Genomic DNA, 142945 nt, shown 5'->3' with positions numbered 1-142945 from the left:
GAAATAGCATCCAAAGAGTAGTGCTTTTCCATTATTAGAAACAATGGAGCAGTTAACTCCACTTTAAAAAATACTTTTTTAATACCCACTTCAAATGATGCGAGATTCATATTAACCTATTTAATTCAATTTTATCTCTCATATTAACATACTTAATTCAATTTTATAATTTAAATAGATGGTTAATTCTTTTAAATGAAATAGGTCATCAATATATATAGTTAATTATCTGTTAACCAGCTACTAAGTGGCATTTGACAAAAAATTAACAGTCCCATATCCTTACTGCTCCATTTATTTGTGATACAAACGCCAAACCGAGGTATTTATGTACCCCGGTTCGCATTTACGAGCGGTTGTTTGAAACATAAAAACGTAATGATTATCAAAGTAAAAATGTATTTTTTGACAGTTTTGTACTCTAAGAAGTGAACAATACTATACCTATTTTTTTGATACAATTTTGTGTTTTTTGATAAATAACTTTTTAGACCAAAGTTAATGCATTGGGGCATAAGATAGTTGGAGCATTTAATGATGGGCCCACACTTTTGCACCGATTTCAAACAAACAAGATGAATGCAAAAATGGTTTAAAATATGAAACTTGTTTGTATTCATGAACCGAAAAATGGGTAAATATGTAATGTATATATTTGTATTTGCATTGCAACCAAACACAACTTACTTTTTCTATTCTATAACGTTAGGGTCATGTCTCAATGGGCATTTGGGGCTATTAATTTTTTATCAATTTTAGATGATTTATAAAAAAAATTAGATGACACTCAAAGGGTATTTATAAATTTTTCAAATGATACCTAATGACTGATTAGTAACTACACACTAGGCATAAATTACATAATTGGTGTATAGAGCGAGGGTTTTTGACATTTTGAATGTTGCATAGAATTCACAAGTCTGCATTGTGCCCGTCCGTACTTTTTTTCCCTTCATTTTTCGTTGTTGGCAATAGCGCGAGAGGAGATCTGAATACTAAACTCATCGCTGATTCACTGGTAAGATCTTTCACAAGTTCCACTTTAGACTCTCCTTTTCTGCTTACCAGAAACCCTAATTTGTGTATGGTACTAGTTTTATTTCACTCGTTGTTTCGCAGTTTTCGAACAAATCCTTAGAAGAATCTCAGCTGCTCGCAATTTCCTAGTTCGATTCAAGATGAGGTATCTCCTAGATTATCTTAATTTCTTAGCATGTTTGGGTAGAATGTTTGTAGCTGCACTTGATGGTTTGATTGTTTTTCCTAAAGAAACTATTTTTTTTTTTTTTAATTTTATGAATGTTTTTCCTAAGGAAACCTTTACCACTAAGACAGATTATGCGCCGAAAGAAATGTTTGTTTACAGCTGCAGTTGCGCGGAACTACTATGACGAATAAATGAATTATTCACAGAATAAAATAGTGTTAATGAAAACCGTTTGGATGTAGAAAGGCAAGGATTAAAATGGCAAGGTAGGGTTGTTTCAGTGACGGTTGACGCTAATCATACAAGCATGGCGGTAAAATTGGAAGGAAGGACAATGTTACTGTTTTAAGCGTGGAAGTCGAGTTGCAGGAAGCCAAGAACTATATTATGAAATAAGTGGGAAAGCAAATAACTTAGTTTCCATCGTTCGCTTACTTAGGTTTACATGCAGAACCATTAGATTTATTTACCATTTCTGAACTCATCAAATGATTGTGTCGACTTTTGTTCAGCATTATAGAGCACTAATATCTCTCTCTATCCCTATTATGAAATAAGTGGGAAAGTGAATAATGTATGTGCGCGTGTGTGGCAATCCCATGTGGAAAGAACGGAAGGTTCCCCTGAAGATGCTGGGGAGGTACCTCTTAGAAGCTATTGTTTAATCTATTGTTTTTGGTTATTGAATTTTGCCTTTTATTTAATATTAACCTATTAGCCTATTAACCTAAGTAAGTGCTTCTAATAGATATAACTTGGACTCCTGTTTTCTTTTGGGTGGGAATTTGTTTTTAAGCATAATTAAGGGAAATATTTCATAGAAGTGTTAATCAAGAATTCATGGAATGTCAGAATCTGATGCATATTTGACAAGGATACTTCATGATGCCAGACATGTAGGAAAATTTACCTTTTCAGACTTGGAATGAGCTTGGATGTTGACAGTAGGTCTGAACATAAAATTAATAAGGATTTAAGGTGGCTGGGAACAGGTTAGGTGTTTGGACTTGGATGAAATTCTCAGGTACGTAGCGGATCAGCAAGGGACTTTTCTGTTTTCACATCTGAACAGAGAAAACTAAAGGGAAAAAATTCTGGAAACAGGAGAAGGCATAGGTGTTGAACTCAGGGGACTGGATTATGAAGAAGAAAGGAAGTAGCAATGGGTTATAGCTTATATTTGTGGTTGCTGGGCTGAGTGTTATAAGAGTAGAAGTAAAGTTAACACAGCAAGGATGAAGTACAAAGAAGATAAAAGAGGATAACACTCACAGGGAGTCAGCACCAACAAGACAATTAAAATTATAAAATATTTTTTATATTGATTAAGAATTTAAGACCCTAATATGGACTTGTTCGGGCTTGCCTCAAGGGAATAGATACAAAGGTAGCTCGTAGAATCGGGAATGCATAATGTTTAACATCACATTAGCTATTTGAAGTAATGCAATAGGGGAAAAATAAAGAGATTGATAGTTTTACATGCTTGAATGTGTTTTATATGCTATGCTTGATTTTATTTTTAAATTTTCACTTTAAATATTTTTTACATGTTATGTTTATAAATTTTAACTTGAGATAATAGTTTTTTAAACATTTATTTTGAAAATTTAGTTTATATTTTTAATAAATATCATATTTAATGTTTTTTAATTTTTTGCATTTTTATTTTTCTTGCCTTTTTTTGAATTTTAATAATTTTATTTATTTATTTTTGCATTTTTGCGCCTCGTTTCAAAAAGGCTCACACCTCACCCTGTGCCTCATGCCTTGAGCACAAAAGGCCCCTTGCACTTTTAAAACACTACCTGGGCCTGCAAATTTTAGGGCTAGGCCTGGGTCTAATACTTCAAACCTGTGCCATGCCTAACTTGCATATATTTAAATATATGTATTTTATGCATAATGTACATATGTTATTATATGTTATATTATTATTTTATATATAACTATTATAATATGACACAATATAATTGTATAATATTCTGTATTATATATTCATAAAAAATTCTGTATTATATAATGTATAAAATAAATTTATATGCATACTATATGCCATTTAATATTTTTTTTTTGAGAAGAGAAAAAGTATGATTTCATTATAAAAGAAAAAAACCTTTGTACAACCAGACACTGTACAAAGGGGGCAAAGTCACTTTAATTAAAAGTGTGCTGTCCTCCTTTCCTGTGTTTTGCCTATTTATATTCCCTATTTTGGCTAAGTGGGCTGTAGTGTTGGAAAAAAGATGAGGGACTTTTTGTGGAGGGGATGGAAGGAGGAATCAAAATGTCACTTGGTAATTGGAAGAAAATTTGCTGCCCCAAAGCTAAGGGGGATCTAGGGATTGGATTAGTGAAAGATGTAAACACTGCATTGCTTGGAAAATGGTTATGGAGATTTAATGAGCAGTCAAATATCCTGTGGAGAAGGTTAATTGTAGCCAAGTATGGGTTAGTAGCAAGGAGTGGGAAACATAATAGGTCAAATCATTCTATGGATGTTCAATTTGGAAGGCAATTCAGAAAATACAACCTTAGTTTTTGAAGGGTGCAAAAATATATTAGTGGGAAATGGCCGAAGGGTTCTCTTATGGAAGGACCACTGGTGTGAAGAAGGTCCTTTGAAGACAATATTTCCTGATCTGTTTGAAGTATCTACAAATAAGAATGGGGTTAGGGTTTAGTGAGGAGAGGAAGGAGCATAGGTAAGAGAGAGAGGTAAAAGCAATAGGGAAGAAGCACATCCATGGCCACACCAATAGAGTTTGTTCAATGTTTTGGCTGAAAGAAAACGACTGTTACCATTACCTACTACAAGCGCGGGAGGGGTCTGATCAAGATTAATGGCTATCCGATCGAGTTGGTGGAGTCGGAGATCCTTTGTTGTAAAGATTTCAAGCCCATTATTCTATTCGTTAAGCATTATTTCTCCGGTGATGATATGCAAATCTGAGTGAGAGGTGGTGGGCAGATTTCATAGATATATGCAATTTGATAGAGCATCACCAAAGCATTGGTTGCGTACCACCAGAAGTACGTAGACGAATAGTCGAAGGAGATCAAAGATATTTTGGTCAGGTACGACGGAACACTACTTGTTGCTGATACTTGGCGTTGTGAGCCCAAGAAGTTCGATGGACAGGGTGCTCATGCGAGGTTCCAAAAATCTTATCATTGAGGAACGGGGTTTGTTGTTGGAGAGGCTTCTCTTTCTGGAGTCGAATCGTTTGCTCACTCTTTTTGGTTTGTATTGGTTAGGGCTTCTATAAGGAGCGATCCAGTGACATTATGCTATTGAAGCTTGTTTGAGTTTGAAAGTTTTGAACATGGATGGTATGGTGCTTTAATTAAGTAGGGCTGGTTGGTGTTAAGCTCTATTTCCTGGCCGATGTGAAGGGATTCATAGAGGCAATGAAACATGGTGTCTAGAAGGATTAAGTAGGGCTGGAAAGGTAGCATGGAGCATACTTCCCTCAACAGTTTTTTGGGCCGTGTGGTGTGAAAGAAACAGTAGAATATTTTAAGGAATTAGACCTCAAAGGAAGTAATCTTAAGCAAAATACTGGGGATGGCTCATTCAAGGTTGGCAGTTCACCCTTTATTTAGAAATGGACATTTTCATTCTTATTTTATTTTGATTTCCTTTTTGTAAGGAGTAGATGGTTTTGTTCTGGGAATTGTTGATACTTTGAACCATGTTTGGTCTTTTAGGGTCTTTGTATACGCTTACGGTTTTCAAGAGATGTGGAAGGAAGTGACAGTGAATCCGGATGAAGAAGTTAGAGATCGTCTTAAGCTGCTGAATTGTAGTTTAGCTGGTCATTTTGTTAACTCCAACCCAGATGTGGAGAAGATCGAAGAGTGGGTCATTGCTGAGTGGCGACCTGAGAAACCTTTTCATGTTAGGAAGCATACAGCTGGTTTTTTTCTTGTTCATCTTCAAAAGCACGGAGGAGGCAACTGGCAAGTAATATCTTGTTGAGTGAACAGAACAAGTTTCGAGAACCTGATCTCAGAATTGGGAGATGGAATCCTCTAGTCAAAGCAATCAGGGATATATTTTACCTTGGGCCACATAATGGACAATGTAAGTAGAGTTCCAAAGAGAATTAAAAGTTGTGGGGCCCATGTGAACTTAACTGGTGGGGCGAATGGGTTGGGACACATGGAAGTAGGAAGAAAGGAGAGTTTTGGGGAGACGAAAGAAAAGGAAAAGGCTGGATTATTAGAAGACGAAGAGACGACTCAGGTAGGAAAAGTTGGAGAAGGTTTGATTGTGGTCCAAGCTTTGAAGACAAAGGTCATTAATAATGCTGGAGAGTGCTCTCGAAAGCATCATTTCAATTTAAGGGTTCTGAACAAGAGAAAGTTTAAGTGACTTCGAAAGTTATGCACACATTTCAGTTTATATTTTCTGGGAAGAGGCTTTGGAGTATGAGTCCAAAGACTGGTCGTGAAGTGTTTCTGAAGAGTGCTCAATGCGGAAGCTCTAGTGTTCCCCCTCTTAACGATGAAAGGATGAGGGGGAAGACAAGTTCGATTTAGCAAGCAGGTAAGTTTATCTCTTTTGGTGACTTTGTTGTCAAGATCTCTTCATTTTCGACAAAAACATGGACTCTGAAGGAGGGGACTCTTGTTGTTGTTTATTGAGAAGGCTCAGACGGTCACAAGGAAGGAAGGGAGGTGGTTTTTGGGGAAGTAGTGAAGGAGTTAGTGAGGTGGGAAGGGGAGGACAAGGAAGGATTGTTTGGAAGGGCTGGTTGTGGAGGGGATAATGCTAAGAGTGCGACTACTGAATTTGGCAATGAGGTTGCGAGTGAGGCATTGGATAAGAACGAAAAAGCTGGTTCTTCTCTGGATTGCGAGGATTTTTAGAAGTTCAAAATTTCAGCTGGTAGGATCGGAGTACATCTAGGGCGGAGGAGAATTGTGAACAAAGGTGTCGTAGGACCTATAGAAGGAGTGAAAAAAAAGTCAGAGAGCCAAGCAAGTGTTGCCTTGTTCATGTGTCTAAGGTTTTCTCGAGGTTAAAAGATGGTTTGATTGGGGCAAGTCCTTCTAACAAATATAAGAGAGTGTACGGAAGGAAGAGGTTAAGAGGTTTAGATGCAAAAAAGAAGGGTGATGAAAGAAGGGGGGGGGGGAGATTCAAGCTATAAAAGGGGAGGTGAAGTCGACCCTGACAAAAGAAGGGCCGGAGGTTAAGCCAGGGTCAGGGGAAAAGAATGAAGGGGGAGATCAAAGTATCAAACTGGTGCGAGTGGCCCTACTTTGTCTCAACAAGTCGTTAAGGAGGGGGGGGGGAGTGGAGATTAAGACTTTGGTGGACAAGGAGGTTGAAATCGGCAAGAGTTTAGGGCTGTTCTTTGGGGGGGGGGGGCGAAGAGTTTGCTAGAAAAGCTTTTGAAAACGATGATGGGTTGAACGAGTTGTTCGATCCTGAAGACTACCCGATGTCTGAAGGGCAGTTTTATCTTTCCTTTTTGTCAGTTTTGAATCTTTGAAAGCCTTGTTGTATGAAGAGGGGGGGGGGTCTCAGTTCTTCTTTGGTTAGTCTTGTGTCTTTGTAAGCTTTGTTGGGGTTGGTAGAGGGTTCGGGTGTTATCTTAACACCCCTGTAGTGCTGTAATCTGCTTTTATTTTTCAATAAAATTTTCTTTTATTCTTCAAAAAAAAAGGGGCAGAATGGTATATCCTCAGTTCAGTCTCTCATTGTACAAGGGCTTTGTTGTATTTTGCAGTGTTTAGAAAATTGGGCCAGATTGGCTAGTCAAACTGGTTGAACCGTGACCCTGAGGCCTTGACCGGTACAGTCACACCCCAATAACTGTATTTACTAAAAACCCAGTGAAAACTGGCTGGTTTAACCAGAAAACTGGTGAACCGGTACCAGTTTCATGAAATTGCCCGGGCCATTAATTACTTGAAATTTTAAAATGAGTTTGAGAAGACTTGAACCCATGACCTCTTATTTTCATATATTACTTAATTACCAATTGTCAACCTCTTTACTTGTGTTATTTAATGACTCTGTATTGTATATATTACTTTATTACACATGTATTTTAAAGAAAATGTAAATTATGAGACTTGAACCCTGGTCATTTGTTTTAAAAATTTAGGAATTTGCCATCCATCCACCATATTTAAGTATATTAAAAGTTGCAAAACGTATTATATATAGTATTTATATAACTTGTAGCATATATACATATATGCCATATCATCATGGTTTGACCTCCAGTTTGATCTTGGTTGAACCTCTGACCCATACACCTCTCCCTTCTCCAGTTCTATCCTTGGTCTAGTTCTCTGAACATTGGTATTTTGACCTTTTGATTATAATGAAATATTTTACCTTGCAGTTCAAAAAAAACCCAGAGGATGTACAACAGAGAGAAACAAAAAGATTCATCAAAAGAAAAAAAAAAACAGAGAGAAACAGAAAGAAAATTAGACCACTATCCCTTTTGAGTTTACAAAAGGATTTTCAAAATAAAAAGAGCTATAACTTGTTCTATCCAAACGGAACTGAGCTGCTGACCAAGAGAACAGTTTGCCCACTACTTTCTGCCACACTGCCTCAGCTTGGCAAACTTTGTTCTGAAAAATCCTTGCATTCCTTTCCTGCCATACAACCCAGAACACTGCTTATGGAATCATTTTCCAAATTGCATTTCCTTTCTTACTCAGTCCTTTGATCTGCCAGCCTTTCAAAAAGATTTCAATAGATGCTGGGCAGCATCCCTTGTGAACAAATATCTTAACAACTTTCACCTGAATCAAACATCATTCCTCTAATTAACAGGTTGTCCTTAGTGAGGATCTTATTCAGGTAGGCAGACCAGACAAAGAAAGCTACCTTTGAGGTAATATATTTGCACCAGATTATGCCCATAGGAAAATCCTGCCTCTTCTTCTGGGGTTAATTTGTTGTAGAGAGATTTTACAGTAAATTGCCCAGATTTTCTTCCAGCCACAGTCTTCTATCTTCTAAAGTAGTGTCAATTTGCAAGCTGTAGAGATCTTCTAAAAAGGGGATTCCATAAATACTCACCATTTGAGATCTGCATATAGTCGGCTACTTACACATCTTTATCAACTACAATTGCAAAAAGCTCTGGGAAATCATCCACAGGCAATGATGTCCACACCGCACATCTTTCTAGAACTCTACTTTGGTTCCCCTTCCCACTTCAAACTTAACTCCTTTGTTAAAAAACTGTAGCTTTTTTCAATTCCCTTCCACATTGAGCAACCATATGATTGATTTGCTTCTCTAGGATCCCAGCCCTCATTTGCTTGGATGACTCTCTTCCATAGGCTACTCCCTTGTTGGCCAAACCTCCAAAACCACTTGCCTAGAAGAGCAAATTCAATTCTCTTAGCTTTCTTATGCCCAACCCTCCATTTTTCTTAAGCTTACGAGTTGCGATCCTTTCCCCACTTTATCAATGAGTCTTTTTAGTGTCCTTTCAACCTTTCCATAAGAACTCTGTCATTCTTTGTTCAATTAAGGATGCCATTACCTGCTGGAATTGGGTATGAGGGCATCAGGTAAACAGGAAGAGAAGACAATACACTCTTAATCAAAGTGTGCTTGCCCCCTTTAGATAGGGTATTTTGTCTTCGGACAGCTAATCTTTTCTCCACCCTTTCTACTATTGGTTCCCATTTCCAAAATGGATTTTGCATTGCATTTGGCCCCTAAAGGCATTCCCGAACACTTGATTGGTAATATTCCCACCTTAAAACCCCAATAATGTGCCCACTGTTGCAGCTCCTGAATCTCCCCACTGCCACCAACTCACTTTTATGAACATTTAGATGTAACCCTGAGACGATCACAGGGTTGCCATCAAATAATCTTAACTGATCACGAGATGCATTACAAAGGAACACTGAATCATCTGCAAACTGTAGAAGAAGAATTTCTACTTTTTCCTCTCCCACTGTGAAACATTCTAAAAAACCTCCCAAAACTGCTCTCAGGACCATTTTACCCAAAGCCTCCATTATAAAATTAAAAGGGGGGACGAAGGGTCACCTTGTCTTAGATCCTTTGAACTCTTGAAATAACCACAAACTACACCATTAAGCAGCATCCTAGGAGGGGTAGATACATACACCTTCATCGAGTTCCTTCACCTGGAACTAGAATTCATCCTCCGCAAAGGATAATCCAAAAAATCCCAATATTAATAAAATATTGTGTGTGTGTGTGTGTGTAATATTTATATATAAAAGATATAGGCCCAGAATCAGGCCCGGTCCGGCCCATGATCACCTCTAATAACATGTTAATACTCTCTTGCAAATTAATTGGGGTAAAGACACTCAAATTATGCTAGTATAAACTAGTATAGTTTTCCATTCCTTAAGTTCTTTTATGCATATGTATACATATACGTACAATTATATTTAATCTCTAAGCCGTATTCCAGGTTGAGGAATCGCTACCTTAAAATTTTATTAAAAACAAAAGGATGGGTGCGCTTAATATGAACTAAAACTTTTCCCTTACCTCAATTCTCTGAGTTTTATATCTTCTACTGCACTACTTGGATTGTGTAGGTCTCAACAATTTTGTTAGTTGTTTTTAAATGCAAAATGTTTATAGCAAATTAGCTATTTGGGTAAGCTTATTAACAATGCCTTCTCTTTTTGCAGTCGGCCAATGGAGGAGGATGCCAATGTAAGTTGCTTAGAAATGACTTTTAATAACTTTCTGATATAAAATCTGTATTTTGGTATAGTTGTGGGTCTTTAGATATTTGTGTTTTTTAATAGTTTTTTGGTGCAAGTTACTTAATATCTAAAATACTTATATTTTTGCATTTTGTGCTTCAAAATGAAGTCTTATCCCATTATTTTTCATTATGTAGCCTCTAACTGTACATGGACTATACTTGTATGAATTTTAATTTTGATTAATAAAATATTGGAGAAAATCCTTAAACCTACCCTGAAGTTTCTAACAAATATTAAAACTTCCCCTCACCTTTCTAAAAGGACACTAACATCCCCTGTTGACTGACATGGCAGGACAACTCATTCTTCCATTAGTTGCTTTCAGTATATGATCAGACACATAGTTTTGAAGGCGCCAAGGCAAGGCTAGGCGACAGGGGGGTGCCTTGTCGCCTAGTCACCTAGGCAATGGTTTTTTCTTTTTTAAATAAAAGACATGAAACCTGGGGTAGTTCCCCTAGGTTCCACAGTAACTAGCAATCATTATTCATTAATAATTATCTATATTTTTCATAAAAAAGTATAAACTTTATAGTTTATATTCAAATATAGAAAATCCACATATTCATAAGAAGAAAAGGAAGAAAGAAAAGAAAATTCAAAACATATAGGGGCTGAGCCCTGTTTTTCTCATAGGAAAAGAAGAAAAGAAAAGCTGGAATTTTTTAAGTCTTTGAGGGTTCAGGACACCATACACCAACATATGTGTTGATTAAACCCTAACAAATAAGAACATGATGAAAAGAAATTAGTATATAAGCCCACAAAATGAACAATTTAGTTTAATATTTTATTTCTATATTTTTAAAAATAAATTAAGAATATAAAAGTATTTCATTGTGTCTCGTACAAATTAGCTTGGCAATTAAGTGAGGCGACCCTTCATGAGCACCTTGTCGCCTAGGTATTGCCTTGACAACTATGATCAGACATGACATTAAAGTTTGATAAAATCCAAATAGTGATTCTATTCAACTTGACTTTAAATCAAATGGACCAAGAAGCCTACTGTAACTTACCTTTAATATATCACTCATTTTAACCACATCACCGAACAATTTCTATCCATTGAAATTTTATAAAAGTAATCAAATTTTGGATTAAATGCCTACCATGGAACCCAAATTTTAGAGGTGACATATTTAGAGGACAAGACTGGCTTCAGCACGAGTGGTTTAGATCTACTGTGAAGTCCATTAATTTGGCCATGTTAAAAACCAGGTGACTCACCTATGACTAGGGCAGTTTTGGTATTTAGATTCAAACATCTAAAACCCTATAAGGGTATTCTTGATATGTTTCCTGTTCCGTCAAGGTTAACAGTGGAATCCTTTGAAGGGGATGTTTAAAGATTAGGATAAAACCGAGAGGAGTCTGAAGGATTTTTCCCTAAAATCCCATCAGGGCATCCTACTCTTATGACTTGGCCATCTTGCTTCATTGGATGTTAAGTTAAATAGTCTGATTTGTATTTCCCTCTTGCATGAGCATAATAGAGTTTCGCCCCAACATTTTTTTTATAGTCTAAATATATATTTTTTAATTCTCCTTTTTATGTCTGATTTTTTTTCATGGTTGACCACTTTTACTGTTTTCTACTTGCTATACCAACAAGGGAAATAAGTTAATTCATAAAAAAGGAAGCAATCTAAAGTTACCTAACACATTCACCTTTTTTTTTTTTTAAATTTATTCAACAGGACTAATTTCAATAACAAAACTTCAAATAAGTATTCATTATTCACATGCAGAACTTACTAAAAAGTACCAAGCTGTGATTTAGTAGGAAAATGAAGTATTTACCATAAATAACAAGTACAGAACTACTATATATATTGTATATTAGAAAAAAGTATTTCCTAGATGTCTTAGTCTTTATATTTGAACTTGATTTATCTCATCCACTTCCCATCAAAATAGGGTTGCCTTGTACATTGTACCCACCCTGAAAATGGTTAACTAGGTTAAATCACTTATTCACATTTGCAAATACTTCATTCAATTTTCTTGTTTGCAGGTAAAGAATGAGGAAGAGGAATTTAACACAGGACCACTTTCTGTGCTCATGATGAGTGTTAAGAACAATACCCAGGTAAAAACAGGGTTGATATGACACACTGTCCACAACAATTATTTTCATCATATTTACAAGATCAGGAAGCACTGACACAGGTTGATTGGTTCTCATATAACACATTCTCAATTTAAGTCACTAAAAGTTTATCCCAACTATATGGGGTTGGCCACATTTGTCTTCTTCTCTTTTTTGGATCAATAACAGAAACTTATATTATTAATAATAAAACAAGATTACATACAACACTCCAGGGAGAGATAAAATGACTTAACTTTCCCCCGGAGAATCCAAAAAGAAATTACAAGTTAGCCAAAACATGTAGGGGCATCTCTGTTGATAAATTGTGAATACTTAGATTGTTTTCACCACTTTCAATTCATGCACTTTTCAGTCATTCTGTAGCTCTCCTAGAACCATGACCATCAACTTATATTGGATTACTTAATCCTGTTTCTTTTCTTTTTTTGGGGGGTAATGGAATTACTCAATTCTTACAGATGCAATAGATGGTATATGCAAATGCCATAACCATCTTAGCCTATTTCTTCTCATTTTATTACCAATTGATGTTCCTTTATGAGCTTTCTGCCCTTCTATCTCATGTCTTTATCTTTGTGTTACTCATTTATGGACATGTTGCCTCTTGATTGCCTGAAATTAAGCTGCACTCAGCATTGCTAGTCTTGTTGCCTTCCTACAAAATTTATCTTTCAATCTGAATATATTCTTTCCTTGCACAATTGTCTTGATGCTCCTCTCCACTTGATCTACTTCATTATAATTTTATGGATGACATCCTCCTCGGTAATTCGTTGCTATCTTCTCTATCAAGTATCAATTAGCATAGTTTTCAAGGCACCAAGGTGAGGCTAGGTGACAGGGGGGCCCCTTGTCGCCTAGTCACCTAGGTGATGGATTTTTTTTAAACAAAAAACATATATCCTATGGTAGTTCCCTAGGTTCCATAACCATACTACCTTAATAATTGTCCATAATTTTCATAAGAAAAGTATAAACTTCATGTCAAAGTAGGGAAAATCAACATATTCACGAGAAGAAAAAGAAGAAAGAAAAGAAAATTAAAAAAATATAGGGGCTGAACCTGTGTTTTTGTTATGGAAGAAGAAGAAGAAATTAGCTGTCTGTGAGGGTTCAATACAGCAGTCATCAATGTCTATTTTGATTAAACCCTAACAAATAAGAAAATAATAAAAAGAAATTAGTATATAAACACTCAAAATAATCTTAGAAAATTAAAACCATAAAAGTATTTTATATCACAATATACAAAACTGCTTGGTGATTATGCGAGGCAAGCCTCCAAGGGCACCTTGTCGTGTAGGCGTTGCCTTGACAACCATGTGAATTAGAAATATAGTTTCAATGGTTGATTACCAAGTTGGTTTTCTGATATGCTTGTTGTATAGTAGTATTTGCTTGATTATTCTCTTCTAAAATACCAGTGTCTCATAAGTAGGGCTGGCAATTTTGACCCAAACCCATCTGACCCACCCAACCCACCTGCTTGATAACCCACCCATCCCTGCAGTGGGTCAATATGGGTCAAGTGACCCATTAGGGTCAGGGTGGGGTTGGGTCAAGGATACCCATGGGTCGACATCTATTAGATTTAGCTAGGGTTTATTAAAGTTTTACTCTCTCTCTCTCTCTCTCTCTCTCCACCTCCGCTGAAAGAGAAAGCGGAATCTCTCACTCTCAACCTCTGGTCTTCTATTCTTCAAACCTCCAAAGATGATGAAATAGCTTCTGCTCCTTGACGATTTTGCCTTGTTCGAAAGCTTCTTCAACCTTCAACGCGAGCTCTCTCATGGTGGCAACGTTGGACGAAGCTTCAGCTCTGAATCTCATACAACAGCACCTCCTTCAAAAGTTTCTTGAGCGATTTTACCTGAAGATGAGTGGAACATCTGCTTTTTGGAGATAAATCACAATGATAATCAATATTCTAGACTTTTCCCTTTCGATCTGAAGCAAAACCCCAAACTGTTGACTTGGCTGCCCCGAAATCCCTGAGTTCTAGTTTCAACTTTCAGCGAATGGCATTTGTTGATGAAGATCTCTCCCTCCCGCAAAGAAATTTTGACGAATGCCCAATACAGCCATTGAAGCCTGCGGCTTTACAGCAAGCATTTTCCTTTCTCAATTTCCGTTTTAGAAGAAATATATACTTACTAACATTTTCTGTGTTCTGCTGTTTTGTTGAAATTTATATTTTTTATTTTTTATTATTAATAATCTTTATATTTTATGTAATTTCTAGTTTTTGGCTAAAATATATGTTTTGTTTGAATATTTTCTCTGTTGTTTGCAATTTCTGTTATTTAGTTAGCTGTAATTTCTTTTGAAAATTTATCATTTTCTATGTTTTTTTATGATTTCTAAATATAATTTTATTTAACTTTTGAATAATTTTCTATATCTTTCTACAATTTCTGCTAATATATAAAATATATGTTTTTTACGACTTTCCTTGTCTCTATGCTTTCTTTTGTTATATATATATTTGAAACTTTCTATTAGCTTCTTTAACTTTCCTACATTTTTATACCTTTTGTTCTTTTCTCTACAATTTTTACACTTTCTTGTATTTTTTTGGTTATTTATTTGCATTTTTTCTTTTTTCATATTTTTCTTGTTTTTATGAAATTTCTATTTTTGCAAAATTTGTATTTTTCTACAATGTTTTTGCATTTTCTGAAATTTCCTGTAATTTCTTGCATTTTTTGTATTCTACTACAATTCTCTTTATTTTTGTACCATTTATATTTTACATGTTATTTATTTTTTGTTTCATATGTTTTTTCTGCAATTTATTGCATTTTTCTGCAATATTCTATGTTTTTTTTACAATTTCTCTTTTATAGTTTTATTTAAAATTTTTATTATTTCCTTTTTTTTCTACAACTTCTGATGGTTTTATACGAAATATATTTTTTTACCATTTTTTGTGTTTTTATGCATTTTTATAGTTCTCTGTTTTTATGCAATTAGAAGAGAAAAAAATAATAAAAGAGGCTTAATTTGAAGTAGAGGGTCAATTGGGTGGGTCAGGGCCAAACTGGGTTGTGACCCACTCTGACCCTCAAACGTGGATGCCAAACGGATTAGTGGGTCAATATGGGTGGGTTGGTACTCAACCCACACCATCCAACCCAACCCACCCATTTGCCACCCCTACTCATAAGTCTGATATTACAGCTAGTGTAACTTTACATATTGCTGTATCTGCTGGTCTCCAAAAGGAAAAGAAAGTTGCTCTGATTATTTTGTCGAATATTTTGTTAACCATCATCGTCAGGCATTTTCTTTCCTTCTTTGGTTCATCTTGGAATTCTCAAATCTCCTGTTCTGTCATGTATATACCTTGATGGTTCTTAGGTGAATGAAGTTCATTTTTATATTTGTAAGATTTAGTGTGATCTTGGTAGCTAGTTTTAGAATGCACCAATGGTATACTAAGTTCTTTCTGTTTAGGTGCTTATCAACTGCCGGAACAATAGGAAACTTCTTGGCCGTGTAAGAGCCTTTGATCGGCACTGCAACATGGTTCTTGAAAATGTTAGGGAGATGTGGACTGAGGTTTGTTTATGAAATCTCTCTCTCTCCCTCCCTCTCTCTCTCTCTCTCTCTCTGAATATAAACATTCTGAATTTTTGGTGCAGGTACCAAAGACAGGAAAGGGGAAGAAAAAAGCCCAACCAGTCAACAAGGACAGATTTATCAGCAAGATGTTTCTTCGTGGGGACTCTGTTATCATTGTTCTGAGGAATCCCAAGTGAGGTAACTATGCTCTGAGGCATTTCCAGATCATTACTAGTTTTCTAGATAGTCAAGTGAATCTAGATTGTCATATGCTCCAGCTAGCATGGTAGTAGCTGTAGATGTACATTTAACAGCCCCCCTAAATACAATCTTTTCTTTATTTCTTTCGTTTGCCATCCAATAGTTTTCTTGTATTAACTTCACTGAAACCTAAAAGTTGTTACCTATTATCGGTATTGCCCTTCCTCTTCATTTTTTTGTGAAAATTCCTGATTAGTATCCTGTACTTTGGGCCTAGTGCCACTTTGGTCCCTGAACTTTAAAATGCGACAGTTCAGTACCCAAACTTTCAAAACATGACAATCCAGTACCTGCTGTTAATTAGCTGTTAACCAGCCGTTAAGTGGCATTTGAAAAAGACAAAAAATGCCCTTCGAGTGTCATCTAATTTTCCTTATCAACCATCCAAACATGACAAAATTAACAGTTCCAGATCCTTGCCTCTTCTATTCAAGAAAGTTGGGGTCACCAGAATGCCCACTCAAACGTGATCACAACCTTTTTGAATGGAGAAGGCAAGGATTTGAGACTGTTAGTTTCTTTTGTCAACGTTTAGATTGTTGATAAAGAAAATTAAATAACACTTGAAGGGTATCTGTGTCTTTCAAATGCCCCACTTAACGGCTGGTCAGCTAGTTAATAGCAGGTATTGGATTGTTACGTTTTAAAAGTTTGGGTACTGAATTGTCACATTTTAAAGTTTGGGGACCAAAGTGACACTAAGCCCAAAGTACAGGGTACTAATCGGGAATCGGGAATTTTCCTTTTTTTTTTTTTTCTGAGATCCTTGTTTTACCATGGTAAAGCAGCACTTGCTAAGACCCAGTGAGATCCCCAATGTGCTTCCATGAAATGCCCTGTTGGAAGTTGTCCACTAAAAGGTTGATGGAATGCTATGTTGTTCTCAGAGATGGTGCACATTTTTTTACCAATGCTAGATAAGGATCTCAATGCTGTTCAAATTTTTTTCCTCCATATTATTTTGGTGGCAGTTCTTGCCCCATCAGTACGACAAAAGTAGCCTGACAGATCTTTGATTTTATAAAATGAACTTCTGTTGCTTATAGAGCCTCATACTCAGATGTTTAAACCAATTTAAGGTATTTTTTTGTTCACATATGAAATATGACAGAAAATAATATTCCTTTTCATTTGCCAGTGGGGAACTTGGATTTGTTGTTATGTGATTGTGTCATGTCAACAGTGACTGAACATACATACAGTACCACTAGTTATGTCATGGTTTAAAAAAACAACTCAGAAATGGAATCATTCTGGCCACTAGTTTCTGGGTCGACGGTTTGACCATCTGGTTTGAATGGATGGCTCATTCTGACAATAAAATTAAAAAATAATTAAAAATAAAAATAGCCAAAAACTGTTGAATGAGTCGACAGTTCGACTGTCCGGATTAATGGGCCGTTGACCAATTCAACGGATTTTGGTCAGGGACTGGGTTTGGGGTAAAATGGAACCGGTTGCCCAGACAGTTCCTGGGCCAAATGGTCCAACCGTCCGAGTCAGTGGCGGTTCAAAAACCATGAGTTATGTAGTTTGTAGGGAAAAACATGAGAATGCGAACTTGTATTGTTATTCTGGTGAGCTTAGAAATTACCAATTACAGGTGGATAGATGGGTAGAAGCTGATATTTCCAACCTATTTTGCGGAGAGAAAAGCATAGAGAGCCAGGGAATTTAAACTTCATTCTCATGTGCAAGACCGAGAGGCTTTATTCCCTTTGTGTGTAGTTTACTTAATCCAGAGTGAATCTTTTTTTTTTTTTTTATTTCCTGAAAAAACTCCAATATATCTGACAGGAGTACGCGTAATGGTCGGAAATTTTAGTTGTACAACCTTTTTCGGCTCTCTCTTGTCAGGTTCGTTTCAGAAATTTTAGTGCTTGCTGTATCTGTTTCAGAAATTTAAGTTTTAACTCTTGTTTTGGGAGAGAGTAGAAGTAGCACTGGATTGTGGTGGGGTGGTGGATACCGAACTTTTTATCGGTAATGTACCGGTTGCGGTTGCGTGCGTCCTTACCAGTATTATTACCGTACGGATTGTTTGCCATGTGTAAATTCGGTTCAAAAAGTTCAAACAATTAACGCTCGAGGCCCTCGTGTTCCGTAGGGTTGGTAAATGTAGTATGTCCACTCTCCGCTACTAGTATTTGTGCTTTCTTGGCAATTCATCAAACAACGATAGGTTGTGAAGTGCTCTGCCACCTCCGACGGATTGGAGTCGCAGACCAGGATTCATCATCTCTAGCTGAATGCCTGAATCCATAATTAGATGATGATGATGACGACTAATGAATGACTAATGACTAATGGTGGGTTGAGGGAATTGGGGATAATATTGACGCCTTGATTGGCTTCCCAGCTCTATTTTTTTTTTTTTTTGTTTAAGTAAAAAAAAAAAAACCATGGGGAGTTAAAATTAACCATAGGGGTAGGCGATGCTCCGGTGCTGACTGCTAATAATTTCTCTCCAAACTCCAAAGGTCTATTATTCGCGTTGAATTGATGATTCAATAAAGGAGGTACTTGCCACAGGCCCACAGCAATGAATGCCATTAATAAAAGACCAAGGTTGAACAAGTCGGGAGTAGGGGAGGAACTGCAAGAGATTTACGCCTCTCTTTTTGGATGGGATTGATGAGATTTTACCTCATCGTTTCCATATTTGACTCGTGATGCCATTCGCTTTAGAACCAGACATTTACAAGTCAAATTTAAACTTTTAAAGTTATTATGTTCATTGGCCGCCTTGGATATATCTGATACGAATTTGTTAATGGACTGATTAGACGTCCGTGTCCCCTTTTACCAGAAGATCATCCACTAATGAAAAAAAAAAAAAGACTAAAAAGCTCGTGTGGAAATTCCAGTTCAAGCCTCACACTAGTGCATAGAAAAAAAAACAATGGTCGTTTCTACTTCTCTATTTACTTTGAAAAGGGAACATGCATTTGCTAAACTCGCTGCCTATGATTCATGTTAAAACTTTCAATGAAGAAAAAAAAATTACAGAAAGAAGATAAACAAATGCCGGAAGGTAGCAAATCACTGTAACTATTAAAAAGGAAGTGGGTTGTAGGGGAAAGGCTTCTGCTGAGGTTCCAACTTTAATTATTCAGTTCAGGTTCAGGATAGGGTCTCTCTGTGACTGAATATTTTTATTATGAAGAGGAGATGTTATCTTTGTGGTCGCCAAAGATGCGCTGGCGGAAGTCAGAGACCATGAGGGGAAGACCCTTGCGCAGCGAGATGACGGGCTCCCATCCCAGAAGCTCCTTGGCCTTGGAGATGTCTGGCTTCCTCTTGTGCGGGTCGTCTTCTGTGTTGGGCCTGAACTCTATCTTTGCATTCGGGTCTATTGTCTCCTGTACCACCTGGGCAAGTTCCAGCATCGTGAACTCCCCGGGATTCCCAAGGTTGAATGGCCCTACATGTTCCCCTTCCATCAGCCGTATCAGACCCTCCACCTGTGGTTTTTTTTTTTTTTTGTTTTTAATTCAGACCCAAAACACCATTAATGAACTATTAGTAGTACCCCAAGACTTCACAGAACAGTTAAAACTTAGAATTAATTAAATTTTCTTTTAGGAAAACCAACAAACATTTGGAGGATGAAGAATTGAAGACGAAGAGGCCTTACAAGATCGGAAACGTATTGAAAACTCCTGGTTTGCTTCCCGTCACCGTAAACTGTCAATGGTTCCTTCCTTAATGCCTGCAATTGTTATTAATTGTAGAACCCTTTTAAGTTTTAAGTTTGAACAACAGATAATCAAATCAAATAGCCTGAAAAAAAAAAAAAAATCACCTGAGCAACCAAGTTACTGACGACGCGACCATCGTCGATGCACATCCGAGGTCCATACGTGTTGAAGATCCTAGCAATTCTAACCTCAACGTTAGCTCCTCTGTGGTAATCCATGGTCAAAGTCTCGGCCGTGCGTTTGCCCTCGTCGTAACAACTCCGAACACCTGCAAATCGCCCAACCATTTACAAAAAGAAAAAGTGAAAAACCCACCATTCGGACGCTGTCAGATTTCATATGAAGAAGGAATCAAGGAACTGTGCTAAAAAAGTGTGTCAGATACTCGGAGTCTAATTACAAACACACCCCAAACAGCACTTTCCATTAATTCGAAAAAAGGAAACAACCTCAAAAGGAAATCCCCAGCCCAGATTAACGGCGCAGGGCCTCCCGCTTTCGCGGCATATTGAAGAAACGCCAATGTTGTCTGTTTCCAGAAAACAAACCTACAAAACACAGACTACTCTCCTCTTTTCCTTCTTCTTTCGGGGAAAGATTTTGACCCTTTCGGTTGATGAACCCCGTCAATCACGGGCTCCCCATAATTAAACCAAATCAAAGACCGCGTACTTTACGACCAGATCTAACCTTCTCCCGGCCGTCCGCCTCCGTCCTCACCAATAGAACGCCGGTGGTCTTGCTAACGTGCGCCGGTTCTTGTCCTCACACGTTAGCAAGAATGACATGAAGCAGAGAGAGAGAGAGAGAGAGAGAGAGGTCACCTATGGGATTCACGTTTCCCCAGTAAGTCTCCACCTGTGGGTGCTGCAGAGGATCACCGTACACCTCACTGGTACTCGTTAGCAGAAATCGGGCACCGACCCTTTTCGCCAGCCCCAGCATGTTGAGAGTTCCAACTACATTCGTCTTGTAATCTCTACCCACCAGACGAGTCAAAGCCAACAGCAACCCAAATCGAGAACAAAATCAAACAAATTTAAATGAAAAGCAGAAAAAAGCAATCGAATACAGAGAATATGAAAGGATATGATGGTCTTGACTGGATTGAACTTGTAATGCACAGGCGAGGCAGGGCATGCCAGATGGTAGATCTGATCCACCTCCAACAGTAGGGGTTCCACCACGTCGTGGCGTATCAGCTCGAATCTGGGGTTCCCAAAATGGTGCATTACGTTCTCTTTCCTCCCGGTGAAGAAATTATCGACGACGATTACGCTGTCTCCCCTCGCGATCAGTCGGTCCACCAGGTGGCTCCCCACGAAGCCGGCCCCACCAGTCACCACGATCCGCAGCCCCTTCCTTTTCAGCCCCAGCGGTATCTTCCCTCCGGGATTCGTAGTCCCAAGGATGCGGTGCTGCAACCCAACTCTATGGCTGAGTGCATTGGATACCCCTGTCGGGAAATACGTCTCCGGTATTGGGTAGTAGTTGTGGCCAGCCTTCGGAGGTGAGGAAGGCAGCAGCGTGAATACGAGGGTGGCGATGGCCATGCCGACCAGCACGAAGATGAGACGTTGCTCGCGAAGCATGTAGCGAATTGGGCGAGTTACAGCGAACCATGGCTTCAGGGGCTTCGGAGAATACGCGTCCACCTGAGGTTGTGTCTCATGGCCTCTGTAAATCAACTCCGAGGCCATATTCTGATTTCCCAACCAAGACTATTCTGTCTCTGTTCCTCGGAATTACTCTGGGTTTCCGAGAGAGATGACTCGAAAGATCTCTGTCTCTGTGTCTGTCTGTCTTTCCGTTATCTGGTTTTCACGATTTCCTGAAACTTCTGTTGGGTTTTGTAGAGAGAGGTAGACAACCCAGATGCTCAGATCGATTTGAGAGGGGAGAAATGCCTCCCCTTTATGTAGAACACTCAGATGAGTTGCTTCTGTGCAGGAATTTTCGCCGGGGACGACAGCGTGACCCCTCTCTCTCTCTCTCTTATTTCCCACACTCTGTTTTAGCATTTAAGCCATTGCTCATACTTAAATACTCTTTTGTTTGCCTTATTATTACGATTATGCCCTCCTTTTTGTTTTGTTGTGTTGGCTAGTAAACGTGGGCTCCATTTATGAAATTACAGCGTTGTCCTCCTCCTCCTCCTCCTCCTCCTCCTTAAATCTTGTTATCTTAATAGTTAAGCGATTAACGATAATGGGACGAAAAATAGGGACATTCTGGATATTTGGCAAGAAGCACAAGGGCATTTTTGGACATCAACATATATTTGAATGAAATCCTGGAGGTTCATTCGGACCGGCATGCCTACCCCGGTTTGGTTCGGTACTACCACTGAACCCAAGTACAAAACCCGAATACCCGGGACCCACTTCTATTTTATATTAGGGTAATTAAGATGTATCTCGTACGTTGTACCATGTATTTTATCATTGCCTCTTTAGCATTGTCTAAGTGATTAGTTATAGTTGTTGACTTTTTAGATTATTAATGGTATAATTGTAATTTATGGAGAAATGAGTGGCATTGGTTTGGTAATGACCACTTCAAATTAGATTGGCGCCTCAACCGTCCACCTGGCAAATGCTGGGAAGGCTTTTGGGTGTGTATTGTGTAACGTTGCTGGAAAGTGGTGAAGTAGAACCTTTCGGGTCTGTGCTACGCCTCCTACGGTCCTACCACACCACTCTCCTGTTCTACGTTCTAACATGCGCCCATTGAATGCGGTGCATGTTAGTATTGTTTATGTTTTTTCTTTAAAAAATTGCATTAAAAGGCATATTTTATCTTTATTAAATTAAAAAAAATGAAAAAGTCAAATCCTAAAGCCGACCTTGCTTTGAGTGGCTGAGTATTAGAATAAAAATAATAAAGTGTTCTTCACTTTGACAAATATTGGGTTAAACAATTTAATATTCTCTTTTTATATGCGTCAATAATTTATCAATGGATATGATATTAATGGAAAAATATGATTTATGTAGCCGATCACATGTAATTGGGATAAGGCAGGCTAAGATGATAATCACGATTATATTCTCTTTTTATATATATGGTAATAAACAGTAGAAGGGGTAGAGGCATGTTGAGATGGATGATTGAGTACGTTATGAATATGGATCTCCTAAAATTAAAAAAAAAAGAAGAAGAAGAAGAAGAAGAAGAAATGAAGAAATTGCAATTAGGGATGCCAATTTTTATCTCATTTGGCATGAATCGCTTAGAGAAGGTGATTTTGTTTGAAAAATGGATTTAACTCATGTATCTGATGTTGAATTTAATATTATTTTAAATTTTATATGAAGGATAATTGATAGTTTATGTTTAATTAAATAATTTAAAATTTTGATGTTTGGTTATATTGTTTTATTTGTTTATTGCTTATGTATAATAGAAATTAGATGTTGGTTCTAGACTTAACCCGCCAACTTGACTTGTCCACCCTTAAATGGAAAGAGGGTAGGGTCAAAGAAAGGTTTTGCGTTTTTCATATGCTGGAGGGTTTGAATTCTGAAAATCTAAAGCGCTCCACACACCAATCTCATAATACATTGCAATCATGCATTAGAAACATCTCCCCATGAATGAGTATGGGTGTAACTTAGGCGGGCCCAAGTTGAGTACAAATTGTTCCAACCTACAATTTTACATGGGTTGGATTTGGATTTTTGGTCTTGGGGCCAAGAATAGGCCCAAATGTTTGGGCTTTTTAATTTTTCTGGTCTAGCCCATAGGTAGCTCCGATTTGGCCTGAGCGTGGATGAACCTTATCCTAACCCATGCCCGACCTAATTATATAAATGTATATTGGTGAGGGGTAATCTGGCCCTCTAGTGACGTCGTGCCACATGGCACTTCTAAACCGTTGCATAACACCTCGTTGCCACGTTGGCAATCATGTATCCTTACCAAGTCAGTTGGAACCACCTCGGATGCACCTCACACACTTTGAGAGAGCAAGTGCCCAACATCACCTCGACTAGGGCTGAGGAGGGCATGGCCTTATGCGACGTATGCACCTCGGTGGAGCGGACCAACGACCTCGCCAGGAGGGCCAACCACCTACCGAGCACTCATTGACTTGATCGAGGTCCGAGGTGGTGACTATGTGATGTAGTGACTGGCTTCCATTGTGTGCAATTTATCGTATTCGAGTTCTACGGGAGCAGACTTCTATGTTGCCCATTTCGAAGATAATCGGATAAGCCTTATTGCTATCCATGAAAACCACCTTCGGGGATGGAGGGCCAATAAGCCATGCCCTCCCGGAGATCTCGGACTTGCTATGTGAGGCCCACAACTATCCATGCCTATACAAAGGCACCTCCTTCAATTATAGAAAGTACGCACGATTTTGCTCTCAAACTCTCTCTCTTGCTTTCTTCCATTTTTTACACTCATCGTTGACTTAAGCATTGGAGTGCCCACCCTGGGTACTCTGACTATTCTTTTGCAATTTGACCTACTGACCTTATCAACCCAACGTGTAAGCTGTCCTCTAGCAATAAACTACCAAATCACACACCATCATATATATGCATATATAGTTGCACATTTGCATGCATACCATGTATATTTTTTTTGAATAAACAATACATATGCATGCATAGATATATACATGGGGAGAATCTATGATGCAAGAAAGACATGATATCAGAAGAGTTTTGACCAATTAAAACTCACCCATGAATTTTGATAAATAACACCTGATTGGCTACAACGTTGATTGGTTAAAAAATTTTTAGATATCATATCTTTCTGATATCATACCAACCCCTTAATTTTATGATGAGTCTAAAAATTGAGATGTGAGGGCATAGATCATATTAAAAACGTGTTGGAACACCTATTGTTGGGAGGGGATCCCAATCCCAACTCATACAGTATACATATTTTTGAAAAGATTAAGCAATAGAATATAATTTTACAACTCAAAGCTCACAATCTTCCTAAAATATGGAGCTAAACGTTACACAACAGAATCATAATTTCTTGTTTATTAAACCAAAAATACCTTATTACCAGAAAAAAACCAGAAAACGAATTATAATATCTGAGTTGTATGAATGTTAAGTGAGAAGGGATTTGGTCAGAAGTCAGAACCAGTTCCAGAGGGGCCATTGACAATGATACGTGTATACCGTACTAAAAAAAAAAAACTTTGTTTGTATATATAATTTGTTTTGATGGCAGTGGACTGGTCGTTCTCCCTCTCTCCTTGCCGGATTCTTAGATGATTAGATTATAAACAACAAAGTACAAATCCACTATTAGAGTCGAGATAACTTTCTTCAATGGCCACAGGAAACTCTCATCACGTCTGGGGCCTTCTGCATTTATTATAATCTCCACCTGTCGAATTCTCAGGTTTATGGAGAATTCAAATTTAGTATCATTCACTCAACAGTGATGAGTAAATTAAAAGTTGTTAACCTTCTAATCTGAATCTGAATCTCCTCGTCCATAGAATTTCTCAATTCTTGGCTTTTGGGGTTTGCAGTTGAACCTTCCATCTATGACTTTAGCACTCTTGGTCTCTTGCTGTGTGTGGATTCACTGGATTGTGTGAGATGAGGTCTTTCTCCACTGCTAAGGGTCATGTTTTACGGATGAGAGTTTTCTCTTGGAAGAAACATGTCCAAAAACAAAACAGTATTGATTTTTTCAACATTTGAATTGTGAACAAGTCTTCGTCTGTGGGTGGAGTAGTTGAGATGGACCTACTCCAAATTAGACCTTGCTCTCAAAATCTACATTTAAGGTAAAGACACACTGATTAGCATGAAGCAAGAAACCTCAAACCCCCCATCAACCTCAAGCATTGAGGGACATTTTTTTTAAGTGATTTACTGATTGTCACATTCCAACCATACCAAGAAGAGTTCCCATCCATGTTTTGTTAAGATTCAACTTTACTCAACCTTTTGAAAACTGACAAAAAAAAATGGGGCAATGTTATAATAAGGATCCATTTGGTTTACAGTTGGAGTTGGAATTAGAATTGGAATGATATATTCTCCTACCTGTTTAGTTCAAATGGGAATCAAAATCTAAATGAAAATCGGGTGGGATGAGATTCTCATTTTTTAAAGCTATGTTTGGTTTGAAGGAAAAGGTAGGAAAAGGAAGGAAAAGATAGAAAAACCTACACAAGATTTATAAAGATTTCCTTACCTTTCCCTACCTTTTTCCTTCAAACCAAACGTAGCCTAAGGAGGGGGGAAATTTATAGCACAAGCAGATAAATTAATAAACATGTTGCAGGGTGGACGGGAGGATCTCCATCAAATATCAAATCAGGCAATTCAGTGATCTTCACTCCAAAAATGTTGAATCATACGGGCAGAATTCATATTTCAAAATTTTTAAAACATCATATCAGCACTTTCTGTTGGCCTAACTAATGAAAGGGGGTGTGGTTGCTGCTTTTCTTTCAAACAAGAAAGGAGATTTTAGCAGAAACCAAAGTCAAAAGAAGGTTGAAGTAATTTTTCCTTTTGAATTTAATAACTGAGGTAATGTTTGGCTCCATTGATGCTACATCAGAACTAACTAGGTTATTATGAATTTAAGGCTCAGTTTGGGAAGAGCGTAAATACAAATATGTATAATACAAAACCTTATATACTATATTTCTAAATCTTATATTTATATTATACATGGGATGATTCAAGATTGTTTCTTACCAAACAAACAGTACAGCAATTTCATCTAAACGAGATTGATGGTAATCAAACCATCATCGAAAGTTGATTGAGTTTTAACTTTTCTTTAAGCATCAGAATGAAGTAATTTTCTTACAACAGAGGGGAAAGAAAGTTCCTTTCTGCAATTTTCTTTTGGTTGGTTTTGGTAGAGAGGGTATTTATTGATGGGGAGAAAATGAGTAAGCTGTTGAAAAAAGAGGGTAGTGAATGGTGATGAGTGCAATCTTTTTCCTTGACCCTTGAAAAATACTGGAAGGGTTTCATTAACCAAAAAAGGGTTTCATATTAGACAAGGGACCTGTGCACTCAAATGCATGAAAACCCATAAGGAGTCATTCCTTTCCAACTGGGTTCTGATGTCTGAATACGCCATTAGTAAATGGGTCCCATCCAAGACTTGACTTTGGGTCTATAGGATCAGAGTAGCATCTTCCTCTCTCTCTCTCTTTCTCTGTTGTATTTTTCATAGGAGGGATAACATAGCGAAATGAGTAAGCAAAGGATCAGGAAGCGAAAAGTAATGAGTGGACTCAAAGGAATGATTCTGATTACTAGCAAGAAGGGAACCTATGGTTCTAACTGTTTTTAGTCACCCTTTGAAAAAAAGAAGAGAAAAAAAGGGAAACAAGAGGATGGTAAATAAGGCCAAAACCCCGTGGGACTGGACCCTTGGTGCCTAGAAATCAGAAGAGGGGTCCATTTGTTCATGTGAGCTCTGATGATAAATGGAGTATATTTGGGGAGAGGACCCTTATCACCTCCAACTCTATTCTCATTTCTAGTCTGATTCTGATCAATTACAGCAGATCAGAACTGAACTCGATTTGGGTGTCTTGTTCTGGGTGGAGTTGCTATCCCTTTGGCCCACCTGAGTGGAAAAAAAAGTTCAGCTCCTTCCAAAATGTCCAGTATTTTTCAATTTTCTTCTTCTCTTGTTTTGTTGTTATAGGGAGAAAACGAGAAAACATAAGGGGAGAGAGAATGGATGACATGATCATGATGAACACAGTATACATGGGGAAAGTGAGTGGGGCTTTGTGTGGGGAACCACCTGCTCTTCAGAAAGCAATCTCTCTCTCACCCTTTTTTTTTCTCTATGTTTCCAAGACTCTACTCATGTTTGTTGGCGAGATCAGAGGACTCCTTGTCAAGTAATCAAAACCAATAGAAGAAGAAGAAAAAAAAATTTGTTGATTCCATTATTGAATGTTGCTAGAAGGTTTATAGTTATACATAATCTAGTCTTCTAGAGACAGATTGTAATGGCATTCTTTTATTGAATTAATTTCCACGTTTCCTCACGATCTTGCACCAGAATATCTCACTTGACCTGATTAGGTTATTGGTAGATAATAGAGTTTTTTATAGGTGGAAGTTAATTAACATTCTCTGATCATTAAGGCATTCTTCTTTTTTTTTATTCTTGACATGATCTGAGATGGTGGAGGAAGAGTTTTTTTTTTTTTTTATTCTTTAATTTTGGGTAAATTATACATACCATCCTTTGAGTTTAGGCAAAATGTATGATGCATCTTGCAATATAACAAAAGATATGATTGGTTGAATGTGATGGTAAATATATACTTAATGAAAGTACACTAAAAATGAATCAATAAAAAGTAAGCAGACTTTAATATGATTGATTGAAATCGAGGTTTAGTGTATAATCAATATTAATAAATAAACTGTAGTTGAACTTTTGAATTTATCTAACAATAAATAAATTGTAGCCCCTCAGATAGCCAAGGTACAGGAGGTTTGTTTCGGAAGGATCAGAGTTAAAACAAAAATATTTATTTGCCAAAATACCCTTAACAATAAAACATTAATTTTGCCCTTCGAAATATACGTTTCGTAAATTTGACAAAAATACTGTTTAACGGGCTTAATGGGCTACACAACAGGGGTAACATATCTCCCATACCCATCCCCCTTCAAACCCAGGTGAAGGTAGGAATGATCCCAAGTCTCCGCTACAACCATTTAGAGACCATCAATTGAACGCACAGGGATCCATGGTTTTTAAAACCGTACCGGTTAGAGGTTTGGTTATCGGTTCAATCGGTCTGATCGTTCGATCCAAACGACTGGTTCGTTCTGACAAAAAAAAATTATAAAAACTAAAAAATGATCAAAATTATTCAAATGGTTAATCAGCTGGTTCAGCGATTTGCTGACCAAAATCAACAATTTTGAAAAAAATTGGAACCGGTCAAATGACTGGTTCCCGGTTTTTCCAGTCCGACCATTCGGTCTGATCTGATTTTGAAAACCAGACAGGGATCTGTTACTAACAAATGCTCCTAACAATGTCCCAACATGCCGCTATAGCCACTGGCACATGGGAAACATCTCCCTTGTCATGCATGGGGAGATGTTCCTAATGTGCGACTGTACTGGCTTATTGGGACAATGTTGGGAGTATTTGTTGGTAGCTGATCTCAATTCCAACTGAGCCCCCTTCCCCATGTAAATGAAGTGATTGACCTTTCAGTTTCCGGTCTCTAAGGTTTTAGGAATTTAGAGATTTCAGGGTTTTAAGGTAATTTTATGATAACCAGGGTTTAAAGGCGAGATGCTAACTTGTTGGTTGGTAAAGCCACCAACTGGTTGTAGCGTTGGACGGATTGGAAATACCAATAAGACCTATTGAATTGGATCAATCCATACTTCAGACTTCATATTTAATGGTCCAAAAATATTTATTGAATTGGATTGGGCCTGATTCATTGTATAGATTTTATATTGGATTGGATCGGATTAACCAATATCTAATTCATGATGAAGATAAGAATCCAGAGTATTTATTGGATTGGATTGGAACTGGTCCATTTCCAATAAACTCATATTGAACGTGATAGAATGGATCAAATCCGGTGCAATTGACACCCATACAGTAGCGGACACTTGAGATCGAATCAAGCCTCCACCAGAATCCAGATCCAGGGTTGCGGGAAAAAAAGACAAAAAGATAGATAACAAGGATTTAAAGGTAATTAAAACAATAGAATGGACAATAGAGTCAAGTGGTTGTGGGGACTGGGAGTGTTATGAGAATGAAAATGAAAGGGCGTAATCGCAGGACCAACTCGTGGGCTCCACACGACGACGACTTCGATCGCACGCTGGAAACAGGAAGTTTCACTCTAAAGCGATGTTGATCACTGCACCGTACATGTGGCAATTAACTATTCCTCGCGTTTGTTAACTTCAACTATTCTATCATCCTCTCCAGTTAGAACTTAGAAGTTGGAACCTGGAAGACTTTTTCAGTCAGATTCGGAGGGTGCAGATTCCCACAATAATCTCTATTCCTCCGTCTTCTTGAGTTTTCTTTTTTACTCCTTCCACCCACCCACGACAGAAATAATAGCGTGTGCTGCATGTGAACAGCGTGGAATAGTTCCTACTTCCTAGCACGTGGCCCACCAAAGGATTAGAATCATCGGATCAAGGCCCTATCGAAGAGGTAGCCCAGCCCAGCCCACCAGTTTAAGCCATTAATAAGGGGATGTTTGGTATTGATGGTGTTCATTTTATTATAAACGTTTTGTATATTCTGTTTTGAAAATTGGGAAAATTTTGCTTTAAACATTTTTGAACACCTTGGCGTCATTAGGTTCAACTAGACTCTATTAGGCATCATATAAGCCAAACAGTAAAAAAAACACCTTAAAAAAAATGAAAAACAGTAATTTTGGCATTTTTATGATAAATGGCTCTCACGAAAGTCGAAAGACATGTTTTATCTGATAAACAATTCAATTAAACAGCACTTTTGACGTTTTTCTGTTAAACGCTTATATGGTACTAAAAAACATCATCGATACCAAACACCATCTAAATGGTCCAATTCTCATCAGTATTAGTTGTTAGAAGAGTGGGGCTGTCTCAGTCATATATAACCGAAGAGGAAGCCAGAATGCAAGATGTGATGGAATGGAATTATTTAAGGGGAAAGAGTGAAAATTTTGTCATTAGTATATGGAAATTTCATTACTCATTAGTTGATTGATTAGTATTGGGGAACCAAACACATGCAGTAGTAGGTGCAACGACTAGAACGAGTACCTTTCAAGAATTTTTTTTCTTTCTTTTGCTATTTTTGAGTTTAATTTAGGTTCTTTTCTACCCCAAATGGTTAGGCTATAAACCAACATATTTATAGTCAAAATGCCAAAGTGAAAGTGAGTCCTAACCTTCTGATAAGCAATTGATTATTGCATTGGATGATTGAAGAAAGTTTTGGCCGTGGTCAATTGCTCGAAAGGAATTAGTTCCTGGTGTGTCTGTCCGTGTGTTAGATTGTTAGGCCGTGGTCCATCCATCACAGCCCACAGATTGGACGCATTAGGTTAGATCAATGGACTCATTGACACAGGCTGCTGCTGATTTTCTATGAGTTTTGTAATATATTCTTTACACAATTCCTGAAAAAAAAAAAAAAAACTGAATAATAACCTTAAAGAGTGAGGACAAAAATTGTCCCTTCAAGAAGTGCAACTCTTTAATCGCAGATAGAATTCAGGATCTGTTTGGTCCATGAAAATAGGGGTCTAAAATCAGAATCAGTTCATTTCCACTAACAATTTGATTGGGCATGAGAATCCATTGCAACTCATTTTTATTCCAGTCTGAATCAAACAGATGGGGGAATAAACTAGTCCAATTCCAATTTTGATTCTAATTGTAAACCAAACAGACCTCAAGCCCTTTTTTTGGTTGGGTTTCACGGGGGCTACACAACAGGGGAGTGGCGCATAGATCTAAAGTCTGGCCCCTGGGTAATTGCAATTTGCATGGGTGATCCTGATTGGTAAACGATCCATTACCAACTGGTGATGGCTCAGTTGGTAGAACTGTAGAATCTCTGACTTGTAGCAGAGAACTGGGATCAAATCCCACTGCCACCGAGGTGGTTGGGGGGCAGGGAGGGGGGTGTAAGGGGATAGGGCCATAGGGGGTGCCTACCCCCCATTGTGTAGTTGATAAGATCATTTTTTGGGGCTTCATAGGGCTACACAATGGGGGTAGCCCATTCCACATAACAACCCTGAACCTTGGTGTCAAGGGTACTTGATCCCAATTTTCACTGCAAGAATCCAGAGAATTTGCCAACTAAAAAGTTAGGTTTTATATTGGAAATTGTAACTATTTAAGCAGTCCATTTTGGTAACTGTAACTAACTTGATAATCACTGAAAAAAAGTTCTAGCTTGATGAATGGGTTTTTATGGGAAATTACCAAACTCTAATTGGGTTGAAGACCATAACAAAAGGATTGGTATGCTTCTATTAACATCTGATGCTCTTAACAGTGACATGTCCTCAAAGATGTACGAACAAATCTTGCTGGCATGATGTCATTGAAATCAGAGGCCATACAGCCTACAGGGCCTCAGGCAACAGAACAGCATCATAACAACCTGTCCACTACGCCCAGACCGAAGACTGCCTCATGCCACCAATACTGTGATGTTGGTTATGAATTCCCATAGATCCGGTGTAAAGCAATGGGGGCCATTGAATCAAGCTGAGCTTAATGGAGGCAGTGAACGACGTCAAAAACCATTATAATGCATTGATTAAAATAGGTCGGAACCAACCGTTGCACGTTTACCGATTTGTGCACCATCCTGGACTACGCCTAAATATGGCCAAGATGTCACTCAAACTTAGCTGAAGGTGCTGGATCATTTACTCTCCAGGATAGTTCAGTTTTAGAAGTTTGAAACCAATATTGCCAAAATTTGGAGAGCACATAAGCATCCATGTTACAGACGGAAAATAGATCATCAATCAGGTTTGTTAGGCCAAAAGGACCATTAGAATCGCCGGATATCTTTAGGTGGCTTGAAGTTGAGGGGATGAGTTTCAGGATTAGCATTCTCATCTTCTTTCCACATCTTAATGGTCTTGTCAGCTTCACAAGTTACAAGCCTTGAGCCGGTTATATCGTATGATAGAGCATAGATGCCAGCTTCACTGTCCAATGACCCTGAATCAAACAGTCATCCATCAGTACCTGCTTTCTCAAAAACAGAACAAAAGAATTGCAAGACGAATGCAAGTGCATTATGAATTTATGATACATACCAGGCTGCACAATAGTTTGGGCCTGCTGGAAGTTATGGCCACTCCTCCAATCCCAAAACCACAAGCTCCCATTGTCACCTTCCAGAAGAACAAAAAGTTCAGTGTGGTCATTACAGTCCCTGCTTCCCACTATTTATCACAAGGACTCTTAGAAACCCAAATTGGCCAAATGAGAAGAGGCCATCATCTTTTCTACAAAATACACAATACACAATCTTGGAAATGGCAGACAAATGGGGCAAAAAAAGAAGACCAGGAAAGTCCAATCTCTCATACTAATCAATAAATTAGATGCTTAATATCATGTTACCAGGATAAGTTTAGACAAGGAAATCTGCTAAGAAGAGTTTTTCTCGTCTTATTTGGAAGAAATCTCATCTACCAATTGTTTACAATATTTGGTTCTTCACATTCACTCAATAAAAATTCTGTGCTGAAAGGACACCCTGTGCAATATACCTGCTGTAGCCATTACTCCATCCTCATTGACTGCCATTGCATTTATAATTGTTTTTTGTTGGGAACTGCCAAGGAAAAGACTTGAGATGTTAATTTATAATCATAAATTAAGTATGACGTTGAGATTAATGCCAAACTATTAATTTCAGAAAGTGGAATCTGCAGGTAGATTTATGAATTGTAATTAAAGATCAGATTTTTTTTTAATCTGTCTTTGCTGGTTGGGTGCTATCTCATCCCCTCTTCCTAGATTTTGTACTCCTTTTCATTACTAAATAAAATTCTTCTTTTACTCTACTATCAGATAAAAGAAGATCTTAACACACTTGTAAGATATGCTTCAGACAAACTTTTCTTCCATCTAAGGGTGAAAATCTGATACAAAAGAATGAAACAAATATCCAACAACTAGAAACACCTTTTCTCAGAATGATGAGCCTTAAGGTTCTGTTGTACATCAGATAACATGGGTTGAGGGATGGTAAACAACAAATATTGTAGACTAAATGAAAGATGAGGGAATTGTCATGTATTCAAAGTTCCCAGTAATGTTCAGTTTTAGGTTGAGTTGAGACTTGAGATACTATTGAAGGGCTCATGAATTCAAGCATGGTCTTTTCTCTGTTTTGCTTATGGCACCACCTGTGCCCCCTCATCCACTGTGCAATCACACCGGGGGTGTTTAACAGAAACACTAAAAAAAATTCAGCATACACTTTTTTTTTTATCAATAACCACATAATTCATTAAAATAGGAAAATTCAGCATACACTTGAAAGTAGAGGTATCAAATGTTCAAGAAAACAATGAAATGAATTAAATAATCAAAGAAATGGGAATAAGGGTCATTTGAAATGCTTTTTTTTTATCAGTGGTCATTTGAAATGCTATTCAACCTATGGATCTGATTTGAAACTTCACGACAAGTTAATTTTGAAACATGGTAGAGGTAATTTGGTCTTTACATCTCACATGTTTTGTTGTTTAATATCTTTTGAGAAGAATTTTATGCCTCCATTCAGGTCATTCTCCTGGATCTGCAGTACTCAAAAGTTGACACACTCCTATCTGTCCAAGCCTTCTCAATGATCCCGCTTCTTTGGAATATTTTCTTCTTTTAACATTGCTTTTAGACAAGCCAAAACAAAGTCATACCTACTATTCTATAAAAACTATAATGGCAGTTACCACTTTAAATATTGACAAAGTTGAAGAGAACTGTCAGTTGTGGAAAAAAAAAATAGAACTTTTCCAGCACTCACAGCATATTGTGCAAAAACTCTCCTTTAGGAAGGTTGAATTTCTTTATGTTGTCTGCTGATGCAGATGCAAAGCAATTCCTGAAGTTCAAGAAAGACAAGCAGCAATTTCAAAAACAGCAAACGAAAAAGGAATAGCAACATTACAGTACATATTACAAATTATTTTTCAAAGAAAATTATCATCAAGAAGAAACTACTTCTACAGAAAGGAACATGTGAGAGCTTAGATGCATACTCTTTAGGATGTAGTGTCATTGCTCGAACAGATTTCTTATGGTGCGTGAGAGTCAGCATTGTTTTTCCTATAATAAATGATCAAGTGATATGAGAAACGTCACAACTTGTATAAGAATAAAGAACGACTACATTTCATTCTTGTATAAGAATAATAAATGATCAAGTGATAAAGAATGACTACTCACCATATCTAAGGTCCCAGAACTTTATAGTTGTGTCATGAGAACCAGTTACAACTTGTGGATCCTGAAGAAGGAACGTTGTATAAATAAATTCCATCCTTACAACAAAGCATTTTATGCATATTTACCAAAATAATTTCACATCAATCAACATATATGACATCCCTACATATTGATGTTTTATAGCCAAAAGGCTCTACTTGTAGAAACATTCCTAGACTCAAGCAGAAATTGATTGAGGATATTTCTTCTGAATCTAAAACTACTCTACAAATTGCATAAGAACATAAAACAGAAGTTCAACATGCCACTGAATTGAGTTAATATTTCAAATATTGTACATCCTAGGAGAGCAAAATTTTGCTTAAACCTACAAGTAGAGCTTGTTGGATTACAGTAGCCATGGTTCAACATCAAACAGAAAATCCTGATGCTTTGTGAGCAACCATGATCCGAGTCAGGGTGATATGGCTTCTGAAACTCCCCATTCTGTTGATATTGTCCCTCCTGTGGATGCTGGTAATCCCTGTAAGTCTTGTGTTTTCGGTTTTGCTACTGATTCCTCTTCTAGTTCTCTTGCAGATGGCCCAACCCCTGATCCTGCTGTGAATAGGCTCATGGACTTGAATAGCTGTGTTGTGGTGGGGGAACTTCTAGAGGGAGGTCTAAAGCCAGATTGTGGGAGGGAGGTAGTTCTTTTGGGGGAAAATATGACAGATGATGAATATAGTAAGGAGGGGAGAAGGGTAAAGAAAAAACAGAAATGGATGAGGATGACCCTGTAGGAGAAGACTTACCGGGGGAAGAGGACCAAGTGAAAAACCTAGCTAATAGAATGGGGCTTAACTTAGAGAAATCTGAGGAGATTGCTCAAAAAAAGACAGGGAGAACAGGGGGTGGAAAAAGAAAGAAAAAAACTGAATGAAGTGGAGAAACTCGTCAATGATGTTGAAGGGAACAAAGAATTTAGTGCTAGGGGGAAGAAGAAAAGGAGGTCTTTAGGAAGAAGGGCATCTGGGTTTTGTTAGTAAGCTCAATGAAGATCATCAGCTGGAATGTTAGGGGTCTAGGAAGTGCTACAAAAAGAAGGTTGATTAAGGAGATGCTGAAGAAAGAAAAGCTAGACATAGTTTTGATCCAGGAATCTAAAGTTCAGGATGTGGATCAGGAGTTTTTGGGGAGAAAGAAATTGTCAGTGGAGCTTTGCAGCAGCTTGGGGTGCCTCGGGGGGAATAATAACAGCCTGGAAGGAAGACATGTTTACTTGTAGTGAAGAGCTGGTGGGAAGATTTTCAGTCTCGGTAAAGCTGAAGAATAGTTAGGATGGGTTTGATTGTGTCTTCACCAATGTTTATGGGCTAAATTCTTATAGGAAAAGGAATGTGATGTGAGAAGAACTAGCAGATATTAGAGGACTGTGGAAAGGCCCATGGTGCTTAGGAAGTGACTTTAATGTGATTAGATTTGTGGATGAATCAATTGGAGGAAGACAGAGGATCACTTCAAGTATGAGGAAATTTAACAACTTTATTAAGGCTTTTGAATTAAGAGATTTCCCATTAGGTCAAGCTTGCTTTACTTGGTCCAATCTCCAGGCTAACACTATTTGCTCTAGACTGGATAGATTATAAGTGTCTCTTGTTTCTAGAACACTAGAAAATATAAGAACATGAATTTGTTCTACAGATACAATCATCATCCCATTGTAAAATTAAAAACAAAAACAAAAACAAAATCCACATACTGTAGGACGAGTAAAAACTGAGCAAACTGTATTGTCATGGCCTGAAAGTGCATGAATTTGTGTTTTAGTACGAATATCCCAGACCTGAAAAAAAAAATGCAAAGTTGCATTAAGGCATAGGTGTATCTGCTTGTTCAGTTTATATTCATCAGCATATGAATTAAATTGAATTATGAATAGTCTGCTAAGGGCTGTGGATAGGGACATACATGTATCTCTGAAAACAGATATGGATTGTCATGGAAAATAACCTTGAAGCACAAAGTGACAAGATACACACATGTATATAAACATACATAGAAGAGGGGAGGGGACAGAATAATATCTCTTTATGAACATTTAAAAGTAAATAAAGACAAACTATTTTGTTTTGATGTAAAATAGATAATCTGGCTTGCAGACAAACGATTAACTTGAAATACTGAGTAAAACTGCAAAGTAATTTCCACTTCAAACGGTCAACAGAATTTTTATTTTATTTGATTGGTTGGTTTAATTGTCAACAGAGTTACTATAATGACATACATTCATACCCGGCAGACAGAATCACGTCCCCCAGTAAGCAAAATGTCAATAGTGGGGTGAAGAGCTAGGCAGTACACACCACTTAGATGCCCATGATAAGACCGTATAACCTATACAAAGAGTGATACACTCAAGTCAAAATAATAACTTAACTACAGAGGGACAACTCAAAAGTAAAGGATCCAAAGAGCATTTAATTTTTTCGATTGCCAACCTTGTTCTGTTCAAGATCCCAACATTTAACCTGTTTGTCATCTCCTGCAGAGAACATATAGGTGTGGTGTTTGCTCACAGCAAGGCCTGCAGATGGAAATACATATACATTCTTACAATTTGTAATACCTGATACAAATCACTACCCTAATGAACAACCCATGTTTATGCACTGCAATGTAATCCAAGACAACTTACTGGAAAGAAACTAACCACGTATCTGTTCAATATGCCCTGTTAATGTGAGCTTTAGTCTTCCACTCCCTACATCCCATATCTTGTGAACCAAAAGGCAAAGGGGTCAGAAGATTGTCGCAAAAGAGAGCAATAAACATAGTTCCATTTACTACTAGAAAATTAGTTATTTATATTTTTTTGTGATCTGTTATTTTTTTCTAATAGTAAATGTACTACATTTAGGACATCAATGAAATTTCATATGCAATTTAAAGGCTTCAAATTTACAATAAGACACAATGTGGAATATTAGTACAATATTTTAGTTAACAAAAAAAAAAGGCTAAAATAAGCTGAGACAGGGAGTAATGCTGAGGTAGTCCCCTTGTCTGTGGAAATTCCATACCTTTTTTTAAGGATAAAAGAGAATTTCATTAAAACTGAAAAAAAGGTACAATACAGGTCAGTTGGTTGTCAAGTTGACACACCAACCCAAATTCCCTGTGGAAACTCCATACTAGCACACCACTGGTTGGATGAAGATTTAAAACAATTCCTACATTATTCCCTCCTTTATTTTATGTCCTTGCTTCTATTCTATATAGCATCATGGAATCACCAATCCACGTGCCAATTGCCACCACAAATGCTTGAAGCAACTAACATGTACAAAACAACATTCAGAATTTGATACCTTTATTGTGCGGTCTGCAGAGCCAGTACAAAACCATGTATTGCTAGGATCAAATGCAATTGATCTAACCCATCCTAAATGACCACTAATTACCTACACAAGTTAAAGGGAAGAATATCAATTAACATACAGTACTACAAATCAAGAATACATAAAAAATCAATCAGCATAAAGAATATGCATTTCCCAAGCCCCATTGAACGAGAATCAATAAGTCACATGACAAAAAACACAGAATTTGTAATCAGTTGATAATCAGAAAAGAGATTTCTAATATACATTCTACGACAAATTATGCAAATAACTAAAGATGACTAACATTTTTTTTGATAGATAAAGGTTATGTTATTAATCAGCACAAAGGATACATATTACAAAACTATATCCAGTGATTTAAAAGGCGCGCCTGAGGAGCGTGGTACGAAGGCGACTCATAGAATGGAGAATGTGTTTTACATCACATTAGCTACTTGAAGCAATGAAATTAAGGAGAAAAAGAGATTGTGGGTTTTACATTCTTGAAAATGCTTTATATGTTTGCTTTTATTTTTAAATTTTCATTTGAATACGCTTTACATGTTATGTTTATGTATTTTAATTTTAGATAATAGGTTTTTTAAAACATTTATTTTAAATTTTAAGTTTATATTTTTTATTAACATTATGCTAATATTTTTTGAATTTTTTGGCTTTTTTTTATTTTCTGTTTTTTTTTATTTTTTATCTTTTTTTTGTAATTTTGCACCTTTCTTAAAAAGGCACGCGCCTCACCTTGCGCCTTGCACCTCAGACGCAAATTGGCCCTTGCACTTTTTTTGCACCTTGCTCTTTTAAAACACTGACTATATCGTAAAACTTACAAATGAACCCAAAAAACTGATCCCTATGTAACCCTTGTTTGGCTAAAGAATCTGCCAACCCATTTTCCGATCTTCTTTCCCATTGAATTGTGACTGACATATCTGATGTTAACCATCTGAACCTTCTCAAAGCCCCTCTGTAGGACCATGTTACCATTTCCGGCTCTTTTAACCACCCAACTAAAGATGACTAACATCACTAATGATGTTACAGTTGAAACCCCACATACCATGAAATACAACATGCATGAATCACATATTATCAATTATCCACCCCCAAGGCATATGATAGTGCCAAATAAATGAATTGTTAAAAGAAAAGATAAACATGAGGTCAGTGGCAAACCATACGAGTGAAATAAGCACTCACTACAGACAACATATCCAAAAAAAAAAACAGGTATTAATAATGAAATTTCACATCATGCACTTAAGAGTAATTTTGTTAGATGAAATCATTTTTTATTTTGGATGTGTTAACTTTTTTTGGGTAGTAAATAAAAAAGAAAATTTACACAGAGAAGAAAGAAGTACATCTGATAGTGATGAGATATCACTAGAAAACAAAGCTACAAAGGAGAGTGGAGCAAACAAGATACACTAAGAAGAAAAAAAGGAGAAAAAACATAAACCAAACAAAGGAAAACAATTAGGCCAACTTGAGAATGTTCCAATTCTTTTGCCGCAGAGAAGTGTGATATGCTCCCTTGATCAAGCCTTCTCACAAATATTCTTCTATTTCCTTCTTTCCATAGTTCCCAGCAAACTGTCAAAAAAATGCAGCTTCAGGCAATCTTTGCCTTGGCATTTCCTTTAACCTTTGACCACTTGGAGAATATCTCCTCCACAGAATTGGGAAACCACCCACCAGCCTTGATGAGCCTAAAGAAGAAACCCCAAATGAACTTGGGGAAAAGGCACTCAACAAGCAAATGAAAGACATTCTACCCTTGGGAGAACAAGGTTTCCCTATATGCCTTTCGAATCAAATTTTTCTCCATTTGACCTTAACAAAGACTTGTAGAAAGATTTGACTGAGAATAGGCCATTTCTAGATTCTTTCCACCGTCTTGAATCTTTCCTTTACACCTGGGATTCAGCTGACAATAGATTTGCCAGAAGATCCACACACTCCTGAATTTCCCAATCAGAGAGATCTCCTAAATTTTGGACACCATACTTGTGTTAACTTTAGGTGTGTTTTCAATTTACAAACAATATGAACATTAGGTAGAGAAACAAGAAAATAATCCCCAAAATCAAGGATGAAAAACGTGTCCTCTACAAAGGATACAGGTAGCCAACCATGAAATGGATTATGAATTCCTATGTTAAGCCTAATTAAGATGAAAGGTCACAAGAATCAGAGGCGGCCCTTTGTGGACTGACCATACACCATCCATTGTCAGAAACTGAGAGGGTTTTCCCAAAATAGAAAATTTCAGGATGGTAAAGTTACAAAGTTAGGAGCAAATACTTATTGATCAAAAAAAAGTTAGGAGCAATACTGTAAGACTCAGACCAGACTGGATGGTCAGACTGAAACTTGGGGAACTGGCAATCATTCCAGCTTTTCATACTCAGTTTTTCAAATTTTGAAAAAACGGTAAACCCTTCAAAACTTGGTGAGAACCATTGTCAACTGGCCACATTTCAATATGGTTAAGCCGGTTTTCAACAACCCACCCAGGTCACCAAAGTACCACAAACTTTAAAACAACAACAAAGAGACTTGAACCTGTGACCTCTTTCTTATGTATAATAACATGCTATTGTTGATCTATCATACCATTTGTATCACTTATATTGATTAATTCACTTTAATATATATATATATTGACTTAATACACTGTACACATATTTTTTAATAAAATGCGAGTTAAAAGACTTGAACCATGGTCACTTGTATCAAAAGCCAAAGAGACAAACCACCTAGCCACCATCTACACATATGTTACAAAATACAAAATATATTATATTATTTATATGACCTAGTTGCAAGACCATTTGACCCATGACCTGGCAGACATTCTGGTTTTTTGTTCGGTCCAAGTCTTACAACATTGGTTAGGAGATTGTAATCAGATATTCAGATGTATCACAATTTTTACCCCAGGCTGTAAGCATATCAAGTTGAATGAAAATTGTGTGATCTTGAACTTGTTAATATATAATACCCTTTGTTGGTACCAAACCCAAGTGACTAAATATTTTTTGGTATAGCAATATATATATATATATGGAAAAATGTGTAGACAACTTGCTGATAAAAAAAGAAGTGTAGACAATTGAAGTAACTTATAATACTTTGGGTACCCATCATCCTTTAACCCAACTTATCACGGTTAAATTGATTATATAATTTAAAGAGCCTTATTGAAAGAAAAGCTTTTGAAATAATCATTATTGTTTGGTTGAGAGGCTCTCGGGAGGGACCTTGGAGGCTTAGAACTCTTATTAGAGAAGTTAGATCACAAACCTTGGCCCTGGATGCTGAGATATCTTGGGTACCTAGATCTGCTGACTCCATTGCAGAATCCCTACTCCCTAGCTAGGGAAAGTGCCAGTAGACAGTATCTGGTATGGGGTAACCACCCTCTCAGCAGAGAACAGGAGCACTAGGTACACCCTCTGGAATTGCTTTAGAAACAGGGAGGGACATGTCATTCCTTTCGTCTCAGGACCAGCAGGACTGGGGGATTTAGTTAGGGATGAATTCTTGGCCATGGGGTAACCACCCTCTCAGCAGAGAACAGGAGCACTAGGTACACCCTCTGCAATTGGAGCCTTGGAGGGGATTTTAGAAACAGGGAGGGACATGACATTGCTTTCTTCTCAGGACCAACAGGACTGGGGGATTCAGTTAGGTCTGAATTCTTGGCAATGATGTAAGGATTACATATAGCCAAAGAATAAAACTTGAACAAGTTCATTGTTGAAGGAGATTCAAAATTAGCTGTGGGCTGGCTACAGAATCTAGGAACTGTTATTTGGCCATATAGGGATGAAATCAAGAAGTTTAAGTGGTTAACCAACAATACAACAGTGAGCATTCATGGGAGAGGAGGTTGGCAAATGGAATGGCTGAATTTCTAGCTAAACAAGGGATCTATAGAGATCAGCTATATTGGGATCAATTTTATATATATATATATATATATATATATATATATATATATATATATATATGTTAATTTTACTTGGATGAGGTGAACCTCACACCTCTCCTTTGGGATGCTTGCAATGATGTACATTTGATCTTCTAATAAAATTAAAGTTACTTATTGAATAAAAAATGGAGCACTAGGTATACAACTATGCCATGGGAGAGCAGCAAGGGGCTGGCTCCATCTGAAACAGATTCTACACATTGTATTGATACTGTATATAACATCTATACCATATATTTTGTAATAAAATTGCACTTACCGATAAAAAAAATAATCATTAATAAGGTCCCTGCATACAAAATATTCACAAACAACTTCTAGCATTTGTAATGCCTTAAATATGAAATGCATATAATAAGGAAGAAGGAAATCAACTCATTCAACCAATTAATATGGCATGATACGATTGAATTTAGCAAGATTATTGTGATGAATAAATTGGGCAAAACAGACAACAATGATTGGAGTTTTGCAACAATAAAACTACTGCAACACATAAAACATAAACCATATTTCAAGATGATGAATAAACATACTAAAAAGTTATAAAAAGATGAAAGAAAGAAAGAAAAGACCAACCCTATAGTTCTTCCATGGAGGACGCCATACAGGGCGTGGCCATTTGCTAGGAATCCTTTCCATTAGAGCAGAAGTTGATGTATTCCTGATAGACAACAAATAAACAAACCTCTCAGAATTCCATTGAGAGAGTTGTATAGAAAACCACGCTGCACAATCACAAAAACAATAATTGGAATCCAACATGTATCTGGGCATCTGAGTCAGCAAGATGAAAAAGCATAGACTCAGGGAGATGCCCAACATCAATATTTATTATTAAAAATTCATATCTCGTGAATTCTATCGTCATGTACATACAAAAAGCCGCACAAATCTTTAGTTTATCCTTGTTACCTAGAAACTTGTTTTTTTCTGAGAAAGAAAGGATGGAATTCATTTGAGTTCATATGCAGCAAGGTAACTAATGGTACAAGTAAATGCTAGTCAAGTCTCACTGAGATTCTAGGAGGGTATTATACCTGGATATTTGACAAGGGTGGCATATTGTATCAGAGATTCAGATGCTTCAATTTTTAGTCTAAATTCTGTTCCATTTCTGGGTAACAAAAGGATCTCTGCTAATACAGTAGTAATATATTAGTTGTTCATTTATGTCTAATAAGCAAGGAAAAAGAGGAAACCATGTATAAAAGTTACCCCTCAAGAACCACAGGCTGTTAGAATCCAACATGTGTCCAACATGAACATTTCCCAATTAGGAGAGTCCATGTAACACTGATAGAAAAGCAATATTATAAATCAAATAGAAAAGTGGTGTATGATACTATGGAACCAAAATATGAAAAGTTCAATCAGATTTATGCTGAACAAGCAACATAGAGCTAAAGAAGTCTATGTGGAAAGTGGCAAGGTGTACCACTGCACATAGGTATTTCCAGTCAATCTATATCTATACTACCATAAAAAGTGGGAATGAACATTTATAAAAAAAATGAGAATGGACCTTGAGTATTTTTAGAATTTTCCTTTAACTCAAATACCCCTATTTCTGAATTTGACCCCTCTATTAAAAAGGAAAAAAATGTAATTCAAACTACTAGGTTTCAATTCCTCTGTAAGATTTTATTTCAAAGAAACAATAATACAATTACAGACAGCAGTAACTGACTCCCAGGAGATCAGCTTGCTGACTGCCTGCTGCACAAGCTCATCTGGGCCTTTTGATTTGTTAGAGAAAACTCTGTTGTTTCTTTCTGACCACAAGGACCACAGAACTGCTACAGGAATTGTCTTCCCGACTAATCTTCCTTTTTTCCTCAACCCTGCCAGATTCCAGCTAAATAGGAGGTCTTTCACTGATCTCGGCATGACCCAACAAACTCCAGCAGACTTTAGAAAATGTTCCCACACATTAGAAGAAAATGAACAGTGTATACTTAGATGATCAGTACTTTCAGGCATCAGTCCACACAGCCCACAAGCAAGGTTTGAGAGCTGCAGACCCCTCCTTTCCAGGCTGATTTTTTATAGGTACTTATTAAGCACCATAGTCCACACCAGAAAATTAGACTTAGAGGGAGAAACTGCATTCCAGATTTGTTTACAGGGAAAGGTAACAGACCCAGAACTGCCAAGTTTGGATGATAAGGACTTGACTGAAAAATTACCATCCTTACTCCATTTCCAAACCCACTTGTCCTCACTAAGCATGTCAATATTTTGACCCTGTAATAGATTCAGCAGATTCAGCATCTCATTTAGTTCCCAATCAAACAGATCTCTCCTAAATCGGGGAAGCCAGGTCACTGAACTATTGGAAAAGTTATAGCAGCCCGCCACAGAAACTTCTTGGTCAGCTGCACACTAAAAGAGCTGGGGAAAGGCATCAGCCAAGCTACTATTCAGACACCAGGGGTCCCTCCAAAATTTAATCCTGTCTCCTCTGCCCACTTTGAACTCCACTCCTTCCAGGAAAGCAGGTTGACTTTTTATACCCTTCCACACTGAGCAGCCCCAACTCTCTCATTAACTCCTATATTTAAGACACTTTTGTTTCCCACCATTAAATTTCACTAGTTAACTCCATACCCCATAATTTTAATGGTATACAAGCCATTGTTTTTAAAACCAACCTGGAAAAGAAACTGTTTTCTATAAGAGTAGTGGGCCAGTGGTTAAATCATCCAGGTCAAATGGGTCAACCCATAACGCCATGTTCAAATAATAAAAATTTATAATAGATACAAATACAAAAGATTACAGAAAAATACAAAAAAAATCATGAAAAAATGTAGGCACATCTCTAATATTATATATTCATCATATTAAACAAAAATAAGTTTGATAAATAAAAATTATTTTTATTCATGATGGAAATGGAATACAAAAAAACAGAAAAAAAAGGAGAATTAATATTTAATTTGTGACCCCACTGACTGGGTCACCAAGTTGTTAACCAAGTCAACAGTATTTTGCAAGCAATAAGTTTGGTGGTGAAGTGGACCAGGAATCCTGGTTGGGTAATGGGTTAACCGACCGATTTGATAGCAGATTGAAAAGCACTCATAAAAAGCCAACAATTTGAAATAGGAATCACATTTCCCGCTGAGTGGCAGGTCGACAATTTAGTCGCTCAAGTCAAACAAGTCAACTTATGATGTCATAAATTAAATAACAAAAAATCATGAAATTATAGAAAAATTGGGCATGTCTCTAATATTATATATTTGTCATCTTATACAAAATATGTGTGATCAACAAGAATTGTTGTTATTAATGATGGAAATGGACAAAAAAATATAAAAAGATAACTAATGTTAGTGGTCTGGGGTGGAACAGGCCTAGAAATCTGGCTAGGTGACAGATCAATTGGTCCAAGCATTTGGTTCAACTGTGGGTTGAAAACACTGATATAAACTATAAATAGAAAGATTTGAAGTTGGGTCTTAGGTCAAAAGGCAATAGATCCACCACTAAATGCTTCAGCTACTTGTCTTTGTTACATGAATTATGATAAGGACAATGAGATTGGTGTTGTTATTGTCTGAAATTGGTCATGGTTAATACACATGCATGTTTACTTGTCTGCCTAAAAACAACAAGCGCGAAAAACATCAAATTATTCAACGACATTTAATTCCTTTTTTAAATGTATTGTCCACTGAAAATACTAATATTTAGTTATTCAAGAAAGATAAATGAAAACACTTCGCAGTTGAAACTGGTATTGCTGTGCAGCCTTTATATCTTTAGCCAGGGGTGTTAGTGTGTTAGGTCATTATGGGCTTTTTTGCTTAGCCCAACCCAAACTGAGCCACTCCAACCAAAACTGACTAAATAAAATGGGGATATTGAAGCTTTACCTGCCCCATCCCATAAACAGTACCTATATATTAAGTAAAGGTTGTATTCACAAATGTTTCAATGCTACTATGTAAACAGGTTGCGTTTGGCATGGACCAATATCAACCCAAAACCCAATTAAGGCCAGCCTGACAGGTAGGGGTGGACATGAATCGATCTTTTTATGAGCTATTTGAACTCAGCTCGTGAAAAGCTCGATTCAGTTCGGTTTAAATTGAGCTTTGAGCGAGATCAAGCCCAATACATAGGCTCATTAGCCAATCAAGCCAAGCTCAAGTCTAATGAAGCTTGGCTCGTGAGCCTAATCAAACTTTATATATACATAATATTTTTACTTTTCTATAATAATAAATATTTTTTATAATTCTTAATTTTATATGTAAAATAAGAAATAATTTTTATATTATAATTTTTTATTTTTTATATGAAGCTTGGACCATAGTCGAGCTCAAGCCCAAGTCTCTAACTCAAACTTGAGCCTCATGTTCTTTTGGCGAGCTGAGCTCAAATAGCCAGATATTCGGCTCGGCTCGGCTCAAATCTACCCCCTACAGACAGGATCAGACCAAAGCAGGGCAGGTACCACTAAACCCGATCCACTTACATCCCTATCTCTAGCCAAGCAGAAAAAGAGCTGCAAAATATTCATCTGAGTGGCTATCTTGCACAAAACTAACAAAATTACTAATTGGGGTTTTAAAGGGTTTAATAAAACGTTTTTTTTTCATCTTATGCAGAAAAAAAGAGTGCCAATGAAATCATAGAAAGGAGAATAACAAGGACCTTTCAGATGACCCAGGAACAGAAGTAAGAACCCCTATAGTGCTTTTACCAGGAAGACCTGCATCATTTCTGACAAACACAAAACTAGTTACAAATCATTCAATTTTGCACATTGACACAGATAATATATTGTTCTGCCTAGAAGGAATTTTAACGATAAATAAAAGCATGTTCAGTTGGAAAGAACAGCAGACATACGATCTCTTTGGCTGCAGAGATGGACCAACAACCAAAGCATTTTGAGCCCCTTCCAATTGCATGTCTCTAGAATCTTCAGGTCCTATATATCATAATGCCAATGCATTATAAGTTAACTGGATAAACAACAATGAAACTACACTTTAAAACCATATATTACAGAACCAAAATCAAATAAATAAGGAACCTCCTAAATGCATTTCAGTGCCAACTTGTAGTCTTCTTACAAGGTAATAAATTGTGCTTTCTTCCTTTTTTCTCAGAAAGGAAAATAACATACATAAAAAATAAAGATGCAACAAATAAGCTAGGAACAACATAAATAACAAAAACTTGATAAAGAGGAAGAAAAGTCAAATGGCATAATAACAAATAATCTGGTTATTGACATCATAGATTGGCTAAACTGTGCCCAGGCCCCTAAACAATAAACCTAATATTAATAACAGTCCTAAAAAAACATTCATAATAATTCTTATCACTCAAGACAAGAATGACAAACCAGCTAGCTCAATCAGCCAAATTGATCGACACTGGGTTGTCAAGCAATTATCCAGAACTAAATTAAAATCTTTTAGATTTTATTTGACTCTTAAGGCCGCCAGATGACATCATCAGATTGCTTGAGGAGAGTCCCCAAGATGAGCCAGATTGGGTTAAAGCTGACTGATCAAACTGTGGTCTAGATCTAACCCATTAGCCAAATTTATTGATGAATCACAATCTTCACTTGAACTATTAAATGGAATAATAACAACAAATTCTGCAAGAGCAATCCAATACCTGGAAGAGACAATTTATCAGGAGCAGAAGCTTGTTGAGCTTGATCTTTTGGAGATGGGTTTACTTGATTAGTAGGTTGGCTTGGCAAGTTTCTGACTGTCCCATATTCAGCAAACACCTTTGAATGATATCATTTAGAAAGTCAGAAACAGTTTCAACCATAAAGAAGCGCTTAATGGTGGGGATTGGGGGAGGAGGAGGAAGAGACTAGTAATACTAATACAAAAATTAAAAAAAAAAAAAACCCTTCACTTGTGGTGGGATTGGGTAAAGAGATTGGACAACGCTCTAGCTGGTGCCTTAGCTAAACAAGGAGTTCATAGGCATCAGTTGAATTGAGGACAGGTCTCCCATGGAGACTGAATGCATTTTAAAGATGGCTGGATGAGAGTGGGACATAGATAGCTGGGGCTAAGGAGCAGTTGTTTTGGGCTCAATTGTAAAAGAAGATTATTATAAGGGGTTAGGCTTGATGAGCGAGCCTAACAGTGGGCTGTATAATATACTATGCAGTCTTGTATATAGTCTCTACATATATTTCTTAAGAGATGATTTTAGTTACTGATTAAAAAAAAAAAAAAAAAGACAAGGGAAGACAAAAAAAAAAGATAGCTTGGGCTAGTCTACCAAAAAAGAGCCAATTAGTCCAAATATGGCTTTGTAATTCATTTTTTCTTTCATTTCAAATCAATAAAGTTTCAGCTATTGATTGGGGCAAAACAAACAGGACTAAGAAAATTAAGGCCGACACGCTGAGAAAGATAATATCATTCTTTTTACAAGTCCTACCCGAATCATTCTCTCCCCAGACCAGATTTCCTCTGTGTACACCACTTGTAGCTAAAGCATTAGCCCTATCATTTACCATCCTAGGAATCCATCTGAATGAGTAGCTCAGATTATTCACAATAACAAATTACTCTCTCACCATCTGAAAGGTCAAGGCCCAACACCCCTGATGTAAACTACTCTTATCACAACCTCACAGTCACCATGCGCCAACAACTCCTTACATCCCCTTACCAAGGCAGCACCATGTTCAGTCCTTCAATGAATTTCCCACACCAACTGGTTCACTGTGGCTTGATAGAGTTATACCTGAATGATATCTGAAAATACTACCAATTTCTGATGGTCCTGGGCATCTAGGTTGTACTCATCAAAATTTAATTTCAATTTGCCTTCTTCTGGAGGTGTCCGTTCCTATGCAACTGGCTCTCTTCTAATGGAGTAACTTGCAACTATGATCCGTCCTCTTAGGATTGCATCCATAATCACTCTTTTAAACTCCCTAGTACCCAAAAGGTGCTGTTTTTTATCTGTTTATAATCCATGATCATCCTCTGTGTTTAAACATGCCAAGTTTCACCTTCTTAAGCATGAGAAGTGAACTTGACAGTCCGTTTAATCCTTCGCCAGCTCACTATTTGGTTCAAGGTTAGCAATAGGGATGAGCTCAATGTCTCTTGCAATCTGCTTAGTTTGGACCTTTCATGTTCGGATGATGATTATCACTAGCCGCTTTGCCAGGCCTGCAACCAATCAGTAATCATGCAAATCAACTTGATGCAATGCTTCAGTCACTTGCAACAATATTACTGGTAGGGGTTGCCAGTGGTATCTGGCTAAAGAACGACAGGCAATACAGCCTTGGACAACAGCTATGTTGCTTAATATTGAGCGACTTATGATTCTTTTTTCTTTCTTTTTTTACTTTAAGATTCTCTTTTCCCCTCGTTCAGAATAATTAGATATGTATAGTAAACTTTACGGCATGACAATTTGCAATTCTACAATTCCTAGTTGGGGGAATGTGTTTAGAGGTGCTCCAACCTCCTTCCAAATTAAAATGGTTTAATACGAGGTTAGCTCCATGGTAATTTATGGTTGAAATATTTCAAAGAAAGCCACTGGCATTCCTTAAAACCAATTAAGTGACAAAAAACGGTTTAAAGCATAACTGACCTTGTAGCTAATCCGCATCTTCTTACTGTGCCACATGCATAGGAGAAAGACAGACAAAAAAAACAAGGAAATGAAAACAGTGTAATAATCAGAATGTAACGAATATGGGAATAGAAATCGAATAACAAAAAACAGTGAAAGAGAGAGAGAGAGAGAGAGAGAGAGAGAGAGGTTATTCAAATCAAATAACTTTGCGGAACAAAAAAGGATGTCGGACAGAAGTTCAGAAAGAGAAAGAGAGCAAGAGAACAAGTAATGGATACCTCTCGGGATCGGGAGGGGCGAAGTGGCCATGTATCGGTGAAAAGAGATCCAGAGCTCGTTTTAGTGACTTGAAACTGAGCTTCTTCAAGGACTGTGGCTCGACAGGCTCCACCCCCAACGTCGGTCCCGGCATCTCTCCTCTCCGTATTTTGCCTTCTCTTGCAATGTTGCACGGGCAGAAGCAGAACGAGAAAGCAAGATGGACGAGGGTTTTAATTTGGGTAAATTGGATATTAGCATTTAGTACCCTGTCCTGTCTATTGCATTACCTGAATTCCTACTGTCACTGTATGCCCCGCCATCGATTATTTCGTTAAGTCTGCAAATTGGGCCGGGTTGGCCCGAACGCAACACTAACCCTATCCGGTCTTGAGTTAGGGTTAAGGTTGCAATTTTATTTTGGGTTGGGTTAGGGTGACCCCTCGAGCAAGCCGAGCTGGACTCTACATTGATTTGTTTAAATGCATGATAGTTGTGTAACCCCTACCACATACTTTCATTTATTTCTTTAATCATTCTACTTAATCCTAATTGGAAATACTAAAACCTTAATAACACATTTTATATTTTTTGAATATTTGATTCTTTATCTCCTTTTGATTGTTTGCCACCCATAGCTTTTTTTTTTTTTGGCAAAAGAAAAGAGAAGTGTTATATTCATAACGATAAGGATACATGAAATGACAAGCCGAGAGTTGTAGCATAGCTTGAGTTGGCCCTTACATGAAAATAAGCAAAAAGATGGACCATTTGGTTATATGGTCTGTAAATATGCACAAAATATACAGATTCAAAAGAAGAGATTAATCTTTTAAGGTGATTCCTATGCAATTAATCAATCTACTTAGATGCTCTGCCAGAGTTTGCAAAATTTACCAATGCTTCATTGTCTGAATAATACCAAAAAACGAGAAATGTTGTGGGCTAAAGCTTTTTGCAGTCCTCCTAGAAGGGCTCGAACTTTAGCATCATAGCTATTGACTGCCCAACAGGGTGATCCTTCTGCAATAGTGTACTATTGGCTGGGGTGGCAGATGAGGAGCCCTCGTCTTGTGTTACCAAAAACTTGATCAAAAGAACCATCAAAGAATAGCGTGGGCATGCTACTTGTAGGGGGATACCAAGAGCTTGGACCGGATTGTGGTTGACTTAGGCATTCTTCATAAGAAAATTGTAAGAATGTGTGTACCACTTTTTTGGGGTCCGGTAGCTCATTCTCAAATATACTTTTATTTCTAGCTTTCCATATATGATAACCAATAATACTGAAATGACCTAGGCTTGCCAAAGCCTGTTGTTTACCATAATGGGTGTTTAACTTGAGGAACCAATCAGCTAGGACTATATGCATAGGTTGGGTAAGCATGGATGAGGGATTTAGCCCAATTTGAGCCTCACACCAAACTGCTCGAGCAAAAGAACAATGGAAGAAGAGGTGATGCTCGGATTCTTCTTGGACATTGCAAAAGGTACAGAGCCTATCCAGTTCATTTAGCCAAGCAATACATTTATTTTTGGTGAGCAAACCATCCCAAACAAACTTCCAAAGGAATAACTGAAATCTATATGGCACCTTGAGCTTCCATATAAGCTTCCAATCAAAGAAGGTGGTGGATGAGGAGCACCCAAAAGAGGTAAAATACCTATAAGCTAACTTAATAGTATAAATACATGTGGTGTTACACATCCAAACCATAAGATCACCCGAAAGGCTAGGCTCTGGAGTAATACTGAGGACGTGACCAATTGTCAACTCATGGAAAAGCTGCTATAATTTTGGAAGGTCCCAAGAATCTTTTGTATTTAGCAGTTCATAAACTGTCAGGTTTCTAGTATTGGAAAGATCAATCGAGTCTTTTAGTTGGGGCACGTTGCCTAGCAAAGTAGGAATCCAAGGGTCGGTAACAGCCACAATGGAGCTGCCATTTTGAACAGACCACAAGAGCTTGGGTTGTAGTTGTTTTAACAACTTGTGAGTTTGCTGCCACCATTAAGAGCTACGATGACCTTTCTTAGTTGCAAACAACGATGCGTGGGAAAAATATTTAGTGCTGATTTGGTTACTCCAAATACTAGATGTGTTTGTCAAGAGCCGCCATATTTTTTTAATGAGCATTGCCTTGTTCATGGCACTAAATGCTCTAAAACCCAACCCACCTTGATCCTTCGGTTGACAAACTTTACCCTAAGGAATTGTATGTCAAGAGGCTTTGGCTGAGTCTCCCCACTAGAATGCCCTAGTCATTTTTTCTAGCTTAGAGCATGTGGTTTTAGGGAGAATTGTTGTGGCCATTGAGTATATCAGTATGGCTTGTAGCATATATTTGACTAAGGTGGTTCTTCCTGCTTTTGATAGGAGTTTTGAGCCCCAAGATTTTGTTATTGTAGAGATCTTCTCGATAACTTCTTTGTGAGAGGAATGGTATCTAGTATTGATATCGACTTGAGTGTCAAGATATTTAGTTCCAATCATAGAGTTGGAGATATGTAGGATATGGGAGAAAATTCTTCGGTGATGTCTAGGGACATTACGGATGAAAAATATGCTTGATTTGGTATAGTTTATTTTCTGCCCTAACATATATTCAAAGGAATCTAGTAAACTAACGAGGGATTTCACTTGTCCAACATCAGCTTTGCAGAAGATGATGCAGTCTTCTGCAAAGAAGAGGTGTGTAATTGGTGGGCCAGTCCAACTAATTTGAACTCCTTCACGATGACCCGATGATACAACATTATTCAAAAGTTGGGTGAGAACCTCCATACCTATTATGAATAAGTAGGGTGAGATGGGGTCACCTTGTCTTACCCCATGTTTCAGAGAAAAGTGTTCATGGGATTCACCAGCTATTTTGATGGAAAAAGAAGCAGTAGACATGCTCTGGTGTAGCAAATTGCACCATTTGACTGGAAAGTCAATCCTTTTGAGCACGTGATATATATGAAAGACCAACCCATACGATCAAATGCTTTGGACATGTCTAATTTGACTACAATGTACTTTTTACCTCAGAACTAGAGTTTCATCTTGTGTAAAATCTCCTTTACTAGCAAGATGTTATCCAAGATTTGCCTCCCCTTCAAGAAACCGGATTGATTAGGAGATACCAATTCCTGCAGAATAGGCTGAAGGCACAACACCATCCATTTGCATATGATTTTATACAGCACATTGCACAGGTTAATGGGCTTGTAACTTGAGACATCCATTGGCTTATTATTTTTTGGAACAAAAACCTTATTAGTGTTATTTATTTCTTTAGGTAGGAATTCTGTATCATAGAATTTCTCCACCATAGAGTAGGTGTCATGGCCAATCAAGCTCTAGAAATACTAAAAGAAGAATGGTGTAAAACCATCTGGACCAGGAGCTTTGTGGGGGTTGAATTTGTTAATCACCTTTGTTAGCTCTTCAAAAGAAGGGGAAACTAAAAGAGAGGCCTATTGTGGAGGTGAGAGATTGAGGAGGTTTAAGCCGTCTAACAGGGTTGGATCAAAGTCTTTTAGCTGACCTCCCACCTTAACAAGAGCATCCTTAAATAACTAGACTATGGATGCCCGACTTGAGGTCCAAGAGCCATCAGGGCATTTTAGCCGGTCAATGTTATTTTTTTTCTTGAATTTTTTCGTATGATGAAAAAAATTTGTATTTTTGCCCCCTTTTTTTAGCCACATCTCCCTTGACTTAACCCTCCACAATTGTTCCTCCTTAAGCAACCAATAATTATATTGGTTAATAAGAGAATGAAGGTTTATTTACTCCCTTTCTGCTAAAGCTCTCATTTGTAGGTTTGATATTTGGTCAATGATTTTCTGTATGTAGCTTTGTATTTGACCAAATTGAGTTTTATTCTAGTGTTTGAGAGCAAGTTTACAAGATTTCAATTTGGTGATGACTTGGTGAGCAGGAGAGCCATGAATGGTCTAATTCCAAGAATTATAAATTATTTCTCTACAGCTAGGGTGATCGACCTAGAATGGCAAGAAGTGAAAATGATGTTTTCTCTGTGGAGAGCTTGGTGTGGTGTTTACTGAGATGGGCCCATGATCTGAAGTGGTTATTGGGAAGTTACGAAGTAGGGTATTGGGAAATAATTGCCACCAAGAGGGGGAAGCTAGGGCCCGATCTAGTCTTTCAAGGACTTTTGATGTGCCCTTTTGGCCATTAGTCCAAGTGAACTGGGGTCCCACATGATCAAAGTCAATTAGGTCAAACTTGCAAATACAACTTTGCAAGTGCTTGGAGAGATGAGGTGGACTGTATTTGAAGGACTTGTGATCATCAATTTTATAAATGTCGGTTAAGTCTCCCATGATGATTCAGGGGGAATTAGAGGTTGCTTGGAGTTGGGTAAATTGATCCCATAAGTTTATGCGGAGATGTCTGATGGGGTGGTCATAGAATAGAAGTAGTTGCCAGGGAGTATGGGAAGGATAATTCAGGACTTGCAAATAGATCAGATGGGTATTGACATGGAAAGTGTTGACCAAGGTTGAATTTAACCAACAACAGAGGAGACCATTGGATTGACCAAATGCTTATTGGAAGACAAAATTACCGAACCACATTTTTTTTGCCAGCAAGATGCTATTTTCAGCCGAGAGTTTAGTTTCCGAGAGAAATAATAGGTCTAGATTTTCTTTTTTAACAAACTTTATTAGCTCTCGGACTTCTTTATTATCATTGACTCCTCTAATATTCCACGAGATGATTTTCATGGTAATAAACAAAGATAGCAAATGGATAAGTAATGTGAGCAATGAAATATAAATGATGATAACCAAGAGATAGCGTACCTGAAAACACAGATGGGGAGGAAACAATGAGGGGAGATTGATGGAAGTGTCGGAGAAGAGCAGGTCCTCGTCACAATGAGCCATTGGAAGCGTGGATGCAGCCATGTTAGGGAGGAGAGATGATTCAAAGGTGTTCGGTTGGCTTATCAAATGAGAGGTACTGGTGGTTGGAGTCTGTGCTTGCGAAGGTGTTGGAGCTGGGAGGACCAACATGGTCTGTGAAAGTACTCTTTCAGGAGGTATAGCTTGACTAGAGAAGAAGTCAAGTACTTGACCATTACGGATTGCAAGAAGTGTATTAGTTGGCATGTGCATGTGGTAGCATTTGGGTTGCCACGTCGCCTCTTCCCGGTGAGAAGGTCTATGGTGCCTAGACCACCAGTTTTTGTGAAATAGTGGGCAGTGATGGCTGGTTTTGGACTATCGAGGCAAATGCCATTTGGCTCCTGTGCATGAAATGTACGTGTCATGTTTTGCTCATGAATGGTGCATGCATGCAACGTACGTGGCGCAACTTGGTTATTCGCGTGCCCTTCATGCAAGTGAGGATGAGTTTCCATCCGAATAGGTGTTTGCTGTTGGTGAGAGGTTTTTTGGTGTGAGTGATCTTCTCCGGTGTCTGACATCATCGATGACGGAGCATGACCGGAGACAACAGCTAGCAGGTCACATTTTTGCTCCACACAGCACCGTTTGTGACCCCCAAAACCATCTTCAGAGTCATCATCCAAACCAAACTCACTGTGATGAATTTTACAAGAACCCAACGACTTCGAACTGGTAGAATAAACTGGCAAGTTTAATTGTTTTTCAAGGCGGAAATATGTCTGAAGCCATTCTCCTGGAAAATCAATGGTGCGCCCTTCAAGGTAGCTCTTATAGTTTGAAATGGAGGGATCCAAATGCTTACAGTTGTTCCAAATATGACCAATATGGCCACAATTAGCACAGGTTTTAGGCAGTTGCTCATAGCAAAAACGGAGCCAAACGAGTTTGCCCTTGTAGAAAATTAAGCGACCTGGGTGCAATGGTTGTCCGAGGTCTATGATAATTTTCTTACGAACATAGAGACCTCTCAAGAGTTGGCCTGTGGGAATTTTATCTTGATTGGGTACTACTACTCTCGCTGCACTTGCAAGAAAATAGATTCGATTGTCCTCTACCGTTCCTCTCGGTATCATATAGATTTGGAGCCAAACTCTCTGTGACCAAACTTTTTCGACTGTACCTGTAAATGAGTCTGTCCATTCTTCAAGGAGTATCCAACTTGACCGGTAAAACCATGGACCACCCTCTAGAGCAATAAAGCAGTCATTATGGTTTATAAATGAGAATTCGAGGTTTCTGCCATCCAGGAAACGAACAGTCATAGTCCCCGATGTCTTCCATTATTGCTGGACGTAGTTGGCCAAAGTCTCTTCATTTACTTGTTGACGCGGGAAGATGTGTCCTTTTAATGTCAGCCTGATTACTTGTTCAACTTCCTCGATGGGTTCAAAACTTGGAGGTTGTTCGTCGAGACCCACATTTACTGCATGCAAGAAGTAGGATTCTATATCCTCTGTGGCATGTGGAGGAGTTGGTGCAGTATTGACTTCTTTACCTTTTGTAGATATCTTCGACATGGCTGGTCCTCACATGAATAGAGATGGCTGCCTCCACGTCCCAATGAGAACACTGTTTGGGACCTAGACTCGAAAATGGAATGGGTGAGAGAAAGTGCAAAGAATCTAAGCTATGCTAGGAGACAAAAGGATAAGCAGAGTTAAGAATCTTCTAAAAAAGCAAAAGCAAAAGCAAAAGCACAAAGAGACATTGGGGAACCTAAGGATTTAAATATTGCTAGAGAATTGACAGATAACTCGTTTAGGAACCTAAGGATGTAGATGTTACTAGAGAGAGCTAGGAGCTGAGAGATCTGACAGATAACTCATACAATAACTTACCTAGTCCTCTTGGAAACCAAGAGGAAGATTAGAGAAAGTTGGGTTGGGCCCAACCTGAAGTTGGCTTCGGGTTGGGTTAGAGTTGAAGGAGTTTAGTTAGGGTTAAAATTAGGGTTGGACTAGGGTTGGCCTCAACTCGACCTAACCCAGCCCAACTTGCAACCCTATAGTCCATCCATTATATGTAGCACATGATGGCATGTGCAATTTAATTTTTTTTATAAAATGACAAAATTACCCTTAGACATTGTTCATCACCTTATTCCACAATGTTGCGGTGTAAATGCGTGAATCAACATAAAGTTCCACTATCGGTTTGCATTTGGCCACCTTCGTTTTTGGTGTAAATACATACCGGTGTAAAATTCTACTCCTGGTTTGTATTTTTACGTGTTTGTTTTCAATGTAAGGTTTAAATCGATGTAAACCTCCCCATTGGTTGAGTTTTACATCAATTATTACTTTAAAAAAAGTTTCAGCAGTTCATTAAAATTTTAAACCTATCGGTGTTGAGCTCTATCAATGTACTTTTACATCAATGAAGTTTACACTGAAAACAAACACACCCAAGAGTCAAGACTGAATCAGACTAGTGGTAAACAAAGTCCCAAACCCACCACTAGTCTAGTGTATAGTTTAAAGTATTGATACCTTGTTACGTACAAATAGGCGTATCAGGTGTTTCAATACTTCATACCCTTTTTTTAATTTCTTTCAAAATTGTTTAGGGTAAATTTGCACTTCGGTTCACTTTTGCCTATGTTTGGCAACACTACATTTATGCATTGACAAATGACAGATCAATGCATATTTACATTGATAATGAGATGTAAAAGTACATCAATAAAAAGAAGTAAATTTGCATTCAAGTGGGCTTTTGATTAAAAAAAAAAGCATATGCTTTATTGAAATTCATGTTTGCATCTATTACAATTAAAAATCTGTTTGGTAAGAAGGTAAATTTGTCATTGCAAAACTAATCTAATTTTTCAATTTATATAAACCATTTTACTCTCTACATATTTGCATTCACACTTATTTGCATCGTTTCCAAACGCAGCCTTAAGGGGTTCCCTTTTAAGTTTGCCTACTCCCTACAAGTAGTTAAGTTCCAAAACACCTTTTATATGGGGTTTCCATAAGCTAGAGATATGAGCCCGATATGGAACGGCATTGTATCGGAACTTTGAACATTGGTTTTGTTTACCAACAACAAAGAACTTATGGTTTTAAAGGATTTCCATTAAATAAAGGTTTTGTCTTTAACTTAGAAAATGGATTTGGGCTGGAATTATAATTCCATCTCTGAGAAAGTAAAACAAAATGATAGATTTGTATGGTTTTGTTGGTCTATGCTTTTAATTTTCTATCCCAAATCAGATCTTCATGAGTTGGATTTGGTAGAGTGATTGATGAGCTCCATAACAAGAAAAAGTTACTTCTGACTTCTGAGTTTATAGTGAGTTGTTGTGTAATGGTTGGGACTTGGGACTACTTGGATCAAAGTAATGGCGGTATTTTCTTAAATGTTGATTTCTGAAAAAGAAAAATCAAAAGAGTGCAGCACTGTTGACAATCAGATACTTGCAGGTTTGTTTCATCTTAATTTCTCATCATTGTCCCGTTACTTCCCAGTGCTTTTCCGTTGGTTCTGTCAACGCATTTGATTGTTCATCATTGTCCCGTTACTTCCCAGTGCTTTTAGGTGCTGCAATCACACATTTTAAAATTCTGAGACTGCCATCAGATTACAGGGTATTAATCTTCACTTTACCCTTTTAATTTTTAAAAACTTTTCCTCAAAAATGAAAATAAAAAATAGTTTCCCTAAAAAAATGATAAATATCTTCAACCTCACTTGTGTTTTTAGGGCAATTCCCTTGTATTTTATATATGGTAAAATGTTTCCAAATTCAGGGAAAAGTGGCATCTACAGACTACACCCATTTCCGTTAGGTTGATGTCATGCTTTTAAAAAAGTTAAAATATCTGATTTGTCTCAGTTTGCAAGGAGTACAAATACAAATATGTAGAGTGCAAAACCATATATTTTGTATGTATTTATACTCCTAAACCGAGCCTAAATGACACCTTTTCTTCAATTTGTTGTTATCTAAGATTCTTGACATGAAAACGCCCCCATCGAATAAAAATATTAAACTGGTGCTTTTCTTCCAAAAGTGATTTTCAACAAACATGGAATGAACAATAACACAAATGATTCTAATTAAATCAATCCAACCAAATAGGATTTTGTTTTAATAAGGTTAAACCGTGATGGCATAACATACAAACATTCATGCATATCTTGGTTCGATAAGGCTGAACTCCTCCATTTTCTGGTTCTTTGCCCAATATGGTTGTGGAACATTGCATATTATGATTGACACTTGATACTTAAGATGTGTTTGGTTTGAAAGAAAAGATATGGAAAGGAAGGGAAAGATGGGAAACCTATACAAAACCTTATAATACAAGGTTTTTAATTGATAACTAAAACTGATATATTCTACTGTTATCATTTATGTTGTCTAATTCTATTTCTAATTTTACAGGTTTTTAATTTCATCTATCATTATGTTTATAGCTAAATCTGGGAAGAGTGCAAATACAAGATTTTGCTTATAACTTGCTTTGCACAACAAGGTCACAACTATAAGTCTTCACTTACAAAACAAAGGTGGGGTGGTTTTGTTTGGATTTATTTTTTCTTTTTAATTTTCTATTGTCATTCTGTTCTTGTTCATCATCATCGTCTTCTTCTTTGGATAAATTGCAAATAGATACCCTAAACTTTTGAGGTAATCTCACTTTCATACCTAAAATTTCAAATGTACCACTTTAATGCCTGAACTTTTGGAAATACACATTTAAGTCCAAATCCATTAAACTAACATTAACATAAACATGAAGGGTAAAATTATGAAAACGCCCATAAATTAAGGTTACTGCAAACTCGAGGAATAAATCTCTTTTTTTTTTTTTTTCACTATTCATCTTTCTTCAACATTTAGGCAGCGTAAATAAGTGGTGGCAAAATAAACTAACCCCAATCTGTTAATTGGGGCATGTGGGGATTTAATCTGGGGCACGATTTTATATATTCCACAAAACACAAATACATAATTACAACCATAAAGGAGATTCAAGAAGCCAAGAGGGTAAACCGAAATCAAAATAAGCAACTAATTCACCAAAATCAGGCCAAAGAGCACAGTACGCAAGGCATTCGCGCAAGAGCTCTTTCAATTAACGCATATTATGGCCTGAAAAAGAGAGATCGAATAGGTGACAATCAGAATTGAGCTTTGAGCATCTTTTCCAATCAGTGTAACGGATGCAAGCCAGGCAGCTTACATGGCTACCGTGAATCCGTGATGATGATTGATAATGTCAAGTCAGAACTCAGAAGCATATCATATGCCAACAGGCGTGGCGCCACAGCATAGAATAGTTGATGGATTTTCTATTTTTTCTTATAATTCAATCCTAAGCAAAGTTACATATCACTATTTTTTCTTGAATTGAATCAGACAGCTGAGCACGATGGTACTCAAGTTGCTCAGGTTACAGATCATATTCAATCAAACAGCTGGGTGACAATAGTACTCGGTTTATTTACCTATCTTTTATCCACAGTGAGAACTAATAGCAAACAGCTGGGTCGACTAAAATAAAGGCTGAAAATGTCACAAGTCAAATAAATCAAACATCACATGTAGTAACAATATGACAATTTTAAAAACTGCAATAGAATGTGAAATTTCAAGAGGTTTTGTCTTTTTGTGCTAGCATGACGCATGTTCATCATCAAGTGTTAAATTCACTCTTTGTGCGGATTTGGGTCCAAGGGGAGGAATTTTGCATAACGGTCTGCCTTGGCCCCTGACTTGTGGTCATAGTATTCAACAGCTGCAGCACCAGCTAAAGCAGCCAATGTAAGAGCCTGAGCATGCAGCCTGTGTAAAATCAATAAAGTTAAACAATCACTGCATGGCATAAAGTAATTATATAGTCTAAAAGGACATCACCTTAAAACTAACAATAAACTAAAAATAAGCCATATCTTCAATGTTCTATTTATTCAACTCTAGTCCATAAGGAGGTTAAAAAATGTACTATATCATTAAAAGCTTAATTATCAGAACATATGCCATCTTATCAACCATTCCAAGAAAAGGCCATCCACTGGAAAAGAATTCCATCGTTTGCATACATAAGTTATAGATGAAGCTAAGTTGCAGACTGATAAATGAGATATATCCTTACTGTAAAATTTCTTCGTCTCTAACAAGGATGTCTCCCTTTTATTTTCATGTAACCTTATAAATCAAATAATTAGGAGTTAGTTTTAATTTTCTTTATAATGCGGACACTCAGACCCATGTCCAAACTCCAAAGAAAACAGGTTTCAAATTCCAACAGATGGTAAAATTACAGAGACCTTCAACGTAAAGGTTGAGAAAGGCATATTAATGGTCCGTGTACGACTTGCCTGAATATAGTCCCCTGAAAAGTCAGGAGCTTCTGATTTAGGTATCAGAACTTGTTGCACTGGTAATAAAGAACACGCTTTTCTTCAAGTAAAAGTAACCAAAAAACAGAAAAACACAAAACACAAAAAAAAAAGGCAAAACTGCAAACAACAAGGGGGTGTAAATTGAAAACTATAATGCTATATCCAATTATATCAACTGATTGGTAATATTCATGGCCTAAAAAATGTGTAGCTTATTGGCAATAGTTATGATATGCAAATTCAAGCCAGTTCTAGAGAGCAATTTTTCAATTGCAGACATTTTAAAATATCAATTCAATGCAACTTGCTACATCCTAACAAACTGCTATCTGTAACGTCTTTCAGGTAATGGTAAATCCAACTTCAACAAGGTAAAGGAGGAAATAAGTAATTATGAGGTTCAATGTGATATGACTTAGGGCTGAAGTGGCCAAACTGAATACCTTATTGTTTTATCTTTTAGTGGATAAATAAGTAAATAATGAAATATTTGAGAATATAGTAATAATAGTAATAAACCCAACTTCAGCTTCAACCATTTAGGAGCTTACAACCTCCTTAAAAACATTTACTACAAGCAATTTGTTTTAGCCACTTAGTCGTAATCAAACCCTTTAGTAAGATCCCTGCCGTGCTACTAACTTCAATGTCCTTTGAATAAACCAGTATATCCAATAATAGATTAACTGGTTGAAATGTCCTTTGGATACCATTAACCTTTTTTTTTTTTTGATAATTTGGATACCATTAACCATTACATCCAAATAATAAATATTAGCAGTGAACTGAATGAGCCCTTAAAGGGTTCAATTTGGACTATGTCAAGTTTGGTGGCACAAAACAACCATGTATTAGGCTTCAGCCTCTTCAGGCCACAGCTACAAGGTAGGCTTTGGTTGGGATATGCCAACTGACCCGAGGTTTGGTTGGGTTTGAGTTAAAACACTGACAACTCAAATGCATTCCATATAAAATCCTGTTTATGAATAACTTCAAGTTTTATTAAATAACCAAAAGGAGAACTGTAAATAACAATTCTGATATTAGTTCTTCAAGGCTCATTAGATGTGTATACATGAGTTGGTTGATCCAAAAAAATAAAAAATGAAAGAAAGAAAGAAAAAGAAAAGGAAAGAGAGAAGGGGGACACATGTTATCACATCATTTAGCTTATATGATGCTCCTTAGCCCAACTAAACCCAAGTAAAATAACCATGAGTGATCTCAGATTTGGTGATGGTGTAGGCTGACAGTTTTGACACTCAGATATCAGGGTTGGGCTTTCATCAGCTTCCCAACCCATGATAGTTGCACAACTACTGGCTAAATATCTACGACCCAAGTTTTAAAATTGCTTCATCTTACAGAGTTTTTTTTTTTTTAAATTGTTCATCTTACAGAGTTGTCGTGCTTGCAGGTATTAAAGAATTGTATACTCTATTTGATAAGATCGATATAGAGAGTCTACCATGATAAAAAAAAAAGGGTCATCACAAAAAAAAAGGATCATCAAATAACTGTGATAAACTGAAGAATCATGAACTTGCCTACATTGCTTTTGTTTATTACAACCATCCCATCCCTAAATACTTAACAATATAAATTCGTAATTAGTGCATCTAATATCCACTACTCCTATGTCCTCATATCATATGTAACCAAGACAAGCTTAAAGCTAAACAGACCCATGAAAAAAATAAAGCCCAAGGTCACAATAAGAAATAGGCTCAAGGAATGAATTTAGAGTTTGAATGATATTTCACACCAGCACTATTCTATCCATTAGGTGGAAGAAAATAGTAGATATGGGGTAATCGGTGATGAGAGCAGGTGCAGATGCTAGCCCATACTTAGAAGAGAATTGAACAGAATGACTGGGTTGGGCTGCTTGTGAGCAGAGTCAGAAAGAAAGTGGGTCTGTTGGACCATGGAATCAAAGCATTCAGGACCAGTGTTTTAAAAGCGCAAGGCGCAGAAAAGGTGCAGGGGTCAATTTGCGCCTAAGGAGCAAGGCACAAAAATACAAAAAAAAAAAACTAACAAATCAAAAAAATGTCAGAAAATTCAAAAAAAAAGCCAAAAAATTCAAAAAAAAGCAAAATATATTAAACATAATATTACTAAAAAATATAAAGTTAAATTTTAAAATAATGTTTTAAAAAACCTATTATCTAAAATTAAAATACATAAACATAAGATGTAAAGCATATTAAAATGAGAATATAAAATAAAATCAAACATATAAAACATTTTCAAGCATGTAAAACCTCTAATCTCTTTTTTCACTCAATTGCATTACTTCAAGTAGGTAATGTAATGTAAAAAAAATTACATTACTGATTCTACGAGCCGCCTTTGTGCCACACCCCTCAAGGCAAGCCCAAACAAGTGCACATTAGGTCTTAAATTCTTAGTTTTCACACAAAAAATAATGATTTTATAGTTTTAATTGCTTTTGAAGAAGACATTTTATTAGGATGAATGAATGAACAACATTACCAAATTGGGGGTTCTCGGAGCGCAGAATTTTCAAAAAAAGTAATTAAAACTATAATTACTTTTCAAAAGGCGCCAAATTTTTAAGCCAGCCGTTATGTTAAAAAAAAGTAAAAGAGCGCCAAATTTTCAAAAGGCGCACCAGGCATACACCTTTTGAAAGGGCTGTGCCTAGGACCTAGGCGAGGCACATACCCTGAAATGCGCCTAGGCACGCCTTTTAAATCACTGTTCAGGACTGCCAGAGAAAGTTAGATCAACTGGGGAAATGAAGACCAAGCGGCTGGCTTGAGGAAACTAGAACAAGGAAACTGCAAATGCCATTTGAAATTGTTAACTATTTTGTCGCTTAACATACACTTGTCTCAATACAAGGGACAGAAAGAACATTCCTTCAGCTGTTAGGATTTGTTTTTGCATCCCTTTTTAATTAAAAAAAAAAACGAACAGAACTCTAACAATTCTTAATGAATGATGAGTGGCTTCGGAAAAGTAGATCACCAATTAAAGATAATTTGGTATTTGGGTTTATTAATCATTTTAACTTCTAACAAAATAGAAAATCCAAATAATTACTTTCCAATATTGCGTTAAGGATTATTGGATTACACCATGTATTGCTTCTCAATAAAACATATCTGGATTCATAATTAAACAAAAAAAATATATCTGAATTCCAATTTTGGCGTTAACAAGTATCAAACTACCTTTCCTTAAATCTATAATCAAATCTACGGAAGCCCAAACCCTAAATCCCAATCAGACGATTATTTTCCTTTTCCCTGGCATTTATAGTTTCTACATATTTGCAAAAAGAAAAAAGAAAAAGAAACAAGATGAAATAGATCAACAAAAAAACAATATACGCAGTAAATTACAAGCATATTACAGGATAGATATCCGAAACGAGAACAAAAGCTATCCTGGGGGAGGGGAAGAGAAGAAAACATAAAAAGAGAGAAAAATAAAGGAGAAATACCTAGCGTGAATGATCTTAACGCTGGTTTTCATGTTGGGTCGAGACCAATTGTAAGCGATCGAACCCGTTATACCGCTAAGCCAAAGGCACCCTTTTTGAATCAAATGCATCGAAATCATACAAGAAAAATAAAAAAAAAAAATCAGAAAATCCCAGATTCGGGAAAAAGATACGACTACAAACAAATATGAAGTGATGAATGAATTACCAACAGTTCGAAGCTTATGCTCTACGACCCATTCCCTGAGAGATTGCATCGTGCTCTTAGTTTCAGACATCTTTTTCGTTTCCTTTGTCTGGTTTTCCTTCCTGGGCTCTGTTGCGGAGAAGCGCAACGAGGCTTTCTGCGGCACCGTCAATAACGCGGTTATATATATATATATGGAGAGAGAGAGAGAGGCAAGGGTGGCAGAATGGGTGTAAAGACTAAAGAGGAGGACAATATGGACTTGTGTACGTGTGCGCATACGTATTTATATTTTTGTTTACCGCTTGTGCTTGGCTTGACATTCGTGAGCGGTGGCTTTTGGTCAAATTCAAAGCCCGGTCCCGGACCCAAGATGCTAAATGGACCCACTGTAGTTTCCGGCCCACGAAATGATGAAATATCCGGACTTCGGACACAACCGCTGACATAAAATGGAGCGGGTCGAATACGAGTTCCTGTAATACTTGCTTTTGATTTTGGTGCAGATCATAAGGAGTTAAATGAGTAGCTTATATTTCTGCTTTTTCACTTTATTTACACATGCCATAACACGTTCCCTTTACAGTAACCGTTTAAAATAGAGATTGAAATTGAACCATGTCAGGGATGTTAGTGGATCGGGTTAAGTGAAAAATCCACACCGTCAAAACCTACCGGGTTATGGTTAGGCTTGTTAAATACTTAAACATCCGCAATGGTTCAACAAATGGACATAAATTTACCTTACTGGTTGAGGAATTACTTAAAATGTCACGTGATTTTGACACCGGATCTGCTCCTCACAGCTGGTGCTTCATAGGCACATCCTATTATGCATTATAACATCTTTCATATTTATTAATTATTATTTACGAGAGATGTTCTCAATGCACGATGGATGTACTTTTGAGGTGCTGAGGAGCAAATCCAGGTCCTTGATTTATATAATTTTTTTTTTTTAAATCCAAGACTACCTTTTCAGTCTATTTTGTCCTTTATTGATATTTAACTTCTCAAAACAAAACCCAACAGCTTCAGCATCTTTTTCTTTAGGTTTCACCCAAACTTTTGCATTTCAATAGTACATAATGATATATTGATATTTCATCACAAGATAAGCAACATCTATGTCCTTTTAGTCATTGCTTTTGTAATTCATAAAATGAAAATGAAAAAATCAAATATTATAGAAAATGAACTTATTTTAACCACGTCTCTCTCAAATTTAGGGGTTACTTGAAGCGTCCCCAAGACTTTTAGGACACTTACGTCATTAACTTGCCCAATTGCCAAGTCTAGCAAGAACTTTGCAGGGTTGATGGCTATCTGATGTACAGACCTCAATGATGAGAAGTACTCCATGGATTCTCTAACCTTTCCACAATACACAATACACAATACAATCCTCTCTGATGCACTGTTTTCAAAACCGGATCGGATTAGAAAAATCGGGAATCGATCACCTGACCGGTTCCATTTTCCTCCAAAATCGTTTTTTTCCCCAAAATCATTGATTTCGGTCAGCAAATCATTGAATCGGCCGATTAACCATTTGAACGGGCCAGGCGTTTGGGTTGAACAATCGGACCATTCGAACTGCTAATCAGACCCCTGATCGGTTCGGTCACCGGTTTGTTTTTAAAAACCATGCTCTAGTTTGAGAAAAATCTTATTGAACATTGGCATGCTCAAAGCTCCCTATCCCTAGCATCGTCATCAACAAAATGGGTATTAGGGGTGAGAACAGAGGTGGTGCGTGCAGTTATGGCAGTTGCACTTTCTACAGATCAACACAAAGGGTTGTGGTTGGAAACAACATATCAGATGTGGAAGATGTTGCAACTAGGTTAGATTGCTCGAGCTAGATGAGTCAACAAAGACGTCATTGCAGTTGTAATCAAAGGAACAAGGGTACCTCTATGCTCCTCTGAAAATTCACCCTTCTACCCATGGAAATTCACTACTCCAATGGAGAATGAATAGGAGGAATACTTCCTTTGTTCTCCTAAGAAAATGGGTCGGTTATCACCCTTGGTGGCAGAGATACATAGAGCTCCATTTAAAGAAATTGATACTCACGGATCATGAAATCGAAACTCCACCCTCATAATGATAGTTCTAAACCAATTGTTGGAAAATTGGGGTTATTGAAACTTGGAGGAGAAACTCTGAGGCATGTCTGAAGACACTGTATTTAGAACGTTATTTGCCCCCACTCAATTCCACTAAATTTGCTGTTAGGTTACAGGCAAATCCGTTCCCAGGATACAATAGAGCCTTAGGCAAAAGTTTGTAACCAACAAAGTTGAAGAGTCTCCGAAGAAACCTTATGTGAGACAGTAGCATATCAGACTGAGAAAGACATGAGTGATTTCGAAAACTTGTGTGTGCAATTGCTTGATTCATGCTCCTTAAATAATTCCTAAAGAATCATGGAGAAGAGGAAGGTGCTGGTTCAGAAAAAGTCTCATTGAACAGTCACAATTTAAAATTGTGATTGTTAAATGGTAGTTAACAGTTAATGACCGTTAACTTTTAATAGTGCCTCATTGAGGCATGGCCATTGAAACATCAATGACCAACATTGCACCAAAAGTCAAAGCCGCCCTTCGTGAGTCACGTGGGTGCAAGCAAAGTGTGCCTCATTACGTCGCACACACGCGTGCATGCATGTTGCGCGGTAGCAAGCCTCCATACTTCCTTTTTATTTATAAGGAGTGTAAATAAGCTACTATTTGAAAACTCAAAACAAGTCTTTGTAATTTTCCAATGCGGGACAAGTTAAAAACTGGTTTACTAAGAGAAAAAACTATTTTTCAAGACATGTGTGCAGGTGTGTTTTTCATGTAATTGATCATTTAAATCCCATTGGATTTAATCTTTAATGAGATTAAAATCCAACACCAACTATAATGAATTCACCCACTTACCCTAATGTTTTGTCAGGATTTGCAATGGTTAGCGAAGATGAGGTCGGGATTTGCAGCAGTTTCCTTCCTTCGGTGTCTTTTTTATAGTTTATTATTCAGTGGTGAAAGGTAATAGGTTGGCTTAATAGAAGGGTAGTAAGGTATTTTTACCTTTTCCATCCATATTTAACAGGGTTGTCAATTGTTAGAAATGTACGGGGTACTTTAAGTAATTTCTTAAACAGTAGGGTAAATTTGTGTCCATTTGCTAAACCATAGGGGTGTTTAAGTACTTAACCCCTTTTGAAATTGAATTGGTATCATCGGTTTTTACAATTTCTTGAACTGAAATTAGATCAATACCATCAGTTGACTAGTTTTTGTTTTCGACATGTTTGATTCTTTGCTTTTTCAACTTTTTATATTTATAACAAGTATTATAATAGATATATAAATATATATAATATATAGAGAAATTGTCTAAAACTCACATGAGTTTTCAACATTTCTCTTAAACTCACCACAACTTTTCAAAATGTATAAAACTCAACATGTCACTAACTTCGACGTTAAACATGCTAACAGGTGTTAATATATTACTATTTTAACCTTCATAGAAAAATATAAAATATATACAAAATAAATTAATGGGTGTTAATATATTACCATTTTAATATTTAGACATGAAAAAAAAGAAAAAGTGCAAAAAATATTTTCATATATAAAATACATAAAAACACAGAAATCACAAAAAAAATTATAGAAATTTCAAACAAAATAAAAAAAATTATTTTCAAATTATAGAAACTATATAAAATGAAAAACAAAATCAGAAAATAAAAATTGTATAAAAAACACCAAAAATTATAGAAAAACACCAAAAATTATAGAAAAACATAGAAATTGTAAATAAATAACAAAAAATACAAGAAAATTTATAGATTGTAGAAAATTTTAAAATGTAAAAAAATATAAATTATAAAAAACATTGGAAATTATAAAAAAACACTAAAAATGAAAAAAAAAATAAAATTGAAAACTGGAAAAGACCATTTTCCCTCTAACTCACCATTCAAGGGTAATTTGGTCATGAAAATTGTTATTTATGCTGACATAGACACCTCTATTAAGAAACATTAGCGGTGCACTAATGGAAGGTGAGTTTTGGAAAATAAAAACTTACTAACATGGTGAGTTTTAGACAATTTCCCTTATATATATTATATTATAAATAATAAATGATATAAAATATATTATAAATGGGTAATTATATATATATACATATATATATATATATATATATATATATATATATATATATATATATTTGGTTAAATTAATCGTTAAAGGTTAACAAAAAACCAAAGCCAATCCTTTAGTTTTTCAAAAATACCAAACCAAAAATTAATTGGTTGATTTGGTTAACTACATTTATTTTTGGTTCTTGGTCTAGCTCAGTTTTTAAGTTCGTTTATGAGCACCCCTAGTTATGGTAGAGCAAAGATGGCAACTATTCAACAAGTGTGATCTCCTGCCAACAAAACACGTTTCGACATGCTCCCAACATGACTAACACCACACATCTTACCATGAGATTGAGACCCACCATGTATGAGATGTGTAGTGACAAATCATGTTGGGAGGGTGCTAGGACATATTTTATTAATAGGAGATCTAGACCTTCCAGTCTTAGATTTTAAGGATTTTTATAACTTGTATGAATGTGGGTAACGTATGGTATTAGGTTGAACCCAATTTGTATACTGATTTTACTAAAATACCCATAGTTCTTATGATTAAATTATATATATATATATATATATATATATATATATATATATATATATATATATATATATATATATACGTCCCCCTATAGTTTTAATACCCTTTTGCAATCAATTTTCCCATTGTTGTTCAACTCAAAAAAATTTAGATTTTGTCTTCTCTTTCTACTATTGCTGGTAGATTTCAGGTGAGAAAGACAACAAGTTTGTGTTTCGAGTGAAAAGAGTCTTGAGAAACATATAAATTTGTGATAAAATCTGAAGTAGAAGTTGAAATAGTAGATCTGGGCGGATCTGGTTTTGGGACTTTAGATCTAGACTTGTTTGGGAAAATCTAGGCAGAGATCTAGGGCCCTTATCTTTGAAGACCCCATAAGAATTATAACAAACGGGATGGCCTTCTTTGTTGCAAGCATGCATCTAAGCCACCACGCCTTCAAGCTCCTTAAACCCTAAATCCCCATCAAATGTTCTCTTCACCTTACTCTTTTCTCCAGGCCAAGCATTTCTCCGACATGGTGAGGGCATCGGAAAACCTGAAATCCTTGTCTCGGAGAAACTTTAACAAAATCACATCAACCTTCTCATCTCCACCCAAAAATGGAATATTCCACATGGATTTAGACCGAGAGATCAACAACTTCTCTTTGAGTTCCTGTAGAGTCTTCTTCTCAGAAGTTTTGAGGTAAGAGATAAAGTAAGGGTCTTCTTTGAAGGAAGGAGAGCAAAGTGAAGTGGCCTCATTAACGAACTAACAAAGCCTTTTTTTTCCAATGGTTTTGGAGAGGCTTGTCGATTCTCTTGTGGGTTTGTGGGACTGAGAAAGGTGATGAAGCTTCCATTTACGGTTCTATGACTACAAGATTATGTTAACCTTTTGTATCTCTTTTATTTTTCTATAGCTGAGAAGCTTTAGGGTCTGTTTGGTTTGCAGGAATAAGAGTCCAGAATCAGAACCGGAATGGCGGAATCGGAATCCGATTCCCATTCCAAGCGAAATGGCAATCCCCCATTTGAGGGAATGGCCATTCCCGACCCCCCCCCCCCGAGGAATCAGATTCCCATTCCAACTGGTTAAATCAATAAAAAGGAAAATGACGGAAAGACCCCTCAAACCCCTGATTCTCTCATTCTCCTCTCTCTTGACACTCCAACCCTCTTTCTCCTCTCTCTCGACATTCCCTCCTTCAAACCTTCTACAGTTCGATGGTTGGACTCTGAAGATCCGACCTGTATTACTCCGGCCAGGTCATGATGGATCTCTCTCCTTTTATCTCTCCCCTTCTGCAAACCCTTCAACCAGCTCCCTCCCCTTCTGCAAAACATCTCTACCCATCCACCAAAGAGTTAAAGACCTCGTCTCTCGTCTTGCTTTAGACGAGAAGATCTCTCAACTCGTTAACGATGCGCTGGCGATTCCCAGACTTGGTATACCCAGCTATCAATGGTGGTTGGAATTGTTGCACGGCATCGCCGGTGCCGGACCTGGCATTCAATTCAACGGAACCATTCAACGTGCTACGAGCTTTCCTTAGGTCATCCCCACTGCCGCATCATTTGATGAACGTCTCTGGTATCGCATTGGATAGGTAAGCGAGTATTCACTCTAACAACTCTGCTCATGAGAAAAGGGCAAAATCATTTGAATTTGTACCCCTCGTGCATTGTTTGATTCTTCAATTTACTTTTACTTTGAAGGCTACTGGTACTGAAGCTCGAGCTGTATACAATGCCGGCCAAGCCAGAAGACCCATTGGTTTCTGGCAAGTACGCAGTTTCTTTTGTGAGAGGGGTTAAGGGGGATTCATTTGAAGGAGGAAAACTTGGCAATCGTCTTCAAGCTTTAGCTTGTTGCAAGCACTTCACTACTTATGACTTGATAATTGGAAAGGAATCAATCGCTTTGGCTTTGATGCTCGTGTATGTTGCATCTTTCCTTCTAGTGCTTGGAATTTCAAAAGCGTGGTTGTCACTTTGACAAAAGTGATTCCTTTTCTGTTTGTTACTGTGTTTTTTAGTAATAGATGGGTGCTTTAATGGTGGAAGTGATTCCTTTTCTTTTTCTCTTTTCTCGCCCCTCTTCAAGATTTTGCCTAAAATATGGATTTATTTCTTTGTTATGGGCTTTTGGAAAATGGAGTGCAGGTTTCTCTATCTATCTATCTATCTATCTATAGTGCATCAGGCTCAAAGTTTCACTCATTTATGTGTATTTTTCTAGGTCAAGCTGTCCATGTTGAAGAGTGCATAAATCAAAGGTAATGCATAAAGCATTACTGCATTGGCAATTTTTTTATACTGTATCTTCTATGTTTTGATTGGGGATGTGGTGGATGTGTGATGTGGCTGAATAGTAGGTGCCCAAGATGAAAGGATTAGAAGAATGGGCAGGAGAATAAAAAAAACGGGCTAATCTAAGGTTCATAATCTAATAGTTGATATGGCCATTTAGAAAATGGAATGGTAAAATGGGATTTGGGAAGACAACCCTATATGGTTGGGATAATGCTTTATTAAGCTGAGTTACCATTCTATGAATTGGAAAAGAAGAAAAGATCATCCAATAAAACTTGTGAACAATAAAAACATCACAATTATCAATGTTTTTTCTTTTCATTCAAGGAGTTATAGAACCAGTAATTTGGAGCGGTCTTTTGTTAAGTATCAGTTATAAAAACTTGCAATGCAAATATCATGTATCTTTGTATTTCTTTTTTTCATTTTTCTGCTTGCAAAAATGTATCTTTGTTATTGATAAAGCTGAAAGTGCTCTTTGTAATTTTTGTACGTGACTTCTGATAATTTCAGAACTTGGTTTTACCATTTTAGTGCTGCAAATTGATAAGATCAAATTGTGGATTTTATTATTGTCACAGGGTTACACTCTTGCCTCTTAGCTTGGTCATTCAATTGTAGACCCAGTGCCAAGCTTATTCACCTTCAAGATTGAGGACACACAATTAGCAGAGTTGTCTGGGGTAGCATTCTTCAAAATTCAACAACATACTTTTTGTTCTTCACAACATATTTACGGAAACAAGATATATGTTAGGTGGCTTTTTACCAGTTTACCTCCTTTTGAAGCTGGCATTCTTATCTTTGATCAATTCATAAAAAATTACAAACAGAAAATAAGGATGGAAGCTTTTAAATATGAAAGGAAAATAGATAACACCTTTACATAATGAAATCCATACTAGTAGGCCCAGGCAAGTTAGTTGTTGTGGATGCTTTTACAGCCGCTAACAGCAGCAGTGATGGACAACAGCAGTAATGGGCGATTAATTCAGAGTTTAATGGACAACAGTAATAATGGGCGATTAACTCAGTGTTCTCATCTTATCTAATTCAGTGTTCTCATCTTAGTGTTCTCATCTTATCTAATTCAGTGTTCTCATCTTATCTAATTCAGTGTACTCATCTTATCTAGCTAGGTACAATTCTATCTTATCTAGTAGGGAGTCTTATCTGTTCAGTGTTCTTATCTAAATTCAGTAGTATAGATCAGTAGGGAGTCCTCCTAAAAGTGGGATTCTTATCTTCTTGTAATCTCCTATTTAAAGGAGCTAATGATATTCAATAGAGGTATCGAAATTCTCAGTCAAGACAGAGTAGAGGAGAGTTGGTGATCTCTTGAACAAATCACCATTAAGGCGCCAAGATAGGTTCTTGAAGAAAAGGGAGGAACAAGGGAAAACAAGAGGTTTTCCCCGTTGGACCGACCCATGACGAGATCCTATTCGCGGGCCTGTAACAATTTGGTATCAGAGCAAGGCGTCATGGGTGACCTTGAGCAGTTGACGACTAGGGTTCATGAACTGGAGCACAAGCTCGTGGAAAACAACACAGAGGTGTGCGAGATCAAGGAAGACGTCTGAGAATTAAGGTGCATGATGGAGCTCTATTTTTCTAGCAAGGAGAGGAATCTAGAAGGGGCTGCAACCATAAACGGCCGCCGTCCAGACACGGCAGAATCGTCTGGCGAGCGGCAGGTCGTCACCAGGGAGCCGCGATCGTTCCCAAATACAACAGGCTAGAGTTCCCTTCCTATAACGGCGCAGGAGATCCGTTGGGATGGTTGTACAGATGTGATCAGTTCTTCCGCAACCAACGGACAAAGGACAGAGACAAGGTAAGCTTAGCTACATTCCACATGACGGAGGAGGCGCAGCTTTGGTTTTATAGATTAGAGCAAGAGGAACCCGGGCTCAGTTGGACCCAATTCAAATCCTACTGCCTTCTCAGATTTGGGCCCCCATTAACAAGCAACCCATTAGGCGAACTAATCAACCTCAAACAGACGGGAACGGTGGCTGAATATTAGCGTCAGTTTCAAACCCTCCTTGCAAGAGCATCATCGGTACGACCAGACCAACAGGTCGACATGTTCACCGCGGGGTTAGCAGAAACTTTGAGGGTGGATATGGAGACGCAAACCCCCCCCCCAATCTGGTTACTGCTATGAAGTTGGCTCACGCTTTTGAACGCAAGCTCCAACTCAACCGCGGAAGTATCAGTATGGGGAGGCCTCAAATAGCATGGGCACCCCCGAAACCACTCGGCATGGCCCCATCTTCTGCAGCCAGCCAAGAACAGAAACCACAGCCAAGCCACGATTCCAGGTTGGCATCCAGTTTGGGAAGCAGCGTGGTGGCACCCCCTATTAAGAACTTGTCCAGGGTTGAGATGGCAGAACGCAGGGCGAGGGTACAGTGTTTTAATTGTGATGAACTTTACTCAGCAGGGCACAAGTGCAAGAGACTTTTCTGCCTCCTAGTGGAACAAGAGGAAGATGAGGATGAACCCTCTTCATTGGAACCCGATCCAGGAGGGCAAAATCATTCCACCTATCCTGGATTCCTTTGACTATGTTTCAAGCCACCCATCCTGAATTCGAGCTTGAGGACAAGCTCTTAGTCTAGGAGGGGAGTAATGTTGTGGATGCTTTTATAGCTGCTAACAGCAGCAGTGATGGACAACAGCAGTAATGGGCGATTAATTCAGAGTTTAATGGACAACAACAGTAATGGGCGATTAACTCAATGTTCTCATCTTATCTAATCTAGTGTTCTCATCTTATCTAATTCAGTGTACTCATCTTATCTAGCTAGATACAGTTCTATCTTATCTAGTAGGGAGTCTTATCTTATCTAGTAGAGAGTCTTATCTGTTCAGTGCTCTTATCTAAATTTAGTAGTATAGATCAGTAGGGAGTCCTCCTAAAAGTGGGATTCTTCTTGTAATCTCCTATTTAAAGGAGCTAATGATATTCAATAGAGGCATTGAAATTCTCAGTCAAGATAGAGTAGAGGTGAGTTGGTGATCTCTTGAACAAATCACCATTAAGGCGCCAAGATAGGTTCCTCAAGAAAAGGGAGGAACAAGGGAAAACAAGAGGTTTTCCCCGTGGACCGACCCGTGACAAGATCCTATTCGTGGGCCTGTAACATTAATCCAGCATGGACAACTAGAATATGAGTGCATAAATTGTTTCTTATAGGAAAACTCCTCGGGCAAACCTCCCTGATCAATTCTGGCTACAGAAGACATGAATGCATTAGTTTCAGCAACGTCTCCAAACTGTGAAAAACTAGTTTTTGAGGTTCTTTTAATAGGGGCAGAATTGGAAACTTTGGCTGATTCCAATTCCAGTTTTTAGTTGAACCAAACAGTAGGAATCGAAATCCGATTCCGATTCCTGGCTGAACCAAACAGATTCTAAGAATGGACCATTCCGACTCCAATTCCAGAGAATTTTGATTTCGATTCCGATTCCTTCTGCGAACTAAACGGACCCTTAAGTTTTGATTCTTTGATGTCTGAACTATAAAGGTTTCTTAGAGTGCAGTAAGAGGACAAACAAAATAGGGGTTGGAGAGTGGGAGTGGAGTGTAGGGGAGAAACGTTCAAAGATGCTCTGTTGGCCAATATAGGTTAGTGGAAGGGAGAAACCTTCAAAGATGGCGTGGGAGTGAATTGATCCAAAACATGGTGGGTTAAGGCTACATAATTTGGAGAAGCTTTTCAGAGATGGCATTACATTTTGAAAAATTGAAGAAAAATCAAGGGCAAAGTTGTCTTTTCAAGCTTTCTGTTACCCGTTCCTAATGGTTGTCCATTATCATAAATTATAAGGGTACTTTCAGTGATTATGCAAATAGTAGGATAAGGTTTTGTTGAGAGAGAGATTAGGAAGATTATTATAATTGGATTTAAATAGTTGAGAGGAATGATGGCATAGCCTAATAAGTTAAGCTAAACCCTTGGTGAAGTGGCTTAATAGGGATTGGGTCTAGTAGACATAACATAGAAAGCACATTCAGTGAGCACTTTATAAATATTTTAACAATTGTTAAAAGTTGTCTTTAATCTTTTTCAAGGGTATGTTGGGGGTATTTCAAGGGATAGGTGTCAAAAAAAAATTTGAAAGTGCTCATTTAACATGCTTACAATGTCATGCCTACCTGATCCGGATTTGGCTTAATAAGATGGTTGGGAAGGGAAAAGGAAAGAGAGTTAAGGAAAAAGCAGGAAGAGGGGTTTGGAGAAAGGAGAGGTATATTGACGTGGTATGGAGGTTGAAACAACTGAATTGAAAGACGTGTTGCATTATCTTCTAGTAGTTGTTAGAAAATTCAATAAATATTTTTTCATAGATATATGGTCTACCCAACTTCAATTTCAGCTCGCCTCCTTAAAATCTTATTCACTAAAAGACAAAGTGTTAAGCTTTTCAATTCAGCTTCTTCAGCTGTAATCAAATGGCCCCAAAGCTACATTAAAGCATCCAACCAATTTGACAAAAACACATTGATAAAATCAAGGGGACTCCCTACAAGTAAAACCTCTACACACTTTGAAACTGGTCCATCCATGGATAAGTGGTTCAATGAGTGGCTTATACAACGAGTTCCTCTTTGAATTATGACCCAATGGTTGGAGAGGCTGGTTAATTTGTTATCAGAACGTCTTATATATGTTATATTATAAGAAAAGTCTGACCACAATGGCCTTGGACTAGGAATGGCAATAAGTGGGTTTGGGATGGGGATTATATTCCCCATTCCCAATATTGATTTTGAAATAAATCTTCATCCCCAACCCCGATTCCTTTTGGGGATAAAAGTTATCCTCTATCCTTGAACCCTGACGGAGACAAGTTGGTTCCCCATGGGACTCAAATCACATATTTTTTAATTAACAATATTTTAAAGAATATATATATATATATATATATATATATATATATATATATATATATATATATATAACGTGTACGTGCATTTACACATGGCAATATCTCTAAGACAAAACTATTTATAATTCATTTATCCAAAAATTAATTAAGGTATTAAGTGGGCAATTTCTAAACAATTATAATTCATGGTTCCAACACCTTGGCAGTTTTTGAACGGTTATAAATGGGTAGTTTCTGAAGTGAGAATAAAGGACATATATGCCATCTTTATACCCATTATATGCTTAGACAAAAGGGTAAAAAACGTCCAATGAGAATTCCATAAAAAAGGGGCATTCGCTCTTATATATATATATATATATATATATATATATATATATATATATATATATATATATATATATATATATATATATATATATATGGGGCAGGGCGGGGACTTCACTCCCCATCCCCAACCCCATTGGGTAAGGAGTCTGGGAATTTGGCGAGGATGGGGAAATTGCCATTCTTACCCCAAATTCTAAATATCGCACCTTTTTAAAGTGGTTCTCAACTTAACTAATGTGTGAGATTGATTCAGTACTCACAAGACCATGTTCACACCATTCTCAGAGCCTTTTACAATTGTGTATTGGGGATATCTCCATACTTGTTAATGATGCTCTAGCTGGACCAGCTCCCATTTGCTACTATCCGCGAGCACCATGTGTTCAGCGAGTTTCCTAGGGTTAATGTTTGGAACTGATGTTGTTTTAAGGCAATTCTTAAAAAAAAATGGCGCTACCTTGGTATGTTATTTATTCGGAAAACAACATTCTTTTGTTTGGTACTGTTGCTGTTGCTGCCATTTAAGTGGTTTTTTAATACCACGACAAATAATTAGTAATACTAAAAATAAGAAAATGCCAAAAAAATGAGTTTTCTCAAAATAGTCTTTCTTTTCAGATTTCCAAAATGTGATTTGAAAAAATGTTTTTTTTGGAAAAATGCCCAACCAAATAGGCGACATTTCCCCGCATTGAATGTCTAAATCTCTTGGGATGCAAGCGGTTTGGATTGTATTGAATTAGGGTATATTCAAATCTGACCTAATACTATTCATGTCAGATCCGATCTGACTTGAAGATCTGATTGAATCTAATATGACTCAATTTGAATTCGAATCCTATCAATAAATCAGATCTTTAGATCTGATCTGATCCGACTTGTTTTCTTTAAAAATTAATAAATTATTAAAAGAAAAATAAAATATAGTAATTTAAATAAAATAAAAAAATATATAAGTATTTTTTAATTATGTTTATCATATATATACATATTTTTTATAAAAAATAAATCATATAACAAATTTATAAATAAATAATATATATTTATATTTATAAGTATATAATATATATTGAATCAAATCTTCTCAAATCGGATAAGAATGATCCGAATTATCTTAGTATCCAATCTGATCCATTTGCACCCCTACGAATCTCCCCTGTATAGTGCGGACGTGATACCATTTTTTAAGAAAACAAGGCATACACTCCAAACATGGCCTAAGAGTAATCTTTCGTCTTACGTACCAGCTACCCCCAAAGAATGTTTATTTGGTATTGCTATTGAAATTCTATTTGCTCAAAACTGTGGGCGGCACTAAACTACTATTGCAATTTTTTATTCAAAAGTTTGAGAAACCAAGTGTCCAAACTACATTGACCCATGTGAACAAAATAGAATAAACACATGTATAGATGATAACTATGAATTTTGAGACCTTGGCTGTCCATGCCTGTTTTTTTTTTTTTCTTTTTAATTTCTTTTAAAGGGTTACACAATGGGTCAATGGGGTAGCCCATCCCCAACCCATAAAACCCCTAACCAGGTGCAATCTTTGTTATGAGTTATGACCAATAAAAGACTTTATCAATCAGCTGGTTAGCTCTTTACAACATACTTGGAATCAATAGGATAGATAAAAATTTTCCTCTTTCTTTGTGTGGAGAGTAGGGGATGCAAATGGGTTGGATTCTAATAAAGGTATATATGAATCCAACCTACACTATTAATCTGATTTGATCTGAAGATTCAAATGGATGTAATAGACATGGGTTTGAATTTGAATTCGATCGAGAAGTCGGATATTTTGATCTGATTCTATTTGATTTGTTTTCTTTAAAAATTGATAAATTATTAAAAGAAAATTTAAATATATCAATTTAAATAAATAAAAATAAAAATATAAGTATTTTTAATTATTTTTATCACATATATATATTTATAAAAAATAAACAATATAACAGATTTACAAAAATACAATATAATAATATATTTATAAATAAATAAATAACATATATATGTGTGTGTATTATAATATATAACATATATATTGGACTCGATCTTTGGGGGGGGGATCCAAATCTGATCAAAAAAATCCGAATAGGAGTGATCCGAATTCGACCAAATAAGATTGGATCTTGGATCAGATTAGATCATGATCCGATCCATTTGCACTCTTAATGGAGACAAATGAAACATTGGGTAGGATAAAAAAGATTTGATTGACTTAAATTTGATACTCCGGGTCTAGGCCATCAATTCCGAACTGGCACCTACCCCAACTGTACTTTGGGCCTATAAATTCTGACCCTGGGTTGAACCGTCATTCTCCCAAAAATATTTGGTTGTTTTAAATTTGACACTCTGGTCTATCAACAGAGCTTTCTTCATGCACGATAGTATGTTTCATTAGTTTATTACAGACTCCTGCTGGTGATGGATTATGGCTGGTGGTGAACTAACGTAACGTAAGCACGTTACATTACAAGTGCATCTTGGGTGAGGAGAATTCAAATTCACATTTGCGCCCCGTAAAAGAACCGGGATTTGCTCCTCACACGGGGGCACCCCACATGCACATTGACCGGGCATTGGGAACATCTCCCGTGAATAATAACTTATAAGTATGGGAGATGTTCTCAATGCATGGTACGATGTGCGTGTGAGGCGTGAATGAGGCACCCTGTGTGAGTAGATCCGGTCTTCTCATAAAATGCCCCACAATATATCCCAATTGTGTATCATGAACATCTTAGATATTTCCAATACACGCTGAGATGTGCATATGGGGCATTTGTGAGGCACCGTAAGCACATATATGATCTTGGGTGAGGATGGGTTGGTAGTGTTTCAAATTTTCAATGGGCTTGAATACTAATCCAAGCCTAATTCCATTGAAATTCAAGTTGGGCAATCCAACTTACAGTTGGGGATGGTAATTTCCCCCATTTCCTTGATCCTTGTTTGGAGCCATTGGGATTATTTCCCCTCCTGGCTTGGGTTGGGGATGGAGAAATTTGGCAAGGATGGGCTCTCCGCCTAGTAATATATATTTGTGTTAATATTTTTAAATTTTGTGTTAAAATTTTTAAAAATACAATTGAACATGTTTGAATGTATTTGAATATCTTTTAAAATTTGGATATATTTTAATAGAATCATAAATTGTAATTATTTTATTTAAAAAATTGAAATGAAATAAAAATAAAAAATAAAATGAATTTAGCATAATAAAAAATGATATGGAGTGGGATGGGGATCCCATGGAGATGGAGATGAGAAACATTGTCCCCGTTGGTAGGGATTGGAATTTTTGTGGGATGAGAATGGGTATCAACTCCTGCCCCGTAGCCATTCCTACTTATTGTCTTACACAGTTACATACATAAAGAAAGCTCCATTGACAGGTGACAACCAAGGTTTTTGAACGTAGAGATAGCTAAAGTTTTCTCTATTTAGATAAAGTAGTTAATACTTACCAGTGTTGTATTAGCATGCATCCCTTCGGGAAGATTTGAAGAGAATCAAGATATATATAAGAGTAGCGAGTATTGCATGTAGAGAGACATCTTGTATGCAATCTGGATCAGGTAGCATAGAATTGTAAGCAGGTTTAATGGACACTTAGGTGGCGTTTGATAAATCTGAAAATTCAGATTTGAAAAGTTAAAAAATATTAAATGTGTCTGAAATCTGAAAAGAGGTATAGTTGCTTTTTTACTTTTTAGAAGATCTGAATCCATGAGTTTTTTGTGTTGGATCAACCTTTTACCATCTAAAATTTATCGATTTTACTATTTTACCCCTAAAATATACAATTTGAAAATGTTGAATTCAATTTACATTATCTCATAAAAATAATTTTCAACCTCGAAATAATATTGAAATAATATAAATTAATAAATAAAACAATTAAAATTAAAAAAAATAATAAATAATGATTATAAAAATATTAAAATAATTAATAATTACTAATTAATAATTTACACAAATAAAAATTAAAATAATTTTTAAAAATTAATGAAATAATTAAAAATTATTAGTTAATAAAAATAATTAATAAATAAAACAAATAAATTTAATAAAAAATATTAAAATAATTAATAAGAATATTTTATAATTAATAATTAATAAAAACATTATTATTATTCACTGGAGTACCGAACCGCCACTGCTACTTGTTACAGCGGCGGTGGCGGTGGTAGGAAGACAGGGGAGGGAGAGAGAGAGAGAGAGAGAAAGAGAGAGACATTAAGAGCCAGCCCAAGGTCTGTGATTTTCAGATCTGAAAATTAGTTTCAAACCTAGTTTAAGAGGTACAACCAAACAAGGGGTGAGGTCTGAAAAGTAGCATTTTCAGATTCAGACCTCTAAACAGTGCAATCAAATGGCACTTCAAAGAAAATTTTTTGACACCTGCTCCTAAAAACACACCCAACCTATCCTTGAAAAATATTAAAAACAACTTTTGACAATTGTTTGAATATTTAATAAGTGTGCTCATTGAACATGCTTACTATGAGGGTGTTTGGTTCCATTTACGTTTATTCAATAAACGTTCTGTACTTGTGTGACTGCAAAACCGAGAAACACATTTAATGAGGGCATTTATGACACATAGGCGCCATTAGGCACCACATCAGCAAAATGCCAATAAATGCCTACCTGTTCAGGAAGCTCCAAAATGAAGCTTCCTGAAACGGGAGAGGTGCACAGAAATGCAAACTTCGCTACACACAAATACAATTAATGAGGCATTTGTTGATGGGGCGCCTATGTGGCACCGTCAATAAACGTAAGTGGAACCAAACATATATTATGTTGTGCCTAGTTGATCTGGTCCCTCTTGTACAATGAGGAATGAGCTCTAATCTCCTAAACCTAAGGGTATATATTCATGCATTAGGTTCCAATGAGAATTAATCAAAATTCATAGAGGTGAGTTTGATTGGTCAGGTTAAAAATATGTGAATCTTAGTATCAGAAACCCATTAAAACCACCCTTGTAAATTTAATTTGATGATGTTTTATTCGTTAGTGTATAATTCGGATTTATGAGGGATTTGAGGAAGTTAAGATCAGTGCAACACACTAGCTCATTAGGCTTAGTTTGGGAAGAGTATAAATACAAAAATGTAAAATGCAAATACGAGTTTTATACTGTACATATTTGCATTTGCACTCTTTCAAGAGTACCAATTCATGATGACCAAACATGTGATTAGGTTATGTTTGGGCTTTGAAAGTCATGGAAGCTTTAAAAAGGTTTTTATGGTTTGGTAGGATGCCTTTAGAAAGCCAGAGCTCAATAACTTCTGATCCCAAAAAAAGATCAAAGATAGATATCCTTTTAAAATTGGTGTCTTACTTTGAACTTCCATTATAAAATCAGCTTAAAGTCTTCCTAATTCTTCTAACTACTGTTATTTGCCAGATGATTGTCATGATCAGACCAAAGACAGAGGTTTGAAGATAAAAGCTATTAGACAGGCTTTCCATAACTTTGCCTTCATTTTTTGAAAATCTAAGTGCTAGTGGAAAGTTCAAATATGCTTTAATTCAGCTGATAAACTGACTTTCTGATCATCAAGTTAGTTGTAGTAGCTTCTTTAAGCAGTTCATTCAACGCAGCTTAATCAAAGCTGAAGCCGAAGACTTCTTTTGAGTTTTTGAGTTTAGTAATCCTTTTAGAAAGCTCAACCAAATGCCGCCTTAATCAGTCCTAGACCACCCAATCAGAATAACCGAAACCAAACTATATAAACTTACAAGTTACCCACCAGGCACCAAGCTAGGCAACCATCAAGCCCGGCCCATAGAAAAATGACGATTTTATAAAAAAAAATGGTAGAAAGCTGTGACTTGTCACTGAATTGATGATTTGGGAAATGGCTATTTCTTAGCCTAAAAAATCAAGACAATTAATTTTGTCTTTAAGTTAAAATTTGGCAACTAGTTTAAGTGGAACTTGATTGGTCTAATGCCAAAAGGTAAGAATATGTCAACAGTTAAGGGTGTCAATAGACCGGTTTTGGATCGGTCCCCGTCCAGCCTAAAATTAATTTGGACGGATTAGACAGACCAGCAAGATATATTGGATTGGACCAAGTCAGTCCAAAATATTTATTAGATTGGATTGGATCTGGTCCATCCGTAATAAATTTATATTGGATTGGATTAAGCCAATATCTGATCCATTGATATAAGATAAGAATATAGGTGTCAATGGATCAGGTTTAGACTCAAACCAATCTAAAATGAAACGAATTTAAACAGTTGAACGGTCCAAACATTGAATTGGACTGGTCCAAATGGTCCAAAATACTCATTGGATTGGATTGGACCTGATCCATTTGTAATTGACTTACATTGGACTGGATCGGATTGGACCTGATGCAGTACAATTGACACCCCCTATCAACAGTCAACCTAATCCCTCAAGGGTTTTGGTAATGGTATCACTGCCATTAAATTAATCTACCAACATTAATACCATATGATACAAAATACCCCTAGAAGAGACTTGCATGAATTGATGTTAAAAGATGCCCATGTTCCATGAGAGAGTGATTGCATTCAATTTGGTTGTGGGTGAGTTTAAATAGCCTCATGTTTGATGATTCTTTATATTTTTAATTCAAAAGAAAACACATACACACAAGGTTGGGAACACATCTCACCTATGGCCACATCAATGACAACATACAAGATATGGCGATATCTGGCGGCAGTGTGTCGTGGTGGATAGACAAATCCGGGTGGAGAAGCAAGGTGATCATTTGGGAGAAAATTAGATGACATGGACCAAGAAACTTCATTTTGTATATAACATAATAGATATATGTCTTCTTGTGCTTTATTATCATCATTATTTTTTGCTCCATCATGGGGGCTACACAATGGGGTAGCCCATCCCCTAAACCCATAACCCTGAACCTATTTACAGATACCTTACTAACCAACCAGTTTGACACCCAAGTATCACATTTAATTAAATAACATATATATGATCTATATCTCTATTTGGCAAGCAATATATGCCTTATTGGTCCAGACCATAATCGCCTACTACATATTAACTTAACTATTTCTGTTATCTGCATCAATATAAGAAGAGTACACATATTATATTAATAATAATCAAGGAGTACGTACTACCTTCTTATTCTGCCACAACCAGAGTACCAGACTCTCTCTATGGATTACTTGTTATGCCAACAGACGCCAGTTTGGTAACAAGAGCCAGAGCATTACTGGTCATGTAAGTAACATTCAGAACTCTGTTGGACAGAGACGACCTTATTTGCCTTCCTTCTTGGTCGCCAAACCCCTCCAAGCAGGTGTCCTCGTCGGTCAGGGTAGCGCTCATCCACGTCTCCACGTCCCCCATCTGCCGCTCAAACGTCCTGCTTTGCAGAGTCCTCAGCTCGCCAAGCGATTTGTGAAGGTTGTAGATGGTGTCCTGAAAGCACTCGATGCAGTCCGCCAGGGCCACTCGGCTCCTCCCTCTCAGGTGTCCTCTCTTCTTCAGCTTAGCCAAGTACTGCGCCACGCACTTGGCCTCACGCAGCGTGACCGACACAGCGGCCCGCGCCCACCACCGAGGGTTCCTCTTGGCCGCATTGGAGAAGGATGCCAGCGAATGGATGCACACATCAGGGTACCGAGTGACGCTGCAGGCCTCCCTCACGTAGTTGTTTCCGTCGTCGATCAAGCACTCTCCTTGACGTGTCGTACCGCCGGCAAGGAGCAGAAGCAACGCCACATAAACGCCTACGCTTGCCATGAAGAAGACTTATCAGAAACTGGCCGGGGGCCGGAGAAAACAAAGAAGAGTGGGCGGTGGTACTAATTAGCAGTGTCTAGGCATAGAGATAAAAGGAGAAGGATGGGATGGATAAAATATATTTGGATCCATGAAAGCAAGGAGGAAACCAGTCCACCAGTTAGAGAGAGCATGGCTATGATTGAAGAAACCTTTTTCCAGTTATAAAGGGTTGGGGCGGCTCATAAAAGAGAAAACTTTTACAGGTTTCGACCACTGTTATGGCAAGAGAATGGTGATTGCAATAAAGAGAGGTGAAGTGGGGAGGCTGAAGTAGGTGATGATCATACATATCATGAACACATGATATGAATTGATGGCCGGGTCGATCGAGGATATATACATATCTCGTGAATTAATTAGGAAGAGGAAACCTGTTTGGTGTTTTCTTCCGGGCAAAAATCTGCATCTGTTGTCCACTTGGCGTTAACTGAATGACCCAACTGTCTAATTAGTCAGTGGGGGCTTTCTTTTGTTTTTGTGTGAGAATCATTTAACCGTTGCATGTCTTCTTTACCTTTATTATGTCACCATCTTATGCTATTGGGCCCAAATTTTGGATATCACCCATCCACACAAGTGCCCCAATTGGATGGCTTCGATTTAGAGAGTAACCCTCGTGAAGACGGCAATGCCAACAGTTTTTTTTTTTAAAAAAAAAAAAACAAAAATGGGCTACACAAGACCGAGTAGCACGCCCCCAAACATAAGCAACAGAAGCTAAACTAAAATAAAAGTGCTATGTTGGAGCAGATAGAGCTTCCTGCGCCAGACCTCTTCGAAACTTGTCCTTTAGCTTGATGCACTTCTTGACATGTGTCTTATCTTCGAAGGAGCTGGGATTTTCATCTCTGGATTCTTTTTCTTTGGGATGAACAATGCCAATAATTTAACAATTAATTAAGGGGGTGTTCTATGGATGAAAAATTAGTGGGGTCTATATCACACCACGATCCATAGCTGTTATAAATTGTGGATAGATTGTGTTGATCGGGATAGTTCACAGCCATAGTGGCGTTCTGTAGGTGTACACTTTTTGATTCCATGTATTTCACATATATTTTATGGGAGATCTACAAAGTCGGTCATAAATGTTTATTTTTGTATTTTATATGGTAAATTAATATGTAGGCAATAATTGCATTTTTTAAATAATTTAAAAATTGTTATTTTAAATATTAAAAAATATTATTTTATTGATAAAAAATAAAAAATAATATTTAAATAATGAAACAAGAGTGGAGAAGGAGAACCATCCCACTTGTGCTAGAATTAACGAAAGCTCCCAATTAGTACCATGTACTTTGAGCCTAGTGTCATTTTGGTCCCCGCACTTTAAAATGTTACAACTCAAATTTTGAAAACATGTCAATCTAGTACCTACCGTTAACTAACTGTTAACCAACCATTAAGTGGCATTTGAAAAAGACATAAATGCCCTTCGAGTGTCATTTAATTTTCTTTATAAACCATCCAAATGTTGACAAAAAATTAACAGTCTCAAATCCTTATATCTTCTATTCAAGAAAGTTAAGGTCATCAAAATGCCTACCGAGACATGACCCCAACTTTCTTGAATAGAAGAGGCAAGGATTTGGGACTATTAATTTTGTTGTCAACGTTTGGATGGTTTATAAAGAAAATTAGATGACACTCAAAGGGCATTTGTGTCTTTTTCAAATGCCACTTAACGGCTGGTTAACAACTAGTTAACGGTAGGTACTAGATTGACACGTTTTGAAAGTTTGGGTACAGAATTGTCGCATTTTAAGGTTACGGGGATCAAAATGACACTAGACCCATAGTACAGGGTACTAATTGGGAATTTCCCTTATTATTTTATTGATAAAATATTAAAATTTAAAATTTATTAAAAGACTAAATAAAATGAGAGTAATTATACTAATGTAACACAAGTGCGTTACATTTAAACCTTTCCACAAACTATACACACCATAGTGTGGACCATCAACGAGAAAATACTATGGACGATAAATTGAAGTGTGGCCCGTCCTTGTCTACGCTATTTTGTGGGTAGGGATCATCCACTCATAGCAGAATACCATATCTTATCTTGGATAGGACCAAAACGGTCTTGTAAGGTTTTGCAGTAAGGCTCAATGATAGCAAAGGGTTTGACCAGTAAGGCTTAATTTGGAAGGAGTACAAATACAAATATGTATAATATAAATACATACAAAATAATACAAAATTTAAGGTTTTGCACTCTACATATTTATATTTGCACTCCTTCCAAACTAAGCCTAAGGGACGCTTTCTTCATAACTTACCTCTTCCTTTCTTTTTTTTATAAATTTTTATTTATGTCATTTACAAAAATCATAACGAATATTTTGTGACATGTTAAATATAGATGTCAACCAAAATCGTTGATACACTAGTAGATTTATTAATATTATTTTGAAGAAAGTAGTAATATATATTATAATATGAATTATTGCTGCATGTGCATATCAAACCTGTTGGGAGCATTTATTAGTAACAGATGAATTGGGATCTGCTCCTCACCCAAGGCGCCTCAGAATATCTCCCTTAAATAATAACACATAAATAAGGCAGATGTTCCAAATAATGTATGGTGCCATGATGGAATGTACTTGTGAGGCCAGTGTGAGGCGCCAATAAACCTCATGGAGGGGCTACGAAGCACGTCCCAATAAATCAAACAACTAATATTGGAATTCCATGAAACATTCAAGGCTTTTGGTTCAAGAAAATATTTATTTATTTTATAACTATAAACATCAATCCACCGCGTGTTGTTAAAATAAATGTTGATGGTGCTACAAATAACTCAAAAACGGTGTCGGTGTGATTATCAAAGACTTCCATGGACATTTCGTTTTTTGGCCATGCCAAGCCAATTCATCCAATATTGGACCCTATCAAAATTGTACAAGCATTGGCATGTTTTTTTGGAAGGTCTGATTGGAGCCTCCAAGTTGAAGGCGACGCAGACTGTTGGGATATCATCCTACATCTCCGTGGTGCATTAGAAACATCACGTTTCAGGAGCTTAGGCTCAGTTTCGAAAGAGTATATATGTAAATATGTAGAATGTAAAACCTTGCATTTTGTATTATTTTGTAAATATTTGTAATGTATATACGATGATGTGGAATCCGGTTGATCCTAGTTGTCGGTTATTTCGCCTCTGATGGAATTGGAGGTGCCTGAAACAAGGAAGAAAACGGAGATTTTCGGGGAGGAACCCAGTTGGAACACTCCGAAGCTCAAGTTAGTGCTCTTGATAAGGCAAGGGAAATGAAGAACTTCAAGACCAGAAAGCGCAAGAATCACATACCTCCTCCTTTGGGGGAAGGGGGCTTTTTATAATTACCCCGGTACAATCACTCCCATACCTCTGCCAGATCGGGCATCGTTACCTCCGCCAGATCGAGTGTCATCATCTCTGCCAGACGCCAATTTGGGTGTCATAACCTCTGCCAGTTGCCAGTTCGGGTGTCATAACCGTCACTGTCTTCCTTGTTAGGGCCGTCTCTGCCACGTCTGAGATGGCAGTGGCAGGTGGCCGTTGGAGGGCGGTTGTCATGTGTCGGACTCCTAATCGGTCAGGTGCGCCGCCTCCGTGTACGGGCTTCCTAGGCGTCAGGTACGGTTGTTCAGTCAGACGACTTAGAGCCGAAATGGTGTGTGAGGTGAAGTCTTGAGTTCGGATAGAAGTGTGGCCTGAACTGCCCTTGGGTGGGCAGTTCGGGTTTTTGCCTTTTGTGCTCCTTGTAAGGCTCAGGACCTCCAAGGGAGAGCTGGGTTCTTCCTTGGGGAGCTCGGAACTATTTAGCTTGGGGCTTAGGTTGTAGGTTCCTTCTATGGGGGAGCTCAGGACTCTTTAGCTAGGGGCTCAAGTTGTGGGCCCGCTGCCATGCCGAGCTGGCGCTTCTGCCAGGTCACTCTCGGTTGCTTCCACGTGTCGCGTGGCCAAGGGGTCGGGCTAAATCTCCCTCCATCAATTGCCCCCCACTCCCCATGCCCGGGGTCCTGACCCGACGTGGGGAGTTCACGGGATGACGGGTGGATTTGCCTCATGACGCTTTGGCCTTGGTTTGGAACTTCTCCGGTCTGACTTGCTTGTGTTCTTGGCCCAACCAGGGTCGGCTTGGTTCGACTAGGGGTCAATCCCGGGTTGCGTGTAGCTCACGCGCGTAAACGATTTCAAATTTTTGAACGTCAAAAATGCGCGCCAAACTGACTTCTCCTCGGGGGGTGCGTAGCCGGTTTCGCGGGGAGCCGTTGGATGGTTTTGATCTTGGTCGTTGATGCACGAGTACAGTGGCTATAAATAGCGGGGGGGGGCTGGTCACTTTCCTTCGCCATCCATCAGCATTCGTTCCTTGAGCTCGCGTCTCAAGCTATCAGCTTGCGTCACTTTTCGTAGTCTGGTAGCTTTTCCTGGTGAGTCCTCAGCCTTCTCTTTGTTTCGATGTCTAGCTCGAGTAGCTTAGATAGTCTCCTTGGGGGGTCTGATGCTAGTTCTACGAACCGAGCTGCTGCCCCCGACAGCCTTAGTGAGTCCGAGGCGGGGCCCGAAGTAGAGCTCGAGTTTGAGCCCGTAGGCCGAGTCACCTCGGGTAGTTTGGCATCCACCTCCCGTCGAGGTCGGGTGCCAGATAAGTTCGGACCTTCCACTATGACACCCGAGAGGCTTTGGTCCCTTATCGCTCAATACAACCTGTCGGGGAATATACTTATATTTTACCCTCGGGCGACTTTCCTTGAGAGCACGGTTTGGACGAGATCGTGATATTCTGGGAGCAGCTTGTTGCTGGGTTGCGCCTTCCCTTCCATCCCCTTATCGTCGAGGTCATGAACCACTTCGGCGTCACTGTAGGTCAGCTTCACCCAAACTCCATCCGTAATCTTGTCGGGACCGTCTCCCTTTGCTGTGAGCACTGCCTTCCCTTGGACCTGGAAATTTTTTCCACTATTCTCATGCTTAAGAAACAAGCGGGTCCCCTGCCCGGGTGTAGAAGGGCATACTACTTGTCACCTCGCCTGAGCTTCAAGCTCTTACACGATCTCCCAAATAAGGTCCTTGCATGGAAGCGGGACTACTTCGTGGTTCGAAGTGCTACGGGGTAGTCGTTTCCTACTGAGTGGGGGTTGGCCGTTCCTGACCTCGGTGTCGCATTAGAGGAAGATATGGTGAAGGGCCTCCAAGACTGGGCCCGGCTTGGGCTCAAATGCAAAGTCTACCTGACGGAGGACAAGCTTATTCAGGCCGGTCTGAGTTCGGGTAGGTTTCTTGCTCAGACGAAGATACTTTTGCTTTTGTTTTTATTCTCGTCTTTTGACGCCGAGCTCCTTTTTGCAAGTGTTATGGAGGCAGAGAAGATTTGAGGTGCGAGTCTGTTCAATGGTATGAAAAGGAGGAAACAAGCTGCTAAGCGGGTCCGCGCCGATCCTTCCCGGGTTGCGGAGCCCGAGGCACCGAGAATGGAGCCTCCTGGGGAGCCCGATGTGCCCCCTCCAGTTCGGGAAGCAGCAGGGGCCCCCTATGCCGACACTGCTTATACCCGGGCTGTGCCTTCAGGCTCCGGAAGTCAAGATGAGGTTGAGAGCATGCTGACACCGAGCTACGCTCTCCGAAAGAGCAAGAAGGCCTTTTGCCTCGAGGAGGTCGCGGCGTGGGCCGATCTTCCTACAAATCTCATAGGCGCTTGGGCTGCCTCTCACGCCATGGTGGTAAGTCGAAGTAGTGTTTGTCCCCCCACCCCCTTTTTTTTGTTTTACCGAGCTGATTTGTCCTCGTTCTGGCAAGTGGACTCCTCTATCCACGCTTTGGCAATCCAGGCAGAGAGGGGCTTGAAGCGAGCACAAGTTGCCAAAGCGGCTTCTCACGCTGTGCGAGCTGGGCTAATGAGGTCTCGGAGGGACAACGAGGCCTTAGGATTGGTGGTGAGACACATGGCGGACCTGAAGCTGGATTTAGAGCATCAGGTCTAGTACCTTCAGGATGATATCAGGGAGAAGACTGAGATCTTCTCTCAGTCTATCGAGGAGGCGAAGGTGAAGATCGTCGAGGATTACATTGCTTCGCTGCGCTTTGACGACATGATGGTGGGCTCGTACAGAAGGAGTTTCAAGTTGAGCCGATGGATGATAAGGAATACGTACCCCGAGCTCGATATTAGCGCCTTAACTACTTTGCGCATCACTCAGGAGATGGTTGCCGCAATTGATGATGACGCGGATTCCGAAGATGAAGCAGGACCTTCGGGTATTATCGAAGTCCCTTCTGAAGGCGAGGAAGATGTACCTCCGGGTTTGTGAGCTTGTTGCTGTTGTGTTTTTTGTTTTTTTTTGTTTTTGTTTTTGAAGTGTAAACAAGATCATTTTGCAATGAATAGTTCATCTTTTTTGGCAAAGTGTTGGGCAATTATTTTCTTTTTTCGCCAAGCTGACAATGTTGTCGAACTGCTAGACTTAGGCCCCGAGGTGAGTTAACGTAGTAAGGCTATGTGCCTGATCTATTCTCCGCCCGGGTTAGTTAACATAGGCTGAATTGGGCCCTGGGCTATGCATCTCAGGATCCATTAATGTGCAGATTGCCCTCATTGATTAGGTGTTGAGGTCCTCTTTAGCTCGGTATTCTGGCCCTTATGGTGCCGAAGTCTTTGTTAGCTCGGTATTTTGGCCCTTAGGCTCTGGTAGTGGCTCATGGTCGACTTAGTTTGATCGTTTATAGGTAAAATCGTCTTAAGTTGATGATGTTCCATGCCTGGGGTATCTGTTTGTCCTCCAGGGTTTCGAGCTCGTATGCTCCTCCGAGTACTCTCTTTACTCGGTAGGGTCCTTCCCAGTTCGGCCCGAGTTTGCCAACGCCGGGCTCAGGTACCATGACCTTGCAGAGAACCAGGTCGTCGACACGGAAGTTTCGTTTCTTAACTCTGGCGTTGTAGTACCGAGCTACCCTTTGCTGGTATGTCGCGGTCCTAATGTACGTGAGGTCCCTCACCTCGTCAAGTAGGTCGAGGTTGGTACGTAGCTCGTCGTTATTAGTATTGTCGCTGTATGCTTCCAACTGAAGTGAGGGGATTTTGATTTTGACTGGGATGACTACCTCCGTGCCATAGGTGAGGTTGAAGGGGGTCTCTCCGGTGGTGGTCTTCTCTGTAGTTCGGTATGCCCATAGGACACTGGGCAACTCGTCTGCCCATAACCCATTAGCTCGATCTAGCCTAGCTTTCAGTCCGTGGAGGATAGCTCTGTTCGTGACTTCTGCCTGACCGTTTGCTTGTGGGTGGGCAACCGACGTGATGTTTTGTCAGATCCCCATGTCTTGGCACCACTCTTGGAATTTGATGTCCTCGAACTGCTTGCCATTGTCGGAGATCAACACCCGAGGTAGCCCGAAGCGGCACACTGTTCTCCAGAAGAAGTTCTGGACGTTTCGAATTGTGATAGTTACAAGAATTTCGGCTTCAACCCACTTGGTGAAGTAGTCTACTGCCACTACTAGGAACTTCCTTCCTCCTGTTGCTGGCGGGAATGGCTCGAGTAGGTCGATACCTCATTGTGCAAAGGGCCACGGGCTGGTGAGGTACTTGAGGTCGGCAGCGGGCTGGTGGTGAATGTTGGCGTGCTTTTGACACTTCTCGCACTTCTTGACTAGCTCGACGGCGTCTGCTTTCATCATTGGCCAATAGTATCCCTATCGTAGTGCTTTCTGAGCGAGGGCCCTGCCCCCCTAGGTGTCCGCCACATAGGCCTTCATGAATGTCGTAGAGTACGAGCTCGGCTTCGGGAGGTTGCAAGCAGCGTAGGTAGGGGAGCGTGTAGGATCTTCGGTACGGCCGTCCGTCTATCTTGATGTACTTGGCTGCCTGGCGCTCTACGCTCTGGCGGCGTTGCGGTCTACGGGGAGGTTCCATGTAGTAGGAAGCTCGCGAGTGGATCAATCCAGCTCGGTTCTGCTTGGGCGACAGGAGCGACCTCCTCTGCCCCCCGGAGAATGCTAGGCCGAGGTAAGTCCTCTATGTACACAGTTCTAATGGTGTTGTCACTGGTGCTGGCTAGCCGGGACAGGGCGTCGGCCTCAGTGTTCTCTGACCTTGGGATCTGCCTGATGAAGTGTGACTGGAAGCTAAGCAGAGCCGCTTTTACCTTTGCCAAATAGGCGATCATAGTTGGCTCGCGGGCATTGTATTCCCCTGTAACTTGGTTGACCACGAGCTGAGAATCGCTGCAGATAACTATGTGTTTTGCCTTTACCTCTTACGCCAGAGCTAGCCCAGCTATCAATGCCTCATATTCTGCCTCATTGTTGGATGTCGCGAACTCAAAGCGTAGCGCGTACTCCAGTTTCGTGCCACTCGGACTGTGGAGAACTACACCGGCTCCGCTGCCCTGCTGATTTGAGGAGCCATCTACGTGAAGGATCCATGGATCTTCTTCCCAGTTCGCGCTCGGCCTAACCAGGAGAGATACCGAACTGGGTGCAACCTCACAGGGCTCGGACTCAGCCGGCCTGGGAGCACCGAGCTCACCCGAACTGGGAGCCTCGTGCTCAACCGGGCTAAGGACCTCGGAGCTGAACGTGCATTTTGCAACGAAATCCGCCAAGGCTTGGGCTTTGATGGCGGTTCGAGGCTTGTACTGGAGGTCGTACTCACTGAGTTCGATGGCCCACTTCGTCAATCGTCCAAAGACCTCGGGCCTGAGTAATACTTGCCTCAAGGGTTTGTCGATGAGGACGATGATGGTATGAGCTTGGAAATACGGGCGGAGTTTGCGGGCCGCAATGACCAGCGCATAAGCTAGCTTTTCTATCTCTAGATATCTTGTTTTTGCTCCCTGCAATATTTTACTAACATAGTAGATGGGTCGTTGGACCCGATCTGCTTCCTTTACCAGTACCGAACTAACCACTTCGTCACTTACCGAGAGGTACAGTTCTAAGACATCGCCCTATTCGGGCCGGGTCAACACTAGGATACTGGCGAGATATCTCTTGAGCTCGTCAAATGCGAGCTGGCATTTCGGGTTCCACTCGAACCCTTTGCCTTTTATTGCCTTGAAGAAGGGCAGGCAATGGTCTACTGACTTAGACATGAAACGACTTAAGGCGGCTATTCTGTCGTTCAGCCTCTGAACCTCTTTCACTTTTCAGGGTGGTCTCATGTCTAGGATGGCTTTTATCTTGTCCGGGTTGGCCTCAATACCGCGCCGGTTGACGATGTACCCTAGGAACTTACCCGAGGTGATACCGAAGACACACTTGTTTGGGTTTAGTTTTATGCTAAATTGACACAGAATTTGAAGGACAGAATGCAAGTCTTGTATTAATTGATGTGAGAACTATGTCTTGACGACCATGTTGTCTACATAACATTCTATCTTTGTGCCAATTAAGGGCTGAAACAGCTTATTCACAAGCCTTTGAAAGGTTGCCCCAGCATTTTTCAGTCTGAAAGGCATAACCTTGTAGCAGTACAGGCCGAACTCGGTTATGAAGGTGGTTTTTTCCTCGTCGGACGGGTCCATCCTGATTTGGTTGTAGCCCGAGTAGGCATCCAAGAAGCTTAGCAACTCGTGTCCCGAGGTCGCGTCCACTAGGCGGTCAATCCTGGGGAGGGGGAAGCAGTCTTTTGGGCAAGCTTGGTTCAGGTCGGTGTAGCCGACGCACATGCGCCACTTGCCGTTTGCCTTTTTTTTCAGAACGAAGTTGGCTACCCAGCTCGGGTAATGAACTTCCCTTATGAAGTCTGCTGCGAGGAGCTTCTCGACCTCCTCATCGACCGCCCTCCAGCGTTCTGGGGCTAAGTTGCGTTTCTTCTGTCTAATGGGTCTGACTACAAGGTCAATATTGAGCTTATGAGTTATGAGCATAGGGCCTATGCTGGGCATTTCTGCCGCAGACCAAGCGAAAACATCTAAGTTACTGAGTAAGAAGCGTACCAGTTCGGATCGCAAGGGTTCTTCCAAGGATGCTCCGACCTGAAGTAATCTGGCGGGGTCTTCTGCCGAGATAGAGATGGGAACAGTTTCCTCCGTTGGTGCAGCTCGCTTCTCGTTCTGTTCTACAGGTCGCTCCAGTTCGAGGTCGCTGGTGACCTTGGCCTTTCCCTTGAGGGCGGCAACGTAGCACTTGCGGGACTCGAGCTGGTCGCCCCGCACTACCCCGATGGCGAAGTCCGTTGGGAACTTCATGGCCAAGTAGTAAGTGGACACCACGACTTTTAAAGCGTGGGTGATCGGCCGACCTACTATGGCATTGTAGGGGGAGGGGGTCGCGACCACCAAGAAATCGTGACTGAGTCTTATCGTGCTAGACCACGTGCCGATTTCCACAGGTACTGTGACCTTTTTCAGGGGTCTGACCTCTTCTCCGCTGAATCCGACCAGCGGGGTGTTCACGGGCTTCAAGTCACTCTCTCAGAATTGAAGTTTGTCGAAGGCCACTTTAAAAATGATGTCTGCCAAACTGCCGGAGTCAATGAGTACGCGCCGGACTTCGAAGTTGTTGATTTTCATCTTTATGACAAGCGCGTCGTTGTGGGGGTAGTGGACCTTGCGCGCATCGTCTTCGGTGAAGAATATGGGGTCTTCCATCCTAAGCCGCTTTGGGGGATTTTGTTCTTCTCTGGCGGCCTCCCGGGTTGATGCCCGAGCTGTTGCCGAGGTGCATCCTGCTACGATCGATCCTCCAACGATCACGTGGATTGTTCCCCGAACTGGTCTTTCCTCCAGGGGCTGCTTCTGTGGTTCTGCTAGCTAGCTGCTGGACTCGGGAGCGTCTTTGCTGTGCTCTCCCTGCCGACCTGTCTTTTTACTATTATTATTATTATTATGCTGTACAAAATTTAGTAGGGACCCGCGACGGATAAGTTCCTCTATCTCGTCGCGGAGATTATTACAATGCTCGGTGCTATGACCGTGGTCCCTATGGAAGCTGCAGTACAAGTTTTTATTCCTCTCGTTCGAGTTTCCCTTCAGACGAGGTTGCCACTTCACATACGGGGCATCTTTGATCGTCATTAAGATCTCGGCCCGATTCGCGTATAAGGGCATGTAATCCGCCCGACCTGCTAAGGGAGCTCGAAACGGCTGGCTTGGCTTCGACCCCCGAGCTAGGTCTCTCTTTCTCCTGTCATCTGAGTTGGAGGGCTCGCCTTCCCTCTTCCTATTTTCGATCCCGCCTTCAATCCTTTGGTTGATCTCCTCCTCTATTCTTATGAATTTGTCCGCGAGCTTGAGGAATTTAGCCACGGTTTCGGGCTGGTTAACTACCATGTGCCACTTGAACTCCTTGTGTGTCACTCCCCTTGTGGCTGCCGCGAGCTGCACCGCGGGGTCTAGGCACAATATCTGTAAGCACGCGTCATTGAACCGCTTGATATAGCCCCGAATGAACTCTCCTTCCCTCTGGACTATTTCGATGAGGCTCTCCTCGGTGCGGGGGCACCGCTTGCTAGTAACAAAGTGCGCGGTGAAGACCTGCATGAACTGGGTTCCAGCTTCTTATCGACTCGGGGGCCAGGTTCCTGTACCAGGTGCGGGCTACTCCCCTGAAGGTTGTAGTGAACGCCACACACATGCAAGACTCATTGGCCCTTGCCAGGTGCATTTGGGACTGGAAAGCATCAACATGGTCATTGGGGTCAAAAGACCCATCATACTTGTCTAGAGGAGGGAGTTTGAAATCCTTGGGCATGGGGACCGTAAGGAGTTCTGATGACAGGGGGAAGGAATTGAAAGAATAGGGGCAACTTTTACCTCGTCCGAACTTGTTTCTTCTTTACCTCGGAGCTCGGGCAGGATACGGGTGGTAGTTCGGCGACTTCGCCAGCGTCTCCGCTACTACTTAGAAGACCTGGTATTGGCGCTGCTTGCCTCGGTGTTGCCGAGCTCAATGGGCCCGGACTGATGGAAGTTCGTGGCCAGGACGCCAAATTGGTTCTCTGCGAGCGGGAGCTCAAACTTGGAGTGCCAAGGTGCTGACTTAATCAGCAAGGAAGTTCCCGATCTGCCTGCGAGTTGCGAGACGGGGGTAGTTAGTCTTTCCCTCCTGCCCTGGGATGAGGCCTGGCTCTTGGAGGGGTCCTGGAGTTGGGAGGCTTCTCCTCGGTGAAGGCGCCCGCCCTGAGGGGAGGGCTTGACCAGCTTCGGAGCAGGGTGCCGAGGTGGGAGCTGTGGTTGGTCCAGGGGTAGTTGGGGGAACTACTGTTGATAGTGAGTGACATTGAGAAATGTGGTGCAGTACATGCTGCTGATGGAGCTGATGTTGCTGGAACTGCTGCATCTGGGCTTGCATTGCCCACATGCACTGCATCAAGTCATCAAACTGGTTTTGGCTAGTCGCCAGAGGGACAGTGGCCGGTTCGACGACGGTTGTCTCGATAGGGAGGAGAAGGGGAACATTCACAGGTGCCACCATGCTTGGTGCATTGAGGCTAGGGATTCCGTCCGTCGAGAGGGGGACGGTGAACTGTCCGATGCATACAGTGGCGGGCTGAGGGTGTTCCCCTACAACATTCAAGTCGGCGTTGTGCCTGTTGCTGCTAAAGGAAGCCATGGAAGCTAAGGTTTCTTTGAGAGAGAGAGTTAAAGGTTAGGGGAGGCTTTTTGAAGTCTTCCCACAGACGACACCAAATGATGATGCGCAATCCGGTCGATCATAGCTGCCGGTTACTTCGCATCTGATGGAATTGGAGGTGCCTAAAACAAGGAAGAAAACGGAGATTTCCGGGGAGGAACCCGGTTGGAACACTCCAAAGCTCAAGTTAGTGGTCCTGAGAAGGCAAGGGAAATGAAGAACTTCAAGACCAGAAAGCGCAAGAATCACATACCTCCTCTTTTGGGAAAAGGGGGCTTTTTATAATTACCCCGGTACACTCACTCCATACCTTTGCCAGATCGGGCATCATTACCTCCGCCAGATCGGGTGTCATCATCTCTGCCAGACGCCTGTTCGGGTGTCATAACCTCTGCCAGTTGCCAATTCGGGTGTCATTACTGTCACTGTCTTCCTTATCAGGGTCGTCTCTGCCACGTCTGAGATGGCGGTGGCCAATGGACGTTGGAGGGCGGTTGTCATGTGTGGGACTCCTAAGCCTGTGTCCCTTAACGTAAGCCCGCCAGGCATAGGCAAGGCTAAGCCTGTGTCAAACCATGACAGGCTCCCCCACTCAATCCATTGTCGTCCTTGACAATGGATCTTCTTGTGAATGGGCGTCTGTGTCCCGCGCCATCCACTTGTGTGCCAGTTCCTGGGCTCGCCTGGCCAACCCGCATCTCGCCTATGTTGGTGTCCATTTATGAGGACAAAACCATTTCACCATGCCGGCCTGCCTGGACTTTACCCCCTTTGTTGAGGTTACTCAAACCGCGCAATGGCTATGTCGTTGAAATGTGTGAGAAGGGCCCTCGAAAAAATTGGATGTGTGTGCTTCGCGGAGGTCCACCCCATGTATCATCTTTACCTCAAGGCTCGATCGTCTTCTTTGGTAGCTTTTCGGTGGTGCTACCAAACACGATGTGATAGGTATACTCCTGCTGTTGGCGATGTATCCTGGGTGTACCCTTTCACCATGCTGGCCTGCAGACTTCACTTTGCCGTGTGCGGGTTACTCAAACTACACTTCACCTCGCCGGTTCGGGCTACATCTTCGCTTAGAGGGGGCCCCAATGTGCTGCTGCCTCAAGGAGATCTAACCACAATGTGCGCGAGTGTGGCAACTTTTACCCATGATGTTGTCGAACATGCACTCGCCTTGTGATGTGTGATTGCTGCCGCAAGTGTTCTGCCTGTTTGTTGAACTGAGCATGTCCTCTGATGCTTTGTCGATGTAGGGCCACCATGCTCCAACGGCTTCCTATCATTCCCATATTGTGGCTTCAACCGATGACCCATGATGCAAAACTGTCACCTTAGTGATATTCCTTGACCAACCATCGACACCAACCAATTTCGAACTGTTGTCTCCACCTTAGTAGTGCCTCAGACAAAGCTACGAAACAATGGCTCATCCGTCATAAAACCAAGATGTAGGCGCACCACCCAACACCTCACCAAAATGAACAGCAACTGATGTCCGTGAGGAAGCATGGCAGTCCCCCACTCAAACCACCACAATATGCCTTCCATGTAAAGACTCATGCATCTGCCCCCGCATGAGCACAGCGACCAATGCGTCTGCCCCTGCAAGGGCGTTGTTTTGGACTCATTGGAATGGGAACACGATTGAATGGCCTCTTGGCAGGCCTGATATGAAAGTTGTTTGCTTGTACCCAAGTGGAAGTGCCTAGGGACCGCACCCCACAATGTGCTACTTGTTGAGATGACCGTTTCAACTAGCTCTGTGCTGATCTGCTCTAATACCAACTGCGGCAGTAGTTGGCTAGCTCGCTCTGATACCAACTGTCACGGGGGTAGTTCTACAGCAGAAGAAACCCGTGCGGCGTCCTGGCCAAGGCAGCCAGGACAAGCCTTTGTGTGCTTGGAGGCTAGGAGTTGCCCGATGAGATGGTTCCGCCAAGGTCAGTAGCACTGGATCATGACCTCCAGCCGCATGGCCGGGGCACTCGGCTGGCTCTGGCTGGTCCATGGGAAGTGTCGCTTACGTGGTAAAGGGGGAAGGCCATGATGTGAGGCGACTGGGCGCCGATGTGATGAGTCTCTTGTATGCTGGTGATGATGGGCACTTGTGTGCCATGTTGATAGGCAACTGCTGGGTCGGAACACACCCGTGCGCTATAGGCAACGAGGTTGTTCACTCAGCTTGGGTAAGAGGCTGGCGTGGTGAAGGGTCATGCTTGAGCCAGACCCGCATGCCAAACCTCCCTTGAGTGTTGACAGCGCAGTGTCGGTCCATGCACTGTCCCCATGAGTATGTGTGCGCCCATGAGGAACTCTGGTAGCCAAGATAGCCATTAACCAGGGCTGCCCCGCAAAGGATGATAGTTTACGAGTGCCAAGGTTAGGCACCCAAGGAGGTCGACCACCCTTCCTCAAAGAGTATTTTAAACTTTTGGTGGTTTACTTGAAAATAACATCACTTCTCCCAAAAATCTTATACGTGAAAATGACGATATTGTCCCTTAAGTAAGCCAAGCGTAGGCTGTGTAAAACCGTGACATAGGGGCTTTTTCTCTTTTTTAAAGAAAAAAAAAGATCGAGAGGTACCGGTTAGTGCAAATAATGATGAAGGTCCATTAGCGTACTCTCACTCTCTCTCGCCACACTGAACCGAACCCACCCTCTTCGCTCTCACTCTCTCCCTCTCCAACCGGCGGCGATCAACAGCCACCGGCGACCGGAGACTCATCGGACTCTGCGCTCACTAGTCACTCTCACCTCTCCCTCTCCAACAGTCATCACTGGCGACCCCAAGTATGGGCCGCAGAGATCAGAGTTGCCAATGAAGGACGTCGAATTGAAGCAACTGAACTGGCCTGTTCCAGGAACCAAACCAGAGAGGTTGTTGTAGGAGAAATCAACAAAAGTCAAGCTCTGCATAGTAGAGATAGACGCATGGATGCTCCCCACAAGATGATTCCTCGATAAATTCAGGTAATTCAGGATTCGCATACCCATGATCTCTGGTGGAATCTCACCAAACAACTCGTTCCTGCTGAGATCGACTAAAGTAAGCAGCTTGCATTGGCTGATCTCTGGGGCAATTGAGCCGGAAAATCTGTTATTGCTAAAATCCATATTGGATAGTTGCTGCAACCTTCCTATCTCAGCCATAATGCTACCAGAGAAAAAATTCCCATCAAGGAGGAGCTTTTTGCACGCCAGAAAAGTTTACAATGGACCGTGGAAGAGATCCCATGAGCTGGTTGTTAGAGAGGCTGATCTGCCCAAGATTCTCGGCGACTGAATCAATTTCCGGAAAACCTCCAACGAGATAGTTACCTTGAAGTTCTACTTGAACGAGCATGGGGAGGCCAAAAAGCCCCTTAGGTCTGGCACCATTAAGGAAGTTCTCTCCCATCCAAATCCGGCTCAGTGATTCGCATCTTTCCAGCGATTCCGGAATTGGACCGAACAAGAAGTTACCCAAAGCGATCAGCGTCTGCAGCCGATTTCCGAAACACAGATCAGGCAGGAGATTTCCAGTGAGCTTGTTGGACGACAGATATAGGAACTGAAGCCTCCCATTCTTTCCAAGCCCTTGAGGGATACTTTCGGTGAAATTATTCTCCCAAAGCTGTAAAACCTCTAGATCCGGAAAATCGCCGATGAAGTCGGAAATAGCACCGTGTAGCTTGTTCCTGAAAAGATTCAACAGCGTCAAGTTCTTGAGCTCGGAAAATGTTCCTGGAATCTCGCCGGAAAGCATGTTGTTCGAGAGATCCATTGATTTCAAGCTCTTCAGCCGATATCTGGAACACTCTCCTGTTCACGACGAATCACAGCAGCGGATTTTGTTTGTATTAGATGGCTTGCAGGGGTGGCTCGTGATGGCTTTCAAGAACGTGTGGCGCGTTCACATACTGCGCGAACGGTGCCTTGACTGACGTGGCCCGGACTGAAGCCTAACTCCATTGTGTGTACCGAAGTTTGCAAAATTTCTGTGCGCAATTTATTGGCATTTTGATGATGTGGTGATTAATGGCGCCTATATATATGTCATACCTTATATACATTTTAACCTTATATATTTTATATATAACGTATATCGAATGAGTTCGCATTTGCCTTCTACATACTTGCCCCCCAAAAACGTTCCACAAAACAGGAATGTGACGCGTGTCATTTTCATGACACGCATGCATTAAGCGAGACGCATGCATAATTCATTTTCATGCCATGAAATGCATCTTCGTTAATTCCTTTTTTGTTCAAAAGCGTTTCTTCTCCTATATTCCTCCATTCTACTTCGAATTGAAGTTTTTGGCGCCAGCCCCCTTTCATAACCATTCATCGGAGATTAATCGATCAAGTTCCATCGGTTGACGTCAACGGCCATACTGTCAGGAGGTAAGTACTCTGTAAGTTTTTGTCTTTTTTTTTTGTTTTTTTCTCATTCGTTTTCTAACATTCACAGATCTGAAACCGTCGGAGTGGGAGTCTCCTGACGTCGTTTCAAACCCTTGACACCCCCGGAATTTGAAAGCCCTCCAAAATTCGAAACTCTCCGGTCATAAGCAATTAAAATTCATAATGGTAAATAGTAGTTTTGGAAGGAAACATAACTGCCGTGTTAGGAATTGTTGGTGTGTTTAAACACTTTTGACTGTAAGAGGATATGGCTGACAATTTGTGTTGATGCAGCATGGAAAAATCTATGTCATATGAAGTTCGGGAGCAGGATTATACAGAGAGAAGCCAAAGGTCTGAGTTCTTTCAGCAGTTGGTCCTATCAACCATTTTCTAAAACCCTCTGCAACTTGAGCGGGTTATCAGAAAAAGTACCAAAGAAATGCTATGATATCTTCAAAACACCTTGTTTATTGCTCATGTATGCATTTAGGTAGTTGCTATGTCTGGAAGAGGGATTTTGGTAATAACCAAAGACCAGCAGTATTTCTACTGTTGTAGCAAGGCAATGTATATTTTTCTGTATATCTGTAGTAGTAGGAGTCATAGTGTTGTGTAGCAAGTACTTAGTAGATATATACTCTCATCAGCACTGATGCTCCTTTAAACCTTTGTTTCCATTGCTGTAACATGATATCTGCAGATATCTGCAAATATGGCTTCTAGGTCTAAGGCTGCATTTGGCATTCCTTGTTTTAAGGACTCTTTTTTGCGGTTAAAATGTCCCCAACGCCAAAAAGAGGTAAGTCCTTGAAATAAGGAAAGGCAAATGAAGCCTAAGACTTAAAATTTTTTACCATTGCTGAAACCAATTGCCTGAGAAATATTGTATCACAATGTAGATACTGATAAAGAGAGACAGAATATTGACAAAGAACCTTTAATATTTCACGAGAGAATACATGACAATCATCATTACAAAGGGAATTATGATCAAATTCATTTGTCGCAACTGGTCTCTTAGCTCCACCACTGGATCAGAAGCCGGTACTGGTGGTGCAGCAGCAACAATATAATCTTGTCTACTTTTTCTTTCTCTTGTGAACAAAGCCGTCATCGTTGCACAACTCCCACTCCTCCTCCCAGGCTGTTCCAGCCATGGCCAAGCGCCTCAAGTCCAAACTCAAATTCCGGAGAGTTTCGAATTTTGGAGGGCTTTCGAATTCCAGGGGTGTCAAGGGTTTGAAACGACATCAGGAGGCTCCCACTCTGGTGGGTTCAAATATGTGAATTAGGAATGGCAACGAGGCAGGGAGTACTTTCCCCATCCCCGACCCTAACCCCCAAGTCACTCCCCATCCTCGATGGGGAAAGGAATCCCCCCTCCATCCCCAACTTTGTCGGGGATGAATTCCCCGTTGAAGACCCGAATCCTCGAAACTAAGAGAGAGGACCGTTGGGACTTGGGAGAGTTTATGTCGATGATGACTGATGAGAGAGAGAGTCTGAAGGGTGATAGCGACGACGACGATGACGGCGACAACAGTTGACGATGATGATGAAGGTCGGTGGTCTGCGAATCGGCGACGAAGACAAAGCCTCTTACTCAGTTCTCTGGCCTCTCCTCTGTTCGAATTTCGATGTCTGACGGGTGAGTGGGCAGTGGCAACAGTCAGCAACGACAATTGGCAGTTAGCAAATCGGCGACGAAGACGAAGCTAGGGTTTACTGGTTTTGTGGTTTAGTCGCCTCTCTTGAGTCTTCTCTGTCGAAGACAGAAGAATAAAGACTGGTAACTGGTTTAGTTGAGGGTTAAGGGTTTTCCAACTTTTCAAGTTTTCTTGATTTCTTCGAATTATGTTTTAGACTTTTAGTTTTTACAAATAAATTAATAATTATTATACTTATATAATATATAATATTAATCAGGGACGGGCCCGTCCCCATCCCCAATTGGGGATTCATGGGTAGCCCCATTCCTGACCCCGACCCCGACCCCATCGGGTTGGGGCCCGGGTACCCATCGGGGATGGGGAAAATTGCCACCCCTAATGTGAATGTTAAAAAACGAATGAGAAAAAACAAAAAAAAAGAGAGAAAAAATTACAGAGTACTTACCTCCTACCGTTATGGCCGTTGGCGTCGATCGGCGGAATTCGATCGAATTAATCTCCGATGAGTGGGTTACGAAAGGGCCGGCGCCAAGAGTTTCAGTTCCGAAGTAGAATGAAGGAATATGAGAAAAGAAACGCTTTTGGACAAGAGAGGAACTTACAGAGGTGCATTTCACGGCATAAAATGGGTTTCGCACGCGTCTCGTTCAATGCGCGTGTATCATAACACGTGTCGCGTTTCGATTTCGTGGGACGTTTTTGGGGGCAGATGCGAACCCATATCGAATATATAAGTTAAAGTAATGTATATAAATTAAATTTTAGTTTTGAGTTTTAAATTATGACTTCTCTCTCTTCTCTTCGATAATCGATACCCTACTTCATACCCTTTCCCTTTTGGCTTCAGAGAACACCGAACGAGAGTGAGACAACCTCAGCCCTTCCTCTCAGAACGCCGACGATTTAGTGTTGCCGGCTTGCCGCTGCCGCTGGTTTAGTGTCGTCGATCATATCTTCGCCGTCCTGCTTCGTGGTAAATACTCTTTTCTTTCTCTCTCATTCTTGATGATACAACGAAGCCCTAACCATTACCGCCGACCCACCATTTTCACCGACTCACCGCCGGCTACTCCACCATTGTCTCTGCTCCCGTCCCGTCTCCCTCTCGTCTTGTCATCTCTCTTCCAACCCCAACAAAACACCATAACGAAGGAGGCCAGGAAACCCTCTTCCTCTTCAATCTCTTTATCATTTTCTCATCTCCTCTCTAGTCCCTTCTATTATTTGAAAAAGAAAATCCCAAATGGCCTAACCCCTATGTCTTCTCTGATGCAGTGACATATGTTCAAACTGTGAACACCCAGGAGCTGGAACTGGAACTCTAGAAATACAAGAACAAAACTCGAATTTGGGCTTGGGAGACAGGTAAAATATTAAACAATTTTAGAATTTTGGACAAAAAATTTAGGAATTAATTATTTTTTAATTATATGTTTATATATGCATGTTTTTAGCATTAGAATGCAGATGTTTTATATGAGAATGTTTTTATTAATGTTCAGATTTATTTAATTGATTATTTTACATTATTCTTAAGTTTTTTGGTTTTGTTATGCTTATGCATTGTATATATTTAAATTTTCAACAATAAACTGTTTATTTTTATTGCAATTTTATTAACAGATTTGTATATAAAATATATTCTATTGTTCTTTGTTCAAATGCTCTTATTTTCAAAATTGTTTAGGTCATAATTGTTAATATACTTCATTATTAACAGATTTATGATTTATTAATTAAGTATATATGATTTATTAATTAATGAATTCTATAATGGTTTTCATATGTTATTTGTTTTACATTTAATAATGGATGAATGATTCATTTTGAAGTGACCAAAACACTACCTTTTGGATATGTATTCTCTATGCTTGAGGGTTGGGAGTTCAAGAAAACACTTTCATGTTGTACAACTTTGAATTTGTCAAACTCTATCGTTTATGGTGTTATTCAGTTATTCTCCAATTAATATTGATATCTATGTTATTCTTGTTTTGTTAATTATTTTTTTTTCTATACTAGTTTTGTAGTCCAAGTAAAGCATAGAATAGTACAAAGTCCCCAAACTGTATTAGAAACCGCACCAAACTGTAATAAAACGGTTTGGTTTGGTTTCTATGCCAAACGGTTTGGTTTGGTATGAGAATTTCCCAAACCGTAATCTACTGGTTTGGTCCGAGAAATTCTCCAAACCGCACAAAACTGGACCAGTTTGGAGATGATTTAAATTTAAAAGATTTAAATTTTGTGGTCCAGTTTGGAGAATTTATCAGACCAAACCAGTAAATTTCGGTTTGGGAAATTCTTAGACCAAACCAAACCAAACCGTTTATTATAGTGTTCTTTCCTCTTGTCTCATTTTCTGGTTTAGGACCGGCCTGAATTGTGGTTTAGAGAAGAAGTTTTACGTTTTTTGTCGAGGAAAGAACAAGAAGAAAACAACTAGGGGAGCAGGTTGGGCTGGGCTTTGTCGAGTTAAGGTCAACCCTAGCCCAACCCTAAGTTCTGAATTCCCAACCCAATCCAACCCAACCCGAAATAGTAGAACTTCAAATGGAGTCCTTTAGGCCCTGCTTGGCAATGTTCCCACCTATTCTTGTTCCCGCGGAAACTCCTGTTCTGAAATAGGAATTTCATTTCTTAGTCCTCTGGAATAACAGATGTAATTGGCAAATTATTCCTCGAGAACTGATTTTTGTTCTACAGAAGCAGAAACAGAAACAACGTTTGGGTAATAAAACTATTTCTTAACATTAGTTCTGAAACATTTCAAACCTCTCCACATTCAGTTTTCTATATCCAATAGCAAGGACCAAACCTCTCCACATTCAGTTCCCAATAAAACTTTGATGTGGATCCCAGTATAATTGTTCAAATGTAGAATTTTTTCTTTTTCTTTTTTAATCTTGAAATTTTGAAAGTTTCACTGCAAATTACAATTTGTGTGGGATGATAACAATTGGCTCAATTAAGATTTGTATAATAGCTGATTACTGTGTTTTGGGAAGCTATTCATTAGATTGCATGTATTTGTACTTTGTCATTCCTTCAATCTGGAAGGGATGGGGGGAGAGAGAGAGAATAGAGGTTCTCTCATATACATGAAATTGGCCAGATTAGCATTGGAGCTGCAGAAGGACCAGAATTCATGGTGATTCTGGGTGAGGATTATACTGAATTCATGGTGTAAAAAATCAGGGGATTGAATTCTGTTGATCCAGAATTGGATCCCCGAGCCACAAAAAGGGCAACTTCAACTTCAAATGCCAATTCAGTCCTTGCTATTCTTAGTGGTACCATGAATTTGTTGAGTAATGAATACCAGGAAGCATTGCAACAGAAAATAAAAGAGAGCCAAATCTAGGTGCAAAATTGTTCTTGGGTGGTGCTGGTGTACAGAAGACTGGAACAGAGATTGCAACAGCTCTAAACAACATGGGTGTGACTGGGGAGTATGTTTTGAAACTGAAACATGAGATTGAAGAGCAGTGCATCGAGGTCAGTCACTAAATAGGGTTTCCAAAACAGAGTAGAATCTCACGTGGTCGTTCGTTGGAAAAGAAGACGTACCTGTGTTACAGTTCGAAGAAAAACGGACGCCGGAGAAGATTTGTTGCAGCCTTCACCTTGACACTGGTAAGGAGGAAATCGAGTGAGAGACATAACAGGAGATTCTCTGTATACAGAGAAAAAACGGAAAAAAAACAACAGTATTTACCTTGGTCACCTGTGGTTCATCGTTGTTCGTCATTGACAATGAGAAAAACTGGAGTGCTCAACGAAGTAAGAAAAAGGCCATTAGGGCTGGAGGTGATTAGGTTGGAAAAATGTCCAAAATGCCCTTGTTCTCACGTGGGAAACAATTCACATGTGTTCCTAAATTTGAAGGCACATTATCTAAGAACATGGTCTTTGAGAGTGTTGGTTTTGTCACTCCTAGACAGTAGGGATTTTGGGTGCTGTTCTTTGTAGAATAGTCTCTTGCTTTTTCTTTTTGAGCAAATTTCTTAAACTACCCTTATGGTTTTAGCTAGTTAACTAACTCTCTTTACTGTTTACATATTATCTTAAAGTACCCCCCAAGTTTTTTGATAATTGTTTAAAACCTCCCTTGCGGTTAACTTTTTGTCACATGTGATATCACATGAGTGATTTCAAAAATTTCTTACCTCTATTCCTAAAATACCCTTTTATCTTTTTTCCTAAAATACCATATCTAAACCCTATATCGAGAAAACCTACAAGGGAAATCAGTTAATTGGGAGTTTCAAGTGCAATTTGTGTTGACTTTAGGTAGATCTGAATTTATGCTCTAGCTAAGGGATGGTGTAGTTGTGTAAGAAGGCTTGGATCGGCAAAAATCCATGTCGAAGCATTGGTCGGAGGATGCATAAATGGAGACGAAGTGGGTTTGGTGTGCACTAGAACTACACTATTAGCATTGGCGCCATTTTGGTGGTGATACCTTGCATCCTTGGACAGTGCATAGTCGAGGTCGAGATATGGATAAACTTCAGAGAAAAAACAGTCTCCGGTTTTCAGATTCCAGAACCTAGATAAAAAGTGCGAGGCAAAATAATTTCCCAAAGTCGCATGCCCGGTGAAGCTAGTAAGTGGGTACTTCCATTGCATTGCTGTAATGAAGAAAAGGACAAGAATTTGACAAGCAAATTTAGTTGTCTCCCTTGTCACACCTTCCATCTCTTACTTTGCTTTGTGCTTGTGCATGCTTTACTTGAATAGTTATATTCACTGTAATGTTCCCCAACCAACAACTCCTTTCTTCTTTTTAATTCATTCCTTCACTTTTATGTCTACTCTACCTTTTCGAATATTGCATTATGATCCCTTTTCCATTCAAACACAAAAACAAAAATATCCTGTAGTCATAGTCGTAATCGTAAGCTTGTTACTGCTTCACGACATCTTATGTTTTAATATCCGACTTTTAATTTGAAAATTGGCCAAAAAGACATTTGTTGAATTCTGATTTCTGACTTTTTTTTTTTCTTTTGGAACAATGGGCGATTATGCAACCACAGTTGCAGGAAATCTTCTACAAGCTTGGTAGTTGGCATAACTTCAGCTTCTATTATCAGAGGTTCTAGTGGTTGGATGGTTTAGATTAATCCCTGTGCGCAAAGTAGAGTTTAGATTTTCTTGTTGGTAAGGTCGGATAATATAATAGCGGGGCATGGGTATTGGGTAGTTTCTATCTAGAATTGACAATAGAAATATTATAAAGAGAGATGGAGACATGCCAACCTCTGTCTACTAGTCGCTTCTCTACATCTACTTGGCGACTTCCAACTAGTTTTGATGCAACCATGCACATCCATACTCGCCCATGCCGGGAGGCGGGCTTGTTTGCACCTTGGACCTTTGAGTCATAGCTTACACAAAGGAATGTTGAGTCTGCTATGAATGGCTCTGGCTATGGTTATGTGATCAGTTTCCTCATCTTCTTGAAAATTTTCAACAGTTGGGTTTTATTTTGAAAATTTTAGGAATAGTAGGGGCAAATTTGACATTTTGTTTTTTCTGGTAGTACTTAATGGCGATGTCAATTGTCAAAAAACTTGGGGATACTTTAAGACAATATTTTAACAGTAAGGGTAGAGTTAGGGCCCGTTTGGCAAGTCTTTTTGAGAAGATCTTGTAGCTCTGACAGTCAAAAGATGCATTGAGCTTTTGACATAAGATTTGGACAGCCTGAAGACCGTTTGGCAGACGCACATCTTTTCGTGCGTCGTTTCGCGCGAGATTAAAATGCGAAAGATGCGAGAAGCTTCATTTGGAGCTTCCCGAAGTCGGCCCAAAATGGGCTTCTTGCGTCTTTTCGGCATCCCATCTTTTGGCGGCTAGATCTTTCGTGTGCCAAATGGAAATAGACTGATTTTCGGTCTTCCCAGCTTGTAAACAGCCGAAAGACCGCACGAAAAGATGTGCCAAACGGGCCCGTAGTCAATTAACTAAACCACAAGGGTAGTTTAAGAAATCTGTCCTTTCTTTTTTTCCTAAACGCGTTTTTGTTTCGGGGAATGTCAGGAACAAGAGAAACGTTCCCCAAGAATGTTGCCAAACGGGTGGTTATAAGTTGCAAAACTTTATACTCCGTTTGGCTGATAGTTAAAATCGGAATGTTACCAATTCAGGCCGGTCCTGAACCAGAAAACGAGACAAGAGGAAAGAACACTATAATAAATCAGGTATCTTTTCCAGTTATCAAATCTCTCTCTCTCTCTCTCGCTCGCTCTAGGGTAGTGGTTTGTTTCGATTGATTTTTAAGTTCAACCATATATTAGGAGATATTATGATATAACCAACCAATCTAGCTGAAACCATTATCCTAAAACATTACTTCATCGTATTTGGTTTTCCAATTCTGAACATTAAGAATTTATAGGATGTTAGTATTTTCTTGGCTGCATGGTTGTTTGAAATTTAGATGCTCAATTTGATCCGACTACAAGTATTTGGATATTGAGATCAACACTAAATGCTTATTTCAGGGAGCTCTAACTACCGATTGTGGCAGTAAAGTTCTTCATCTGTTCAAATAGATGGCTCGTTTCCATAATGTAAGCAATTATTTGTATTTTGTTTGTTGTAGAAATTGATGCTTGGTATCATCAATTTGCACTTCTCCTTCACTGAATACATATTTTTTTGTTTTCTTGTTTATTAAAGAAGAAAAAGAAGGCGTTTGTCAAGCCTGTTGTAAAGAAGCAGAGTGTCGATCATGTAACTGGAGATAAAATCCCGAAAAGCTTTGTCTTTTCAAGAGGAAAACTGCCGAGTTCTCTGAGACACTTGGAAATGGACTTGAGGAAGCTGATGCTCCCCTACACGGCACTTAAGCTTAAGGTAGCTTTTGGCTCTATGCTTGCATATCCCGTTCATAAAAATCATTTTCCTAGTCTAAGCAATTTCTTTCTTATCATTGTTAGGTCAATTTTATTTGTCATTTGGATGACACATTCATGAAATATATGTTATTTCAACGATTAAAAAGTCTGTAATTTATGGTATTATCATTTCAGATGTGTTCTTGTTTTTTATCCATATTGTTGTTACTATTATTAATTTGGATTGCATAACGAGAACTGAAGTTAAAACCGAATGTGGTGTCGAAGCCTTGGAATTCAACTTGGTAGAGCAATTTAACTGCTAGGGTTAGACTACAGAGAATTTTGAACAATTTCCATAACTTTATGAAGGTGAGGTGTTTTTTGTGCCACTAGTGTACCAAGTGATCGACTAGACTCTAAACTTTTGAGTTAAATGTGCTTGTAGGTATAGTTATTCTGGATTTGCAATGTATCTTCCTGTTCTTTTCCAGGACATCTATGAGATGGTGAATATGATTCTCTCTTCTTTGCTGTGTGACTGCAGGAAAAGAAACGGAATAATTTGAAGGATTTTCTGAATGTTGCAGGGCCAATGGGTGTCACACACTTTCTAATACTATCAAAAACAGAAACTGCACCCTATCTTAGAGTTGCAAGAACTCCTCAAGGTCCAACTCTTACATTTAAAATACATGAGTATTCATTGGCCGTTGACGTTGCGCAGTCCCAACTGCGTCCAAGATGCCCTCCGGAACTTTTCAAAAGCTCTCCCTTGGTAAGCTTCTGATACTAGGTTTCCTTTCCTGACCTAGCAAATTTCCTTTCTCCACTTGTGTGTATTTTATGAATTTTGATTGAGAAGGCGATTTATGGCTGAGCCTACAGTTGATTGCGTATTAGATGGTCATTATGTTTTGTCAAATAAAATACAAGGACAGGAACATCCATTCTGAGGATTTGGTTGTTGCTCCATTCTGCAGGATATCATCACTATCACATTATGTTGATATTAAACCCTTTGAAGGGGTGGACATTGTTGGCTGGAATTGTTAAATTGCATGAGCTAGTAATTTCTAAGATTTTGAGGTCAGCCAACTATGACCTGTTTAGGATGGAATTTAGTATGACTACAATCAACTGTTTCTATAAAGGAACCCACTAACCACCATCAGGTTTATCTGAATTATGCTGTTGTTTAAACATGCACTGAGCTTGGTTGGGAACCTTTGTGATCTGACCTGGCTCATTTCATGTGTAGGTGGGTACATTTTACCCCCTTGCATGCATGACTTACTTCCTCAGGTTCCCTTTATGGATGCTTAATTCATATTTCATACTTGCTACCTCATACTTCTCATAAATCAAAATACTTCTCAACATTTTCATTGTATATATGCCTAATGCGTGGTAGTGCAATGTTTATAAATTTCATTCTTTTCATTACCAATATAGGGTATTGTCCTAATTCTGGGAAAAAAATTACTGGCAGATAGTCCTTTCTGGTTTTGGGACTGGAGATCAACATCTAAAGCTTACAACTATTATGTTTCAAAATATATTTCCATCCATTGATATCAACACTGTGAGTAATAAAGCGATTGCTATCATTAACTTGTTGGGGGTTCCTTTTAATCATTCTTTTATTTGTTTTTCCTTATTATTAGTTTTAGTTTACATAATTTATTGATACATTTTCTTGTTTGTTGCAGGTGAAACTTTCTTCTTGTCAAAGGATTGTTCTGCTCAATTACAATAAAGAGACAAAGCTTATAGATTTCCGGCATTATTCCATCAGATTACAACCTGTTGGTGTCTCCCGCAGAATTAGGAAATTTGTGCAGAACCATCAGACACCTGATTTGAGGAATCTTCAAGATGTCAGCGACTTCATCACAAAGTAATATACGTCTTTTCTTTTTTGTTTTCTTATTGAATTTTCATGACTGAATTTGGCATGCAGAATGGGGGAGAATTAAAAAATCTCTCTCTACATTAGGACTTGATGGAGTGAGTTTTATGCTATTTTCTGTTGCTTCCTTTCTTGCAAGGGGATCCTCTTTCCCCCTTCTTATTCACTCTCATAGCAGAAGTGTTCAACGGGTTAATTTCAAAAGCTGATGAAATGGGACTGTTAAAGGGGTGGAAGATAGGAAGGGATAGGGTAGTGGTTAACTCACCTACAGTTTGCATACGACATTATCATCTTTTGTGAACATGAAGATGGGTTAGGAGCCAAGAATGTTAGGATGCTGGTGAGTCTTTTTGAGAAAGCAACAAATTTAAAGGTCAATTTAAACAAGAGTGTGGTGGCTAGGGTCAATTTGGAGCAGGAGGCTTTAGATCTGTGGGTGGGGGAGTTAGGGAGTCTGTCTAATGAGTTGCCACTGAAGTATTTGGGTCTTCATCTTGGTGCAAACCCCAGAGCTTTGAGTTTTAGGAACCCGGTGGTGGAGAAGTTTGAAAAGAAGTTGGCTGTGTGGAAGAAAAATTACCTTTCTCTGGGGGTAGAATAACACTGATTAACCTTAGAAAATTTCCCTGTGTACTACTTATCTGTGTTTTGCATGCCCCAAGCCATTATCAAAAGATTAGAAAAACTAATGAGGGATTTTTTGTGGGAATTGGGGGAGGCAAAGAAAGATCATTTAATTAGATGGGAGATGGTGTGCAAAAGGAAGGAGTTGGGAGGGTTAGGTTTAGGGAGATTGAAAGAGAATAACTCGACACTCCTAGGAAAATGACTTTGGAGATTTATGCGGGAAACAGATAAACTGTGGCATAAGGCGGTGGCTAGCATTCATGGGCTCTCAGGGAATGGTTGGGATGTTAGAGTTTCTAGTAGGGCGTCCAGTGCCTCTCTGTGGAAATCCATTCACAAAGTTCTTCCTCTTTTCCTTGCTCAAATCAGGTTTTAATTAAATTCTGGGAAGATCTATGGGTGGGTGGAGCTCCCCTAAAGGAGTATTTTCCTTCTCTTTTTGCATTGCCTTCACTCAAAGGCAAACCGGTTTCAGATTTTTCGATTCGCTCACCCTCTCCCTCCGGTTTTGGTTGGAATTTGGGTCTGTGGAGGAATGTGAGAGATTCAGAGTTGGACCTTGTATCAAATCTTTTGAAAATTCTTGATGGGGTTTTCTTTGACACTAGCAAAGGGGATGATCGTTTTTGGACTTTGAACCCTTCCAGATCCTTTAGTTGTGCCTCCTTTGAGTTTTTGACTTCCTCCCCTCCACCTCCTTTGTCTTTCCCATGTAAAGAAATTTGGTGTTGACCTATCCCCCCTAAGATAGGTGCCTTTTGTTGGGAGGTCTTCCATGGGGCAATCAATACGTGTGACCACTGTTTTCAAAACCGGACCGGACCGGATGGTCGGACTGGAAAAACCGGGAACCTATCACTTGACCAGTTCTGTTTTCCTCCAAAACCGCTTTTCCCTCAAAACCGTTGATTTTGGTCAGCAAACCGCTGAACCGACTGATTAACCATTCAAACAGTTTTGACCGTTTTCCAAATTTTTATTATTATTTTTTAAATTTTTTGTCAGAATGGGCTGGCCGTTCGGGTCCAACGGTTGGACCGTTCGAATCGGTAACTAGACCCCTGACCGGTTCGGTCACCGGTTCGTTTTTAAAAACCATGCTTAGGTGTCGAGTTGACCAGAAGGTTGAGCTGCCTATTAGTTGTTGAGCTTACCAGAGGGCTGAACTGCCTATTAGTTGTCAAACTGACCAGAGAGCCGAGCTGCCTGGTGACGAGTTAGATTGATTGTTGAGTTCCGTAGTTCTTTAGAGACCTGCAAGGAATCAATGTCAGAGGACCCGGGGTGGCTAACCCGGCGAGGTCGCTCCGATGCTTAAGTCAATACTCTCATAGTAGACTGCGAGCTAAAAATCACAAAGTATGAGAGCTAGAATATGCTTACTTGCCCCCTTATGTCATTGGGGTTGGTGCCTTTATATAGGCATTGTTTAGCGTGGGCTTCACGCACCACATCCGAGATTTCTGAGAAGTCGTCTAAGTGGTCCAAGATTCCCTAAGGTAACTGCCATGACTTGTTACAGTTAAAAAGACCAGGATGGCGCCTCTCCCTAAACTGGTGCTACATATGTGAATCTAATGGTGAAACTGCTTATCATGTTCTTATCTCTTGCCCTTTTGCTTGCTGTATTTGGGACTGGTTCTTTGGGTACAGGTGGGACACTCTGTTATGGGCCCGGGCGTAGGATCTCGTCACGGGTCGGTCCACGGGGAGAACTTCTAGCTTCCCCTTGCCCCTCCCTTTGCGCGCAGACCCTATGGTGGCGAACTGAGGGTGATTTGTTCAAGAGATCACCCTAACTCTCCTACTCTTTCTTGACTGATAACTGAATCCTTTATTCTCAATTTGCAGCTCCTTAAATAAGAGATTACAAGAGGTGTGGGAAGACTCCCAGTAGAATTCGCATACTCACAGATAAGGTTAATTCACACTTTTAGGATCAACAAACTCCTACTTCTAATAGGTAAATCAAACTCTATAAGATAAGGAAACTACTAAGAATAAGATAAGATGAGCTGAGATAAGCTGTCGCCTTTGTGGGCCCCTCTTCATTGTTGCTGTCGGCGGCTGTACGCCCTCCCTATGAACGCATCCACAACATTACACCCCTCCTGGACGACGAGTTTGTCCCCAAGCTCGAGATCGGGGTAGGCGTCTTGCAGAACAGTCCACGGAATCCAGGTGGCCTCAGCTGGTGGTAGATCGTTCACTCCACTAGGACTTCGAGGGTGCCCCGATTGACGCGGGATCGGACCAGAGCCCGAGGTTGTAGAATTGGTCTGTCGTCTCGTACGGGTGGAAGGGGAGGTACCTCATCAGTAGGGGTTCCTATAAACGGCTTGAGCAAGGGCACGTGAAAGGTATCATGGAGTTTGCTGTGCTCTGGTAGCTCAAGTTGATATGCAACTTTCCCGATTCGCCGTACCACCTTGAAGGGTCCGTAAAACTTGGGGGCCAATTTAGGGGGAGATCTGCCCTTGAGAGTGCTGCCGATAGGGTTGGAGCTTCAACCACACGAATTGTCCCGGGTCGAAAGTTAGGTCCCTGTGGCGCTGATCGTAGATATTCTTCATGCGTGTTTGAGCTTGTTGTAAGCGGAGAGTGACTTCTGCCAGGAGGGCATCACGATCCTGTAGACTACGGTCGACTTCTTCCAGCCGTGTCGAACCGGGTTCGTAGGACAGCATGCGGGGGGGATCCTGACCATAGACAACCCGGAACGGAGTCATGCCAAGGGAGGAGTGATAGATTGTGTTGTAGCAGTATTCGGCCCATGGAAGGCAATCCACCCAACGCCGTGGCTGGTCGCCCACAAAACAGCGAAGGTACATCTCTATGGTATGGTTTACGACCTCCGTTTGCCCGTCCGTCTGTGGATGGTAGGCGGATGAAAAAGCTAGTGTCGTACCCTGCAATCGGAATAGCTCCTTCTAGAAGGTGCTGGTAAAGACCGGGTCCCTGTCACTGATGATGGATTCGGATAGCCCATGCAAGCGGAAAATGTGTGAAGAAGACGTGGGCAACCAAAATTGTGCTGTATGGGTGGGATAAGGGAATGAAATGAGCATGCTTGGAGAAACGATCCACCACCACGAATAAAACTGATTTCCCCCCGACCTTGGGCAGGCCCTCAATGAAGTCCATGGAGATATCGGCCCAGATCTGTGTTGGGAGTGCAAGCGGTTGGAGGAGGTCTGCCGGGTGTAAATTTTCCCATTTTTGTTGTTGACACATGGAGCAATCTTGGATGAAATCCCGAATCGAAGCTCGCATACCATGCCAATGGAAATCGGTGCGGACGCGGTGCAACGTCTTCTGAACCCCTTCATGTGTGGCGTTATGAATGCTGGAGATGATGGCGGGGATTAATGGACAATCTGTCGGGAGGTATACCCGCCCCTTGTATAGTATTAGTCCGTTGTGGAGGGACTAGTTCGGGTTGGTCGCTCCGGACTGTATCTTTTGAACCAGGTCCCCCCATTCCGGTGATTGGGGCAGCACGCTCCTAATGCTTTCCAATAGGGTGACGCGGGGCCGGGAGATTGCACAAAGGTGTATAGTATCTTCGTCACGCCTGGACAGTGCATCTACGGCCCGATTTAAGGTCCCTGCCTTGTGTTCTACCCGGAAGTCAAACCCGAGTAGTTTACTTGCCCAGTGCTGTTGGGATGGAGTGGTAAGCCGCTGTTCTAGTAGGTACTTGAGACTGTAGTGGTCCGTCTTGACGACGAAGGGTCTACCCCACAAGTATGGCCTCCAGTGTTGTACGGCCTTGGCTAGTCCAATCAACTCGCGCTTGTAGGCCGGTAGTTTTAGGTGCCGGTCAGCCAATTTGCGGCTAAAGAAAGCTACGGGGTGCCCTTGCTATTGTAGTACTGCTCCAATGCCCATACTAGAAGCATCACATTCAACTGTAAATTCCAGGCCAAAGTTTGGTAACCGCAGCACTGGGGTGGAGGAGAGTGCATCCCTTAGGGTTGAGAAGGCGGCGTCTGCTGCTTCATCCCACTGGAATGCGTTCTTCAGCATCTTGGTCAATGGGGCCGCCAAGAGTCCGTAATCCTTTACGAACTTGCGGTATTATCCGGTGAGTCCTAAGAACCCGCGGAGAGCCTTGGTGGACTGAGGTTTGGGCTACACTTGAATTGCTTGGATCTTGGAGCCATCTACCGAGACACCTTCTCCGCTGATCACATGTCCCAGATAAAGTACCTGTTGCTCCCCAAAGGAACATTTGGCCCGCTTTAGGAAAAGTTTGTGTTGGCGTAGTAGTTCCAGAATAGTTCGTAGGTGACGAACGTGCTCCACCCATGATGTACTATAAACCAGGATGTCGTCGAAAAATACTAGGATGAATCTGCGGAGGTGGGGCCGAAATACCTCGTTCATCAAAGACTGAAATGTGGAGGGGGCGTTGGTGAGGCCAAACGGCATGACCAGAAATTCGAAGTGGCCATGATGCGTCCGGAAGGCTGTTTTTTCCACATCCTCGGGGGCCATCCGGACCTGAAAGTACCCTGATCTGAGATCCAGTTTTGAGAAGTATTGAGATCCGTGGAGTTCATCTAGTAGTTCGTCTACCACGGGAATCAGAAACTTGTCCTTAACGGTTCTGTTGTTAAGTTCCCTGTAATAATCCACACAAAACCTCCAGGTGCTGTCTTGTTTCGGTACCAATAAGACCGGCGAAGAAAAAGGTGAGTGGCTGGGGCGGATGATTCCTTGTTTCAACATCTCTGCACATTGTCTTTCTATCTCATCTTTTTGCAGGTGCGGGTAGCGGTATGGCCGGACGACGACGGGTTCTGAACTTGGGATTAAAGGAATCCAGTGGTCACACGACCGGACGGGTGGGAGTCCCTTGGGTTCGGAAAACACGTCTGGAAAGTCGGTGAGAAGTCTCTCTATCTCTGCGGTGTGCATGGTGACGCCATGGAGAGTATGTACCTGCGGTCTCTTCGCCCTTACCTTGGTTCCTTGCCAGGTGACTTGCCTCCCATTCAGGTTGAAAGTCATGGTTAGGGCATTGAAGTTCCATAGGATAGGGCCTAGAGTGATGAGCCACTTGACTCCAAGCACTATATCGAACTCGTCCAGGGGCAGTACAAATAAATCAGCGAAAAAGGGTTCTGATTCAACCTGTATTTGGATGTTCCGACAGATTGCCAGACTGTGAACCCTCTCCCCATTTGCGATGGCTACTTGAAGTTGCGGTCTGCCCTCCACTGGCAGTTTCATTTGAAGTGCCGCTTGCTGGCTGATAAAATTGGGGTGTTTCTCGAGTCCACCAGAATGCGAACTGGTTTTCCTGCCACTTGTGCTCGTAGCTGCATGGTTTGGGAGTTCTGTATTTTGGTGATGGCGTGGAGGGAGATTTTCTGGTTCTAGTGCTCTATGCTCCTCCTCGTCTTCCTCCAGTTTGTCAACCAGGAGGTAGAACAATCACTTGCATCGGTGCCCGACTGAGTACAACTCGTCGCAGTTGAAGCATTGGCCTCTTGCCCGTCGCTCCGCCATCTCAGCTCTAGATAAGCGTTTGATGGGGGGTGCTGTCGTGTTGCTTCCTATGCTGGGCGCCGGTCTGGAAGTGTTACCTGAGTGGAGTCGTTCCCTGCTGGCTGTCAACGAAGACCCTCCTCCAGTTGATTTCGGGTTTGCCCAAGAAGTCGTTGAACGCCCCATGCTGAAAGATCCTCGGCTGATCTGTAGCTTGCGCTCGAAGGCGCAGGCTAAGTTCATTGTAGTGACCAGGTTGGGAGGGCTCTGCATCTCTACATCGACTCTCAGAGGTTCGGCTAGCCCAGCGGTGAACATATCCACCTGTTGATCTGGGCGCACCGAAGAGGCTCTTGCGAGAAGAGTCTGAAATTGTTGCTGGTACTCGGCTACAGTTCCGGTCTGCTTTAGGTTAATTAACTCTCCCAATGGATTGCTTGTTAATGGAGGCCCGAACCGAAGGAGGCAGTAGGACTTGAACTGGTCCCAACTGAGACCTGGTTCCTCCTGCTCTACCCGGTAGAACCAGAGCTGTGCTTTGTCAGATGAAATGCGGCCAGGCTGACTTTATCCTTCTCCTCCGTGCGCTGACTTTGTCAGATGAACCAGTGGGTCGCCGCTGCCGCTGTCGCTGTATGAGGGAAACTCCAGTCGACTGTACTTGGGTATGACCGGTGCTGTTGGGGCGGCGATTGGTCGTTTGCCGGATTCCTCCGCCAATTCTGGGCGGCGGCTGTTGCTGGTGGTCGCCCCTTCAGGGCTCCTCTCCCTGGTGGAGAAGTATAACTCGAGTAGGCGACGAAGCTCCTTGACATCTTCCTTGACTTCTCTTACTTCCGCATGGTTCTCCACGAGTCGGTGTTCCAAATCGTGGACCCTGGAGGACAGCTGCTCCATGTCGCCCATGACGTTTGGCTCTGATATCAAAATGTTATGGGCCTGGGCGTAGGATCTCGTCACGGGTCGGTCCACGGGGAGAACTTCTAGCTTCCTCTTGCCCCTCCCTCTGCGTGCAGACCCTATGGTGGCGAACTGAGCGTGATTTGTTCAAGAGATCACCCTAACTCTCCTACTCTTTCTTGACTGAAAACTGAATCCTTTATTCTCAATTTGCAGCTCCTTAAATAGGAGATTACAAGAGGTGTGGGAAGACTCCCAGTAGAATTCGAATACTCACAGATAAGGATAATTCACACTTTTAGGATCAACAGACTCCTACTTCTAATTGGTAATCAAACTCTAGAAGATAAGGAAACTACTAAGAATAAGATAAGATGAGCTGAGATAATTTGCCGCCTTTGTGGGCCCCTTGTGGGCCCCTCCTCACTGCTGCTGTCGGCGGCTGTACGTCCTCCCTATGAACGCATCCACAACACACTCCAGGAAGTCTGGACAGGTTGTTTGACCCTTCTACTTTCAGGTGGCCAAAAAAGAGGGAGAGTAATGTGGAGATGTATGAGGGCAGCAATCATATTGACCATTTGGGAGGAAAGAAACCTGAGAATCTTTAAGGAAAAGAAAAGAAGCAAGGAAGCTGTGATAGAAGGGGACTATGGTAAGGGTGGTACATTGGGTTAAGACTTTAAGTCTGTTTTCAGACTTCAGTCATGATGATTTAACCAGGAACTGGCAGGTAATAGCAGCTTCTTCTCATTCAAAGAGGAAACTGATAAAATCATGGGATCCACTGGTGAATGGCTTCCTTAAACTAAATTTTGATGGAAGCAGTTTGGGTAATCCGGGGCCCTCTGGAATAGGAGGGGTGATAAGAGATGACAGTGGAGCAATTTTGGGACTATATTCCTGCCCTCTTAGCCCAGGGGACTCCATAACAGCAGAATAGGATGCTATGGCGTTTGGGATACAAAAAGCTGTTGAAATAGGAGTGTCCATAAATTGATAATAGGAGATTCAAAGGTAATCATCAGCTGGATGAAACAGCCTGAAAAAGCCCCATGGTACTTTCAGAATGAGATAAAAACGGTCAGAAGATTGCTAAGTAATAGGCAGGTGGAATTTCAGTGGGTCCCAAGGTCGGCTAATAACATTGCAGATCAACATGCAAAATAAGGGGATTACAGGGCACAGTGCTTTTGGGCTCAATTGTAATGCTTTATTCATTCTTACTGTTGTGTTTTCTTGTTGATTCTCTGTGTAATGAGGTAGCCAAGGCTGCTCAATTTTTTCTCTTCTAATTAATAAAATATTTCTTGCTACTGATCAAAAAATTATTTTTAACTGTATTTAAGCTCCTTATGTTTTTCCTTCTGTAGCCTAGATTAACCATTTGATATTTAGAATTTTCTGTTGATGACATTGTTCATCTAATTAGGATGGATATGACACTAAACAGAAAGGAATGGCAAAACAGGATTCAGCCTTGTGCCATATAGTTGGGATAACACTTAGATGATGATTATGATGAATTAGGGAATAGGGATAATTGATGAGTTATTATAATCTGTTGTAAATATTGTACTTATCATTTAACCAATATTTTTTCTTCTTTTATCTTTTTGATTGATTAAGAGAGTCGAGCATTTTTGCCAATATATCACTGATATGCTATATGAATTTATGTATTTTATTTTTTCTTGTTTAATTCAATCATGAAAATTTTCTTACCTGTAATAATTCATCTTTAGGGGAAATAATTTACTGAGTGTCTAATATTGATAAAAAAAATTTACATGAGTTTCTAATTAGTATAGTCACAAGAACCTTTTTAACTTGATCTTCCGATAGCATTATAAAGGAAAAATGTAAGTTTTACATACAGAATAACATATAGTAAACTTTGTGAACAAACTAGACAAATAGAGTTTTGGGACTCAGGCAGTGGTTAAAATCACATAAGATTTATAGTTTTTTTAATGCCATGATATGACAGTACGTGCTCACTTAGATTTATGCCCATTCCAAAGTTTTCAGGGAAAAAATATTTGTTACATGTTTTTGTCATATGCATCTTCCTCTGTCTATATTTGTTTGGCCATCCTGGTTTGTGTTTGCTAAACATTGTTCATGGGAGTTTCATCTTCCAGTCTTCATCTCTCTTCATCTGTTACTGATAAAAACGTTCATTTACTTGTTTCCTTCGAAGGGCGGGTTACGGGTCAGAAAGTGAAGCAGATGATGAAGCAGCAACAGTAAATCTATCAAGCGATATCGGTAGAGTTAACAAGGCTTCAACAAAAAGTGCTGTCAAGCTTCAAGAGATTGGACCTAGGATGACACTTCAACTCATCAAAGTAGAGGAAGGATTATGTACTGGTGGGGTCATCTTCAATGAATATGGTAAGTTCATTTTTCATCTTGGATGTTCGTTAATGTCATATTATAAGCCCCACGGATTGTTTAATGGTGCTTTATTTTTGTTTTGTTTTTTCCGAAAAAGCCACTTGGATCGTTTAATGGCACTTTCTCTCTGACTCTAATTTCTATTGAAGAACTTGGTTGAATATAATGAAATAATTCGCATTCATTAAGGAGCATGAAGGGAATTGGACTAAAGAAACTAATTGCTCTGGCTACGAGGAATTCTTTCTGTAGTTCTTTCTTTATTTTTTCTCCAATTTTAAACTTGTATATATTGAACGAATATGGTCTTTTCTACTATGTTTCTTGGTTCTTCAATTTCTGATTCCACATGTTCCCTTTTGTCTTAGGAAACGAAGGTGGGCTAATAAAGCAAAAAGATCAGGCAATGGAGGAGGAAGATTAGAACTGGATAACCATCCAGCTTGGGAGACCGGAGATTAGACTATGCGACATTTGATCCCCAGATGTGGGGACCATCGAGTTTTTTTGTACTGCAGAATGTTAATGTTTTATTAGTGAAATGGCATTTTACACCAAAAAAAAAAAAATCTAGTGGAATGACATTAAAATATGGAGGTATTTTAGATGGGAATGAAGTTTGATCTCCCCCCTCTCTCTCTACTATGGTTGTTTACCGAGCTTCTCTAAGCGACCTAGGGTCCTCTTATCTACTATAGAAAAGAACTTGGTCTTTGATATGCCATCGGATTCCCCCACGGCAGAAATAGCCCATTTGAATGTCAAAATTTTGACTTCAGACCTTTTTTCCATATGTTTGTGTGGGCATGTGGAAACATGAATTTATGCATGTAATAATTATTTTACTTTACCTTTTCTTTCATTCTAAATTAACCTATAAACCTTTGGATTTAATTTTAGCATGAAGTAGCCTCTTATCATTTGGAAACATTTCTCACTGGATTTATTTATTCCATAAGCCACTCGACCACATATTTCTTCGAGACTCAGGTTATCTCTATTTAAGAACAAATATCCAGGATGAACTCCGGATATTCACTAGTGCTGCCATGGAGAAGCTAGTGGTACAGTGTGGTACTAAGGTCTAGGGCTTTCTATTTTCTTTTTTCTGTAGTATTTTTTCATAGAATCTCATGTACAGAGATGTTTTTATTTAGCAATGCTTGTATAGTTACATTTCTCTCAAAAACACCAAGTTTTGTTTGCTTTTTTTTCCCCGAAAATCGTTGACCGAACCTTTAAACTTCGCTTCATGGAGGCATTGGTAAACGAAACAAAAATGAAAAAAACACTGAACTTTCTCTTTCTTTTCCTTTTCGCTTTAATCTTCAAAATGCATTTACAGTCGATGTACACAACTAACATTCATCCGAGAGAGTATGTTCATGGTTGATATTGTACTATCGTACACTTCCTTATTCCATAGTAGTCTCCACCACCACTCGCAAGACTGCTAAATTTCTTCATGGTGACGGAATTGAATCAAACAATCAACTTCCTGTCAATATTCACAAGTATCATATACGTATTCTGATATAGATATCCAAGCTTCATCGTTCCACTTAAGTTGCCCATCAGAGAGGGATCCAGCCCTGTCGTTTAGGGAGAAACAAGATGTTAAAATGAGAACATTCGTGGAACAAAGCCATATTACAAAATGTTAAATGAGTCAAGTGATTGCACCTTAATCAACCCAGTCTCTGTACCACATAAAACAATGTCATTTGCAGTGAGGAGACTTGTTATCTTGCTGCCTGCTGACAATCCTCCTATTTTCTTTTGGGTACTTCTCAACCATATCTGGTTAAAGAGCCAAAGCAAAAGTTCCATTATAGACGACTGATTCGTGTGCGTTTATAGAAAAAAAAGGTGATGGTACCTATTTTATATGGCACAGGTTGGTTTACAGTGCTATACTGATAAATGTGGTGCATATGTACAGGATGATCAACTTTGGATAAATTCCACCTAGAACATCTCTACTAGTTGAACAATTCGGATGATTTTTACAATTCCGAGGTGGGTTCAATTTTTATTTTTCGTGTGCATCATGTCTACCAATGTTCTGTTGGTAGGTAATGTTTTCCAAGGTTATCCTCCAGACTTCATATTGCAGAAATGCAAAAGTTGTTTCAAATAATCAAATCACCTGAAGGATGCTTGGAGATGAGCTGCAAGTCAAGTATATGAAGTCCTCTACTACTGCCATTGCTTGCACAACCGCTCCTTTCTCTGTTGTTATTGACATTTGAGGCTTGTTAAGTCTTCTCTGTTCCTGCATAATTCCTCCAATCAGTGGAAGCCGCTTCTGTGCATTTAGAACCTAAGCCTATAATTTTAGAATGTACCTTGAAATTTAAACCTTCAATATTGGAACTTCCACTGTACAGCCAGTCCTTGTAAGCAAGAAGTGCATTGATGGGCTTTTTTTGTAATAGCCAGCTCTTTCCAGGTGCTTTGATCTCTCTCTCCCGATTGCTCATTATATCTACCTCCTAAATTAGAGTTGGATTTCATTTATGGGTTTTACATGCTGTAAAAGTTTTCATTTGATGTATTAAATTCAAACCAACCTGTATGCTTGAATCCAAGCAACCTACATAAAATTTTCCTTGAATTACAGATATGCACTTCACATGTCTATTGTTGCATATAACTTTCATCTTTCTAGATTCATCAAACACCTGAAAATAAGGATTTTCCACTGTTACCGGGATGGTTATCTGAAAATAAGGTGGTAGAATTTTTGGTTTCCCCATCAACATAGTCACTGAAACAAGGTAGTAGAAACTTCATTTCAAACTGCAAAACTAAAAAGAGCCTTCTTACCTTTATACCACGGCTTTGAGCTAATACAAAAATTAGTTGTCCACTTGTATCTATTTTACAAACTGGCTCCTTTGTCTCTATCACTTCAACGCATTCCAGTTTCCGTTGAATTATTTGCCAAACCTATAGAAGGAATTTAAATACAGGCTAGATGATAATTAATTATGTTTTTCCTATCATACCCATGGAAAACCAGGTAACTGTTTTGCTATTAGTGATGGTGATATTAGATACCCTGATTGTCTTGTCAGAAGATCCACTCAGAAGACTGTTCCCTGGTTCAAAAAGTGCAAAGCATGTGACTGCCTTCTTGTGCTTCTTGATATCCCATACAAGAGTGGCCCTTTGTCCCTTGATGTGCCATACCTGTTTCAATCCACACCAATTGTTAACTTAATATGAACTCATACCTAAGGAGATTACTCAATGCTGGTCACAACTATGAAATCTTTTGAGGGGTGGACTGGGCCTACTTCTGCCCTATTGTTATATGGCCAGCTGAGTCAGCCAATCATGATTATCAATAGCCAAGTATTGGCTTGGAGATTTTTTTTTTATTTAAAAAGTATTCTTGTTAAGATATTGCACAATATTGATCAGAACCAAATACTTTGAAGGAACTATCCCACACATACTGCAAACATGTACCTTAATTGAGCCATCTGAGTAACCACTGAAAAGCTGTCCTTTGTAGTAGATGAGAGCATTTGCAGCCCCACTGCAGTTCTGACTTGCCTCCAGGATTTGTGTATGTACACAAGAAACACGCTGTTCTTACAATTACCAGTAAATGGATAATAACATTAGTTAGCTTGGCTTTGATTGCTCTGATAGATGGGTTACAGTGACAAATAATTGATAGATTATAATTGAATTTTTATTATAAAAGACATGCCCGGTAATAGGGGACCCATATTTTGAAAGCATGCTACATCAAATGGTGGACATACATGTTGGCCATGTCTCAATGTGGCTCTTGGGAAAACACTTTCTTCGTTATAACCTTTTGATTCTGTGCTTTAGTTTTATACAACAAATTAATTATAGCTTTACATAGGTATTCTTGTACTTTCTCCCTTTATTTCATTAAATATAAATATCAAGTGAGAGTGTTGATCCACCCTAAATGTTCTTCCCTTAAGCCTCTCCATTGTCTTCTTCTTTAGGTATTTTTTAGTCTTCTTCTCCAGGTTTTTGAAATTCATATTATTATATAATCGTCTAAAAATTTTGTCAAATATTTTCTTTTATCATGTAATTATAGTGACCATTGCTGGAACCTGGCTCCAATATAGTTAATTGAACTCAACTGGACCTTATCCTAATTTTCTTAGGTCCACTATAAAACTCTGTTCTATCATTGCACTTTATCCACTGATTCTTTCTTATTTCTTTATTTTGCTTTCAATGATAAGCAATCGAGAATCTATTTCCTTCCCTTGTGATGCTGCACTTTTAGTATAGTGTGTAATTGGAAGGATTTTTGAGGAAGAAAGGGTTTCATGAGCTTCATGGGTATATGAAGGCATTACATTTGATACCTGAAATATTAAACATGAAATCATGAAGATAATTGTTGGGCCATTCTGACCAAGCATTCAGGATGATGGCATATTTATTATTTAGTAAAGTCGCTAAATAATAAATGAAAAATGAAGGGGTTTTCTCCATCATGAGTTGTTATCTTTGTTGTGATTCAGAAAAACTGGCCCCTATAATTTTGAGGACATATAATTCCTTGCTGTACATGGTACAATTTTCAAAGTGGAGAATTTAATACAACATCATACTTTTTTTTTCCAAAAAGTAAGATAAAATAAAACAAAGGCGCTTTAGACTTTGGGGATTGCAAGCCAGCTGGTTATTTTTGTACTTGTAAATTCTTAGCTGGCTACTTTTATTTTTTTCTTTGGAAGGTTAACACTTCTATGTCCTCCTAGTCCATATTTAACCCTCTTTCATTAGTAAAATTTTCAGTTTGTCCCCTCCACCTGGAGAAATTTGGTGTTAAAGAATAAAAGAAAGATAACCAGACTCACCGATGTAATGGGTTGGAAATAATCAGTTACTTTCAGTAATTGCTCGGCCATCCAGGTGACACTTGAAAGACGTCTCAGTGATTCTCGAACCCCCTCTGAAAGATGAATTAGTTTCTTCATGCCTACATTTAGAAAATCCAAACCAAGCTAGTTATTGCAAGGTTTGATGATGGGGGCTTGGAAGGACATTGCATTTTCAGATGAATTATATTTTCTCTTTATTTATTCCAACTTAGAAAATATAACTATGAAATATTGGGAAAAAAAAGAAACACAATACCTCTACCAGAAGCATAATTATATATGCATAGACATGCTAGAAGTCTCTCCTCCATTTCCAATCCTGGGTGCAGAAACTGTTCTATTCTATTCAATAATATCTCACAGGCAGAAAATTTGAGGTTGGTTGGACCATCAGCAATTTCACATCCTAGCCAAGCAATAGCTGTGAGACAGTCCCGTGATACACTCTTTATTTTACTCTGCAGTCCCTTCTCCAAAGCATGGAAGACAGGATTCCCTATCTTAATCATGCTTCGGGCAACCTTGCTGCACCATGGATCTATGCTGTCATCCTGCAAGATTATAGTTCTATATCATCTATATTACTGGTACCCAGGTGACCTGATATTAGATATTAGTTTTAAATTACATCAATGTACAAGTTTTATCACTACACACCTGTAGACTGTGATCCAACCAATCAACATTTTTAATCATATTCCAGTGACACAATGAAGTTAAACCTGCCCTTTTTAACAGCCATGCCACCGTATATGATTCGCCTGTCCAAGCATAAGTTCCACCAACATTTGATAGAATGGATGCAGATAATATCTGTGTAGCAAAACTTTCTTCATATGCAATCGACTCCAGGAGGACCTCCATAGCCTCTTCTCTAAATATACTTTTACCAGATGGTTCTTCCTGCAAAATGTTGACAGTTCAATGATGTCAAGTTGAGTTTCCAGTGGAATTATGCACCACTAGATCTGCTTATAAATGATAAATACCAAGGAATTGTTGCATCTTGTGTTATCTGCGTACAACAAGAATAAAACTTGGTCACAACATACCCTGGTATACTGAAGCTTCCTGTAGCAGGAAGCAATCATTCCTTAGTTTAAAACTCCGGTGAATTTTACACCTGTATTCTGTGCTCATGGTTGGAATTTTTGCATTGATGAATTTAGTTCCTAATAAATTCTTTCACAAGATTCTTTCCATAAAAGTAAGCTAGGAAGATTATGACATAAATACAACCTATAAATAATGAAATTGGTTGAACAGTAGACTTTACCAGCATGTCTAGTTGGAGCAACAGATTTGCTGCCAAAAGTCGATGTCGTGGTTGTAACTGTTGGATGCCAGACACTAGCACATGCATAATGTTAAGGCTTCCTGTTTGTCGTATTCGATGCAACAGGCTAATGGCTGATGACCTGATACAAATAGGAAAAAGTGAATCCTAGAATTCTTTCTTAGAACCATGGTAAGTTGCTGTGTGCTGTTTAATCTTAGCATTTGGAACATACTGCATAACAATCATATTGCACAATATCCTTCCAGGCCTTAAAGAGTAGGCACAAAGAAATCAGGTGCATGTCAACGAATACCCTCTCAGAAATTATATAACTGCTTCTTCCACTATATATATATATATATATATATATAAACTGCTCTTAACTTTCTTTGAGAGAAGGGTATTGAGGGGGAAGACCTTGGTTTATGCATAATTTGAGAAGTAAGATGCATTTCTACATACTTGTGGTATGTAGGAAATTTTTCTTCTTGGCATGTTTTACAAGTAAATGATTGCTTGATATGTTTTCCACTTAACTGTCTTGCTGGTCTCAATTATAGATATGGCAGCATAGTTAAGTATTAATAATCCTAGGTAAAGGATTTTAGATATTTGCACATACCGTGGCATCTGAAGAATTTCTTGAAAAAATTCAAGTGCAGCAAACTTGGCATGCTTTTCCTGACTTCTTAGAAGACTGATAAACTGATCTAACCCATTACATTGTGATAGAAAATTTCTGCAATTTCCATCAAACCGCATGCATTTTACAAGGATGTGAGCCAAAGAAATGAACTCATCCAAACTCTTATATGTTGCAACATCGATGAGTTTAGAGAGAATCTGAGGTGAACTGATTGTGGCCAAATGCATATTGTTAGTAGCATAGTCGAATGCAGTTACCAATACTTCAATCATCATTAATGATGCTGCAGGAGGTGTCAGCATAAGTGATATAGACCCTTGCTTATATCTATTTGAATTGCACACGATGTCCAACAGTGCTGGTAAAAGTTCTAAATCTTTAATTTCTGTAGGTGATGGATTTATCAAATAGATAAGGATGGCTGCTTCGTGAACATTTCTTTTTAGAGCACTTGCCAAATCACACAAATGTAGGCCCTTTATCTTAATATCTTCTATTACTGACCTGTTCTCTGAAATCAAAGTTGATAGCATAGACATTGATGCCCTTATTATCCCCTCTTCTTTTGAATTTGAAATAGTATTTATCAATTGATCAAGGATCACATCCTTTAGTTGGCGAAATTCTGTCTCTTTTCTATTGGTCAATATCCCCCATTCAAGTCCACTATCTGCACTATTTTTGCATTTCCCTTCCTCTCCCAATAAGCTCAGTGTTGAAACTGCTTTCTCAAATATTCCAAGAATTTCCATTTGATTATCTTCCTCTTTATGTAAGAATACTTCACTGGAGTTCCTGATATTTGAGTCTGGGCTTCTCTTTGCAGAAGCCTCCTGGTTATCCATCGTGGTGAAGCAACATCTCTGCAGATATGTAGCTGGCATATGGCCACAAAATCCAAAATCATACTGCTTTCTTCGAATTTCCTCCATATGGCAATTGCAAAATGTATGTGGATATATGTCTCTCAGTTCTGAGTCAGAAAGGTTAAGGTCTTCGATGGGACTACAGGATCTGGTAGAAAAGAAATAATTGGTATTAATTTCAGGGATTTCTTCATGCATCAGACATTCAAAATATTCTGGTGGAGTTATCTCTACGCATTCTGGATTTGACGTCGAGCAAAATGATTGCAGCATCCTGTATTATCCAGTGAATTTAATTTAGAAAAACAAGCAGAAATGGAAAATTAACCACACTAAGCTTAGATAAACTTCTTTTTTGGATAAATCATGAGTACCTATCACCATTTTCTGGTTGTGAATCAACTGTATTTGTTGCCACAATTCTATCTGAAATTTCACTTATATCCATTTTTTCCTGGTAATAAAGAAAAAACAAACGTCAAGGCATCTGAATTCTTGCCTATCCAAGTATCAAAGTTATTTGTCGCATTGAAACATAAAATCACTATCCATAGGTCCATGCTAATTTGTTTTGCCTACTAGTTATAAGAAATCCTTTCAGGGAGATGCGCTGGGTAAACAATGAAATAATCTTATTCAGAATCCCTGGTTAAACCCACAATTGATGGCAACAGAAACAATGGTGTGTTAGGTTGGCATCTGAATAATTACCTCTGAATCACTTTCTTCATCAGAATCACTAAATGAGTAAACAGAAGTTGGAGTAGCTGATTGAGACTCCTCTAGCATATCCTGAAGGCATTTGACACCTAAGCTCATTTTGATTTCCCTGTCACCAATTTCTTTTAATTTTTTAAGAAGATTTCTGCTATCATCTTGGAGATGGGTATTCCTTTTCTCTGAACTGAATGTAGATACCATGGCTTTGTCTACCATCTCATCAATGTTATGTTCTTGAAGATCAAGTGGATAGACCTTTCCAAGCTGCATTAATTAGAAATACACCATTCAAACTGATAAAGATTAATCATTGTGTTAATTATTCTTTTTTAAGTCAATGATATTCATGATAATGATAAACTCTAGAAATGAATTTCCAAAATCCAAGCACATTATGAATGATAAATAGACATAAGTACATATCTATGTATGCCCTGTTTTATGTATGTACATGATAGAATTCTATTTCTGGCCTGGGTATGGTCTGAAGGATCTTTGATCCTTGTCCCTTATCCCCTAAATTTATGGTCACATTAATGATGACCCTGAAACCTTACAACAACTAATCTGCAAAATTTATAAATGGATATTCACTTTCAGTTAACACTGCAGTCAGATTAGAATGTTATTTAGAAATGTAGAAGCAAAGAAAATCTAAGGCTTACGTCTTGATAAATTCTCCTGCTAGTTCCATGTTCGATTGAGTCCATATACCTGGTGCCAGTGCTCTTTCCGTACCTAAAAGCAAACATTAATTATGAGATCCTGCAGGAATTCTATATCCTTTAGGCTGTGCTTGGTTTTAAGGAAAAGTTAGGGAAAGGTAGGGAATCCTATACAAGGTTCTGTATAGGATTCCCTACCTTTCCCTTCCTTTCCCTACCTTTTACTTCAAACTAAACATAGCCTTAAGGTTCTGTTGGGAGAGAAATGGATTTCAGTGGGTCTTCAATATACAAAAAAGTTAGAAAGTGAGCATGGTGGGGATTGGTAAAATCTTTCAGTCAGATTTTGTTTTCAAAACTTACATGAAAGGGCTGTTTTTCTTATAGATTACATTATGCAGATTTTGAAGCTGCACATTCAATTCAACTCAACAAAGCCTTATTCCAATTAATGGAATCACATGTCCTAATTAAATAAATATGCTTCATTTGTATGGTAATCCACCTTAAATGGAAGAAATCCTTCTTCTAGTAGAAGTTCCATGTTGGGGAAGGAGGTGGTTTTAAATTTGCAAATTAACAATGGTCTCTGTTACTTGACTCAGTCTACTAGTTATGCATTGTTCTTTCCTACTCTGCGTTGGCAAACTTTATTTTGGGTTTGTCTGAGTCTGGTAGGCAGGATTGGAAGTTCCAATATCACTTTGATTTCTGTGCATAAAGATCAACGTTTATAAAACCAGAATGATAAATTTAATTAACTGTGCCAATTTGATCAAAATTGGAGCTGTTGTTCATGGAAATATATAAGCTGTCTACACATGAGAAAAGACTCTGGTACATTAAACTCCTACTGATATTGTATGAAACCTCTTGCTATACTCCTCTAGTGGAAGAATTGATCAACTGAGCTGCACTTCAAAATAATGCAGTATGATTCTGAAGAACACTGCTCACAGTTTCACATAGATTCCTATGGAAACAAGCATGACAGTTTGAATGGTGTTGGAAGTTTTATTGTTGTGATTCAATTCGTTTAAAGTTTTCCCCCTGTTTTCTACTTGTTTTTTAATGTGTTTTAATGTCCTCTGCGCCTCTGTTAAACTCTGGTTTTTAGAGTTTACAAAGCATTTATACTAGTCTTCATTTTTATCTTGTATAGCGAAAAGCACTATAGTCCCACATGGACTAGGAAAGGAACTCCAATTGAGCTTATTAGTATTTGCTTCTCGTCACTGCATATCTTATAGACAGTAAGAGAGTATGGGGCTGGGCTTAACATGCGCATACTGTGCCCTGTCACGCGCATGGTCCTGTTCTATATTTTATTTCTGCTTTCTATACTCTGTTCTTGAATTTTGCACTCATATGTTTCATTGTCTACAAGTTTTTCATCTTTCATCTTGAGGATCTCGTATCTGTTGATCAGATTTGAATTTTCTATTAATTTGATTGCTTACACTATTGGTTTGCTGTAACTTTCCATTACTACCGAAATATTATCTAACAAATGGTTTATTGTATGCAGCATGTTTAGTTTCATGACTATTTTGGTTGTCTAGGTTGCCTCCGCCTTATCTACTGAAGGTAAAATTAGTGGAATTCTATGTATGACTAGTGTTGGATGCTCTTTCAACTGACTGTAACATAATAAATTAGTAGCATCTCTTTCACAGACCCAACTAAATTTGGGCGCATAAGTTGATTCCACTGGTACGTACTTCCCATAAACAAAAGCTTCCCCTTTTGGGGGGTCTCACTGAATTTGGCCAAGAGCATTAATAAGTTTAAGATATCCTTTGTTTCTGGTTGGACTGGTTCTAAGTCTAACCTTCTCGAATGTGGTTTGGACTGAATAAACAGAGGGAGAACTTACATGGAATCTCTTGACTCGTTCTCCATAGGAGAAGCAACACTGCAGCCCCAGTGCAGCTTATGTGTCTCTCCATATAATGTCACCTGATAATACATCAACCAGTTCTTGTATCTCCTTGCCAGCTGCCTCGTGGCCTCATCAATCGTATCCTCGCTATAATCAACGAGACGCTCAGAATGCAACCTTCTCCACCCACCCACTCCACTCCTTCTGGACATAATTTGAGAAAGAAAGATGTTTTCCCAGAGGTTGGTTGCAAATTCAAGGCGAACAAGCCTTGGGGAAACCAGCAGAGCTTGGAGGAAGTGCAATGCCACTTGCCACTCGTCTTGCTGGAGCTTCCGAACCAGAGAGAGGTAGAAGTAGGAATAGCAGACCAAGTGACGATTCGGAATTCCACCCGTGGTTCCATGCTCGTCGAGCAATGCCGGAACCTGGAGCATCTGTTCTGAATCTTTCAGCCGTGAGGCTCTCTCTTCCGGCAGCCTAGACTGAATTGCAGCCTCCACGTTCTCGATGCCCCAGAAGAGATTTGACATGACCGACTGCTCAGAGAATTCAAAGAACTCCTGCTTCTGAATCTTAAGCTTGGAGGTGCATCTTAAGCGTAGAGACTTACGGGTATCTGGGTCTGTTAAGAATTGGAGAATATGTTGATTAACAGAGATGACAAGTAGCCGTATGGATTCAACGTCTAATTTCTTGCGGTCATGGCAATTAGGAGGAGGGGAGGACGAAGATGTGGAAGCCATGGAATTACGAGACATGCTTGTATCACGGGAAGAAGCATGGAGGGGATAAGAGAGAAAGAGAGAGGATGAGAGAGATAGAGAGTAATGTAATGTTGTTGCAGAGTGACGAGGATGGAACATTTGCTCGTGAACTTTAGAGCGAAAATCCAAACTTCCATGGGCCCTCCAGAGCTGCGTTGCAGATACCGACAAAAAGCCGGCCGTTGCTTTCCGTCAAGGAGTGGAGAATATTTGGGAATAGAAAAAAACTAGAAAAAGATAGAAGCTTTTACCGTTTTCATGGTAGTACCTCAGTTACCATTGCTATTGCTGCTGTGTTTCTCTGCTCGTTTCCACGTTTTTTCCTCTTGCTCTTGCCACTGAGAATTATTGGCCTACTTTCTGTCTGGTCCCATCTGGATGCTTGGGGTGGGGCCCCCGGGGTTTACGGTAGACAACCATATTATAGGCTGGGGCACTGGGCATTTATTTATAGCCGTCCGATGGCAAGTGGAAGTGGGTCATGTGAAGGCACACTCGTGAGCTTTGACTCAGCCCGAGAATGCCAAGACTAGGCCACCCGGCGGCCATCGCCGGAGCAGCAGCGCGAGAATCAGGGCTCCAGGCTCCTACGTTCAACGGCAGAAGGCAGACCACGCCACACACAGCCCACAGGTGTCGAAGGGCTGTGGAGATGGCCCTGAACGTTGGAATATATTACATATAGGAGTGGGTGGGGCAACTGGCGAGAAAGCTCGCTTTTTGGTCGGTGTTTAGTATAAAAACGAGAGGGTACACGGCACATCAAACCATGTCCATACCCCCAGTCACGGTTTTGTCATTTCGTAGAAAACTTTGGAGGCATTCACCAATCACCACCTTCTGCTTTTGACCTTTTCCTCCATTCTTGTTTACTTGTTGCATCCTCAATGCCGTGTCTCAGAGGCTCTCGCTCCCCCTTTCTGTGGTCTGGTCTTCTGCTTCTGGGTCTGGGTGTGCTTCCTCTGTTCTCTGACCTGCTGTTATTATAACACTTCCTGTAATGATCCATGCGCTCATCCTTGCAAGTCTTCTTCACTCTTTCTGAGAAAGAGAAACGTTATCATGATCAGATGACTCTCCACCATCTAATTCATCTTCTCTCTCTCTCCATCTGTCCACATGAGAGTGGTGAGTTAGACGACCCCTCGTCAGATGGTGTCCATGGCATTAAATGTTCAGTCCCGTTGTCCAAGTCAGCCCTTGGCCCTGTATGCCCCACCTTCTTGGCTTGTTCTGGTTTTGCTCAATTAACAATGTCTGAGTAAACTTAGGATTTTTGTTACTAAACCTTGGATATGTTTAAGCATAAATGGTGCTCATGGATGAGAAGGGATTAGCTCCCCATTTCTGATTTCTTATCTTGCACCAAAATAAGAATTACTTTTCACACATGGCAAATTTCTCAAGTTACAGTTTATCCCATGACCAAACAATGTTTGGAGAAAGTAACACATGGTGTCATGGTCCTTTTGTGCTCCCAACAATTCTTGCCACGTGGAAAATTCTTGGGATGTTTTTACTGCTGTGAATCCCGATTGCTTCCTCATTAATTGAATGGGCCTCGCATCCACCTCATACCACTCTTGTACTCTCCCCAAGAATTGAAACATACAAGTATGGGAAATGTTCTCAATATGTATGCAGCTGCAATATAATTTGAGATGGGTCAGTGGGTGTGAGGAGAAAACCCTTAATTTAAAAGGGTTTGTGAAATCAATACTGATTTCCTCCTTACAAAATAATCCTCAGACCCACCTCATAGCACTTGCAATTGCACATTAAGATCATTTCCTTATATATGGATAGATAGATGTTCTTGATGTGCGGCTGCAACGTGTTTTGAGATGAATGTGAAGACCATTATGTGAGGAGAAAATCCAAACTCTTGTGAAATGACTCTCTCTGTCTGTGTGTGTATGACATCAGTGGCCACATCCTCTCTCTTGGGTTTGTCCCAACTCAATGCAATCCAACCAAACCAACCTTTGGATTAAGATAATTTGACAGGATTGTTGGGTGGCATAGGTAATCTCCTCGATAAGACCCATTCAGAGATGGATCTTAGTCCCCACGTACACTAGGCACGATATGTCAAATTTGAGTGGGGATGATGATATTCATATGTCAACCCTAAACACTAGCAATTCTTTGAAGAAAGATCTAAAGAGACTTGTCTGGTTATAACCTGACACAAGAATATGTTGCATTCAAACTAACCTTCTGTAGGGCTGATCTTGCAAGCAGTCAATTTGTAGATTTTGATGGGCCAATATGGTTTGTTAGAAGCAGAGTTTTAGCTATTGACAGCCTGGGACCATTACACATTGTATTGAGAAAACTGTCCATATGCGAAGCCATGTAAAGGATATGATTCTACTACTGCAGCAATTAGGGGTGTCAATTAGACTGGATTTGGTCCAATCCGGTCCAGTCCAATGTGGGTCCATTATAAATAGATCTGGTCCAATCCAGTTCAATGAATATTTTGGATCATTTTAATTAGACTGGTCCAGAGACTGTCCAATCTGTTCAAATTCCTGTTAATTTAGATTGGTTTCAACTCAAATCTGGTCCATTGACACTTATGTTCTTACCTTCTATCAATGGACTAGATATTGGCTCAATCCAATATAAATTCATTTTGAATGAACCAGGTCCAATCCAATATGTCATATTGGTCCATCCAGTCCGTCCAAATTTAATATATCTTATTGGTCCATCCAACCCAAAACCAGTCCATTGACACCCCTAGCAGCAACTCACTCTCTCTCTATTGGGCTGTAAATGGTATCCGTTTGAATTCAGAATTAAATAATCCAATTAAGCTGATTTATGTTTTAAATCGATGTAGATCCACTCCTATGCAGCCCATACAATAGTATTCTTATATCTACGTAAAATTAATAATTAATATAACAAAATCCATGATGTATTTGTTAAATTAAAAATACATGAAATGTGAAATAATGAAAAGTAACCGACTTTAACATAATTAATTGAGATATGAATTTAAGATATATTTTATATTAATGAATGCATCGTAGTTGAATTCAATTATTATGTATCTATCAATAAAGTTGATTAGATGTTATATATTTACTAGGGTCATATAGGTCCAAATCTCATAAAAGATATTGTCAGTCATTTTATTCATTTTATTAATCAATGAACTATGGAGTCCCATGCCAATAACTAATAGCCAATGACCGGCCTGCACCTCGGTAAGGTTTGGTCATGTAATTAGATCCGTGGGTTTGACTTCGGGCCTAACACAGTAAATCCGACTGTATTTTGGGTTAGGCTTGGAATTTGTTAAAAAAGCCTGGCCCGACTCAGTATTATATATTTTATAAAAGATATAATATGTATTTTATATATTATATAAAATATATAAATAATATAATATTTATTAAAATATATATTTATAATTTAATATATACATTTTTTATTATTTTCTTTATAATATCTCTCTCTCTCTATTCAGCCGTTAACAATATGGGCTAAATTTCGGGCTCGGGCCCAGGCCCGGGCTTCAGGCTTTTTATGAGGGTTGGGCTCGGGCCCAAGTTGTAGGCCCGATGGTCGGGCCGGGCTTGGGCTCGGGCCTTAGAAAATTCTGTAAATACAGAGTGAAAGCCCAGCACGAGCCCGACTCATGAACAGGTCTACTTGAGTGCAAGGATCAAAATTTTGTCATATATCGATCGATATATATTGTATTGAAGCCTTTCCGATACATCCTTATAGGGGTATTTTGGGTCGGCAAGTGGTTCAGAGGGTAAATCAACCTTAAATCGTCCCCTTGAATCAGTTTCAGAAAAAAAAAAAAATACTTAAAAAACAGTATCGATATGCCCTAATGGTGTATCGCTCTATATTGATATTTTAAACCTTGCTTGGGTGTCCCTCTATTCTCTGAATATGGAAGCATGGGATCAACCCCACTATAGGCTTTCCAGCTGAAATGGTCACTTGGGTGTCCCTCTGTTTCTCTGAATATGGAGGCGTGGGATAAACCTCACTATAGACTTTCCCTGATAAGGTTAATGGACCTTATGTGCACCTTGCTCTGTCCTCGGTAATCGGTAATGTATAACATGTAATATTCTATAAATAAATAAATATATAAATAAAATAAGGGGTATTCTTCAACATGAATGTTTTCTTTTTCTTTTTTTTTTACACAATCAAGAAAATACATTCTTTTGTGTTTTTGATTCAAGAAAATAATATTATTTTAAGCCAATTGTGGGGCCCTAAATGTTTTCACCCAATGCTCTATTTTTTTTTATTCCTATGAGATTCACCCTTGAATGATCGACTGAGATTAGTAATGTAATCTTGTTCAAATGAAGCTAATCTTCTATCTCTAGAGGAGGAGAGAAACCGAGTAAGCTAACGAGCTAAGACTCTTGACAACCTTCCTGGCTATAGCCTAGCCTAGCATGCAATTTTGTTCGTTATAGAAGGTACATAATCATTATTATAGTTGTCAGACCTATTACCTAAACTCTTCCTGTTTGGCTATTGTACTGATATACAAGTTTAATTAGGTAACAAACTTACCTGATTCTATCAAACCCGTATTTATTGATTGAAGGGCTGTAAATGGAATCCGTATTCGGTTATGAATCCGGCTATTCGGGTTTTGGAATTTAAAACTTGCATCCGATTAGTCATTATAAATACTATAAGATGGTTGCATATTAAATTTAAATCTAATCTGAAATATAATAGAGATTTTATAATTGGATGTAGATGTAAATATAATTGAATCTGATTCAAATTCGATCCATTTATAACACTATTTGTTGCCATTGTTTTAATAAAACCATCCTCAGGTATCTGATCCAATTATATCGGGATGTTCAGTTGTTCTCCACTTCACCTACAATAGTTGCTCAAGTTTCAGATTCAGAACTTAAGAGCTAATGCGGATTAATCTGACCAAGATTAAGTCTGATTAAATTTATAAAATATATAATATTCTATGATTCTATCTATCTTTGCTTTTCTAAAACAAAAGATTGGGTATAATCACTTTGAGTGGAACTCATTGAGTAGCAATGGAGCTTCTCAGCAGTGTTCAAAGGATCTGAACACTTCCAACTGTACTGTGGCTCTAGATCCAAAATATTGCTCAACTTAGAGCAGATGACATTTGGGGACCATCAAATTCACGTCAATAGTTGACGCCACGTTTTCTACTTCTTCTTAGGGATTTGTGGGACAAACAGATCCAAACACATACTGCAAATCGACAATGTATGGCTCCTGTCAAGAAGTTTTACAATTGTCCCAACATTCTCAGGATTTGCACCAACTTTGGGTCTAACGATATTCGATCTGAGTCTGACAAGTCATAAGTGGGTTTTGAACAAGGACATGTAGTAATTGAGGCCTCTTCTGGGTTCTGACCTTTCAAAAAGAAACAAATTAACCACAGGAGAACCACTCATATCATTAACAGTAAGAGTCTAAGAGACGAGTCACCTTGAAGAAGAAACAGAATAGTTTCATCAACTATTCTACCTGGGGATCATTTATAAAAAAAAAAAAAAAAAAAAAAAAAACTATTCTACCTGGGGGTTTCTGTTAGTACAGAAGCTTATAGAGCAAAAGGGGCTCAAAATATATCTTTAATTATATTTTCTCTTCATAAGATTTTTTTTTCAAAAAAAAATTTATTGACGTTTTTAAGATAAAATCAATAACAAATAAAATCACTTAAAAGAATTAAAAATAAATCTTGCATTTTGTTTTTTTACGCAATATATATATATATTATGATTTTCTTAGAAAATATTCAACAACATGGTGGCGGGTTTTATTTTTGAAAACAAAGACAACTGACACATCAGCAAAATTGTTCTGTTTTTGCTGACGTAACAACTGTCCAACTGATTTTGTTTTAAAAAACAAAACCAACCATGTTGTTGAACATCTCCTTAGGTTACAAGATATATATTTACTTTCTACATTACCTACCGACCTATCTTCATCTTTTGACCTTTATTGTTATTATTAAAATGCTTCAGTTGAGGCCACGGTGAAATTTTCATTTTCTTCTTTTTCAAAAAAAAAAAAAACTTCATTTTCTCTTCACCTTCTTCACAGTTGCATCTACAAAATCTCTAAATGGAGAAGAAATGAAGTTGTTTGGAGAGAGAGAGAGTAAGTCAAGTAACATTGAACTCAAAGACTAAAAGAAATAGTCGAGGAATATCAATATAACTTTAAGGTTGCATTTGGCATTCCTTATTTTAAGGATTTATCTTTTTTTTTTTTTATAGTTAAAATGCTCCTATAAATACTGAATTTTGAATAAGGAATGCCAAATGCAGCCTAAAGCATGCTTTTTAAAATCGAATCGGACCAGACGATCGGACCAGAAAAACCAAGAATCGGTCAAGTGACCGGTTCTATTTTTCACCAAAACCAGATTTTTGCCAAAAAACATTGATTTGGTCAACAAACCATTGACTTGGGTAGTTGAATCATTTGAACCGTTCAATGGTTCTGACCATTTTTTATTTTTTTTTATTTTTTAATTTTTTTGTCAGAATGAGCCAACTGTTCGATCTGGGAACCAGACCCCTAACCGATTTGTTATCCGGTCGATTTTAAAAACCTTGGCCTAAAGGACATAAGTAACCATTGATTTATATTCACTTTACTTTGACTCATATCTCTATATCAGTGTTCCCTCGTACTGACAAATAAGATGGTTGTATATCAAAGGTGGCGGAAAATACTTGGCTCTTACCATGTTGGAGGACACATGTCCTACAATAGTCATTTAGGACATTAATTTTAGGGTTTGAGGTTAGGAATTAGAAATTTAGGATTTAAATGATTAGAGAGTAGGTTTTAAGGTTAGGGTTTAGGGTTTAAGGAGTTTTAACTTTTAAGATTTAAGGTTAGGGTTTAGACCTATATGAAGAAAAATAATCAACCGGTATTCTTTTACCTATTCTTTTCCGTTGGGGAAGAGTGTTCAATGCATATACGAATATGTCTTGTTCATAAAACTACAAAGTTTTTTTTTTTTTTTAGTTTTGTAATAAACTAATGATAGTTTGAGTGCAGAAGTTTGCATCCATTTTTTAAATAAAAACTTTGTTTAACTTGAATGCAAACATATTTGGAATTCATGATTGCTATCATTTTCAATGCATGAATACATTTTTTTTTATCAAACTCCTGCAAAACTGAACCAGAATTTTATCAAACTCCTGCAAAACTGAACCAGTGTTTGCACTCTTTCTAAACGGAACCTAATTCGCCTCGCTTCAGACTGCAGCTTGGTATTAACAGTGTAGTTTAATGGAATCGGGTGGAGGTTTTGTTTACGAAAATTCCAGTTCTGAAATTAATGTATATTCAGTTTTAAGTTCATATCTTATGTCATTTTAAAACGATCACCTTGATCAATTAATTAATCAAATACCCTCAAAAGCAAGGTTTTAAAAATTGACCCGGAACTGGAATCGTTATAGCTATTGTTTTCTGAGTTGACAGTTTGATCATCCAGTTTGAATGAATAACTCGTTTCAATGAAAAAATAAAAAATAATAAAAAATCATTGAATATGTCGAATGGGTCAACGATTCAATTATCTAAGTTAATGAATTACTAACCAATTTAACTATTTTTGACCAGAGATCAGATTTAAAATAAAACAGAACTGATTAACTGAATGATTTTTGAGCCGAATGTGCAATTAGAAAGTATATGCAGAATTTTTACTTGCAAGTAATCCCATTGCGCCCTTAATCTCCTCTCAAAACACATTAAATGACAATATCCAGATCAGATTTGACCATATGATATGATGCATTGCCAAATTCAGATACTGTACAGTGTCCTAAACATTAAATAACCTAATGAAACTACAACTTAAACAGATTCTCCTTTATATATATATATATAGAGAGAGAGAAAGAGTCTCGTATGGATCCAACTTAAATGCGCATCACATGCAATAGCAGACATGAATTATGCAACTCTTGTTGGTATCTAAAAGATTCATGTGCTCTTGGGGAATTAGGTATACAAAAGTCAATTGAGTTTTGAGTGGTCAAGATTGAAATAATAGGCCGTGGGGCTGCAATGCAGCTTCGGGCTCAGTCCAAACTTTGTTTGTAAACGCAGAAATCAAATTATCTAAAAGCCTACGGATGGATGTTTTGGTTCCACGATAGCTCTAAGCAAAATGAAACAAAATTAAAAGAGGAGAATCAACGACAACCCTACCATAAGAAAAATAAAAGGAAATAGAGACTGTTCCCCACCGTACCTAATCTGAGGTATCCACAGAATTTTAGGTTTTCTTCTTTGCCACCTACCACCCTAAAAAAGGGGGCGGTGTAGCTGGTAGAATAACACCTCTACACTCAGAGGCGCAAGAAGAATGTTGTCTTTTAGGCTTTTAACTGTGTTGTCAAAGGCCCTGCTGTCTCTGATCGGATTGCCATTTGCCAGTCAGCTGAGTTAGGAATGCAATGGGTCGGGTTGGACCCGAGGGATCCGAATCAATTGGGTCGGTGTTCTGGTTGTTGATCTATTGTTTCGATTATTATCGGCTCGAAACCACTTTCACTCAGTCCCCAATCCATTCGGACTTATATTGTTGTTGCCAAATATGGAGTCGATGGCAACAACGCAATTTTTAGCATTTGAGGTCGACGGTTAAGTTATTCCAAAGGTGAAGGTTATGATCAAGTTAGTAGAGGGCTTTGAGATTTAGAGATTGAATTCCAGTGTGTGTTTATCTTAATGAGGGAGCTCCTTTTTATAGTTGTAGTTGCCGGAGAGGAGTAGTAGTTGGGAGCAGGTGGCGGTGGTTGGCAGTGGATGGTGATGAATGGTCAGGATGCATCTAGTCGATGCCACATGTTAGGGTCCACAGGATGGCTGAGATGCATCCGGCTGACGCCACATGTCAAGATCTGCACGCCGGCCAGACCCCCTACATCACTTGCCCTCCACTCTTGAGGCCGTAGCAACCGAGGTTGGTTGGTGGGTTGCATTAAGGCCTCAGCTTTGGCCAAGAGTATAGTACATTTGTGTGGAGGCGTTGGCCTCGGTTGCAAAGCTCTTCTCAGCAGTTGTGTGGCAACTACTCCTTTGTTCACCCTTTGCATTAGTAAAGGACCATCCCAGGCCGAGGGGACATGACTATGGCTCGTGCGGGCATAGGCTATCTGCATCCGTTGTCTGTGCCTCACATGGGAGTTGATGTTATTGTATGTTTGTACGTAGGACGGGCATTGGGGTCGACTAAATGAATCCGTGCACGAGACGGTGTGAGGGGGGTCTGGTTCAACGTATCCTTGGGAGTCGATGGGAGAACTGAACCCGTCCCTTGGTGTCGTTTCGTCTCCCGAGGTCAATGCCACATGGATTCCGTTGATTCAGGTTGTCAGGTCGGCAGGTCCACGTCCGTTGGACCAATTGGGTTTGAACCGTACATTTTTCTTTAAATAGGGAGGTTGGTTGAGCAACCCTCCACCATTTGCTCAAAACCTTCTGCTTGGGAGTTACTGAGGACACCTCACTTGTCAACAACCAATCCCTTAAACCTTCTTTAACAAACATCTTTAGGTAAAGAAT

The 142945-nt window shown here is 39.2% G+C and overlaps 8 protein-coding genes, 2 long non-coding RNA genes and 1 pseudogene across 20 annotated transcripts; 5 read left to right on the top strand and 6 right to left on the bottom strand.

Moving 5' to 3' along the window:
- Positions 1 to 847: 847 nt before the first annotated feature.
- On the top strand, positions 848 to 17985 carry LOC104598941 (uncharacterized). 6 transcript variants are annotated; one of them, XM_010261243.3, is made up of 7 exons: positions 848 to 1018; positions 1095 to 1183; positions 9878 to 9902; positions 11976 to 12050; positions 15531 to 15635; positions 15719 to 15836; positions 17697 to 17985. In XM_010261243.3, the coding sequence occupies exons 1-6, from the start codon at positions 899 to 901 to the stop codon at positions 15833 to 15835; spliced, it is 531 nt and encodes a 176-aa protein (XP_010259545.1). In that variant the 5' UTR covers positions 848 to 898; the 3' UTR covers position 15836; positions 17697 to 17985. The 6 variants fall into 6 exon arrangements, with proteins under 6 accessions (XP_010259545.1, XP_010259546.1, XP_010259547.1 ...); XM_010261244.3 differs by lacking the exon at positions 17697 to 17985 and adding an exon at positions 17503 to 17641; XM_010261245.3 differs by lacking the exon at positions 17697 to 17985 and adding an exon at positions 16688 to 17048.
- On the top strand, positions 1190 to 5861 carry LOC109114809 (small ribosomal subunit protein uS9-like; annotated as a pseudogene). The gene has a single exon (XR_016083920.1). The product of XR_016083920.1 is annotated as a small ribosomal subunit protein uS9-like (transcript).
- A 767-nt stretch (positions 17986 to 18752) lies between the features above and the next one.
- Positions 18753 to 21625, bottom strand: LOC104598942 (UDP-glucuronic acid decarboxylase 2-like). Its single transcript, XM_010261248.3, has 5 exons — positions 20692 to 21625; positions 20425 to 20572; positions 19705 to 19868; positions 19537 to 19611; positions 18753 to 19363 (listed from the first exon to the last, which is right to left on the bottom strand). Exons 1-5 carry the CDS (start codon positions 21298 to 21300, stop codon positions 19058 to 19060), a joined length of 1302 nt encoding a protein of 433 aa, XP_010259550.1. The 5' UTR covers positions 21301 to 21625; the 3' UTR covers positions 18753 to 19057.
- A 10250-nt stretch (positions 21626 to 31875) lies between these two features.
- On the bottom strand, positions 31876 to 50098 carry LOC104598943 (protein pleiotropic regulatory locus 1-like). Of its 2 annotated transcripts, XM_010261249.3 has the most exons (17): positions 49815 to 50098; positions 49552 to 49576; positions 47587 to 47704; positions 46804 to 46885; positions 46606 to 46674; positions 42517 to 42601; positions 37908 to 38000; positions 37250 to 37313; positions 37038 to 37123; positions 36832 to 36933; positions 36299 to 36382; positions 34558 to 34618; positions 34371 to 34437; positions 34136 to 34213; positions 32874 to 32938; positions 32415 to 32492; positions 31876 to 32316 (listed from the first exon to the last, which is right to left on the bottom strand). In XM_010261249.3, exons 1-17 carry the CDS (start codon positions 49946 to 49948, stop codon positions 32144 to 32146), a joined length of 1464 nt encoding a protein of 487 aa, XP_010259551.1. In that variant the 5' UTR covers positions 49949 to 50098; the 3' UTR covers positions 31876 to 32143. The 2 variants fall into 2 exon arrangements, with proteins under 2 accessions (XP_010259551.1, XP_088758388.1); XM_088902262.1 differs by lacking the exons at positions 31876 to 32316; positions 32415 to 32492 and having other exon boundaries at positions 32874 to 33999.
- A 10106-nt stretch (positions 50099 to 60204) lies between these two features.
- Positions 60205 to 64920, bottom strand: LOC104598944 (uncharacterized). The gene is made up of 3 exons (XM_010261250.3): positions 64761 to 64920; positions 64553 to 64643; positions 60205 to 60517 (listed from the first exon to the last, which is right to left on the bottom strand). Exons 1-3 carry the CDS (start codon positions 64828 to 64830, stop codon positions 60382 to 60384), a joined length of 297 nt encoding a protein of 98 aa, XP_010259552.1. The 5' UTR covers positions 64831 to 64920; the 3' UTR covers positions 60205 to 60381.
- Positions 64921 to 70565: 5645 nt separating this feature from the next.
- LOC148801795 (uncharacterized) lies at positions 70566 to 72054 on the top strand. Its single transcript, XM_088899829.1, has 3 exons — positions 70566 to 71024; positions 71134 to 71355; positions 71657 to 72054. The coding sequence occupies exons 1-3, from the start codon at positions 70840 to 70842 to the stop codon at positions 71673 to 71675; spliced, it is 426 nt and encodes a 141-aa protein (XP_088755955.1). The 5' UTR covers positions 70566 to 70839; the 3' UTR covers positions 71676 to 72054.
- Positions 72055 to 83786: 11732 nt separating this feature from the next.
- LOC104598945 (pectinesterase inhibitor 6-like) lies at positions 83787 to 85068 on the bottom strand. Its single transcript, XM_010261251.3, has one exon. It carries the CDS (start codon positions 84744 to 84746, stop codon positions 84156 to 84158), a length of 591 nt encoding a protein of 196 aa, XP_010259553.1. The 5' UTR covers positions 84747 to 85068; the 3' UTR covers positions 83787 to 84155.
- Positions 85069 to 99911: 14843 nt separating this feature from the next.
- On the bottom strand, positions 99912 to 100264 carry LOC148801794 (uncharacterized). The gene is made up of 2 exons (XR_016083512.1): positions 100123 to 100264; positions 99912 to 100040 (listed from the first exon to the last, which is right to left on the bottom strand). It is a non-coding gene; the product is annotated as an uncharacterized LOC148801794 (long non-coding RNA).
- Positions 100265 to 101614: 1350 nt separating this feature from the next.
- LOC148801793 (uncharacterized) lies at positions 101615 to 102443 on the top strand. Its single transcript, XR_016083511.1, has 3 exons — positions 101615 to 101754; positions 101822 to 101940; positions 102049 to 102443. It is a non-coding gene; the product is annotated as an uncharacterized LOC148801793 (long non-coding RNA).
- Positions 102444 to 104183: 1740 nt separating this feature from the next.
- Positions 104184 to 122507, top strand: PPAN (PETER PAN-like protein). Of its 2 annotated transcripts, none has more exons than XM_010261252.3 (9): positions 104184 to 104400; positions 104703 to 104792; positions 109940 to 110008; positions 110118 to 110294; positions 110823 to 111053; positions 111768 to 111860; positions 111988 to 112175; positions 121417 to 121610; positions 121982 to 122507. In XM_010261252.3, exons 3-9 carry the CDS (start codon positions 109991 to 109993, stop codon positions 122035 to 122037), a joined length of 957 nt encoding a protein of 318 aa, XP_010259554.1. In that variant the 5' UTR covers positions 104184 to 104400; positions 104703 to 104792; positions 109940 to 109990; the 3' UTR covers positions 122038 to 122507. The 2 variants fall into 2 exon arrangements, with proteins under 2 accessions (XP_010259554.1, XP_010259555.1); XM_010261253.3 differs by having other exon boundaries at positions 104186 to 104400; positions 110121 to 110294.
- A 386-nt stretch (positions 122508 to 122893) lies between these two features.
- Positions 122894 to 133988, bottom strand: LOC104598947 (Transducin/WD40 repeat-like superfamily protein). 3 transcript variants are annotated; one of them, XM_019198031.2, is made up of 17 exons: positions 132558 to 133988; positions 130682 to 130754; positions 130008 to 130280; positions 129671 to 129750; positions 128407 to 129570; positions 127782 to 127923; positions 127163 to 127408; positions 126762 to 127056; positions 126482 to 126603; positions 125091 to 125210; positions 124677 to 124808; positions 124443 to 124565; positions 124187 to 124297; positions 123962 to 124108; positions 123763 to 123888; positions 123297 to 123413; positions 122894 to 123205 (listed from the first exon to the last, which is right to left on the bottom strand). In XM_019198031.2, the coding sequence occupies exons 1-17, from the start codon at positions 133427 to 133429 to the stop codon at positions 123188 to 123190; spliced, it is 4161 nt and encodes a 1386-aa protein (XP_019053576.2). In that variant the 5' UTR covers positions 133430 to 133988; the 3' UTR covers positions 122894 to 123187. The 3 variants fall into 3 exon arrangements, with proteins under 3 accessions (XP_019053576.2, XP_088756842.1, XP_088756843.1); XM_088900716.1 differs by having other exon boundaries at positions 123763 to 123882; positions 132558 to 133480; XM_088900717.1 differs by having other exon boundaries at positions 124214 to 124297; positions 132558 to 133480.
- Positions 133989 to 142945: the final 8957 nt, after the last annotated feature.

Source organism: Nelumbo nucifera, chromosome 3, assembly GCF_055504915.1.
Source record: "Nelumbo nucifera cultivar China Antique chromosome 3, China Antique-T2T, whole genome shotgun sequence".
NCBI classification, from domain to species: domain Eukaryota; kingdom Viridiplantae; phylum Streptophyta; class Magnoliopsida; order Proteales; family Nelumbonaceae; genus Nelumbo; species Nelumbo nucifera.
Note: the sequence above shows the minus strand (reverse complement) of the source record. Positions and strands in the feature narration are given on the sequence as shown.

Coding starts and splice junctions, on each gene's coding strand:
- LOC104598941 (XM_010261243.3), top strand. CDS start 899: ATGTTGCATAGAATTCACAAGTCTGCATTGTGCCCGTCCGTACTTTTT. Junction 1,184..9,877: donor CTAGTTCGATTCAAGATGAG/GTATCTCCTAGA, acceptor CTCTTTTTGCAG/TCGGCCAATGGAGGAGGATG. Junction 9,903..11,975: donor CAATGGAGGAGGATGCCAAT/GTAAGTTGCTTA, acceptor TCTTGTTTGCAG/GTAAAGAATGAGGAAGAGGA.
- LOC104598942 (XM_010261248.3), bottom strand. CDS start 21,300: ATGGCCTCGGAGTTGATTTACAGAGGCCATGAGACACAACCTCAGGTG. Junction 19,612..19,704: donor TCAGTAACTTGGTTGCTCAG/GTGATTTTTTTT, acceptor TAACAATTGCAG/GCATTAAGGAAGGAACCATT. Junction 19,364..19,536: donor TTCAATACGTTTCCGATCTT/GTAAGGCCTCTT, acceptor AAAAAACCACAG/GTGGAGGGTCTGATACGGCT.
- LOC104598943 (XM_010261249.3), bottom strand. CDS start 49,948: ATGCCGGGACCGACGTTGGGGGTGGAGCCTGTCGAGCCACAGTCCTTG. Junction 49,577..49,814: donor GCCCCTCCCGATCCCGAGAG/GTATCCATTACT, acceptor CATGTGGCACAG/TAAGAAGATGCGGATTAGCT. Junction 32,493..32,873: donor TGGAGTAATGGCTACAGCAG/GTATATTGCACA, acceptor TTCTTCTGGAAG/GTGACAATGGGAGCTTGTGG.
- LOC104598944 (XM_010261250.3), bottom strand. CDS start 64,830: ATGTCTGAAACTAAGAGCACGATGCAATCTCTCAGGGAATGGGTCGTA. Junction 64,644..64,760: donor GCATAAGCTTCGAACTGTTG/GTAATTCATTCA, acceptor TGATTCAAAAAG/GGTGCCTTTGGCTTAGCGGT. Junction 60,518..64,552: donor GTTAAGATCATTCACGCTAG/GTATTTCTCCTT, acceptor GATTTTACACAG/GCTGCATGCTCAGGCTCTTA.
- LOC148801795 (XM_088899829.1), top strand. CDS start 70,840: ATGCGCTGGCGATTCCCAGACTTGGTATACCCAGCTATCAATGGTGGT. Junction 71,025..71,133: donor TCTGGTATCGCATTGGATAG/GTAAGCGAGTAT, acceptor TTTACTTTGAAG/GCTACTGGTACTGAAGCTCG.
- LOC104598945 (XM_010261251.3), bottom strand. CDS start 84,746: ATGGCAAGCGTAGGCGTTTATGTGGCGTTGCTTCTGCTCCTTGCCGGC.
- PPAN (XM_010261252.3), top strand. Junction 111,861..111,987: donor CATCCATTGATATCAACACT/GTGAGTAATAAA, acceptor TGTTTGTTGCAG/GTGAAACTTTCTTCTTGTCA. Junction 121,611..121,981: donor GGTCATCTTCAATGAATATG/GTAAGTTCATTT, acceptor CTTTTGTCTTAG/GAAACGAAGGTGGGCTAATA.
- LOC104598947 (XM_019198031.2), bottom strand. CDS start 133,429: ATGTTCCATCCTCGTCACTCTGCAACAACATTACATTACTCTCTATCT. Junction 127,409..127,781: donor TGCTCCAACTAGACATGCTG/GTAAAGTCTACT, acceptor AACATTTTGCAG/GAAGAACCATCTGGTAAAAG. Junction 125,211..126,481: donor ATTTCCAACCCATTACATCG/GTGAGTCTGGTT, acceptor TTGTAAGAACAG/CGTGTTTCTTGTGTACATAC.